Source organism: Melanostigma gelatinosum (genome assembly GCF_949748355.1).
Source record: "Melanostigma gelatinosum genome assembly, chromosome: 1".
Classification (NCBI taxonomy): Eukaryota; Metazoa; Chordata; class Actinopteri; order Perciformes; family Zoarcidae; genus Melanostigma; species Melanostigma gelatinosum.
The window spans coordinates 8286679-8416775 of record NC_136634.1 but is presented as its reverse complement, the minus strand read 5'-3'; the positions used below and the strand labels follow the sequence as shown (position 1 = coordinate 8416775).

Here is a 130097-nt window from a genome sequence, read left to right as displayed (position 1 = left end):
TAGATTGCTTACTAAGCTGAAACTTGAGTATTATTTCATGGTTCCTTTACAAATGAATTCCGTTGGGTAGCAGAGTGGTGAAGTGGGCGTGGAGTCCATCCTTGAACCAAGCTGTGGTAGAAGCCATTATGACAGAAAGCAAAGCTCTGCTGAAGTGTCCTGGCCACAGGAGTGAAGTTGTGCACCTGATCTTGTTCTTTGACCTTTTTGAGGAGCTCAAAAAGCAGGGTGGGTAAAGTTTCCCAAAACCGCCCTGTGCAATTGTTTGACATGCAACATTTATGACAATCAGTTTCAGAGTTTGTGTGTGCAACAGCCAAAGCAGTGAATATGAGAACGCCTTCATGTGAGAAACAAGGGATGTCTTGATCGAAACTACTAAAACACTCCACATGTGATAGAACACAGAGATACTGACTGTCATTTTTACTGGCCTATGCAGCAAACTGCAAGCCCCGTAGTAAAGGATTGCTATTTGATTGGCTTTATTTCAGCTCAATCTGGTTCCTTTTTAAATTACGATGATCCTCAGCATTGGCTGACATCTCTAATCATTTATGCCGCACATTAGCTTACGGTACTCCTCACCTATTGTTACAAATGAGTCTGTACAAATTTCCAGGGATAGTACAAAGTGATATGAAGGTTCAATTACATTCCTGTCCTGAGTTGTTGCGTCTGCTGTACACAATGTCCTCATGGTGTCACTTAATCACAGGGTTAACACAGCTAATTGCCCACTCTCTTGTCTGGCACAGGGCAATCTGCCTTCCTCTGTAACATCTATTAATTATGAATAAAATGAAGTCTCATAATGTCATTGCACATATTTCACCTCCTCTTCAAACCGCTCCATCCTTTGGGCGGCTGGCACCATTTTGTTCCATAGTTTGAAACTAACGTGCAGAACCTGCACCCCTCCGTGAAGAAAAAGGTTTTGAATATCTGAACACTTGCATTTTCTGCACAGGTCTTTGAGCATTATGTGCGTCTGATCCTTTTGTTTCTCTCAAAGTGGTTTTTGAAATGAAATTCACAGATACAACTGGGTGCTTCTGTATCTCTTTCCCACTCATTTTTCCCAGAGAAGTGGAGCAAAGAGAGTGTGTGTGTGTGTGTGTGTGTGTGTGGGCGCACGTACTTGTGCATGTTTGGAGTGGGTGTTGTTTTAGAGATATGTGAATTATGTTGTATCTCCTGTTGTGCTTCAGGGACATCTAGATTAGTTTGTGGACAATCTGATTACATTGATTTGAAAGTCTCATGCCTCCCAGGTTAAGTGTCATTTAGATGTTGCAGTCTGTGTTAGGTCTCTTTTAATGATGTTGCACATGATGGAAGGCTGTGTGTGTGTGTGTGTGTGTGTGTGTGTGTGTGTGTGTGTGTGTGTGTGTGTGTGTGTGTGTGTGTGTGTGTGTGTGTGTGTGTGTGTGTGTGTGTGTGTGTGTGTGTGTGTGATCGTGGCAGAGAGAAACAGGATGGCAGAGTGTGTATGTTAGGAGGGAGGTGAGAGTGAAGAAGGAGGGTTGTGAATCCATGATTAATGCAGCATTGCCCTTGTATGTTTCAGAGAAGAGAGAGGACAGAGGTGAGCATTACAGCATTAGCATTCTGCCTGTGCTCGTGGAGGAGTCTGCTGTGCCCCTGTACAGATGCTCCACTGCCTTTCAGATTACTGAACAGACACTTCAGTCTGGATGCACACCAACCAGCTGTTTTCCTAAACAGTTTTAAGTCCACTGGATAGTTAATACGCTTTAATATAGTATGTGATGGTGCTTATGTTCATCTGATCTCAGCTGTGTCGTCTCTTCAGCTTCCCTTTTAACTCAGTCAGTGAATACAGGACATTTGGTTTGCCACCTCATTTTTTTTCATTACCATTACTAATCTGGGTATTGTAAAGGTGCAGGAGATGTGAAACAGTTCTGCCTTCAGATGGCACGATTGTACATGGGCTTGACTTTGAGCTCACTTGAAAACTCATCACATATTTAAACCCTTGCCATGCTGTGCTGCCAAAAACCCTTTGGGATGTCATGTGGAGTAGTGACAGCAGTTACTGTTGGGTTTCTGGTACGCAGAGCAAGGCGCTCCGGCACATAGAGGAGCCGCTGGCATGACGGTGCACATTTTGACATTTCTAGTACTGTGCTGCATTATAATAAAAATATGAGCCCGACGGAAAACTCCATCACGAACTGAACTTCTGTTCCGTGCATCTCTCAGCAGCACTATGTTCACACTACAGACTAAGGTGTCCCAGTTTACACTATGTTGCCCTCATAAGTGACACAGATCTGAATGTGAGCAACAAAAACATGAGAGCAGCATTTTTCCCTTTGAATTGGGACAGGTTTTGTTATAACCTCAATACAGAGACCATTAATCTGTTTTAACAAATTGGATTACGGAGGTATGCTACATTTTAAAGCATTATTCCGCATAGCTAATATTCAGAGCAAATGTGTTCTCTCTGTTTTTGTATTGTTTGTATTCAGAAGCCTATTATGAACATCCCTTTTGTCACTTTGGAAAAGTGCTTTCATGGGGTTTCTATTTAACGTATTCTTAATGCGTGTGCTGAACATTTTCCAGAGCAGTAGTTCCAACCTTTCCGGCAATTATTTGTTTACATCGAGTACATTGTGAACGTTTGAAAGCTGGCTATCTCCGTGAATCTATATTTAGTGAAGCAATGTTAACTTTCAGCTGGCTGCTTGCCTCGACTGATACACACACATGAAAGCTGGTAAGAGGCTGCATCTGAAATCTCCGAAATGAAAGTAGGCTGTTGATCAGCATGACATTTATAGATTACTTTGTTGGAGAATAAGGACGCTCAATAAGCAGACACGGACATTATGAAAGAACAATTTGACAGCTCATTGCTTTAAATTGTAATTTAAAATGAATCGTTATGTACCGAGTCAGTACCTCTTAATCAATCAAACTTCATCAATGAATTATTCCAGAAGTGAATTCATACTCTGAAATATACTTTGGACAAATGATTATGGTTTGAAAGACTGTGATTTATATTGACTAATAAGAAGTTAGCCAGAAAGATAGGTGCAGGTATAAAAATGGATTTAAGTCTCAGGGTATAGTGGCTCAGTGCGAGCTCCCAGAATGTGAACATCTCCCAGAAGTGTCATTTGTGGAAGGGATTGTTGTTGTGTGCTGGCAGTGGAGGAGCCGTTTAAGCATGCCTTTTTGAGCCATAGAGCTCAGATGATCACAGCCACCATCGCACCAATCGATCCCCGCGTTTGTCCTCCAGTGCTTGTTGTTCTCCTCCCGTCTCCCCTCCACTGGGCGAAGGAAATGTTTGCACACACAGCTTGTTTGGGTAGTTATTTCTGCTCCCGCCTCAGGTCACATATTGAGCTGAAGCTGGCAGTAATAACTTTTTCTGCGGCGTCTCAGACAGGTACTGCTGATTGTCTCTGGCTTACTTTTGTGCTGCTGGGTGGTTTTTTTTTGGCTCTTTACGGAAGCTATCATTCAAAAATGATCAATATCTATATTTTATGTATACATATGTAGTTTAAAATGATAAGTAACACCTGAGATCACCTTTGATCAGTTTCTAAAGTAATCTACTATAATAGTCTTGACTAGTTAATCAGCTGGTTGATATTATCTGCTGATATTACATAACTCTTTGCAGATACATCAGTATTGTCTTGTTTGTATGCTTATGATTAACAAAAACTTGCAGTACAGAATTTCCAGAGATATGTTTGAAACAATATAAAGTAGTCACCATTACATATAGTTGCTGTAGTCGTCACAACTCTTCATGAATCAAATAGAACGGATCTTTGTCTGAAATCATGTCACCTACTGATGTGAAACTAATTATATGGCTCTCGCATTTGTTTTCACTCTTAAATATTTAAATTGGTATTGGCCTTAAAACTCCAATATTGGTAGGGTTTTATTACCGGATTAAATCAATAAATAATTATTTGTTAATGAACCAATTAATCTATGGTTAATCTTAACTGTGCTTTTTAGTGAATGTGTGATGAAAAATGAGTGATGAAAGCTAATTCAATTTTTTTGGAAATGGTCATTATGACAAGAGCTCATCACCATTTTTCAACGTGAAATTCGTTTTAAAATTGAGTTATTATTTTATAGGTAAGGAAATGTATTTATCTGTATATGATGCAGCTCAAATTAACTATACATCGTTAAAACATTCCAAATCGACTGTGGTGGGATTTCACCTCTCCGGGTTAACTGTAAAGATGACAATTTGAAAATTCACTGCAATGCATTCCACTCTATTTTTGTATTATCAGACAAATCAGAATAAACCCAATTTGGAACACAGTGTACTGATTAAAAAATCTCCCACAACTCCACCTTCTTTTGCTGTAGATCTGTCGCTTCTGAAGAGGGCGACGTCATGCAGAAATTCAGCTTTAAAAGTAGTGTTGAACCTTCATAAATGTACTGCAAACATGAGCTGCTTTCTTCTAATCAAATCAGTGTACCGTGTCAGCAGCAGCGGTCGTCATGTATTCCTTGTGTAGTAATTCAATATTGTTATGCAGGAATCTTGTCTTCAGCCGCATGTAAATCAGTTTCTGCATTCAATTATCAACCCACATTCATCTTCTACCTCTGCCACTGTCATCCATATTTATCGAGCACATTTTATATCTGCATTATACTGTGGATGGTTTGTGTCTGTTTTGTGGGATTTATAAACATTTCTAGCCCAAACAATGCATCAGCTTCCTGAAGACACAACCGTATGTTAAGCTGTGTCATTTTCACAAGTCATTTACCAAAACCAAATACAATGACCATTATTGAAAATAGGTGTTGAAGTGTCATATCACATCATTGTGCAGTGAGGAAAATATAAAACTTTAGAAATATAAGTCAAATGTATTGTGAGGAAATGTTGAAGTGTCTTCAAAAGTTGTTGTTTTTTTCACCAAAAACAAAGCCCTCAGTTTCTGCCTATTGTGTTGGACTGCCTGTCTGAACAGAGACTATTGGCTTCTTTTGCATGCAGACCAAGTGCTTTTGTTGCCCTCTGCTTCAGTGCACTGTGGAAATGGATGACAGTGTCTCTAACAACACACTGGAGTTATGCACCACAGACTCTAGAAAAACTCGTCTTCCTTTTTGCACCGCTTCGCCTTGTACTTAAAATAACTTTTTTTTTGCACTGAGGCTCTTTGATGATAATATCCATTACTTTTGATTTCCCTTATTGCACTGATAGAACAACAGACCTTTCATTCTCATGAGAAGTTATTTTCGTGTATTATGATTGTGGAGGAAAAGCAGGCCTCTTTATTTTTTATAAAAGAGGGGGATCCTGTCTTGGTTGCGAATGTAAAGACATCAGCAAGTGGAAATGTCACACGGGTCAGCCATTAGTGAATGAGATTCTCTGGAAGCAAGACCTGTTATTGGTCCTTGCCATGACTCCCAGAACCTGGATCCCAAAGTGGAGGTTGAGTTTGATGCAGGGATTTGATGCTTTTGTAGCTTTAATTGCGTTACTTGTGGTGTAGAAGTCGGGTCCTCCACCTGTCTGGTACATGACATGTTGCTCTTTAGATAACATTTCCATTTCATCCCCTTCCTGTCAGGCTTATAGTGAGGGTTTGTTTTCACTGACTTCCTTCCTGTCACCTTCAGACACAGGACTATTACTTGCTCTGCACACCTGTGCTCCTTTTATTTATCCAGCTGTATTTTAGCTGCACTGCTAGGCAACATTCTCTGCAGTCTTTTGGAGTGAAATAGAAATATTTGTTGTAATTAAGCGATAGATGCAACGATGATTTGTCTTTTCAAAGAAGGATGCATGCATTAATCAAAAAGGCAATGTTCTCAATCCCACCGAGAGTCATTTTGTCTCATCATACTTAGTAATAGCAAGAGCCAGATGGAGACTGATAACAGATAACTATGTTTTGGCAGTAAAAAACGTCTGGTAATAATATATCGGCATATTTCGTTTTTGAACATAGGCGCGTAACATAAATACAGAATTTTGATGAGGTCCTCTTAACTGGTCTATTTTAGTCACTTGGCGGCAACAATAGCAGTCCAGTTAATTTAGCAAACCGGTCCCGTCTGACTTCTTGAATGTGGGAATAGGTTGAATTGGTGTGAGAGGATGGTTAGTGAAGGCCATGCAGTCTGTAGACCTTTACCAATGCATATCCTGTGCATTGATTCATCATGTTTCATTTTAGAAGCCATGTGTTGTCAGACTGGGTATCGTATAAAATGTATTTTCAAGATGTCACTGTCAGAATCCTGTTGGCCAAAGCCATGTTTGGGTTCTCATTATTTGCTCCTGCGTCTCGGACTGATGATTTAGTCTCCTGTCAAAGAGAAAGATGTATTGTATGTTGCAAATGCAAAATTGATCGTGCGCCATCCATCTTAACACGTGCAAACGTGTGCACAGATCCTCTGCTAAGCTGCAGCTTCAAGTATGGATGTCAATACACCTTAATAAGCTGTGATCATGTTGTCTTCTGAGCTGTTGATGCTGAGCTCTATGATGTACATTTCCTTCCGTTGGCTATTGGTGTGTCCCCACTTCAGGGTGTTACACTGCACTTCCTGGTTATCTGATTAACCCGAGAGTCATTTTGACATCTGTGTAAACGCTAATCATGGCTACGGGTGTTCTTAATGATGTCTGTATTTTTTTGGGCTCAGGGCTATAAAATTGCCATCTGTATTGATATAAATACATTACGGTCTTCCCAATGACATTTCATATCTCCAGGATTCACAGCGTGTTGGCCCTGTAGGACCCAGATCTACTCGGCCTCTCCATGCCTTCATTTTCATGGGGCAACTGCTCCAGGTTTGAGGCTGTGGTCGTCATTAATTCTGGGCTTAGTGTAGTGTTGCTGCAACCCATTACAAACCCACTCCTCCATCCTGGCTCTGTGGTGATGCATTGCTTCACACTTCTCATTAATAACCCCTGCTGCATATAGCTTGGTGGGGGAAGAGAGGCTGAAAGTGGGCCACAACATGGTCATTTAATGCTGGTCCACACAGACAGGGAAGCAAACGCAATTGATGGCACAACATTAACGAGAGAGTTAGACCACCTGCATAGGCTAATCATTGTGATAATCCATGGGCTCAAACAACATCCATCTCAAAGTAGATATTTCTACTGATGCTGAGAAATGGTTTTCTAGTATTTAACGGCAGCATGTCGGGTATGAAGAGGTGCAGAGGTTTGGCGCTACATTAACCTTTTGAGGAGATAAAAGTAGTACTAAAGAGGTTGAAAGGCTGTAGCTCAAGACGTAGCCCATATCGACTTTGCAGGAGCAGAAATGCGTGTATTTACTGTTGGGATACTGTATGGAGTCCTATTGTTGTCAGAGAGAACCCATTGTGTTTCTCCGGTCTACTTTCCCAGTTTGGGTGGGAGTTTTTTGAATCATTACAAAAGCATAAATTGACCCCAAAACATACATCTTACTCGGTCTAGCTTAGTGTGGAGTTAGTCTGATTTCCAATTGTGAGTAAAACCCAAAATAATCAATGTTGAAACCTTGGAATTACTGAAAATTGGTGACACTGGAAAGACGATGAACATTTAGTTTCTGAGTAATGGCCCCATAGCTGTACGACTACAGCGATACAATCATTTAAAACGGTTAATAATGGTCTGTCAGACACACATCAGAGGATATCGTAGCTTTATTTTGTAAATGACTGTTGAGCAAAGAAAGCTCTGCTCTGATCCTCAGGCTATTCCCCAACACCTGCAGTAAAATGTTGCCTTTAAACTTTGTTATGAAGCTTCAAGGAGCAGCTCTTCATGACCTCAGCAGCTGCCAGTATCACTGCTCTTAACATTGTGTTGATGGAAAAGCGATGATGTGTTCATGAATCCTTCCCTCAGCCAGGTCACAGAGTTTTGACATGTTCCAGTTTGATGTACAGGTTTCTGTAACACTTGAATCCTTTTTAGCAAGTTGTTGAAATGATTCTGGTGTTTTTCAAGAGGAAATGTAGTGCTTTACCAAAAAGTCCTCTCTGGACCGTTGCGAAACAGAACATTTTTTACTGCGCATACCATTAAAATATTTTATGTGTGATGCAGTGGGAAAGCAGAGCAGTGGAATACAAAGTACTATTTCCCCTTGACTTTAGCATGCATGTGCTTTGCTGCACTGTGTACAGTGTACAGGGCATGTCATTGTGACTCTATGTGACGTTATTAGCTGTTGTGATTAATTCCATGTAGTGGCTGAGCTGATTTATTTTCTTTTTGGTTGTTGTTGGCACACACACGACGATGCTTTATGCCGTTGACATAATTATGATACTCTTCATATCATAATTAGATCCAAACAGCGGAGCTGGGTCATTGCCCAGAGGCAGAACCTAGACGCCAAATATCCAAGCTGTACATATTCTGTAGTGTTAGAATACGTATAGCAGGCAGTTCAGGCACACAACTGCTGTTGTACTACTTTACGCTCATGTTACATATTCTTCTCACGGCAACATTTGGTGCTGTCAGAAAGTGTTCGGCCAGTGATGTGTTTCATTGACCATTCAAACTAAAAAGCTAAATCAACTCCAGCAGTCCAAAACCTTGTCTGCAGCAAAATGTTCAGCCCAAATCACAACTTTTGTCCTTGGTACTGATTTTCAACACTGTTTAAATTTTGCAGTGAATAAATAGTGCACCCCGCACATGCCATAATCGCTGACACTCACACGCATCAGTGATGAAATGAGATTTTGAAGATATAAGAATTGTGTGGTGGGCAAAGGAGGTCTGTGATCAGCTTTGGCCACACATTGTTTTTCAGGGCCCTTTCCAGAGAAAAAGCACGTATGTCATATGATGAAGACAACAAAAAGATCACAGGACGAGCAGCAGAGTGTGCACAGCTGCTTATTGGAAAAAACAAATAAGTCATTCAACTTTCCTTCACATCCCAGTTGTTTTGGATGGTAATCTCTCATCATATTGTGTACATTTTCTTTTCCAATTCTATTTATCTCTGCCTGCATCATTTGGGAAGGCTTACCTGTTCCAGCCTATCAAATGCAGTCATGTCAGTAATTCCAATGGAAGCTGAGAGTTTCCCTTGTGCTCATGTGTGCATGTGTCACTTGCCACCAGACCCGACTGGGAACCTCCATTGGCAAGTCAATTTGGCACACCACAGCCACAAACAGTGGTGTCTGTTCTTTAGGCTTTTGCTCTTGTCTGTTTGCTTCTGGAAAAGCTAAAATGAGACAAAACCCTTTTAAGCCTCGTTTCCACGTATCTCTGGGTACGTATGCGAGTCAACCGCAAGTCCATTCAAATGAGAATCTCTATGATCTCTGATGTGTTTGCGAAACTCCTCCTTCTGTTTATTTATTTATTTTTCATACTTCATATACTATGCAAAATGATGGACACGAAACAAAACTGTGTGGAAACGAGGTGTTAGACAAGCTCCATTCACACCATTTCAGCAAGAAATCCAAACTTAGACCTGCTGTGCTTAGTTTTTGTTTTTGCCAAGCAGCGATTGAATAAGTGCTGTTTGGTGGAGGGGTCCTTTTGTCCTATTGTAAGGTAGCTGAAGTCTGTTGAGTAGTATATTTATGTTTAAATAGAAAAGAAAGTAGACAGCAATATAATTCTTTCCAGCTGATCATACTGGTATTCAGAGACCGTCCTAGGCCTGTTTTTTGTGTACATTTGGATGTGTTACAGTTTGAGAGGATCTCGAGTCTATGATGGGGAACTTGCTGCTCGACATTAAAGCTCCTGAAAAAAGGGAGTGATGAATTTGTGAGTTGTTTTGCTTTGGAGATTTAAAGACTGTGGATTTGCAGAGATGGAAATCAACTTTTTGCCCTCCTTTTACGTCCAGCTTTTAAATTTGAAACTCTTATGAGGATACTACACCAGTTGTCTATAAAGATTAACTTCTGAAGTAGATACATCTGGGGAGACTTCCTCAGCAATTCTGGTGAGAGCTGTTTGCTTTTGACTCCGTCTGTATGCAGCAAATGCTTAACGGTCTTAAACTGGAGAGTTTCTGAAGTGCCACCACTTATCGCTGCTAGTTAGATCGTCATCTATTGTAAGTGTGAAAGTCCAGACATTTTTCTCCATCTGTTGGGAGGAAACTGTGATTATTAGCTTGTCTTAGGGCTCTTATCGCTGCTTTAGCTGGCCAAAAAGCCATCTGTTGAAGGATGAACCGTCAAGCTGGAAGGATGTATGTGCCTGTGTGAGGTGAGAAGAGGTCGCAGTAAAGACAGCTGAACTTTGGAGTGATATTTAGCCCCTTTTTAAGCCTGACATGTTTCGTATCAACAAATGAATGTGATACCTCTACCGTAAAAACCTGCAATGGCCTTCAAAAGACAGTGATGTTAGTGCCAGATAATCCCACATCATGTTCAGAGGTAAAATCATGGTAATCTCTGAGTCAAATTGAAATATAAGCTGTGGTTCCATTTTACACCCATCGGTGGTTAAACTATGTTAGAAATTGGCCTACCAGTTGACTGCAGTTTAATTTTGCCTCGACATCAGCTTACCTTTCCAGTGTGTTACTGGCCCTGTTGCATTCTGGTCAGCTTCAATTATTTTCTTTATAAAGAAACGGATTTGATCTTCAAAAGAAGTAGTCTTGGAAAAAGGGGTGTGTCTCCTATTATACGCAGGTTACGAGTCTAAGTCAATCCTGTATGCATAACTTGGCCCACAGGGGCTGCTTAGGGGCCAGAATGTTGTGCTGCACCACTGCTTAGTGAGCACAGATGAATGTAAGAGTAGACACTAATTACACTTCGACAATGTAGTGTGGGAAACAAGCCAACAATGCTGTTGTTTAGCTTATAACTCCTAAATGCTATCAATGTTTTATGGTGATTTTCTTGCTTTTAATTTCATCGTAAGAAATCTTTACCAAATGAGATATCCAGCAACACGAGCGATCAGAAGCCTTCGTGGTGTTTAGGCAACAAAATGACTTGGTTCGGTTTAGGAATTGATAAGAATTGATTACGTTGGTAATATTAAAATTACCGTGCGTTACTTTTTGTAGCTACAAAGCCTGAAGTCTTTATATCGAAGAAATGTTTATTGCTGTTTGTCAGTCTGCTTTTTTATGCATGGGTTTTTTGTTTTTACGAGTAACTGAGGACAGATCATAGCATAACACTAGCCCTTATTTACATATGTCAAATGCACCAGAGAAGAGAAAGTATGAGACCGTGGCGGAGGTTGATCAAAGAAGCACCTCATTTAGCTGCACGTTGATGGAAGTGTGGAAAACCGTCTTAATATAAAATACAGCTTGCAGCCACCGGTCATATTCAACCCTGGGAGCCAAGAGAAAGAGAAAGATGGGTGTTCTGAGACGGCACTGATGGAAACATCATCTCATGCTCAGCACCATTACTTATAGAGTAACCTTGTATTATTAAAAATAATGCACCGTACAATTGTCTTTCCCAGGCCTGGTGCTGATGAGGGGCTTTACTTTACCGGTACTTCAAATGTGACCTCAACTGTCTTCAGAGGTTTGTGTCACACAGTTCATGACACTCCATCTCCGGAATTAAAGTGAGTGAGCCACTTACAAATGTGACAAGTGTGTAAGACCTGTCTTTTTACATTTCCTCCTCTTATAACTGTATTATACTGGGTGAGTTGTGTGTCTGTGATATTCTGAAGCATACAGCAGTATATTCGGCTGCACAGAGAGGTTGTATAGGAACAACAATGGTCACTGAGGTAATTGCTTTCGGATTAGCAGGTGGCAGAAGTACGATTACATTTTGCTGCCCTGAGACAAAAAAAAAAGTGTGTAATGTAGTTGTATCTTTAATTTCATGGCCATTCGGGCTGATTGCTTTGTGTAGTGTCTGGCAGTCATTTTATCAGAGATGTTTGAGCCTGTAGCCCATTTTGCAGTTGCTTTGTCTGCATTTTGCCAGCTTAAGATCACTTAAAGGAGTCGGGTCAATTGGTGTTTTGTCCCTGCTGCTGTAATGATACCAGAGCTCTCAAACATCTTATCTGATGAACTTGCAGTTTGTCTGAGTAGTGACTGATTTGCGTCTGATGTCTTGACATACAACAGAAGGACTAGAGGAATAACTAAGTGCCTCAGTGAGTGGATGACAGCACACCGGGGCTTGAAACAACATCGTAGCAATGCGGCAGCCGTGTGACAATGATACTTAAGCTACGATTACAGCTGATATTTACTGGGATGTCTTCACCACTTTATTCGGTTGTAAACATCTTTCGGGGTACACTGCATTTATATCCTGCATGTAGTAACCACCCAGAAAGGGTTGATAGTAGCTACAACTAGCAACCTCTTGCAAAACCTGCAGGGACCACATGCCACGATGTATCTCTGGCAGCAGCAAATCTCTTGGTATTCCCCCTCACACTTTCACGTCTTCCTTATGTAGTCTGTAAAAAAAGAAGAAAAAATAATCACACTGGGCTCGTCTCCCGGCACACGGCACTCCAGAAATACCTACAGGTGATAACTAGCTGAGGTTTTGTAGCAGGTGTCCTGTCACCTTCGCCATTATGTATGCATCATACCTGTGGGTGGAGGTGGTAATTAACTGTTGCTCTGTCATTTTTAGAACGTTACCATGACAGCTCTCTCTGTGCTCGCTCTTTCTTCTCATTAAGTGTCTCTTTCGGTTCCCTTTTCCCTGTGTGTTATTACAGTTTGATTCTCGTTTTGTTGTCTTTTTCAACTATATTTAGAGTGTTTCCATAACATATAATGCAAATACGCATGTGAAATGTATTTATGGAACCGGTTCGTCGATATGGATGAAAGTAGGTTGATGAGGCAAGTATTGATCTGGGATGAACTAAATATTGTTTATTTAAAGATATGCCCATTGTTTTGAGGCATTAACAATGAAATACTCATCATTGGTTTGTTAGAGGATCTATATTTGCCAAGGATGAAGGGCAATGGGCTGATATGTGGACAGAACCTAAATTGCAGATTTTTATGATGACAAAAACTGAATATGGTACGGAAAATGAGGTTGAATAAAATGAGTCAAAAAAGCAAAGATCTCTATATGCTCAGTTATGATCTGGTGTTTTACCTTTGACTTTTGAAACTGTGCGGCATGTTAATCGAGAAGAAGAAAGGCGGATCTGTCTGATGTGTACAGAAAATGAGTTGCATTTTGTTTCCTACCTTCCTTTTTACTGCAAACAGTGTGATGCTTTGTTTAGTAAGATAGAAATAGATATTGATTTCGTAAAGATGAGATGGCTGTTATGTGGCACATATACATTTCGCCAGTTATTTGGAGAAAGCCTGGGACAAAAGCTCTTTACCGAGATAATCTGTAGATATGTAATGGTTTTTGTTTTTGTTTTTTCCCCACATGCTTTGTTTATGCAAGAGCGGAAGATAAATGAAAATAAATAATAAATAAATGAAATTAGGAGGAAAGCAGTCAAAATAGAATCCTCTCACCTTACATACCTGGAGCTTGTGTGTGTTTGTGTGCATATTCATGAGTTTGGGGTGGTCCTGATGGGCCGACATTACCATCCATCATGATCAGATCGGGTCGTAGACTCTGCCCGATGGGCTGTGGCCTGCAGGTAGCAGCAGCTGCAACAGAGTGTCCCCACTGTAATAAATCTAAAGAATGTCAGTGTGACAAGCCCTGTCCACTTCAGTCGGCTGCAGTTCACAGGACATCACTGTAAATAAAGCAACTGGTGTTTTTGTGCTCTAAGAATGCAAATAAAAACAAATGTGTATCTTATTAACACTGATATTCAGGTCTGTGGCTGATGATTTACATTCTCGTCAATCAGCATTTTTTTTAGGGAAGGGCAATATGACCTAAATTTGTATCACAGTATTTTAGGTGTTTTTTGCAGTGATGGTATTATATTACAGTATTACAAAATCAAAAGGGATACTCCGCTCAAATTTCTATGAGTCAAATAACCAAACCGAAATGAAGACTTATTCTGTCTATGTAAATGTGGTAAACACTAACAGCTAGAATATATATGAACAACTTACAGCCCTACTTTAAATTTTTTTTAAAAGCCTGTTTTCTTTATTAAGACTGTATGAAATATGGTAATTCAACTCTTATTTGATACCACAGTTTGTCCTTTTGTTGTATTGCATTGTAATGTGTACCTATTATTTTAGGCTCCTGTAAGTTGACCTTATTATACGATACAATCGGGCAATACTTATCTGACATAGTCTGAAAAAACATAATAGTCTTGACATAACAGTATTCTTTTCAGTGCCCCTTAATGTATCAAGTACAATTTGTCACATTAAAATGAGTCCCCTCCATTGTCCACTAACATTCCCGAACAAATTAAGTCATAAAATGAAATGGCTGCACGTGGTGAAATATTTAACAACCTGGAGAGGAATTATTCCCGTTGGAAGGTAGAAGTGAAATGTCATCAAAAGGTGAGCTTTAGTTTAAGAGGGCGGTGACTTTGATTGATGATAGCTGAGGTCTATGAAAGCTCTTCTCTGTGTCTGTTGTTGCACTGGAGATGGAGAACCGAAGGGAGGTAGACCAGACATGCCAACATTAACATGCTGCTGTAAATCAATTTGGGGCTCATTTTGATGATTGACTGCAAGGCTCAATAATTACTTGCTGTCTTAAAAGATGGTCTGTACTGTACAATAGCCGATTGTTTGTTCTATATTCAACCCTCCAAGCATCGTGTTTCAAGTGGAGCTAAAACTGTGAGGCCGATCGATAGAAAGGTAGTCGCTATTGCTATTATTGATAATACATATTTACAGTAGTCAGTCACCTGGGGCTTTTGGAAATTGTGATGGACATTTCTACTATTTCTGTCATTAAATCAATTCATTTAGAAAGAAATCTACAGATAAGTTTCTGATGAAAATCAGTTTCAGCCTTAGTTTCTTAGTAATTTCTGGACAAAAAAATGTATTTGAAGAACAATGTTATTATTAGATTGGTTCACTTAATTACTAGTCTGGCCATCTATGCACAGTAACAAATAGCAAAAGATATGGAAATACAGAAATACATATGGCAAATATATGATGGAAAAAAGTCTGTTGATGAGCTATGATCCCTCCAGCTAGGAAGCATAACAGACACTATATTGTATTTGCAAAAAGTCTGTTGATGAGCTCTGTGAAATATAGATATATATATGCATTCACTTCTGTGCTACATATATAAAATATAGAATAATTCTAAGAAACACAAACAAAAAGTAAACACTTCTTAGAGAAGAAGTCTGAGTTTTAGAGAATTAGTCCCCAAAATCTGCCCATACAGTACCACAGGCGAGCTAAGAGCAACATTTGGTTGTCATTGACGTCTCCAAAGATTCAATAAAAGATAAGACGCCCAGATCCCCAAAGCAGTGCTTGCTTACCTTCTTCTGTGTCCTTAGCGTGGGCTAATTCTCACTCATGCTGGCATGTTGATGGTGTGAAGCACAGGTTGAATCTCAGGTTAAGGAATTCATCTTTTACTTTGGAATTATGTGTGTGAGGAGGCACTTTGAACTAGGGTTGGGTGATTTAGGACAATAACTATTGTGGGGAAATGAAAATTTGTCATCACAAGTTTGACTTCATTGTTTAAACTGTTGCGTCTTTTCTGGTAATGTATTTGGTTGTATTATGTTGTTGTGGGCAATTTTGCAAATCAATGGAACAAAAATGCTTCATGACTATATTGGATATGTAGCCCAGCTAGCAGCGTGTTCTTTGGCTCAGCGTAGCGTATCGCAATGACTATTTGATGGATTGCCATGTGGTACAAAAATGCATGGTTTTGGACCAAATACCCGCAAAACAAATGACTTACCCATCCGCCTTCTGCAAACGTGAACTGCTGACAGGCTTAACTCAGATGGTAAACATTATACCTGCCAAACATCAGCACGTTAGTTTTGTCATTGAGAGCATGCTAGCATGTCACATTCAGCTCAAAACTGCTTTGCCTATTTGCAGCCTCATAGAGCTAGAGACTCTTAGTTTTGTTGTATGATATGTTAGCGTCAATGTGCATTGATTTGTATTGAATATACACGATCAGCCAACAGATATGTCTCTCTGGTTATCATACATCAACAGTTTTGAATTGATGTTTAAGATTCTCCACTAATATTCTCACAGCACAGTGTTTTTGTTTTTTTAAATTGTATATGTTGTAATAGAGGATTCAGCACATTTAAAAAGCATACAGTCACAGATTCACTGGCATTCTCTTTTTAATTAATATGTTAATATACATTTGAGTTATTGTTGTCACTTTTAATGACATGGTCTGTTAAAGTAACAGTGTTGTTTTCCTGTTGTTTTTGTTTTAGTCATTTAATATTGTTATGCACATAAGCACAAAGGCTTTGAAACCAAAATGATTTCCCACTGCGCAGTCACAGCTTAATTACAAACTCTCACTGCTTCTCCATGAACATCTGTAGTACATTCAGTCTGTAGCTTGTGAACTAGTCCATGACCCATTGTCATCTTTGTACTTGTGCGCAACTCTAAAATACAAGGACGGAATGATCATAACCGCATGTCATACCCCCGACAGCTGTTCTGCTGCTTGCATGTCATGTTAGATCTGGTAGCTTCTCTGTTGTGATGAATTGTTCGGCTGCATGATTTCAAATATCTTTATTGGTCTCCCAATACTGCAGCTCACTTCAAGCAAACAGCTTAGACTACTCACAAGGGCTCCTGAGCAAGTAAGAAGGTAACAACATTGGATGATAATTGGATGATTAATTCACCCTATAATATGTCTCACTAACTAGGATTTTATGGTGCCCAATAGAACAAAATATGTTTATTAGGCTCCCATTCATTCACTCTCAGTACATCATTAGAGCATAATGTTTGTCGAGCCAGGTGTCTGTCGCTGTCTGTCTCTCTCTCTGTCTCTCTCTCTCTCTCCCTCTCTCTCTCTCTCTCTCTCTCTCTCTCTCTTTCTCTCTCTCTATTTGTCTCTCTCTCTCTCTCTCTCTCTTTCTCTCTCTCTATTTGTCTCTCTCTCTCTGTCTCTCTCTGTCTCTGTCTCTGTCTCTCTCTCTCTGTCTCTCTCTCTCTCTCTCTGTCTCTCTCTCTGTCTCTCTGTCTCTGTCTCTCTCTCTCTATTTGTCTCTCTCTCTCTCTGTCTCTCTCTCTGTCTCTCTCTCTCTGTCTCTCTCTCTCTCTCTATCTGTGTCTCTCTGTCATGTCTTGATGTCTCATTAGCGAAGTTCTCTCGGGTTATTGATCCCTGGGAGCGGTTACAGTAATTGCATTGTCAAAGATTGAGTTGTATCTTTCGATATTGTAAGCACAGGAAATGAGGATCTGAGGCTTATTATGTTTACTGTTTTCAGTCATGTACTAGCTTGAGCCTCTGTCTGAACCCTGAGGATCATTTCTCTGAACGGACTAATCGATGAGTGTATGGCAGTAATAATAGCTCACTCATCTCATTGTCTGACCATTTTCACAGAAGGATTAACTTTTGCCTTCTGACTTAAATTTAATTTCCATTATATTAGGGTTGCAATGTTATATTCTTCATCAATAATGATACAATTCTTTTTTTGATGGGCTATGCCATTCTAAGGATTCACCAAACAAGCACTTTCTTTCCCGAAGGATGCAACAATCAAATTATTTCTCCCTTAAATTCCTTAGATCCAAAAGTCCAAACTCAGGCTTTCTCTGTGCCGTATACCAAATGAAGTGTGGAACTGATTAAGATCACACCATTATTATAACTCCGTAATTTCACGTCACTTCTTAGTAATTATAATGGGGCCACCACCATGAGTCTTATTAGGCTTGTAGACCAGGAAACTTACGGTTCATTGTCATACACGATTGGTCTTTTTAGGCCTGTAGAAATGATATTGTACTCGATGATTTTTTTATTGTTAAAATACAACAGCTTCAGATTTTTAACAACCAGTGCAGTACCCTTTTAGGGCGTCGCCATTCGGAGTTACTTGGAGTTATGTTTTTGTGACATACTATACTATGACATGTTTATGACTTTTTATTCTGGCATACTATACCACTTTTCATGACATTTTATTACATGACATTACAGTCATTTAGCAGACACTTTTATTCAGTCACCTGAAAAGTGGCCCGATTTAGCATGTCTGTGCTAACACTACCAACTAACCAAGGCACCAGCTACAGTAGAGCATTCGTGTGGATTCGTATGCCATGCAGCGGCGTCTGTTGTTTTACTGTGCTGTAATTTCTGTCTTCTTGGCTGTTCTGTTGTTCAGCTGTCAGACCAACGTGCAAATTCTATCAGCACGGGCTTATTCAATTCAGTTCTCCATTGCCTGAAACCTGTGGCCCAAGAAAATGAAATGATTTCCCCCCTTTCACACACCATCCAATTAGACCTCCGAAACACGAGCGAGAGAGCAGTAGACAGGCAGGGATGTCGGCAGTATAAAAGGACAAAAGACAAATAGTAGTGTGAAAGGTTACAGAATAAAGTTAGAGGAGGAACGAGACAAAAGAGTGGGAAAATATGGTATTAATTATAATTTATATATCATATGTACTAGAACTAGACCAATGAATCAGTGTATTTCGGCCAATAACAAGAAATTCACACAAAATGCCAACGGTGTTTTTGAGGTAATTTAGAAACAGCATCTCCATCACGTACCAGAGAGCACTGCCAAGCTTTTTAATTTAAAAGATCCACATCATCAACTATGTTTGTGTATGTCATGCATTTATATATAATAATTAAAAGTCTGCAACTGCATCAAATCTTTTATAAATCTATTGGTATTATACTCAAAAATCTTGTATAGGTCGGGCTATAATTTGTACATGGTTTCACATTCTGTGATGAAGTACATCTGTTTTAATAATGGAGATGTCAAATCCACATTGACCTACTGTCAGGAAATCAGCAGTAGATTTTCAAATGAGCCCATTCTGTTCACTGCACGATAGGGTATATGTAATGTAATATACATATTGCCTGTAGCTAAAGTTTGAAATTTGTGACATGACTAAAAATTGTTGTTTGGAAGGGAAGGGAAGGAAAAACACATTCAGCAACAATCAATATCGTGGTGTATGTGTTGGAGAATGTTGAGAGGTCGTGTGAATGGTGATTTATAGGGTTGAGCAGGATTCGATCCCATCAAGATTTTTACTCTCTTCATCAGAACTTTAGCTTCAGCTTAATTTGTGTGATCTGCACTTCAACATCAAACCGATTTCCACCAACATCCTGCCGCTTTGGAGTGCAATCTGTATCAGCAGCCCACTCTCGGTTGACGGTTAAATTCAGTGAGCACAGATCTCTGATTCCTGCTCGGTGTTGTCCTCATTGCAGCTGTGCAGAACCACTGCACCTTGTGCTCATGCCATGGTTTTTCAAATTACTGGGTGACTGAGTAAAAGAGACTAAATAACCTCCACTGTTCCTTGCTGACACAAACGCCATGCTCTACAAGAGTCTGCTGTCTCTCAGTGAATTACGAAAACGAATTGCTCCTAATTAGGAAGCCTTGATTGAGGTGCAGCTTCTGATTTAAGAGGAAGCCAGCAGTGATGATCCCTGTCTCAGTTTCTCTCCATTCTAATTTTTCATTTTAGCATCGGATGAATTATGTTTGCTGTACTAAAGTCCTCAATATATGATTCTTCAAGAAAAATAATTTGAATCTAACCTGTCACAGAATGATACCCTTATGTTCTCTAGTGATGGGAATTTTGTAATTTTCATTTTTTTTAAAAAGTCATCTCCAATTAAAACTCAGCACAGCAGCCATTACAAATCAAATGTGTGAAGACTCAACTGATGTGTGTATTTTTTACAGCAGCATGTCCACACAGTAAAGTTCTTCTTCTTATTGTGTAGAAATGACAGTGAAAAATGCTTTTAATTTCTCACCGCAATGACTACCATATCCTTTAGTTCTTCATTTAAACTTGCAATAGTGTTGAGCCAGAAGCACATCCAACACAACTTTCCATTTCCTCAAATACGCCATAAAGTATTCAACTCGGATCGTTCTGGAGTGGCCTGTTATGGAAATGCTATAATTAGATTCCTGTGCTTGCGAGGCTTGCAGGTGTTGATCATTGTTTTTTCATGAGGCACACAGTGCTCTTATCCTTTCAGACTAACCATTTTCTACTTGCAGACCAGCAGGGCCCTCAAGATATTCACAAACATGAGAATATTAACTTCCCGATGTCCATAAATAACTTGAGGGATGTTGTGTTTTTCTAGCGTATAGTAAGGTTAACTGCTGATCATTTACTGCTATTTTAATGCAACATGTTAGTTTCCTAAACCAGAGTGTTATCAATGGTGTCTCGGGTCTCTTTGTTGACCTTATAATATTGTTACCCTTTACAAAGGTAAGTGTTTATATCATGGAGGAAAGCGCGTCTTTTAAATGAACAAAAATGGAGTGACGGCGCCCTCTGGCTCTCAAACAATGTAAATTATGTCTTAAAATTGACAATAACATTGCATATCATTACCATAGTCTTTATGTCTGCAAGGTAAATAAAGCAAATATTGTACATCTAACTACATCACTAGATGTTTTGTATATGATATGCTCTCTCATTTTTATTTCTTTTCAGATCCCTTTTCATCTAAAGGGGACGAGACCAGGGTTCCTTTAAAGTTGTCCTAATCTAGCCCAAGAGTGAATCGTCTCGCTTCAGTACAACTGCGCTTTGGGAGGCTTTGTTAGCATATGTACACTGTGGTTTTAATGTGGCAGAGAAACAAAAGAATCAAACACACTTGAACTGCCCTGTTTCCTGGAAACATCAGGCGTTATGGGTTTACTCCGTTTAGATCGGTGGATATTCGAGAGCTCTTAAAGCTCGAGATGAAACTTGCCTGGTTCAGCAAGTCTCTTAACCCAGGAGGAAGATAAGTATTCAGAGCAAAAACACAAAGCCAAGCATAACCACATGTTGTGCGATTACAGTTTATGAAAAGGACCAAACACTTGGATAAGATGCAAGTTTAAAAAAAAATATTTATAATATGATACAAGGTTATTTTGTGCAAGAGGCTGTGAAACCTGTACATTATGAACAAAGCACTTAAAATGCAAGAGCAACCTGAAAGCAGAACACGGCTACTAAGCCATGATTGTGTCAAACGGCTAACTGTCGAGATACTAGCTGTACTATACAAATGGTTTCCACCAGTATACAATAACTGTAAAGGAGATTACATATGTATATAAAGTGCAGAAGAAGCAAACACTTAAAGCAAAGGCCTGAAGTGCTTTGTGACTGAGTATGAACCCACCGCCACATGCTGAAAGCCCTCTCGTCATATGGCCGGGCGGTTGGGTGAAAATGTAAAAACTTGGCAGGGCGGCATCACAAACTGTTGCCAATAGTTCAGCTGCAGAATATATACTGTATTACAAAATGTATGAAAGGGTTACCACTCTGTGCAGCAGTATATTGAATCTTATTGAATCTGAGCAGTTGTGAAAAAGTTAGCTAAAATTCCCCAATTTCCCCATACAGTTATGAATAGACACGTGTTGTTTTCTGCTCAGGCATAGCACCACATGCTCACATTTTTCAACCTTGAATATGAAATCACCTGAAGTAAATGAGGAGTTTCATTCTTATTTCAGGGGAATAAGACGTCTTTGACATTAAGGATATAAGAAAATATATGCACTGTTAGTGACTAGATTACATGATTTGTTTATAGTTCATAAATCTGGTTTGTCTCTAATAATGTTTCACGGTTATAAAAAGCAATGAATGCAGCATCACAGTTGAGTCTCAAGATTACAGGAGAGCAAAGAGGCATCAAGCGGTCCGTCAGACTCTGTCCAGCGCCTCTCCGTGGCAAAACAAACAGCTGGGGTTTCTGGGAGATTATCTAGGTCTGCTGGGAACCCTGTTGAAGGATGACATAAGCTGTTGGTCTACAGTAGGCTGGACACGTGATTGAAACCAAAGACTGGGTGAATATAATGTAACGTGCAATGTCAGCGTGCAATTTGGATGCTATAGAACAGTGACTTTGGTCCTCACCGAGTTGGTTCTTTTACGCTTCCAGCAGTCTGGATTGATTCGTTTCTGCTCCTCGGCCAGAGCCTTGGCCTCCATGGTGTACAGCCTCCTCTCCTCATTCTTCATCTTCTTCCACTTGTCACCCAGGATGACACTTATGGCTCTGAGTGCAAGGTGAGAGACAAAGGATTAAGAACTTGCCCTTTTCAGAATGTTGCTTTAAAAGTCACAATATAGCGTACAAATTCCAAAAGGAATGTCGTACTATAGTATTTAATTAAATGTAACATTAGAATGTCATGAAAAATAGTATGAATGAGTGCACTGGGTCTCAATGAGTCTTGCGTACCGGTTGTCCTTCCCAGGATACATCTGCGTGTACTCCACTCTGTACTTCTTGGCGAAGAGCATGAAGGCATTCATTGGGCGCTTGCATCTTGTAGGCGTGGCAACAATGGCTGTCCCTGAGGTCTGGCTCCTGCTTGATTTGCCCGTAGAGGATTGTGGGGAGCTGGAGTGCTCAAGTTTATCACAGTCTGGACTGACAGCCCCCCCGCTAGACAGGGAGGTCTTGCGCTGACGAGCCATGCTGCTGAGAACATACACTGCCGAGGAGTCGAGTGGGGTGAAGTCATAACTGCAAAGGGAAAGAAGGAAACGAGACACGGACTTTAATTTCGTCTTTTTTAGTTTGTTGCATTTCATTTGCAATTTTTTTTTTCCAGTGTTTTGTTACAAAAAGTCATCTTGTCACTTCAAAAAAGGTAGACTTTTTCATTTTAATTTCTCTCATTGTAAAAAAAATAAAATAAAGCAATAATACAAATACTTGACTTATTTAAATTGTTATATTAAATATCACTTATAAGCACTTCAAGTCTCTTTATTACACAAATCCAGATGGCATGAGTTGCAGGAGTGTACCTTCTGAAAGTGTCAAAGACGACAGAGTCATCGCAGTTCATGGCTTCTGGGTGGCTTGGTGGCAGGCACACATTGCCCAACTGCATCTCATAGCAGGGGATGCCATGGTGCACCACAGTAAGGCTCGGATAGAAGGAAGACCAACCTGAACAACACAGATGGTAGATTACAGATTACTTTGATCATAAAGCTGGTTGTATAAATAAAAAAAATATTATTTTAGTATTTTGAAAACATTTGGTCAGTGGACGCTTCTGTTGGCCAAGACCACTTTCATATCAATAAAATCAGTTTCTTGACATCATTTTGCTTTTGTTTCTTGCCAACAAAGATGACTTGTTATATTTTGTGAGAAAGAACACGACCTGCAGAACAGAAATAAACTAAGAAATGTCTTGTTTTACCTTTATTTTTGATAAAAAATGGGTGATCCAGTCGGCATTCGGCTGTTAAAAGGCTGTCATCGGATGAGCCGGGGTCAAAGGTCAGCTTAAGAACGGCCTGGCCAAAAGATACAGTCTCTTCGTGGCTCACCAACTTCAGACCCCCTGTACCGTATCTCTGTGAATGAAGCAAAAGACCAATGAGAGGCGTCTTTCCTCCAGCAAGATGAGGTAGTTAGATACACGACCAAACGCAACTTGAAGCCTGATTGCCTGAAAACTTGGTTTCTAAGATACTAAATGAGACCACCACTGTGTGTCACCAAGGATGTTATTCTGTATGTTTTATTCATGCACTCAGTTACTCCCTTTCTGTACCTCTTCTGTTAGCCTGGCTGCCACCTGGTGGCCATTACAAGCAATTGTCACGGCTACGAACATTACACTGAATCATGCATTCATTTAGTCAGCGATGCAGCAATACAGTGTACAGCAATGCAATGTATACAGCAGGAACGTATTCCAGAGTACAGCAGATTCTTATTAAATATTCTAAGACATCCTAAATACTCTATTTGTTGCCTACCTTAAGAGAGGAGGATGGCATCATGGTTTCATCATCGGAGTCATCATCAGAATCTCCAAGTTCATCAGCGTCCTGCCACTCCACATTAGGACCTCGATGGAAGCGCAGGCGTGTTCCTGAATATCAACACAACAGTGCGACACGATGAATAAGCAGATGTGTGTTGATACTGAGAAGAATGTGATTGGGTGCAATACTGCCGTTTGGACACCCGAGGTCAGAATTTCTTTACAACTGTTTAACCTCGTGTTCCTCCTGGTTGTAAAAGGAGGATCCTTTGAGAAAAGTACGAACAAAACGACGAATAACTGACTTTATATAGACTGCAGATTGTGCCTTTAAGCTGTGAGGCATAATTCTCACGGCCATGTTTTCTTTTTCAAGAAATTCTTTGAAAAAAAAGCTCGGGTTTCACTTCAACGTGTGTGAGTGTCTGCATGTGCACTGGTGGACACATACGGTGTGTACGCGAGTGTGTATGTATGCACCTTTAAGGAAGCAATGCCAGGCTGTGGAGGGCCAAGAGTGAGACCAGGCCATGTCTTCATCGTCAGAAAAAGATGAGGACATTGAGAAAACTCCAGACTCTGATTCACTGCTGGCCTGTTGTGAAAAATAAATAAACATCTTACAATGACATCAGTAAAACAAACTATTTCAGTACAAAGGTCAAACTGAATTTACAAGGAAATAATCAGTGAGTCTGAAGGAATGGATGATTGAAGGGTTACCCTGACACGCCTGCGCTCCCTGAAGTGGCCTCTGGACGGGTTGGGTGCGCTACTGGCTAGTGGAGGACGGGCGTAAGAATGTAAACTATTACTGTTGCCAAAGATGTGGACTGGAGATGATCTGGAGGGAAAAAAAAATGAAATTGTCAGGAATATATATCATGGTCATATATGGTGATACTTCATATTTTTTCGTAACTCATAAGTGATATTTATAATCTACAGACAGTGGAATGTAACCCTGTTGTTCAGCACCAGCAGGGGTATTCAACAACACATTAGTTATATATAATGAATAAAATATAATGAGCCATTCACTTCAATGACTGCAAAAAAACGACGTAATATCAGAGGATATTTCATTACACAAGTTTTGTAGCGCTACTAGCGACCTTTGTGGAATACATAGTGTGCCATTTTCAACTTCTCTGTGAGTTTATATTATAAGAACTCATCTGACTTTGTTTATTTTCATGTTAGTTCGTCTTGGTGCAAACCTCTTATGTGGGGCGCTCTTCTGCAGGGAGCTCTGAGGACTGGTGGCAATGTTGGCCAGCTCAGTGAGCCAGTTGGTGCTTAGGGAGCAGCTAAGCTCCTGGTGAGACACTCCTGCTCCGACCTGATATAGCCCTGGAGACCTCTGGTCCTCCTCCACCTCCTGCAGCTCTGGCATGTCATCTGGGGAGAAGTCAACAGTAACATCCATAATTAAAATGTGGGAAAGCTCCGTTTACTTCATTATAGAATGTGATTGCTGGTGTCGGAGTTTACCATAATCCATGTGGCACCCAGGTGATGAAGGCAGGTCCTCGTTGCACTTGAGTCGATCAAAAGACTCGTCCATTTTCACAATGTTCTGCTATTTCCTGTTTTGTTTTATTCAAAAACAGGCTTTATGTGAGTTTACTCAGCTTCCGCTGCCACATCAGCTGGTTTTATGCAAAACAAAAAGGGACCAAATCAGAGCTTTCACAAACGAAGTGAAACTCATTCAAATGAAAGAAGATTCTTTGTAATTGCATACATAGGGGTGAATGGTGGTATGCGGTTTTTAGATAGTAATGTGGTTGCATTAAGACATGACGTAAAACATTTAACATAATGCTCATGAGAGGTAAAATGTTTCTGAAATAAAAGATATCCCAGATAGTATGTGATAACCTCAAGACGTATCAGATTCGACATCAATAAAAAGGGATAGGTAGACAGCCTTAAGGGAATCCTTTGTCTCTGAATCGCCAGTAGGCTATACCTCTGTGACTCGTCATGTGACCCGCTGCGTGGAGGCCTTGTTTATAAACTTAAAAAAGATGTTGGCGCATGCGTACCAAAGCCCATTCATTCGACTGCGTAGCAAAAGTGAAAAAAACAGCTGAAATTCCTTTTGAAAAGTGTCTTATGGAGGCTCGAAACACGAAGGTGAAAATGACATGGTAAAATATTGTATCCAGATGTTAGCATGATGTCGTGTTTGAAGACGCAACGTACAACAACAAAAATACAAAAGAAATGAAGCTGAGAACATCAAATCAATCAGATTACAAGGAATAACTAGTTTAACGGTTACAGTTCAACGATCGCTGCACGCCCCGATGAACTGATGTTTATATACCAATGGCAAGCCGTTAATAAACGTTTTAGAAGTATGATCATGCCCAAAAGACGGTTTTGCATATCGGGCCTAACAGTCAGTGTTTCCCCCACTCCTCTAAAGTAGCAGCAGGGTCCTCGGTTCAAACCCAGAGGCTGTCGGGCTCAACACTGTAAACAAAAGAATGTCAACAAGTTGAGGCATGACGCAACCTCTCTGCCCCGTCCATAATGAATGACACGGACCCCGCCAGATTTCAAAGCAGATTTTAACCGAATGAAAGACATGTTTCGATACACAAAACTGCGGTCGGGTGTGCTCGTTATCACCGAAACAACAAGCGTCACGGAGAAAAGAACATTGTCGAGGACACTGGCAACCCACGTCGAATAAGCGCGTGACAACCCCGCTAAAACCCCACGTTAGTACGGCAAAGACACGGATCACACGGCGCTCAAGTTCAATATGTGTTTGAACCTTTTGTTTATTCGAAAAAAATGAAGTCAACTTCCCCACTTACCAAGCCTGTCGCCATCAAGAAACTCTCTGGCATTCACTCGAGGGGTGGGAATGAATGGTTCCAGAGGAAGCCTCCTATTGGTGTACGAGAACGTCAATAACAAGAATACGAGTATTCAATTGGTCGCTGGTGTTGAGGAAAATATTAAAGGCGGGGTCTAGTTTGTTGATCATAGTGTGATTGGATGAACGTACACGTCTGTTACCACCCAGTAACAGCTGATTGGCAATGACAGGAACAATACATGGTTATTTTCTATCTGCAATGTCGCAACTAAAGCAAGTACTTACAGTTACACTCACGTCACATTGCTTTTTAGATTATGCATGGACTATTTGTCCTCTCCGTTGTAATTAAATCGTTAGTTTAACTTTTACTACAAAATCTTTTGAATGAACGAATGAATAAGGAATGAATGAATGGCGAGTGAGTGAGCGAATGGTGACTGAAACGCTTTAAAAGTGGGCTATTCCATTATTGTAATGAATAACAATGTAACACACACATATAAAAATGTTCTTTATTGACATGAAAAGTGAAACACACAGTACTTTCATCCAGTAGGCTATTATGGGTTGGCCTTCAAAAATGACTAGCACTACCTGCACAAGGGGTGGGATAAATTAAGAGTGTTTAAATGTTAAACCAGCTCTACCAGTGTAAGCTGCAGTAAACCACAGACAAAATACAGAAGACTTCAATTATTAATCTTAAAAAGATAGAGAAGAGATACAGAGAAGACCTACTTTAGATTCCTGTTTAGAGGAAACATCAGAATATGTGTATCCAAACAGTGTACGTTGTTGGCAGAGGTAGACAGCAATAATGGGTGCCAATCATAAAGTATGTTTCACTGACACAAAAACAATTTGACTTGAATTTTACATTAAAACACAAGAAAATCAATAGTTTCAAGACACTGCCTATAAGTCTAATGGGGCAACTTATCAAATTAAAACTGGGCCTATATAATAACAGTAAATATTCAGTTTCAAATTGTACAGCAATGTGTGGTATATTCATACAAAACTACCAGCTATCTCTCTGAAGTTGTTTTTTTTTTGCAAAAGCATAGTATCAGGCTAACAGCCACAAACACACTTACCAATGATATACAGTGTATGAACAGTTGTTCAAGGGATTAAAACTTATGATAAACAGAAATGCAGTTTGTAAAAATGTTAAAGTACTGCCAAGTCTACATTCTGTTGTGATCAAAATCTGAAACATGTTATCAAATCAACTTCTCTTACAAATTGTTTATCCGTTTCATGTTGGGGCACTTTTGTACCCATGCTGCCAACGTTAGTGCTCCTGCCAAAATGACAAGAGATTGTGACATGTTGGCTCACAATTATCCAGTAAGAAATAAGCTTTGGCATCTGGTTTTAACAAACAATGTTTCGAAATTTACAAACGATATTATACTGTAGGTGTAACTAACACTGGAGAAAAGGTGAGCGTTAACAAAAGTGTTCAATATACAAACAATTAATGCGTCTGACACTGACACGTAAAATGTACGCTTACATTTTTAAGGTGAGAGTCGTGAAAAATCAAACTCAAACAAGCTTTAAGCAACTCTGCTTTGGCCTACTTTACCTTCATCATAACGCAATGTGGCAAAGTCTGCTCAAATGAACCTATCGTCTCATATGGGTTTCTGGCATAGTCTGTTTTATTTATCTGACAGACAAATGTTACAGTGGATATTCACATTTGTAAGAAAAAGCTGCTTAAGTGATTATGGGGACAAACATCCATACAAGCCTCGTTTTTGTTTTTTTCATCCACCGATTCATGGTCCATTGGAGCTGTCTCATGCACTGTGTTGCTCAATCTCAGTGCTACTTCCAAACAGGGTCACCAGCTGCTCCTCATAGTTAGCTATGTTTCTCTTCATGATGTCCATGCAAGGGCCCAGCAATCTCTCAAAGGCTTGGACGTCCATAGCTGACCAAAAAAATGAAAAAGAGGAGTCACCGGACATCATTTAAGGAGAGTCATAGAGAATAATGTAAAATAGTAAGTGGTACACTGAAAAGTGTATGTGAATATTCACAAAAATGCAGAAAATATACCTAAGCATTTGACGCTTCCCACAGCATATGCTGATGCAGCTCTGGGCTTGTTCGTGACAAGCGCCAGCTCCCCAAAATACTGGCCCCTCGTGCATGTGGCGATATCCACCTCCTCATCCTCCTGGTCTTTTTTCGTCTGGAAAGAAAGAAATGCACAGTATAACATACACACGAGCAAAGTTGTGGTTTTGTTTTACATTTAACAATTAAAGGTTGGCTGGGGAAACATACTCTGCTTCTTTTCATGGTGATTCTAACTTGGCCAGACTCAACAATGTAGAAGCAATCTGCTAAATCACCCTGTAAATCAAAGCACAAAAATGAGAGACTCAGCGTTCATAAATGCCTCATTGCAGCAAAAAATGAAACGATCCATCCAAGAAGAGATCATAAAGAGATTGATCACCTGAGCAATGATCTGCTGTGAATCGCTGTAGACCTTGGTGGATATTACGTCCACTACCTTCATCCTCTCTGAGGGCTGTGGATGAAAGGATGCTTGGTTAACAATGGTTTCACTGTATATGCATGCTGCACTTTGTTCACCCTGGAGGACAAAAGCTAATCTTACCTCTAAAGATGTAAGCAGTGGTAGCGTTTCAATGAATGCCTCATACAGCCTCCTTTTCTTGGCATTGGTCTTCACTATAATCCTCCTGAATGTCAGACGATCCTGAAACACAGATGTAAAGAAGAGGACAACGTTCAGGTTCAGCAATGTGTTGGATGACAACATGCAGTGGTGGAGGATTACAGATTGTACTGTAGGATAGGGTTCCCAACCTTTTGTAACCTAAGGACCATTTCTGATTGCAAATAAATACGAAAGAAAACATACCATCACCAAAAAAAAAGGAGTGTTATGCCATTGTCAGCTGTAATGACCAAAATGAATATTCTGCTTTCCTTCATCACCGCCTGCCATTATAATCCGAATGTAATATGTTAGGGGCCTTCTTTCCCTCACCACACACGCCTTGGAGCTTTTACGAACCATTTGGCACTCCCTCTGCAGCCCACTAGATGGCGCTCTGGCTTACTGGTTGAGAAAAGCGGCTGGCAATTGACTAGAGCGTCCTCTAGCGGGGCGGGGGGGGGAACTTCCTACCAAATGACAAACGAGGCTCTGACATTGTGGTAAAGTGGTCAGGAGAGTCAGTCCTCGGCCCTAGGACTTAACGTACTGGAGCTTTTATATCCCCAAAGTTAACTGTGTACAACCTGAATTCCAGACCTAAACCAGACTGTGATTAAAGCTTCTTCTGTAAACTGCGTTTTGCTCCGTGGCATTTCAGGATCACTGTCCCTCCTCGACCTCAGGGGATTGCTTGTTCACTGAGTCAAACACACACCACAAGTACGCACGTGGATACAGCTGCAACCTGCCCGGATGCCTCACAGATGACACAACAAGGCTGTTGCCCACAGTTTTAAGGACGCGACCCTGGATGAGTCATTCATAAACAGGCTGCTTCACAGACTGAATATTGACAATAGCTGTTCTGGACACAACTCAATTAGTTCGATGTAATTATATAAATAACAAAAAAAGAAGTAGGGAGGGAATTCAATTGCTTTCACCCTGACCTTTGTCTTCTCCATGATGGTGTTGACAGCCCCAGCTTTCACATGTTGATCATTTATCAATTATTTACCTGAGTTCATCTGAGGTGTATACTTGCTAAAACAGACACGTTTAGCCTTGTTTGTCTGAGCTGATCTGACAGCTGAGCTCCGAATGGGAAGCAATTCATTTTTTTATAGGGCTGTATTGTATTTTATTTTCATATTCACTTTGCACATTCATTAGGATGCATTAATGAACACTCCATGATAATAAATATCAATAAAATAATGAATATCCAGGGGCACAATTAGCACTCTGTCGCTTTTTGTTGCATTGAGTGGGTTTTATGCAGTATGTTACTTCAGTCAGACAACATGATCTCTGATAGTGCCAACACTGCCACAGACAACCTGGATATTTACTGTAAATCCTGACGACACAGCTTGTTATGAAAACCTGAGCGTGCAGCCAACTGTGCTCTCACATGGGGATTTAATGGTTTACTCACGAGGCACCAAAGGGCTCCAGGCGAGGTGGCGATTATTGTGGCTGCCCTGGGGGTGTTGTACATCAGCGCCAGTTCTCCAAAGCTGCCTCGGTTGTCATAGCAGCCTACCAGCGTGTCTGTGCCATCAACCTTCACGAAAATGTTAAACATCCCGCTGAATGAAAACACAACGGAAAAACCATCAGAGGAAAATATACACACAGGTCAGCAATAATGGTGTCTCCTGAAATCTTATGTCAGCAGGAAACCGATATAGTACAGGCAATATTTCACAAATAAAAATGTTTTAAAGAAATGACATATAACGATCAATGATCTGATTTAAAAAATGATGAGTAAGCCATGTTGTGGAAGCCACATGAAAGATCACCTTTCAAGAACATAAAAGTTGTCCCCATCATCGTCTTGATCAATGATGTGCTCCCCTTCAGTGCAGAACTTCTCAAACATAGCATCCAGCACCTGAGACATCTCTTCCTGCGACGGTGTGAAATATCAAGCAAATATGTGAATTTCAAGTGTTGAAACAATCATGCAGAATGCACAGAGTGTGCCATTTCAGCGACTTGAAAATAAGCATCTTTCCAAATCATGCATAGTGTACTGAGCTGTGGCAAAACAAAAGCTGCTGGCCTCGGGCCATGTTCCCCTTTGTGTAATTTCAGAGATGGCAGAGCACAAACCAGAGGAGTACAGAGTGTGGAACGATCCGCTCACCGGCTCCAAAGTCTTGAACAGAAGAATGTCCCAACAGGCTTCCTGTAGTCTCTGTCTCTGCTCATCGGTTTTTGGGTGGATGACCTGCAAATTGAAGCGCAGGTCTTATGATATGACCAGATGATGGCCTCCACGTTAAAGTATGCAGAAGACTTTGTCATGCTGACTGTTTGGTTCAGATTCAGAGCTACAAGTCAAACTGTTTGGAAGAATCAACCATCAGTGTTAAGAAACACAGTTTACCCATGGCTCTTTATCGTCATCATCTTCATCAGGATTGAACGCTTCAGCACACACTGCATGACAGAGATCAACAAATGAATGAGCTGTAGACACTCACTACCAAACAGCAAATTCATCCAGAAATTCTAATATCTGCCCAAAGACAGAACCTTTTGGAAAGAAAAATGTGAACTCAAATACTTAAAAAAGAAAGCAGCAAAACTTTCATCCCAGTCGAACAACAAAAGCCAAATCCTCGGGAAGATTCAGCACTTTAATCAGTCTTTTCTGTGGATGCTGTCATAGTGGGGCCCCTCATACCGCATTCCCTTCCTGTGTTTTAACGGCAAGAAGAGCAGCCAAACTTTTACTTGAATAAACCGAGCTACAGGACTCAAATTGAAAAATGATTTATGTTTTAAACTAACAAATATGCGATATGACAACTGTCGCAATATGACAACTTCCAAATCCAAGCTAGAGACCTACCTGGTTACCCTAAATCTCATTTGTCAATTTAGTTCCATTGCTTTTATTCGGTGTGCTTTTGTTTGCTGGTTGTATGCATCATGTGTTTCTTGTATAATCTGTAAAGCACTTTAGGTTGCCTCTGTGTATAAAATGTGCTTTATCAATAAAGTTGCTTCGCCTTGTCTTTGGTTTGATGTTTCGTCTAATATATGTTGAGGGTGTTCATTTTTCATATCAAGTGATAAAAGTGTTACTGATTACTTTCACTGGCTCATACTTTCCATTCAGTCTGATGTTATCATGTGAAGCCACGCTGTTACTATTGTCACGAGCAAGAGGTTATTAGTAGTAGTAGCACTTGTCCTCATCTCCACACCCACGTCACTCACTGGCATTATTAACCAAGTGGTGAGATAAGTGGTTTCACAAACTCGAATAAATCAACACTATTTTATTACGTGAAGGACAATGAGAAAAGGCCGATGGGGGAAAAAAATCATTCGAACTGGAACAAATCTGACGTAGCCTCATTATTCAGGAGTTCAAGAGGTTTCACATGTTTCCAGCTTTGACATGGTCCAGACTTTTCCTCTTGGCAGAACAGACTTCATAAAACAGCCAGAATGACAACTCACCTGATGCTCTTCTGATGAATCTGTTTATTACCGGGGCTGCAAAAAGCACAACGATATACATCAACAGGTTAGAATTCATTATGAAATAAATCTATCTCACAGTGACCGAGTCATAACTGAAAAGAGTTTATTGTTAAAGCAGTGTGTTCTACATGTGTAGTAGTGGAGTCCACCCAGTCCTGTGCTCATTAAGGAGCCATATTAATTCGGGTAAAATCTGAATAAGGACAGCTGCTTTGAAGTGCGCTTGAATCAAATTTGAATGACAAATAATTCAAATGTAAAACACAGCTGAGCTCCAACATAATAGTCTGGGTATGAAATATACATAGGGGGTCTCATCCATTAATAGCCGTCCAGCCAGTGTTGTCCGAGGAGGCTCATTGGAATATGAGGTGTGATGGGGCACAATCCTAACCCAAAAATACAACAATAGTTAGATGAATGAGTGCATATAGTGTACTTGTCCTTATGTAACCATTGCAGACAGCCTTTGCAGACCCCACCACTCATTGGGATGCTGTGTCAGAGCTCTGGGTTGCTATGCTACTTGCTGCACCTTATGGCACTATACTGCACCGGCCATTCTGTTCAATATGACCACAGTTTAGGAAGCACAAATTAGTCTAGGGGGGTAAAATGTCACATTTTGCATTGCTTGCATCATAGCAGAGGCTATGTTTTCCCACATGCATCTGCTTTGATGCATAATCATGGTATAGGCCCATCAGGCCTGCACCTGAAACTGAAAATGTTGAAATGACTTGGAGGTGCAGGGTCCGTCTAGAAAACACAGTCCCTTTGAGCTGCTGTGCCTTAATGCTGTCCTCATCACACACACAAACAACAACGTGTCTGCACAGACCAAGACCAAGACACCTTCATTAAGCAGCATTGAGCCTCCGTGACCATATATGGTAAATAACAGAGCCGTGGTGGATGCAAGGTGGCGAGCTCTGGAGCATCGCTGCGCTCAACGAGCGTCTTTTTCTCTCCCGCTGGACAGACGCCGTGCACACATGCTCATTGTTCAAAATGCAGGACATCCACTCCCACTTCCCCTCCTCACATAGCGCAGGTCTACACGGCCAAATCGATTTGCCTACCTATGAATTCCTCGTCATCGTCGTCGTCCTCCTCTCCGTTTTCCGAATCGATTTGCATGGCTTCGTCAACGAAATTGACCGCTTTTCCGGATCTTGGTGCCGAATTTTGGTCATTGCCAAACGAGGCCTCTCTGGTCTCACTTTCCTTCAGCTGGGTGAAGTACTGCAACGCAAACTCGAGCAAATCCCTGGGCTGATTCCTCAACACTTCCACGGTAAAGCTCTGTAACAGCTCCGTCAGTCCTTCAGGAATTTCTATACTCATTCCTATTATCAGTCTATGAATGTGAACGAAACCGGTTTGCTGCGAATTTGAAATAATCAAAAGCACACAGCGGAGATGGGGGAGGACAAAAAAAAAAGCCTAAATCCGCAGACGGGTGTAGTCAGTCCACCCAGCCAGCATCCACAGCGAAACCTCAATTTTTCTTGAATGAAAATGGCTCTGGATTTTTTCATCCAAGCATCTTCTTCTTCTTCTGCTGCTTCTGGCTACAGGAAACCCACGCATGTGACCCAGGAATCCATGGCAACCACCTATCCAGGGATTGCGTATGAGCAGCAGCAGCGGCGCAGAAACTGCAGTCAGTTGCAAAATACAAATGATGGGGAAGAGAAACCCTCGGGTGTATCAGTCACAGATCGATTTTCACTGAGAGATGAGATATCAAAAGTCCGTCCGTATTATGTCTGAGGTCCAGTAGGAATGTGTTGTAGGTTTATTTTCACGGATAACGTCTCACTGATTGAATGGAATAGGCATATAGAATGAAGAAATATCTAAGAAATACAGCAAAAAATAAATACATTTTTAAATAAATAAAGAAAAATAGTCATAAAAAGGTGCTATCATAGATGAATAAATATGCTCATTAAATTTCAATGAGATCAAACATGTAAACATTATAACCTGTAATGTACAGTGAAAATCTGTCTTGCATTCATACTGGTACCCAGCTTAATTCCTAATTATATTTATACAGGAATGAATGGCCATAAGACAAAGGCTTCTTGTAGAGGGACTGTCCCTTTAATAGCACCAGTTTAGGCCCTATTTCTTGTTCCAGAGGGAGAAAAATGAATAGATATACTGATGCATATTCTAATGTCATGGGACCTTTGAGAACATTGTGACTCCCAGGCAAATACTGCATGCTGCAAGAAAGCTCCAATTACACCAAGGCAATGTCCTTGTATGTGAAACCCTATTACAATAAAGCTGATTATGAATTAAAACATGATAGTCAACACACTTCATAAGGACATCTATGGTGAGTCTTTTACATGGAAAGACTGTGACAAGCGATGGGGGTCATTTGGGTTTCAAAATTATTAAGTAATGAGTTACAGAGAACACTTTTTTAGAAACTAGACATTCCTTTACACTTTCTCACTTTATTTATTTTTTATTATCATTCTGTGTCGTAATTTGTAAAAGAGCAAAGGAGATGAAGAAATAGTTCTACAGGTTAGCAGCAGGGAATCACTGAACAGAAGAAATCTACCCAAAGAGCACAGCTATTATCTGCCATGGTCGTCATCCTTCGATGGCTCGGCTGTGAGTCCCCTCCCCCTGCTTTGGCCCATATCTGTCACTCTATATTAAGAAAGCTCAACATTTTCTCACTCAGGCGAACATATGGGAGCATGTCCGTGGTGCGAGTGCTGCTGCTCAGCTGCTAGCTCCCAAACTCACCATTCAAGACCTTTTATTTGGATGTGTGCAGTACAGTCCCATCATACCTGTATCGTATTTTCAAAGTGGAAATCATTTCGGAATCGTCCTTAGGTTGCAATTAGGTTGTCATTTTGAAAATGCCGTAAGGAAATAATGAACAGTAAAGTATGTGGTACTGTATATACAAGCAGGAATTGGCCTTTAACATTTTGACTCAGGCTCTTGCACAGTACAGGAGGCAATCTTTAGTATTTGAAGATTAGTAGACATGTTTATGACCTAAGAATATTTATTCAGTCAAATATTCAGTTTATTCTGAAATGAATGCATCTACATCGTCTTGATGTCGGTGAGCAAAACTATAGAACCACCTGCAGTACAAATTGCGGAAAAAATACCTGCTCATTTTCTTAAATTGTGATAACATGACTAAGATTGAGGTAAATTAATGTGTGGCTGTAAGAAGTTACATTACAATACAATGCCACTTCTTTACATTATATTAGTATAGAATGTTGTATAGTTGCTTAATCACTTTTCTAGCACGGCCGCTCTCTGATAGCTTCTTGTAGCATTAGCACGTTTGGTCTCGTAGTGTCTCTTTACATTATATTCCTTAAACAAGGCAACAGTCTCATGACAAATTAGGCAGACACAGTTGTTTCGGTTTTCGGTGAAAAAAATATTGCGATCTCCACCTCTCCTGGAAGCGGCGGCCCTCATTATCGACTTTCCTTTTTTTTTTACTTGCCGTAGCCATGACAGTTCAAAGGTCAGAGCCAATTTCAAACAGCCAGACAGTTACAGAGTGGTGCTGCCACCTTGAGGTAAAAATAGGAATTGCATGTTGAATTTGTATGATTTATTCATTCCGTTTTGACTGTGCTGGCGGGCCATAAATAATGCATTTTAAGACAGAAGGTGCGGGCCATAAATCTGACCTCGGGCCGTGATTGGCCCGCGGGCCGGACTTTGCACATGCCTGCCATAGTGCTGTTCAGATTTTCAAGATTTGGGTAACTGTGCCACCTACTGGGCATGACATTGTAATACATTGCTAAAATACATTAAACTGATATTTTCTCTTTCCATGCATCATTCTGGTGTTTGCCAGGTGGTCTGTTTAACAAAGGAAACACCTGATTCCTGCAGTCAAATCACAGAATCTCACGAGTGAGCTGAGATCGAGTGAAACAAGCAATTCATAAGATCATTGTTACTAATCAAGATGCCATGGAGGGTTGACATTTGTATCTTAATGTATTTGCGGTATTACATGAAAGATGCAACATGAATACTAATTGATACTAATTAGAAATTCGACTTTTTTGGTTGTACAATTTTTTACAACCAAACTTCACAAACTTTTTTTCTTTTTAGTATTATGCCAGCAGAGATAAAATTGGCAAAAATGACAAGCATTACTACAAATGTGTCCCATTTTAAATAGTTAAAATATGCTATGACTTCCCGAGTGAGATGAAATTAAATTATTTAGTTTTCTTGCCTGATTTGATGTCTTGATTGAAAATTGTTTGAAACATAAAAAACACTGTTGAAACAGGCTTTGTGTTTCTACCATAAAAGATGATTGAGATTTTCATGAGGCCTTAACCTTTCCCTCACACCTGGTCAGTTTCCTCTCTCCCAGTTTGTTTGAGCCCAGGTACTACTGGGACACATTTGCTTTCTTTTGGATGACCACAGTGCTGCTCCCAGATGGCGTGGACTGGCTGTCCTTCCAACAACTTTATTCAAACTTTGACTTGCATTTATAAACACTTTTTGTGACTGAAACATAATAACAGTACAAGTATAGGGCCCAACAGTTCTGTCAGCGGTTGAGTGACTCTTACCTGGATAAATTGCCCCTCAACTAATTTTGTTCACTTTCTATAAATTAAAGGCTATTCATCACTAGTGTCAAAAAGCTTTCACCATAAAATTGTACACTTACAGCTCTGCTTTTTCTTTGTCATCTAGGTTAGCATCAGCTGAAGAGAGACAAGCACATCAATGGTCCAGCAGGTAGGCAGGACAGCCAGCAGTAGCACGGCATCATGGGTAATAGACAGTACAGATGCAGCAGAAGACAAGGCTGAATGTGTTCCCCGTTCAGCTCGTGTACAGTGGATCGAAGAAGTGAGTGGCAGAGGTACCGGATGAATAGTTTACTGCAGTTTGAGAAAACTTCCAAGACTATTTGATGTTTCAACCAAACTCTGTGGCACCGGGTTGATTCAAGGTTGTCGCCTCAGGTGATCCGTGTGAAATCTGCTTTAGGTTTTGCAGGAAATTAAATTTCTCTTGTTGGCCGAGTTGATAGAAACCGTTTAGGCTTTTGTATGGTTCAGTGTTTTGTCAGTTTACCTCGACATAGCAATTGATTTTACAATCTGAACTTCATGATTCGGTTGACTTGCGTCACGTTGACAAACTCAAAGTGCTCATGGACAGACAATTCTTGTTACCTTAGCTCGATGCACCTTATATTGAGTGTGGGGGTGTGTGAATGACAATCTGTCACCTTCATCCAAATCATGTCGTTTCTCTCCTGCCATAAACTCAAAGCAACTTCTTTTCAGTTGCTTGTGTATTGTTAAAACCACCAAACACACCACGTGTCCTCTTTCCAGGAAACATTTATTTCGATCAACAGACAGGATCGCTTCTTTCCATAAACAGGTCAGTTAAATATTAACAAATTTACAGTCATGAGGAATGTAATAAAAAATAACCCAACAAAAAACAAACAATGCTCGCCTTTTAAAAAACCCAACCCAGGGACCCCACCCATGATGTTGACCAGTGGCACTGGAACAAGACTCAAATCCAATTCCAGCTCTATAGTTCCATCTTCTTCATCCAGTGCTTCACAGTTCCTCTTTGCTGTATTTCTTCTGCAGGAGAAATAAAAAAAAGTTATGAGGAAACTACCTCCAGAACAAATACTCAGTCATCGATTTCTCTACATCTCTAAGATGCCAGAGACTTTTAAGTGTTCTCACCGTTTCCTCTTCTTCGGCATCTACAATTTCTTCTTTATCTTCAGAGTCGTCCTCGGCGGCTGCCTCCTCCTCCGCCGCCTCCTCCTCCTCCGGCTCTTCTGGCTCCGCCTCCTCCTCCGCCGCCTCCTCCTCAGGCTCTTCTTCGATCTGTGGAATAGTCAAATCATTTTCAACAGCACTTAAAATGACCCAACTGGGAACCCGAAAAGGAGGTTGTGATGCCTAAAATGTTAACATTCAGAAACCACTACAAAGAAAAGAAAGTGTCGCTATAATGAAATAACCCCGTTTGAACAAGCCAGATAAAAGAATGTGACTTGACACATGTACACCTAAAGTGAAAACGTTGCTGTATGACTGGTTCCAAAGTAAGACAGAAATGTGGCTGCTGGCATCAACTTGCCTGTTCGTCCAGAGCTACATTCATGCTGAGTCGGAGCATGCGCTCTATCCTCTCTCCATAAGCCTTCGTGTCGGCCAGTTGGTAGCCGGAGCGCAGCGTGGCCGTCTCGAACAGAACCACGGCCAGATCTGACGCAGTCTGGTCCTCGCCGTTGTCCTGACAGCCATGAAGGGAAAAGAAACCGATCAGTTCTCTGCGCCGATTGGTCCATTTCAGGTTCAAAAAGCATTATAACACAATTATTTTATAAATTACATTTGATGGCATCATTACAATGAGAACAGACGGACTTACATTGACTTTGTTGAGCATCTGCTTGATGAGAGGATGTTTGGGGTTGATTTCTAATGTTTTCTTCTGGCTAGCATAATAGCTGAAGGAGAGAGAGGGGGATTAGTATACAACCTCAGTAAACATGTTCCACCGTTGCAATTTACAACTGTGCCAATGAGCATCAACATTGCTGAAACACACAGGATCATAACTCACTTTGTGGAAATGTCCTTTCCCGTCTGGTAAGCCTGTGCCTTCATGATCCTCTCCATGTTTCCTGACCAGCCATACTGACTGGCAACCAAAGCGCAGGGGGAGTTTGTTAGCCTCTGAGAGACGATCGCCTTCTCAATCTGTGGGAAAGAAACCATCGTATTAAATAATACGACTGATTGAGCAGACGTAACTTGAAATTGTATCACCCCTGTGGCTGGTGTGTATTTCCCCATGCCATGAATATTACAAAATAATCTACCATGTCCTTCAGGGGCTTGTCCTTCAGCCAAGTGGTGAGAGGTTCATACTCCTTCTCCAGGGCCTCCCTCTTCTCCTTGATCTTGTCACTCTCGTCAAATTTGACACCCTCCTTTGCGACGTTCTGGAAGCGTTTTCCGTCAAACTCGGGCAGCGCCTGGATGCAGTACTCATCCACCGGCTCCGTCAGGTAGATCACCTCGTAGCCTTTCTTCAGCAGCCTCTCCACGAAGGGAGAAGACTCCGCCTGCAGAGGGAAAACAGGACAGACGCTCAATGCCAGCCTATTAAGTTTGATCTTACATCGTCTAAGTGTAATTGCATGCCATGTACTTGACAGCTTACATAATTAAGCATTTCAACCCAATCGGAATACAGCCACTCACCTCCTTCCTGCTGGTACCAGCCATGAAGTAGATCTTGTCCTGCTTCTCCTTCATGCGCTCCACGTATTGCTCCAGGCTGGTCACCACCGAGTCGCTGTTGGAGGTAATGAAGCGCAGCAGCTTGGCCAGACGGGTCCTGTTGGAGTGATCCTCAATGACACCCAGCTTGATGTTGGTTCCAAACTCCTTCCAGAACTTATCGTTGTAGTGCTCCTCTGCGATCTTCTTGATCATGTCCAAAGTCTTACGCACCAGCTTCTTGCGGATAACCTGAACGGAGACAGAAAAGATCACATCTTCTGTCACTTTCCCTTCACATTTTGTTTAATATTCCATAACGTTTACTTTGTTCTCTCTTCCCCTGTCTGTACAAATAAAGGTTCCTTTCCTGCCTGCTAATCAATCATCCTCTTGTCAGTAAACAGTAAGAAGTGTCAGATGTGAAACTCACCTTGAGCAGTTTGTGTTGCTGCAGAGTCTCTCTTGACACATTCAGGGGGAGGTCATCAGAGTCAACCTAGCCAAATACATTCTCATTAATCAGTGATATTTAGGCAAAGACCAAACAGTTTATATGCGCACACGTCTGTCTCAGGGAGCGTTAGCAATCACTCACCAGTCCCTTGACGAAGTTCAGGTACTTGGGCATCATGTCGTTGAAGTCGTCTGTGATGAAAACTCTCCGGACAAACAGCTGTGACAGAAAAAAACATTCATTTAGATCACCCTCTTATAACGGACAACACAACGTCTTAAGAATGGGTGCTTGGTCGAGGGCAACACCTTGATGTAGTCGTTCTTCTTGGAGCCATACTCGTCAAACAGGCCTCGGGGAGCTGCAGTGGGCACAAACAGGATGGATCGGAAGGTGACCTCCCCCTCCGCCGTGAAGTGGATGTGGGCCAGAGGGTTTTCGGTGTCCTGTTAAAGCAAGAAACACAGTTTGAATTAAATAACATGAAACAGGTTGAGCCTACAAGGAAGGCACACAAACTGGGTGGATGTTTGACGAAGTGCTACCTTGGAGAACGTCTTGTAGAACGCGTTGTACTCATCCTCCTCGACCTCCTTAGCCGGTCTCTGCCAGATGGGCTTGATATCATTCATCAGCTCCCAGTCCCACACAGTCTTCTCAACCTACAACAAACACAATAAGAAAAGTGTCAAGATCAAATTATTTAGGTAGTAATATGTCCAAACAAAACCGCATCAACTTAGTCAAGGGCATAATCATGCATGTTTTACTGCCACCATTTGAACGAAACAATACATTTTACTAAAATCTTTTGAGAAAAAAAAAAAAAAAAAAAAAAAAAAAAAAAAAAAGAAGAAGAAGAAGAAGAAAAAAAAAAGAAAGGTGAGGGGTGACCCCAAATAGAATCAGGAGCCTGATTAGATTGTTAATCTCACAGTCGAATAGTCGTGATGGGTGACTGTGGTAATGAAATAAAAGGCTCATTCGTCATTCATAAATAACACGGCTTCATTTATTAATCAGAACACTCATGTAAGAGCGTACTATCAGAGCACTAGATACATTTTGAATTCATGAACAGTCTAAAAATGAACCGGGGAGGCGCACAAAAACAGTTTGCAGCTTGCATTTCTCTCCCCACTGACTGACTGTGGATGGCTACAATGGTTGAAAAGGGAATTAGGACCAAAAGTTATATTTATAACCACGAAACGCAAGCAGGACAAGAAACTGTCTCCGTCTATTGATCTCTGCTCCGTGCCAGTACTACAGACAGCGCCACTACACGTTATTCTGAAACAGCTCAGCGACAGCAACAAGCATATCGGCAAATGATGTTTTGACTATAGCTGCATACAGCGTAATAAAACAGAAGTGGCCCAATGAGCAAGAAATTAAAAAAAACATGACACTGCTATAGGAAAGACTTGACCAATCAGATTTGACTACGTAAATGATCTGTCAGGGACATCCCTGATTTCATTTAACTAATAACGGTCATCCCTACATGAACTTCCTACCTTCTTCGTCTTGGGCTTCTCTTTGTCCTCCTCGTCGTCTTCCTCCTCTACCTCTGCCTCCTCAGCAGCGTCTTTCTCTGGTTCCGCTGCTGCTTCAGCATCTTCCTCGATGGGCTCCTCAACGGTCTCGGTCTGGCATGTTGAGAAGAAATTATGTAATGTCATACGTCAGTTTCATAACACAGTGAGCTGGGATGAAGTCTGAGTCACAGCGTGGGAGGAAGTGTCTCAAGTAGTCACCTTACTGGCCCACACGTAGATGGGGAAGTTGATGAACTGGGAGTATTTCTTGACGAGGTTCTTGATAGTCTCCAGCTCCAGATAGTCTGAGGCCTCCTCTTTCAGGACCAGTCTGATGTTAGAAAGAGATGGGGATGATTTAATTAGAATACTATTCTAACAGTTGAGAGTAGAGTTTTAACAGGAAACCAGCATTCAAGGTGTAAGTGAGTAGGTGTTATAGTATCATTTGTGTGAAGACCAATACAACTAACAGCAGTTTATTTTTCTAAAAGAAGTAGCTAAATTAGCTGGAGGTGCTTTTAAGATAACTTAAAAACAAAATGTAAAACCCACGTGATGGTGCTTCCTCTGCCCAGTGTGTTCCCGCGGGGGTCCTCGATGACAGAGAACTGATTGGAGTCGGACTCCCAGATGTGCTGGGTGTCATTGTTGTGTTTGGACGTCACGATGACTTTGTCGGCAATGAGGAAAGCCGAGTAGAATCCTACACCGAACTGGCCAATAAGCTCCGAGGTCGACTGGTCCTCGGTCTGCATGTCGTTCATCTTGTTGAGGAACTCGCTGGTGCCAGACTTGGCAATGGTGCCCAAGTTCTTCACCAGGTCCTCTTTAGTCATTCCAATACCAGTGTCAGTGATGTGGAGCATGTTCCTCTCCTTATCAGACTGGAGACAGGAACAATACAGTCACGTTACCAACAGAGCGAGAACTATCGACATGACCTATAAAGACTGCATCGTACAGAAAGTCCTTCTTGTGCATACTTTTATTTTGATGGTCAGCTCCTCGTTGGAGGCCATTGCCTCGTCGTTGGTCAGAGATAACAAGCGGATCTTATCCAGAGCGTCCGAGGCGTTGGAAATCAGCTCCCTAAGGAAGATCTGAAACAGAAGCAAACATCTTATTATTAGTTCAACCTTTCCTGAAGAGGTCTGTAAGACATAATTGCAACACAATATTCCTGCCCAGAAGTTCAACCACGAGACACAGACTCCCTGTGACCACAAACAGTGCGAGATGTTGGACGACAGACACTCAGCAGGTCACACAACATTACCCAGTTTGTTCATTCAGTGGCAGCTGATGGTAACAGATGGAATATTTGTTCAAAACCGAATGCCATAAAATTTGGCAGGTGCTGTTTTAATAAAGTTGATTTTCATAGTAAATCCGTTGCTCCACACTGCCTTAAGGATTTCTTTTAAGTAAACTAAAATGGCAACTCAGTCAAATTACAGGCCAGGCTGAGTTTCTTGTAAATCATTTAAAATATTGTTTCATACACAGTGACTACTTTATGAGGAACATCTGTAAAATATAATGCAACAGCTCAGGCATAAAGTCTACTTCTATAAAAGACAATAAAGATCAGTTTTGATTGATACTGTCAGAGATTTATAAATTGAGTATGTTTATTATTGAGGCGGAAGCTTTTAAGAGTATTGTACTGGACTTTAATTTATTGAGGTGTTTTTAATAATATGCCCACTCTATTTTCAAACATGAGGGGGAAAGAATATTACAGATATACAATTTAATATACTGTTGAATTGACACCTCTCTGATGAAAGTAAATCAACAGAATCATCTTATAAAACCAGTGCTTGTGCATCAGGAGGTTATTTATTCTCGCTCACCTCCTTGTTCTTGTAGAGGGAGTTGATAATCAGCTTCATCATACGGTTGACTTCTGCCTGAAAGACGTGTTTTTCCGACTTGTCTCTCAGTTCCTTGATCTGAGCTGCGTTCAAGCCATCCAGCTGGATAGCCTCCTCCTCTCTGGGGATGGACAGAAGCACACACACGTGAAATCAGGGAAAAGCAACAACAAACCACAGTTGCAAACAGGGAAAAAACAAATGTTCTCGCCTCTAGTTAAAGCCGAGACACAGGATTCCCTCGTCTTAAATGACGGATGTACATCAAAGGTTGCGGTTCTCAAGAGCTGCTGTGAGCGTTTGTGTGCACAAGCTCGGCCATGTTGCCCTTGTGCGTGTTAACTCTAGGTTTAGTCGACCTTTTTCTTTTGACAGGGACAACTACAGTTCACCCAACAGGCACATTCTGAACAAGGTATTCAAAGTGACACCTACCGCTGCACCACCTCATCATCTGTTCTGGAGGCATCTCTGCTTTTACCAACATCCTCCTCTACCGTCCCATCGACGTCAACTTCATCCTCTGCCTTTACAGCAGCTGCCAAGGGGATTAAAAAAAATACACATATTAATTAGTATCTGAAGAGATATACAGCACTTAAAGATCATTTAGAATGAGGCTTGGCGAAGTCGTGATGGAAATAATCAAATAAAAAGGTGTAATGTTGAGTAAGATGGCTTTTAATGAGCCACAATATGGCTGCACGTGACAAAATAGCAACGATTTAATGGGGACGTTAGCTAGCATCAACCTGCTTTAACATAACGGTAGGCAATTATAAATACTGCACACCAGCGTTTCTACAACAAATGTGTTGAAGCTTAACCTATCACACTATCATTAACATTTTGGCAAAATGAAGCCTTAAAAAACGACAAACAAATGAAAGGCTGTAGTCACGAATGAGCAGAGAGGCACCAACACAAGTTCACACCACCGTTAGCTCCCTGGCTAACGTTAGCTACAATGTTGGGTGATAAAAAGTGAGACAATTTAGCAAACATATTTCCGGTACTCACCAAAGGCAACGAGTGCACAAAGCAGACCTATCACCCAAACCCGTCTCATGTTGCGGTTCTGCGTGAATAACGACGTGTGTCTTCAGCTCCTGAAACAAAAGCCGGGAGATACGTGCACGTAGCACAGCCTTAACAAGAGAGACAGACGAGCTCTCCCACCAAACGAGCACACTTTATTTAACCCGTGACAGCCGACCAATGGCTGCGCACCACGCACAACGTTCGGCCAATCAGAGCAGAGCACCTGGTACATGTTGTCCAATCAGATTCTTCAACATAAGTCAATACTCGAAAATCGTGGCTAGCCACCATTGGCCAGGAATGAACAACCCGCACATCACTTCCTACAATTCATCTTTCAATATGGGGGGTAGAAATCTGCGTCAACACGTTAGTTAAACTTAGATTTTCTTATGCAATGTCACAGACAAGTGACACTGAGGCTGGGTGACTCTGGGGATTTTGTTTATTTCTCTATTGTCACTGACTGTAGCATTATACCTGTGTTTGTTACAGTTTATGACAGTCTAAATTGCATCATATTTATCTACGCATGTTTATGTGGTATAGTATTTAGACGAGATCGTGTGGAGTCATTGTACTTATAGATATCTTGCTGTTAAAAAACACACACGGGATGACTACACGTTATCTGCACTACTGATCTTTGTCCACAAGGTGTCGCTGTTAAGTCAGTGAGTTGAAAATGCAATTTCCCCGTACACACTATGAACAAGTGCTGAAAGACTGAGATTGTGTCAAACTGGAATCACTGATGGTTAAATAAATAGTGCGTTACATTATCATACAAATACGCACATTATTATTCTCAGTCTACCTGACGGGAGTGTACTTGGTTGTGTGAGCATAAGATAAAGCTACAGATGTCAAATAGGAGTTAGTGAGATACTCAGTCAAACTTAGACATTTTAAGGTCAAATGTATACAATTATAACTAGTCCTCTCGCCAAGTGTGTCTTAAAAAGCCCAAATTATGACTTTGTAGCATCTCACAATTTTTACCATGATTATTTTAATTTCTGTCTGAAATGGAATATATATCAGAAATAAAAATAAATAATAAAAAGCCTAAATTCTGACCTAGCATCACATAATTTTGATTTACTATCATGAATGACAAAATAAATACTTTCAGAAGTAAATTTACTTAATCACAATAATGAGACAAACCCTCAACTGAAAAAAATGATACATTTATTATTACGTTATTATAACTTTATTTTTACTCTCATTATTATCACTTAGTATTTTATAATGACTTAATTATAAGACAACTAAGTCATAATTAATATTTTCTAAGTCAAATGTATGGGATAGTCTCATCAAGACAACAGTGAGATACTATGTCAGAATAATTTGATTTTAAATCAAAATTATCAAACCTTTATCTATCTTTTTGGTTTCCTTAGGTGCCATTATGCCTGAGATATTTCATATCTCCAGTCTTTCAATGCTCGACAAACAGACACTCCTGCACATTTAATAAATGTATCCGGTTACATCGCATCTGTTTGGTGGACAGTAGGAAGCGATCTGATCTCCAGACGCACCAGCTTCTGATTCGCTGGCTCGCAGGCACGTTGCTAAACGCGGAAGTGACGTCAAAAAAACCAACCAAACAGGGACACTCTCGGTATTTACAGAAGAGCTGGTGAAGCGCATGCCTTCTCGTCTGGGACCCCACCGCGACCTACAAACGGGCTGCAACCCGAAGAGTCATGGCGCCCTTGTCTCTGCCCCTGTCGACTCTTCTGAAGCACAAGGACTGTCTGCAGAAGGCGAATGTATTTTGCAATGTCTTACAGAGTTTACACCAACGGCCATTCACATCTCGCTTGTGGAAACGGAGTTTCGGTGCGGTATCCCATGGAGTCGGTCAGTTACTGTCACACCAACCCAGATCCCCAAACTACGCAGCATCTGTGCGTCGCAGCTCTTCAGGCGGCCAGGACATGACAGAGAGGCTGCGGTCTGTTTACAATGAGACCAAAAGGCAGACTGAAGGTACGGACACGCAGTGAGACGCAGGACTGTTGTTGCCTTATAACGCTGTTATGACTAATGTTTACAGCAGACTTCCAGTTCTGCAGCCTTCCAAACCTCCACTTGTGGTCGGAATGATATATTGTAACTATAGGCTATGCTACTTTGTCAATTTGTGACACACATACACACAAACACATTTAAAATATAATGAAATTCAAGTACCTACAGTAGAGACTCTGCGCAGCTGTTTTATGGACAAAGGATTTTGGAGGTGGTTGCAATAAATTCAAGCAAATAGTCCACATGTTTTTACCTCACGCAGCTCCACATATCTGCCTCCTCTCCAGGCTTGTTTGAGCAGGAAACGGACCAATTACAGTATTTGCAAATACACCATGAAAATACCATTAAAATATTGGAGATACTGAGAAATAAGTAACTGTAGTTGAACAGAAATCTAGTGTACCAGTACTCTATTAGGTCCATTAAAACACAAGTGTTTTTTATTGCTGTCATTCCGAACATTTGATCTGTTTTTGGAGTCCATAAGTGGCAAAATGTCTGAGAGAATATTTCCGTCTGAAGAGAAGAGCGAAACCCCTACTTTACATTGGCTCTAGTATCTAGCCTATTAATGTGTCCTTTCCTGGATTCTGCATAATTAATGCATGTATCTGGTAACCTATCGCAGCTGTTCAGTGGATAGTAGGAAGTGACTAAACTTCAGATGCATCACAAGTATACACCATGATTACTTTTATTTATTAGAACGGTGACATAAGAAACATAAGTTGACAGATATCAGGCGTCCAGGTACTCCATGTGGGTGTGTAATGGCCCTGTTCAGACACCTAATCAAAATGATTTATCCACCACCTTCAAGACATATGTACGTATGTCCTAAGATATGCCTTTCTGTCATAGCAGCACATACTATTCCTGAACAGAAGGAAACTGCAAAACAACCCCATGTGTTTCTCTCCTCTTAGATTTGGTCCCAGCCATTTGCGTCAACTCAATCAACCCTGACACCATTTTTGCAAACAATGAGATGAGCCTACGAGACACCGAGGTCTACGGCTTCGACTACGACTACACCCTGGCTTTCTACTCCAGGAACCTGCACACCCTCATCTTCAACATAGCTCGGGACATTCTCGTCACGAACCACAGGGTGTGTGTACAGTGTGCGGCTCACTTGGCACTTTTTAAACTTTTCTAATACAGGCAGGATCGTATTTCTCTGCTGAAATTGATCCGTAAACGAATTGAACAGCAACAAGACAATTAAAGAATCGTGTGTTTTCATGTTTGTCCTGAAGTATATGTCATGTAGAAACAAGAACAGGGAGGAAGGTATACCATATTAATCCCTCAAAGGGGGACACAGTGTTTACCTACATAGGTGGACTATGGATCAGGCTTGTGGTGTACTCTGTTGCTCAAATGTTTTTGGATTAAGCAGATGTAATGCCCTGTTTTGTTGTCACTCAAATATTTGCTTTTCTTTTATTAGTATCCAGAGGGTCTGAGAAATTATGAGTATATTCCTCATTTCACTGTGAGAGGACTTCACTATGACGTTCAGAAGGTGAGAAGGTCTTTGCTTATCTCACTCAACAAATGGACTGTTGTTTTATAGTTTGCATCAATTGTACCGCACGCTCAGTGTTTATTAAATGATAATTTTTGTGGAAATATTTAATGATTTTAAACAGGCGCTGCTGATGAAGATCGATGCTTTTCACTACATCCAGTTGGGAACTGTATACAGGTATCTGTGCACTGTGTTACTTCTCACATCAATGAAAAGCACAGCACTGTGTGAGTATAACATGTCATTTCTCATCACGGCGCTGCACATCGTACAGCTTTTCTGTGGCATGATATGAATGAAAACATTGTCTCAGGATTTGATATTTTGTGTTTCTTCTACAGGGGTCTTCATCCAGTCCCTGATGAGGAAGTAATTGCCATGTATGATGGTTGTCATGTACCTCTGGAGAACATGAGCGACTTCTATGGCAAGGTGAATCGTTCTCTATCTTACCTATGACGGGGTAGACGCTACGGAGACGAAAACCACTGAATATAATGACGTTTATCACTGTTCTGCAGAGCTCCCATGGCCACACCATGAAACAGTTCATGGACATATTCTCCCTGCCTGAGATGAATCTGCTGTCTTGTGTCAATGACTTCTTCATGAAGCACAACATCGACTATGAGCCAGTGCATCTCTACAAAGACGTGAAGGTGAACTACCTTGTTGTTGTTTTGTGACATTGATTAATGTATTAATGTACAACATATTGCGCTCACTTGTTATTGCATCTCTCTAAATACAGCCGCAGTGTTGCTGTGATACTCCAGCCATTCAATCCAGTCTTAATTTTAGCTGCGAAAACCGGAGTCTAATTTTAGTCGGGCAAGCCCGCCTCCAGCCATCTGCGTCTGTTCTCCGGTGGCTGTGCTGCTTCAGAGGGAGAGCGCAGAGAAACCAGCGCCGCCTCCTCCCTTTGAGGGCAGCTGTCATGCTGGTCCTGTCTCTTCTGTGTGACAATGCAGCGTTTTTGATGGATCGCTGTCATTAAAAGCCCTCAGACACGCTCTCAGTTCCACGAGTGGCTCTTATATCTTTTCAAGGACACCCCGCTTAATCTTTATTTCTCCTGCCAAGCCTGGTTTCTTATTCAGCATTTAGTCTTCTTCTTGCTTTTCCTTTTGAATTTGTCGACATCAAATGTTCTTTGACGATGACAAACCTCCTTTAAGTTTGCCCTTGAATGTGCTACTTCTCAGGGGAGATATTTACTCCTTCACTGATTCAAAAGCGCAGGTTACGCTTTTGAAAATGTTTTTGGAAACTCTCACTGTGTCACCAAAGCAGCTAAACTCCAGGGTCTGCTTTCTTTATATTTCATTTGTATTCACGGATGCGCTGTCTTTGTGCTTCCAAGTCAACCGTTTATATTCAGAGCAACGTGTTGCTCCCAGAGCTGAACGCTGACGTTGTGTCTCTGAAGTCGTGACTTCCTGCCTCTGCTTTTTCTCTCTTCACAGGAAGCCATTAGAGATGTTCACGTCAAGGGCATCATGTACCGAGCCGTGGAGGCAGATATTGGTAACGCCCTTTGATTTATAGCCTTTTTACTTCGTTTGAGCCGAAATGAAAGAAAGTATATGGCCACATCTACGTTTGGTGCCAAGACTTAAACAATGAATTCAGAAATAACGAGGCTGTGATATACAAGCATAATTAAATCACCCACCTCCCTGTTTTGTGTCCTTTTCTAGAGAAATACATTTGCTATGGTGAGGAAAGCCATGCTGTGCTGAAGAAGCTGTCAGAGCACGGAAAGAAGATGTTCCTCATTACCAATAGCCCGTTTGACTTTGTGTAAGTGTGATTCATTTGAACAGCCTTGTGTCGTTGTACTAATATTTAATTGAAGCCATTGTCTCGACTTTTGAAGTTAGGCAACCACACATCAAAGGGCTTTCCATCCGCAAGTATCTGTAATTCATTGTAAGCTGTTGACTGTGAGCCGCTTTTGAAGTCAGGCTTGATTGCACAAAATGGCCAGCTGTGCATATTCAACCTCAGAAGGCTTCCCGGAGCCCAAAAACATCAAACCCGTGTCCTTGATTTAATGGTTTATTACATTCGGTCTTCACAGCACTGAACACGGAACAAAGGACAAGGAGAGTCTGAACACATGCTGAAGTTCCCAAGTTTTTACTCATGCAATATGTTAACCTTGACATCCTCTGGGATTCATATTCAAACTTGTTTACAATCTATTCATGATTTTGTCCTTTTTCCTTTGTTGCAGTTTTGTGTCCTGCACCTGTACCTAACTGGTTGGATGTGCATTATTCCCTTTTTAAAATAGGGCTAGACGATAATTCAATATGATCATTTATCGTCTTTCTATTTAATCACGTTGAGATATCGTAATACACCACTACTTTGTCTGAAAAATAATAACAAGCACATATTCAAATTAGAAAATGCGATAATTTTGGCCTAAAGTTCTTATTTAAATGAGAAAATAAAGTGTTTAATTCACACAGGAGCATACAAAATAATGTTCTTATTTGATATAGATTATTTATGTATTGGACGACAAGGAAACAAGCTATATCGTGATGTATATCGTTATTGAGATGTGAAATGAAATATATGTCGAAAGTATCATGGCAGTTTCATTGAGTTTTATTTAAACTGGCACTAACATGCAGCCTGTGTCATGTGTAACATGTATCGCTCAGGTGTTTGTTACAGTTCCCTCGTGATGTTGCAGACAGGGTAACGTCTTGAATCTCTGTCCTCAGGGACCGAGGAATGAACTACATCGTGGGGGAGGACTGGCGAGACCTGTTTGATGTCGTGATTGTTCAGGCTGACAAACCTGGTTTCTTCAATGACAGGAGGAAGTAAGCGTCTAAGTTTGTGTCTGCGGCTCATGCTATGACCATGCTGTGCCTCTTTCACCCCACTGCGCCACGTTACCTTGTTCATTACTTGTACACATAATGTGCATCGGTGTGTGTTTGTTTGGCAAATTTGTCTTTGTGTATTTTCCACCAGACCTTTCAGGCGAGTGACAGACAAAGGTGCATTGCTGTGGGACAGGATTCACAAGTTGGAAAAAGGGAAGATCTACAAACAGGTGTTCTCATAATTCCTGAAAAATGTCTCCTGGATACACTTAATAAAATACATGGTTGATTTGTTTTTTTGAACATGTGTGTTTGATCGCTGTAGGGAAACCTTTACGAGTTCCTGAGACTCACCGGCTGGAGAGGATCCAAGGTGCTGTACTTCGGTGATCACATCTACAGTGACTTGGCAGTAAGCAGCATCCATATTTACTACAAAGGGCTCATTACAACCACACAAAACACTGTATTGTGAAAAATTACCATATTTTAAACAAAGAGCGGGACCATGCTTTGACCATGCTCCATTTAAGATAAGTATGTTTCTCCTGAAATTAAACTCTGAGTTAATTTTCATATGCAACAGCCTAAATCTCAACGTTCATTGAAGAAGCACGTAATAAGACACTTAGCGAATGCTTGACAAAGACAGTAAAATAAATGGGTTGAGAAAGTAATTCTTCGTGCATTATAACACAGTTACCGTAGCACTGCAGTGGGTTTGGTTGACAGGTATTTCTCCTGATATATCACATCTCTGCAGAGTATTTACCTTTTTATACCTGTAACCTACCAACCTGCACTTCATCCGCGCTGAACAAACATTTCACTGAATCACAATGAGTTATACCGACTTGGATAGATGAAAGTGTCTGATCAGCTGTAAATGATGTTCATGAAACGCAGAGTTTACATCTGTGGCATAATGCCTTGCAGGTGACAGCCAGCCAGCTGTCAAACAGATCGCTTGTTTAGAAAGATGGAACTTGGCATTTGTGGTTTACTCCAACCACAGCTGACAGTCAGCGCAGACACAGAGCAGAAGCATCTCGGAGTTACAGGGGAGGGAGGGAGGAAGCTATACTTTATTCCAGTTTCATGCAGCTTTATTAGATTGTCCAAGTACACAGAATAATCCCCCAAAAATGTCTCACTTCACACTCAAATTCTGTCTGTACTGTATGATGTGTACTTAAAGCCTACAACTCACACGTAACACAAGCCGGTGAATTCCTGAATTATTGACGATTCCGGTCCTTTGTTTCTGCAGGATCTAACGCTGAAACATGGCTGGAGGACGGGCGCCATCATCCCTGAGCTGAGGAAGGAGATCAAGATCATGAACACGGAGGAGTACATGCACATGATGGCCTGGTTACAGGCGCTGACTGGGCTTATCGAGCAGATGCAGGTCAGGAGGCTCTATAAAAACATAATATGTGTCCTTCCCTCTTTGCCTCTATCCTCCAATGTGTGAGCTTAACTTCTTTGCACTGCTCCCAAACAGGTACACAGGGATGAAGCGTCTCAAGCTGTCGTGGAGGAGTGGATTAAAGAGAGAGAAGCCATGCGGTAATGGAGATAATTACTCCAGCAGCCAACAGCAGCTCATTTATTGACATCTTGTAGAACTGACCGAACCTCATCTCGATGGTATGAATGTGTTTCCACGGCAGGTCACAGACGAAGGACATCTTCAACCCTCAGTTCGGGAGTCTCTTCCGGACGTACCACAACCCCACCTACTTCTCACGCCGACTCTCACGCTTTGCTGACATCTACATGGCCTCCATCAGCTGCCTGCTCAACTACGACTTCCAGCACACCTTTTTCCCTCGCCGTACTCCCCTGCAGCACGAGGCCCCCTTCTGGCCTGAACACGGTCCTGCCAGTATTAGCGTCTCCTCACAGCTCAGCAGGATGAACGCAGACTCCGATAATTAATACATTTTTCAATTTTTCATTTTAGAAGACGCATGCCACATGTTAAGATATGTTTAACTGGTAACAATCCCGTAGGCCAGGGGTCGCCAATTGGCGGACCGCGGTCCGGAACCGGACCCAGACGCCGTTGTATCCGGACCCAGGACCCAAAATCGTTTTTATTTTGACAGAGCGCTTCTATTTTAACCGGCGCTGCGCAGCTTTGTCAGCCTTTACAGCACTCGTTCAGCGATGCAGGAAACGCACCGACCAATGCGTTGTAAATCACAACACGTGATGCAGCTCAACTAATCAAATATGGGTATTCAGAGATGTACACACACCGGGGGAGAGACGAGGAAAGAGAAGGAAGAGCGGGAGAATATTACGTGAGTAAGAGAAGTTATTTCGCATGACGTTCTCCAAAAAGAGAAAAGTGGTCCAAGAGACCAGAGTCTTTAACCAGGAATGAACAGACTCTTATCGGTTAATTCTTCACACGGACAGTTTAAAACCAGTGTGTCTCACATGTTTGGAGAGCGTGACGATAATTAAAAGCGGTAAATGAAGCGCCACTACGAGACAAAGCACAACTCTTTTGAACAAACGTACCCACTCACATCTAAATGAAGACACAGAAAATAAACATAAGAGCCCAACATGATCAGAATCCTAACGCGTTAATTCACTTCACAACAAGGATGTTAACAGAGAATAGAGCTGAAACAAGTGGATTAATAACCACAGATTATGATCATGCTCACTAATTTCTCTTTTTAGAAGATGAGAAAGATATAATATTGTGGCTTTTTTGACATCACTTCACACCTAAATGAACTGAATTTAAAGCTGCAGGACAATTCAGTGAAATTCATTTTTTCTAAAATGAATTACTTTATTTTAAGATGCACATTTTTGAAACGCTTTCTGTTCTTTAATCCAGCCCTTATTGTACTTGAAATTAGAAGAACATCTATTCATGTATTTCTATGTATTATTTGTAATCCATCCAGTTCAATTTGAAAATTGAGAATAATAATTGTTAAAATATAATTGATGTGTACTTTATTTGATTTGACAGTTGTTGACTACACAGACGTTGTTACTACTATTAGGCTTCTTGAATATAGATATATATATATATATTTATATATGGCAGTAAATAGCGCGAGCTAGATATTATTGTAGTGTTTCGGACCTTTGCCCGAGGAGATTTTCTCGATCTGGACCTTTTGGAATTTTAGTTGAATACCCCTGCCGTAGGCTGTTGACGTTAATTGAGCTTTAAACTAGTTAGTTACAAACTTCCCCTCAAAGAATTCAGTCTGTAAGCGGACCAGTGGATTCATGCTATTTAAGCAAAATGACACATGTTTTTATTTAAGACATGGACACTTTGTAATTTACATTTTCGTCACACAGAATTGGAAAGATTGAATGCACTGATTGTTTTAGAGTTGCGTGTATATGTATATATGTGTGTGTGTGTGAGAGGTACAGTGAGGAATTACGCAAATATGCTGTATTTACACAGTCTAAACAACAGGGGGCAGTCACGCGTCATGTCCATCACGTGTCTCTGGAGTATGAATTGAAGATTACCTTTGGTTTTTTTCTATCTTTTGCATCTGTAAAACTACACGAGACTGTCAGTGAAATGGGAATCCTCAGATGTGACATTTACGTTCCAAACTCTGTTGCTTTAATCTACTTCGTCACATTACTGCAGTGTGTATATTTTTGCAATAGTCTAATGTAATCTGTGTTAATGAAGCTTTTCAAATGTTGCCCCTTGGTTCATCTCATATGGAACTGCCCATTGTGATGTGATACACGCTGCACATTCGTGGTCTGAGATCTTTGTATTTCATCGTCTGAACAGGTTCCACACAGCACAGCCTGGATGTCTTAATTTTAGCACGTGAGAAATGTTCATATTTGTCAGCGGAAAAAATGGGCCGTCGTTGCTCTATTTAGCAAGAGAGTTGCTATTTGATCTGTTGAGGTGGCATTGAGTTTCTTTGAGCTTCACACTTTTCACAAATGCGTGAATTGTTTTCACATGTGCTGGAATGAAGGCTTGAAAAGAATGTCTTTGAAATATAATCTGGAAATGGGGAACTCTTTAATATCTGTGGCCAAATGGTTTATTTGTGTTTCTGTAGTTTAAAATATGAAGTGTATTTTAATTTCACTGTTTATTAAAATGGATTAGGCTTAATGGTCCATGAGTCATGAATTTAAAGCAAATTGATATGGTTGGATACTTATGTAATTCGATTAGCAGGTGTTTGTTTATTAAATGTTCCATTTGTACTATGCTCTTTCTTTCCCTTCGATTAGCTGTATAAACAACTAAAGGAAGAAATATTTCATGATTTGAAAATTTAATTTCAGGGCTAATTCATCACTCCTTAATATCCCTCTCCTTTCTAATTACCATTATTGCAGAGGGTTTATTGGGACTAATCCATTCAAATCGCGTTACGGACCAATTCCCCATATTGCATTTGGGGATTTCTCCATCAGACAGGTGCCCAATTTGAGTTCTTGGAAAATAAGCAAAGCCGAGTGGTTTTAGAGGGATCAGAAATGATAAGATCGGTGATGCTGTGTCCCGAGCTGAGCTGAGTGTCTCTGGCCTCACAATTGTTCCACCAAAGCTGGACTTCTTATAGGCACAGCAACAGCACGCTGTTGCGCTCCGGCTCTCCTCTTCCATCCCTCCACGCCGAGATGGCGACTATTACGCCCACCGTCTTCCCTCGGTTGGGCTACAGTATACTCTCCTTCCTCATGTTCATCAACACCGTGTTGACAGTTTTTAACAATGTTCTCGTCATAACCGTGTTGCTGAGGAATCCGTCGCTCCTCCAGATCAACGTTTTCAGCCTCGCGGTGTCTGACCTGATGATAGGCCTGTGCGGCTCCCTGGTCGTCACCATCACCAACTACCAAGGCTCCTTCTTTATCGGCCACACAGCCTGCGTGTTACAAGGATTTGCAGTCAATTATTTTGGTAAGTGGAGTTGTGGGAGAGCAGTTTGTGTTGTATAGACTTTTGTTTTCTCCGTGTCATTGTAAGACACAATCTCAAGGCTAGAACATTGATCTTTTTGTTTCACTTCACATAATCTCAGAACGTGTTGTGGCTTTACAAATACATTCATGTTGTAGGCGTCTGTGTGATGCTTTCTGAAAATGTCCCTCTACTGTAATCAGATCTTGCAAATGTCATGTTTATGTCTATGTTTGTTCGTCTGACTGAAGTTCCTTCTTGACTTTGGACACAAACTGTAATACAACATAAACTTAGTATCCTCAGTGGATGGAGTTTTCTCACTTGTAATGAAGATATTGTTGTTCAAACCCTGAGAAAGACAATGAGATGTAGTCAAAACCTCCAGAAAAAGGAAGTGCAATTTGATATTTATTTTGATGTTAAAACTTATTTCTCTTTCCCAGGTCTGGTGTCACTCTGCACTTTGACCCTGCTTGCCTACGAGCGTTACAACGCGGTGTGTAAACCGAGAAATGGTCTCAAGTTGAGCATGCGGAGAAGCATCAACGGGCTGCTAATTGTCTGGCTCTTCTGCTTGTTTTGGGCGGTGGCTCCGTTATTGGGCTGGAGCTCCTACGGACCTGAGGGAGTCCAGACCTCCTGCTCTCTGGCCTGGGAGGAGAGATCGTGGAGCAACTACAGCTACCTCATCCTCTACACGCTCATCTGCTTCATTTTACCCGTTGCAGTCATCATCTACTGCTACTCCAAAGTGCTCACAACCAAGAATAAGGTGGGCTTGTGATGGCTTCTGTGTATTCATTCCACTTCTACACCATTAGACCTAGATCCTATAAATGAAATCAATGTCAACAATAGCCAGCTCCATCATAGTAGCGTTGACCTCTCACACCTTGAAGTCTGCAGCACAAAACATATACTATTAGATTGCTGCAGTGTATACAGGCAGGATTTCACCCATGAGCACCTGTGTGAATATGGGGTTTACTTTGCACATTTCTTATCAGCTGCAGGGACTGCAAAAGCAACACAGTGTGCTCTATCTCAGATTGTATGGCTGTCATAATATAAAAGAACAACAATGAATATAAATCAGTTCTGCAATACCCACAAAACACATGAGATTTGGGTGCACTTGTTGAGCAAGACTGCTGCACAACTCACATTGTGCATGTTTTAACAGTCAGGCAGTGATGTCCTTCATTTTTCTTAGCTGGCCTATTCTGTGGTCTATTTCCTATTTGTGTTTATTTATTGTTTGAAGACAGTTCAAAGGGATTAGACGGTTCAGAAAGGGATGACATGATGATGAAACCTCTGAGCCTGATTCAAACGCAGGACTTATGTGGCACACGCCTGAGCCAAAACTGAGTCCCCAGAAATGAAGATTGACATAAATCATTGAATCTAAGGTGAGTAAATATTGATTTACTTAATTTCATTGATATGTTTTTTTATTTTATTAGTTCATATGTTTGTTTTTGGGAGCGATCATTTGATTACATTCATTACATTATGATTCACTTTAGTAGCGTTTCACAATAAACCTTTGCAATAAGGTCAGTGAATCTGACAATCCTTATTTTACCCAAAAAACTGACAAAAATATGTTTCATGTACCTGCTGTTCTCCAGATAGGACCCTTAGAATTGATTCCAAACAACCAACATCTTGTTTCTCAGTCTGAGAGTCCTTTAGGTGCTTTTGTTTTTGCAAACTCTCAGCAGGCTTTCATGTGACTTTCACTGAGCGGAGGCTTCTATCTGGACACTCTGCCATGAAGTCCAGATCAGTGGAGTGTTGCAGTGATGGCTGTCCATCTGGCACTTCCTCCCATCTGGAGCTCAGCCAGTAGGACCGTTGGCTTCTTGGTTACCTGTCAAGGCCCTTCTCCCCAGATTGCTCAGTTTGGCCCGGGCAGCCAGCTCTAGAAAGAGTCCCGATTAAAAATGGAATGTGCTCATGAGAAGGTTCGGCGCTGCAGAAATGTTTTCGAAAGAGCTGTGCCTCGACACGATCATGGTATCTGAGTTCTGCAGGCATTTCCTTCGACCTCTTGGCTCGTTTTTGTTCTGATAAGCATTCTCAGCTGTCAGTGCCTATAAAGACATCATGTCCAATCAGCTGAACTAACCAAAGGTGGACTCCAATCAAGGTGTAGAAACATCCCAAAGAGGATCGAGCGAAATGGGAGGCACCTGAGCTACATTTCAAGTTTCATGAATACTAAATAAATGTGCTTTTTAATAAATGTGCAAAAAAAACAAATTCTAAAACCGTGTTTTTTCTTTGTCATTATGTAGTATGGACTATGGAGTGTAGATTGAAGAGTGAATTCACAAATTTGAATTGCATAAATCGTCAAAATAAGCTGTCGTGATTTTTTTGTTTTGCTGCTTATTTTGTACAGTTCCCTCCCACTTGTTTGGGCGACTTAATGTAAATATTGTCAATTTGAATCTGTTCCTAAAGTGTGCTTAATTTGTCTTTTCACTTCTATTTTAGCAGGTTGTCTGAAATATTTACATTATTTCTTTATTGCCAAGGCATTTGATACATGGTTTTGTGATTCACCACAGTTTATTGTCCAGAAATGTTTTTCCACAACTGACATTTGATTAGTCTAATATGTAAGATGGTCCGGAGGAAAATGTATTGTGTTGATCTAATCCCAGATTTCACCATCGTCCATAAACTTGCACATTTGAAGCAAAGAGCATTTCACACTTTATCTCCAAACAGGATTACACAATGTCATGCTATAATCCAGCAGCATGGCTCCCTTTATTTCCTGAGCCAAGTCAAGTACTCCCAAGTCATCCATCTGGCATGCTTAATGCAAAGCTTGTGACCTTTGTGAAAGTAAATGAAATGGACAGCTGTTTACCTCACACATCTAATATCGTATGCATCCCAGGGCCATTCCATCATCATTATTGCATTTCTGTTTCGAGCCCCTGGTTGGCTTTTTAAAGTTGTAATCCGGATTGAGACAATGGTGACGTAAATACATTTTCAATTAACAGCCATCCCTTTTCCCCCAGCTGTCTATGCTGTGAACACACAGCACAGTATTTAATGATTGCGAACAGTGAGGACTCCCAGGTGACCTCCTGCTGCAGTGGAGTGATAATGAAAAGGGTGGATACTTGTCCAAGCTATAGGTTCACCCATTAATATTTTTCACTCAGTGCAGACTCCCTTGCCAACAAGCGAATCAGGCATGTGCGTTCGGGCGGCATAGAGAGAATGAAGACACTGAACTGAACATGATGGCTTTTTAAACCTGGAGATGAGAGGCGAGCCTACACCTGCATGGGACTCTGGCAACAACACCATTTGGGAGGACTACACTGACATCGCCTTCGTAGTGGCAAACAGCTTGATTCTGTTGATCACTTCTGCTGTGGGGATTGCAGCAAATCTTTTTGTCATACTGGCAGTTTACCACCAAAAATCCCTTCAAACTGCGATTAATGCACTGGTGGTAAATCTCGCAGTCATCGACATTCTGAGGTGTGCAATTGACTGCCCCATTCTCTTCACCATCGTCGTGACCGTATATCAAGGAGGACATGTGGACGCGTTGATCTGTGATACCCAAGTGGCCTCTTTCTCTTTCAGCTGCTGCATCCAACTGTTGACACTGACCTGTATAAGTGCGGAGAGGTACCAGGCCATTGCCCAGCCCTTTAAAACTAGTCAAAGGCAAAGACGGATTCGGGTGCAGATTCCTCTCACATGGATCTTGGCTATTCTGGTGGCATTTTTTTGTCTGATATTTATGAAGGACTCACCGGTGCATACCAAATGCAAAGGAGTATGTGGAGAAACAGCATCCTCCTATGACACTTTTGGACTTTACATGGTGTTCCCACTGTGGGCAGCTTGCTTTACTATCATCATTTTATTCTATGCTCGCATATTTGCCATTGTGAGATCACACAATCAAAAAATATTTGACAAAGGTAGTTTTCGTCTTTCAAAGACTGAAGATGAGCAGAAGAAAGAAGATGAGCAGAAGAAAGAAGAAACCTTAGCTGTGGAAAATGGACCCGGAAAACCAGAGCAAAACCAGACCCTGAGCAAAAGCGTTGCATCAGAGATAACTGACTTGAAAACAGAACAACCTCAGCCTCCTGCGATGCAGGTTGCCGTGCAGACTGATTTTAAAACAGAGCAGTCCAACTCCTGTGACACGAAAGTTGAAGCAAAACCATCAAATGGAGGCGCTGCTGCCAGTGTTAAAAGCTCGACCACAATGCCGCAGGTGTCAAGCAATTTTGATACAGAAAAGCAGCTCAAAGAGAGAGTGAAAACGGTCAAAGCGCCCTCTGAAATGAAAGAAACCACCCCCCATGCTCCCTCATCTGCACAGTTAGAAAAACACCGGTCCACTTCTGTTTTACTGATTGAACTAAAACAAGCTACGAACGCCGATGGAGGACAAACACTGACTGTTGCCACAGTAGATCAAATGTCTTCATTACCTCCCGTCTCAAATAATGCCCCTGAAACAGAAGCTACAAAACAAAGTGTGCAGGTGGTAGGTGCTGTTTGCATGATGCCTTCAAAAGCAAGTAAAGAAAGAGTGCACAAAAAGAAGGAAAGTCAAATGGCGAAGCGAGCTGGCTACATCATTGTATCCTTCCTCTTATTCTGGTTGCCATTGATCACAACCACCCTGATGAATTTTGTTGTTCGCGGCAACAACAATACAAAGGTCGACATTTGTCAGGTAAGGATGCATTTCTTCTGGCATTTTGTATGTATGTGTGCTATTTTTTCAAACTGAGCCAAAGGTTTAAAGATGTTTTTTTATAGATTGATAGCTGCCACACAAAGTTATCTAAGTTTCCTTTTTTATTTTCTGTGATTTATTTCAGATCAATCTGGACATGGACATTCTGTCCGTCTCTGTCGCCTGCATTACATCTTTGAGTGACCCGATCATATATGCTGCAGTCAACCCTCAGTTTCAGACAGAGTTTTATCGGATTAAGAACAAGTTTGTATCCATGTTCAATAAGAAATGATCATATTATACTTCTATCTACTTTTCAGTGGCTCTAGACCAAATTCAATGTTCACCATGTACCTAAATATTGAAATGGTTAACGATTGTCTAGTCAGTGTTTAAATATTAACTCAATTATACCCCAGAAGATAAAGAGTGAATTTTTATTTTGGTATATTTTATATGCTGCTGCGTTATCTTAGATTGTGTGCAGGATGACTTTGCAGCAGTTCCTTAACACTGCAGAGCAGAGGCGCTGCATGCTGCCAGAAACAGCCTGGACTGAAGCAATCAACACAGCAGAGGGATGCTGTCCCGGGAGTTCTCTGTCAAACAATCACTGAGGCCTGCTTGTCCGTCTCCAGAGACTCTGCAGGCAGGACCAACCACTGGGACAAGTCAGGTCCTCACATGTCCTCCAGCATCGCCTAATTATTATCCCCATCTGCTTATTAGTGATGCTCTTTGAGGCAAAACATTACGAAATCCATCTAATTGTGCTCTGGTAAAAAAAACAAAAGACATGGGTCATTTAATGGATGTTTCAGTAGAGCTACAGTATTTATTCTATCCACTGCACCAAATGCACAATGTGTGATCATTTGTCCCTTCTCCTTACTCCTTAAATATGTACTCAATATATGACAAGATTTGCATTTCATTAAAAGCAAAGTGTTGCGGAATTTACATCATAACATACCAGCCTCATTGTTGTTTCCTTCCATCGATCTCAATTTTACTGACAAACCTCCAACAAGAAGACATACTTTTAATAAAACAGAATTCTGCAATGACAGCATGCAAATCCTTAATTCAACCAGTAAACAGACAGAAATAGTATGCCGACAACTGTAAACTAAATCTAGAAATAAGAGGAGCCAACTTCAAATGCAGTCGATAAAGTTCTAACTGAGATATTTACAATATGAAAAATGTACAAAATGGCCCTTAAACACAGTGAAATCTACCAAGTCTCGCTTATTATAATTCATTTTATAATTTAAGAGCAACTCCATGGAATTGATGTTCAACACTCTTTCATATGGTCTTCCAGGTCAATACTATGTTTCAACATTAGGGTTAGTATTAGTTAAGTGTTGCGGAGAACATTCACTTATATTTCTACTTTGTGACCTAACTAATATGTGCCCTGTATGGTTCTCAATATAGATTGGTAATCGATGACAGTGGCTTTCACAAAGATCCATATCAGAATGTCAAATATGTAAGCTAACACAGATTTAGTCGTTTTTGACTTTCACTTGCACATTTCACAAACATGTCAGGATGCGTAGTATACTTTACTCGTCAAGCGATGACATCAACCAGTTAATGAGTCAGTTAATGAATATTCACAACAGTTATCCGTTCCAGTGGATGTATGTTTTCTAAATTTACAACAGTGAGGGGACTATTAGAAAGCAGTTAATTGAGGGGTTTTAAAACAATCTATTCATCCGGTTGGTGAGTGAAGTGGATGTTTCTAATGTGTAAGTAGACGATTTAATATTCACAAAGATGGCCCTCAGTTAATGAATATGTGTGCTTTGTCATCAGAGGCCATCACGAATGACTTTTCAACATCTGCCGTTCCTCCTTTGAATCAGAAGACAACAAATACAACTACAATACATATTCAAAAATAAAGTTTTTTTTCTCAGTATTTTTAGGCAACAACGATAACCACGCAATCCCAACGCTTCCTCGCTCTGCTGTGCTTAATGGTGCAAGATCTGCTGGTTTGCTTTTTACTTCCAAGGCAGCCGTCCACATCATTTTAATACCATGCAGAGTTTGACATCAGATGAGATCACTACTTCAAAAACCCCGATTTCTGCTAATCTTATAATCCCTCTAGATTATGGCAGGTTGATGCTCGGTGGTCCCTCTCCTCAGCATCTGGTGCTTCTTGAGACCAGTTAGCTGATCAGATAAGCATGACATCTACAAGGCAGATACTCTGACAATGTTGCTCTGAGAGTATGCGGTGGTGGTGGTGGAGCCGTGTCCGTCCGATGAGGTCACCACCGGTGCAGATAGGCTGACCATGGAAGGAGTGATGTAAGGTTGGTCACATTTCAAGGGCACAGTCTCGTCGAGTTTGGCATTCAGGCAGGAGCGGCTGTAAAAGAAACACGGGATGAAAGAGGGTGAGAGGCTTGACCGTGTGAATTTATTACACAAAGCCTACACAGAGTTCTTTATTCTCATACTGTACAGTATGAAAGCCATGATCCAGAAATATCCACGCTCTTTGTGCCGAGTGAATATATAACGGTATTAAGTACACATATCTCAGTTGTTAGTGTGTTTTTTTGAATGCATGTGAATACATTCAAGTTCTCATTTTGAACTGCTGTCCAACGAAAACCATGTATCTCCAAAATGCAAATTTTTCATTAAATAAGAAAAAACAAACTTGTCTGAAGCTTCATGACAATGCACTTTTAGATCATTCAACCTCATACATAAGAGACTTGTCTGAATCAACAAAACAGCCCTCAGTTTATCTGAAATTCTAAAAACTTCTTTCAAGAGCAGATGGCCCAAAGTGCTTCATAGTAAAAGAGAAAATGCCCGGCATACAATGCAGATTGCAAGCTAAAGAAATAGAAGAAATTAAACAAGAGCATTTCTAAACAAGTGTGTCCACGGTGTCCACAGATGTTCATTCCATTGGGAGATAGTTCCACAGTTTAGGAGCTGCCACCTCAAAATCACAGTCTCCTTCAGCGAGGAACAACTAACAAACACCGATCAGAGGACATCAGAGACCTGCTGCTGCAGTCGCCTGACCATGAAAGGCTCGAACCATGATCACAAGTAACTTGAACTGTGTTCTAAATTGAATGGGAAGCCATTGAAAACAAAATCTGAGTCACATGAGACCTTTTGGAGAATTGGTCAAAAGCTTGTCTGCAGCATTTTGGACCACTCGTAGGCAATTTAGGGAAGTCTTGTTAAGGTAAGTGAAAAGAGAGTTGCAGTAGTAGGGGAGGAAATGAATGCATGAATAATCATTTCCAACTCCAGCTCTGGACACAATGGGCCTGAGTTTAGAAGTGTCTCTAAGTTTGGAGAAACAGGAGCTAACCAAACACTTAACATGCTGATCAAGACGCCGTGATTTCTACTAGACAGCAACAATATGTTTTTTACTTCCTTATAATTGATAATTGTCTATATATCAGTGAAACTGAATCCATCACTTTCTAAGCGTTGAACGAATACAGTTTTTTCTTGTCATACCATACAGCTGTTTGCATGTATATGTGTGTATTTGGTGTGAGTGAGTCGAGAGACACTACCTGTTGGCCACTGGCCTCTCTCTTATCTGTATGGTGCTGAGTTCCTGGTTGTTTGTGCTGGGCAGACTGAAGCTGCTCTTCTTCCGGTGGCGTCGAGAGCAGCACGAGCTGAGGCCGTGTGGAGACGAGGACAGCGAGGACCCACAGGACCCCGACTTGTTCATCACAGAGATCTCCATGCAGTTGGCCTGAAACGTCTGCTCGTCCACAAACTCGTGATTCTGCAGAGGAAGATGGGGGAACATTTGGATTCAGTGTTGCTCGTGAATCACTCTATTACATCGATGATTAGCTCTGCAAAATAATGAGTGAAGATGTTTCACAGTAAAGACCAAACAGACTGAACAGGATCCACAGCAAAATTGTTTCATGATTGGAAAATGAATCATTAAGGGAACAGAAATACATTGGCCCAGATGTCCATATTAAGTGCCATCTGCGAAAACATTCACAACTGTTGTCCCTGTGACAAATGAGCATGACTTGAAGGTCAGACTCCACGAGGGTTTCAGGCTCAGCCAGCAGGTGGCAGAATGACACCGCACAGGATCTGATGCCATGCCTTGAATCGTGCCTCCTGTTTTATACCTTCCCTCTGTCACTCACGCATCCTGTCATCTATAATGCACACCGTGAGAGGCCTGATGTAAATATGTGTGCTGCCATCTGAATGGCATGAAGCCTTTATTGAGCTTTTCCCATGGGGGGGAGGATCTTCTTTGTGGAGGGACACTGATTTACTGCCTGTCCATGTCTCTGTACAGGATTTAGAGCTGCATGTGTAAAACTCGTACAGAGTGTAAAATGAAGTATGTTGATTTTTTTGGAGAGAATAATGTTACTGGCTGCTTGAGTCATGTTATCTTTAGCATGTTGCTATAGCGAGGGGACGCAACCTTTCCCAGTCCCATTGACAGCTATTTTTAACTTGTGCTGCATTTCAAAAAAAGAATGTACATGTTAGAGCATGGATGACAAAAGTCACTTTGTTTCTATTTACAAGACACTGCAAAATCCTACTGATACTACTGATAATACAACACAGACAGAAGTGATGCAATTTTTCATACAAGAGCTGTTTTTACAGTGAGCTATCTATACCCTGTTACCAAGAAAGTAAAAATGAAAGATGCCAAAGTGAATGTGGGTTTTTCCCCCAGTGGACTTAGCTTTGAAGTTTTAGGAAGAAAGGGCATCTTACCGTGGTCTTCTCCAGGCAGTGCAGCAGGTGATTATGTTGGCTCTCAAAAGGAGGGCTGGGGGCCTTCGCCACCAGGGCTTGTCCTGCCTGCTTGCAGGCCTTGGAAGACACAGTAAAAAACAAAACAACAGTGTAGATGAGCAGGTTAAGATTCTGCATGGACACAGAGTCTCAGGCAACAGCTAGATCGGTGATGTAGTGGAGAGTACACAAAGCATTGAGGGTTGAAATGCTGATCTGTAGCACGGCAGCCAATCTACTGAGATCCTAGTGAGGTGTGGATGTTTTAGAGATGCGTAGACACAGTGGCTGACCACAACATGTTTCACTGATACAATTATATTTTTGCAATTCTTTAGCTGATTTGGTGACAAGGACCAGAAACGTCAAATTAGAGGTAATTTCAGTGCAACAGCAGTGGCACACCTAGACACAGATCGAACAGATTGCACCAAACACATCACAGATTTCAGACCACGACAACACTGCACACTTTGATGGAGCTCTGCACGGCTCTGGGATGGAAGGTATGTTGTGTTAGTTAGCGCTACAACCTGGATGCTCCAGAAATAACACACGGAACGCACGGCAGATTAGAAAACAGAGTTTAGAGGAGATGCAGGCGAGCAGACAGCCTCCATAGCAGTAAGCCTTTGGTTTCCTCCTTCCCCTCCAAACCCTGTTGGACAGACATGCAGAGCTTGGTCATGAGTCAGTGTGACGGTAATGGCTGTGCTCCACCAGAAGGCAAGTGTGCCTGCCTGGCCCTCCTGCTGTATGGATAGAGAGAGAGAGAGAGAGAGCGAGAGAGCGAGAGAGAGAGAGAGAGAGAGAGAGAGAGAGAGAGAGAGAGAGAGAGAGAGAGAGAGAGAGAGAGTGTTGAGGAAGCATGTCAATGCTGCAGCTGAGAAGTGTGATGTAAGAGAGAGGACGATCACACTGAAGCACTGGAATGGCAGCAGCCCCTGTGTTACAGCATGAGAAACCCCCCTCCCCCTCCCGTGTGTGGTTGCATGGCCCCCGAGCAGAGCGGCATGCAAGCATCAGCGAGGCCCCAGTCAGTCAGCCCCCAAGCCGCTGCTTGGTCTCGTTACCTCCTCCAGCGGGTCGATCAGGAGCCCATTTTGTTTGTAGCGCATATAGACATTAGTGCCTCGAATCTTCGCAGCACGGATTCTAGCAAGCCGAGATTTCTGTTTGAACAAACAGACCTCTGTTTTAGCCTCTGACGGTTTGTCTGTCACACTAATTGACTCTGTCTCCCTCTGGCAGCCACAGTATCTAGTAGGGAGAGGCCATGCTTAACCCTACGATTAGGAAATTCTGCCTCAGCAAACAGTTTTAAGGAAGAAATGCACATATTGCTATTGAAAAGCTGCTGACACAATACTCTGAAGATCATTTGTTTAGTCATTGTCATTCCCTCGCTTATTTCTTTCTCCCACTGAAATATACTCAAGGAAGTTGAGCCCATCCAATACACACACACACACACACACAGAAACACAATAAAAGATAAATATTCTGGAAGATAGTGTTTGCCCTGTCATTCTGTTACGTGCGGATAAGACAGGGACAGAGGAAAGAGGCAGATAAAGAAGCAAAATAAAGAGAGGTAGGAGGGGGAGAGTCTGTACCCTCTGGGCTCGGCGTTTCTCTGCCCGCTGGCTTTGGTGGTAGATACGGCTGAAGTTTGACACTATGACAGGAACAGGCAAGGCGATGACCAGCACCCCACTCAGAGAGCATATGGACCCAAACACCTTCCCTACGATTGTTTTTGGCACCATGTCACCATACCTGAAACACAGAAAGCAGACAAACAGTGAGCACTGGGGTAGAAATACAAGAAGAAGAAAAATATTCCTTTGAAAGAATCTGCCCTGGAGGCTCGTTTCATCATGTTAAATTGTTGTGTGTCTAATGTTATTTTTAATAGTCCTGAAATAGTCAGCGTGACCTTGGATTATTTCACAACTTCAAAAACGAAGTCATTTGAAGTGGGCGAGGAATAAATAGGACTTTTGTGACGCCTGTTCTTCTTGGCCTACTTTCTACATGCCATCGTGATGTTCCTCTTTTAAAACCCTGTTTCATATATAATTACACACCTGCTGGCACCGGCTAATGCTTTCACATCATGGCCAAATGCGCTACATATCCCCTGTGACCTATGCTCGCCGCAAAACAGCTTGTGAAAGATACAGGCAGTAGTATCACATCAAGTAAAAGCAAAAGGCGAAGGGAACAGCGTGATGCCGAACCGGCTTAAGTGTGTGGGCCTCGACAGCCACATGTGTGTTCTGTCCTTCTTCCCACATCAATTACCTTGACTACTGAATGCAGATACACACTGAAACCACATTAAAACTATTTGTGTTCGAGATAAAGGGAAAAGCAGCTCTTTGGAACACTGATCTAAGCACAAGCATGCAATTTTACAACATTATACAAATGTTGAGCAGGCTGCATTCAGCACGAACAGAGTAACGGCCGCACATACGTCAGCTGGGACTGAATCCTCCGCATTAAAGAGATTAATGTGCCTGTCTTCTATCGGGCAGTCAGACCTGTCTGGGCTCAATGTAAAGCTAAAATCAAACTGTCTTCAAGCTCTTACTTTCTTTACATTTGCAGACACGTCCGTTGCCCCTTACTTATCACTCCGCTGATTTCAATTGTTTCGTTTGATTTATTTCAACACATTTTTTCTTTACATTTTCATATAGTTTTCATATAGGTTAATGGCACAGCAGCCAACTGTGTGAGACAAAGTTATCGTATCATGATTGTTTCTGCGGCACTGTGGTCTTTGAATAATTTATTTTGAGTAGGAAACAGCATACATTCACTCAGCTACCATTGAGGGGAGCTCCACTGCTAAAAGCTACTGACTTGTTCGTGACAATAGTGAAAAGTCGGTTCAGTTTCGATGTACTAAACACCTAAATCACTTGCTTGCTACCAAGACTAACTAAGCCACATTTTGACATCCTGTTGCTACATAAAGAGGTAATTATCATTCAACATCGTGAAATAATAAGGAAACAAACCCTAATTTCTCCAAGGCCCAAACCTGCAAATTACACCCACAAATCAATTGAACATCACCTGCATGTTCTTGAATAGCCCTCTGCAGACACTTTAGGCAGCACTGGGACTTCAGTAAAAGAGAGCAAATGAATGATTCTGAGCATGTATGTTGTCCTTATCTGCTAAACAACCCTCTATGTGCTGCGGAGGACCAGCAATCCAGAGGATTGCCGGTGGGTGAGATGAATGATCGAGACCCTAATGCGCAAATGACCTGAGAAGACCATTACCTCCTGAGAGGAAGATGAATGCAGGTGGGAAAGGACATCAGCATTGCTCAGTGGCTGTGACAGCCGCACGTCTCTCAAGTGAGGCAGGGTAATGTGAATGTATCGCTACACGGGAGGTTGACTATTTCAGAAATTAACTTGTCTAATGCCCACGGCCGTCTGCTTGAGTCATTAGCCTCAGGTTTCCGTCACGTTGGGTCCAACAGCCTGGGCTTTTACAGAGCTTGGGCAGAAAGATGTAAAAGTGGACATTTCAATATCACGCTTGATGGGACTTCATGTACAACAGTTTGCTTTCAAGTTGCGTAATCTCACACAGATGTCATTCGTTTTACAGTTCATTACAGGTCGAGTAATGTTCCTGTAATCACTGATGAAGCCTGACAGCAGGTGTCAATTATAGATTCCGGATGTATACTGTTAAAAGCCTCTTAAGAGGTCCACAGAAAAGATGCAGGAAAGCGTTTTCTTACGTAAACATGATTGCTCAAGTGTGTTTTATTCCAATGGGAGGATGGCTGCTGGATGTGAAAATAATTCCAATCTGTTAGATACAATATATTGAGCTCCTTTCTCTTGAAAGCAAAGCATAGTCGTGGGGCAGGTGAAAAAAAACAAGGAGCAAGCGCACTCTGGAGACAAACACTAACAGTGATGGATTGTTCATATGGGGGAAGCTGAGATACACACAGCTCTGCCTCCTGGATGACGGCAGAGGCAGGAATTAGCAGCAACGAGAGATTAAAGTAATGTTCCTGCTTTGTTCTTGTTGTCTCCGACTACCAGGTATCCACGTTTGCTACCCCAAGCAGACACGGGTGAGACACGAAGATGGATGGCCAGATCCTTATCCACCCCGCAGAGGAGGAAGAGGAGTGTCGGAATGACTGAGTATCAATTCCCCAGTTTCATCCACCTGAAACCATACTGCGCTCGCACCAGCACCGGTTTTAAAAACAGCGCATTGTGTAGAATTGTCCTACAGTGATATGACAGCATTGCAGGTGACGCCCAGCGAGCTGAGAGACAGGGAAACTGAGGGCTCGCATCAGACGGTGTGGGAAATGTCAGAAATGTCAGACTAAAAGGACTATTTGAATTCCAGTAAACGGGGGATGAATGTCCCCGCCCGGCTCGGATAATAGGCCAATCAAACATTCATGAGTCCCTGTATCAACCTGCGTGGCAGAGTTTGTGCGGTTGACCTTTGTGGTATTCCATCAGGGGGTGCTCTGAGACAAAAAACATGGACACGCCTGGATACAGAAACACACCCAGCCACGAGATTATGCACTTGTTTGTTTCTCTTTCTGTGTGTGTATGTGTGTGTGAAAAGGCCTTTAATTTGACTTCTAGTTAAACCAATCGCCCTTCCTAAAAAAGCAATCTTGTTCCTTGATTGTCTTCCAGAACCCTGTGTTTGAAATCTGACTGCCATCTGGTTCGTGGGAAGCGAGAGAGAAGAAAAAACAAAAAAATGCAAGATATCTGGATGACTTTACAGACACGCCATTTGTTTCTTTCTCTTCTCAGAGACGGAGCAAGTCTTTTTTTCTAAAATCAAACAAAATGAAATTAAATCTTTTTTCAGGTAGAATGAGTCTAAATTGTAAAACTCTGACCCGTTCTGATCGCTTGCCCCGCTGCGTCTGCTGCGCAGAAATAAACTGACCTATCAAAGAGTTTGGTGTTGGCAAGAGAAAGGCATGAAAACCCCTCTTGTTTGAGCACAGGCTTAAGTTTCTGATGTAATCATAGAGGTCCCACCAACTCAGACGCCAGCTGAGCAGTGCTGACAATTAGGATCCAAGAAGGATTGCGGCAGATCTTTCGGCTGAGAGGGCTTTGTCACCAGCGTTTAAATCCTATCATCCACCGGCACCTTTGTCATGGTACTTCTAGCTTCCACTTCCTGTGTTTTACGATGAAACTGACTTGCTTCCTGCGGATGTGACTAGTAAAAGGCAATAATAAACGCAAAGGGAATGAATGGCCTCACAGCACTAGATTCCACTGATGTGAGCAATGAAGGTCAAAGTGTTTAAATGAAGAAACCCTGCGATAGAGAAACTGGAGCTGCTGAACTGTGTGGCGCCGTTCTATTAAATCCGTCACGGTAAAGACATTGAATCTCATCAAACCGCACTTTGATCTACTCCACTTTGATATTTCAATGAGAAGCAAAGGAATTAAACTAATTTGATTAATACATGAAGCATTTTGATTCGTCCGCTGATAAGAATCAAGCTGAATTAAGCACGCTGTCCTATCTCATGCATGATCTCCGTTGTTATGCCAATAATTGCAGAGGGGCCTGCAATCTAATAATCTGAATCTCAAATAGATTCAAATCTCTCCTTCTTCCATGAGCTTGGTTTTAAATTCACATCTCACTCTGCGTTTGCCCCTTATTATCCGCAAGCAACCGCCCCGAGGCATCTGTTGTGGGTGTTGAGTGACGGTGAACTTTCTATGAAATGCTCTTTGAGATGCTCAAACAACACAGTCATTTGAAAACGCACTTTACTGTGAAAGAAAGACGTCAAGGTTAACCGCTTTTAGTCCAACACGGGATTAGCATTTTTGTTGATGAGATTGGTAAATTCTAAACATGCTCTCTTCTTCGAGTGTCATCGGAATGTCTTCGATAATTCGGTGAATGCACGATTGTCTATTTGACTTTCACCGACCATCCCATCCCTCCCTGTCGGTGCTTCCTGAGGTAATTCACTCGCTCAGTTTCACAGTTCAATGATTTCTACAGTACGGACAAGCCCTCCAAACCTGTGAGACCACAACCTGTCAATTATCCTGAAACTCCGATACTGTCACTGACTGTACCAATCAAAAGTTGATAATGACAGAGAGAGGCATTAAAAAGGCGAGGGGACACCGGAGAGAGTGGCAAGGTCGGGAAGTACCGGATATCCTTAAAGTGGTAAAATGTCCTGCGGCCGTGATGTGAAATGTAAAGCTACAGCAGAGTGGGCACAACATTAAATGTTATCCGAGGACCTGACACTGAAGTGATGAAGTCGTACACTGACCAACCGAGAGATGCTCCGTTCTTTTTACAAGTCGTGACAAGGAGCAAATGGAGCAATGCTCCATGACAATACGGTTCTCTGTTCTTTCTCCACAAGGCTGAAAGAGCACAATATTCATCCTTACTGACAGTTAAATAATAGATGTAGCAAAAAAAAAAGTAATTTTCCCCCCAAACTCCATCATGCTCACACTACGACGAATCCAGAAATGGATTATGCTGCCTGCGTGTCACACAGGCATACTAACTTGAGGGACAGGGAGATATACATCTTCTGGGGTGTATTTGTGAAGACCGCAAGATTTATGAAGTACTGCAGGAGAGGTCTTGAGGGTGGTTATGTCATATTAAGAGCTCTCGTAAAAAATTGAGTGTGTAAAAACAAGACAGGAAAGGCGATATGATTGTTCTTTTCTGTGCCGATAGGCATCGTGAATCTGACCGCAGAGCAAGAAAAGAGAAATGCAGCAAACAGACTGCTGCTGCACAGGTAAGCAAGGGTAAGTGAAGCTAGTTGAAAAAGGGAAAACTCTCTCTTGTGTAACATCAATCTATGTTATTGATGAAGCAAATGTAAATCCGTTTGGTAGTTTGGTCAGCATGTTAGAATATGAAGCACATTCTGTATTTATCCATCTCCACAATAAACAGACTAAAATTCTGTGTAACGCCAGAGAGACTGGAAGCATCACTGGTGGCTTTCACCCTGCAGGCATTTTCCAATGCAGTGGCACAGCTACACTGCAATGCAATCCTTGGGGGAGATACACCAGGTTTCAAGAATCAGAAGCACAATAAATGAACATGATCTCCAACATGATCCCGAAACACCACGTATCAGTCCTGATGTTCAGCACTGCATCTCTGGCTGCAACCCGGCAGCACAACATCCAAAACGTTGCCTCTCTTGGGTTTGGACACCAAAGACTGATGGGATTAAGAGTGTGTGGGACTCTGCTCTGATGCTATCCCTCAGATATACATCATTATAAAAGGGGGGAATCCCAAAGGCGCTGGGATTAGCCTGCTGGATTTTCACTGCAGGTGATAAGGGAACGAAGGAGAGGCTGGCAGAACTACACAACATAACGGCGAGATGGGAAAGCAGAGATAGGAGGGAGCCAGAAGACCGCACTGCCTGGTGTAATACGTGAGGAAAAACAGATGTGAGAGATTGTTTTTCATGCTTTCCACAATCCAGCTGAGATCCAGTCTCTGCAGATTTGTGAAAGGCGATGGGTAGAGCTGAAGGTTCGCATGTGAAGTTCCAGGAAACAGCCATAGCACGCATGGCTGCATGCCAGTGGGTGCTAATGCATTGTAAATGACGACTTTGTGACGCAGCGGTGTCAATTTGGCTTTGATCTTCCAGCTGAAGGTTCAGCGTGAAAACTCAGGAACTACACAGAACCAAAAAAGGCTGGTGAAATTCCTCTTTTTTTCCAAACTGCACAGACACAGATAAACCATATAGAATAATCCCCCACGTATAGCTCTAGCAAAGGCACCCCATCTCTCTCTCGCTCACATATCAAACATGTATTCCCTCGGCCCTGCAAATCCCAGCTTAACCCTCACCCCACGAAACTAGGCGGCTAGTTATCATCGCGGCTTTGACATTAGCATGCACGCCCTCTCTCATTTGGGAGATCTTCTTAAGAGTCAGGGATGATAAAAAGCTTTCCTCTCTACCGCTCTTCCATCCCTGACTTTGACTCACCCTTCCTCTGCCTGGACCTGCCTGCCTCTAACTATGAGATGGAGATGAAACGCTTCATTCTCTTTCTTTTTCTCCTCCGTTTCTATTATCGTGCAGTGCTATAGCACAGTCCTGCTTGACATTTTCTTTTCTTATGCTCTTCTCCAGTCTACACCTGCTAACGCTTGAGAAACAGCTGCTGTCCGACGCAAAAAAAGCAACCCTATTCCAATGCTATTATGTGCCAAGTCACCTCTAATTCAGCTCCTCGTGGTCATGATTACAACCAATTCCTTACGGAGATTTCTTTTAATTACAAGATGAATGGCTGTTCTGTATTAATAGAAGTTTTACGAGGGTTAAGTGTCCACATGGACCGATAAAAATAGCTTGCTATCCTGCAAACAGCAAATGTGAGAGTAATACTATAAATCAGGGGAGGTCTGCATGAAGCAGGTCGTCCATCAGTCAGGGCATGATGAAACTCGGTAAACTGACACAAACATTGCTCAAAGTCGAATTTGTCGTTCCATGTTTAGATTTCTGACCATCTTCCTCACAATACGTTCGAAAGCCAGGGGCTAAAATTATATTCCCACAACGTCAGTACAATACTTTGACAATGCAATTACACTGCTTCGTGGCTGAACGGGGAGGGCAGAGGAACATGAAAGAGGGGTTGGAAGCACGATGGGGACCCAGTGCTATGGATTATGAGAGAACGTGATAATGAAATGAAATCATCAGACACTCAAGTGATTATGCTAATGAACTCATTCAGTATTCATCATTAATCTGCATGCGGGGGAGAGTGGTGGCATTTTCTTGAACACAGAAAGCTTTGATCAAGCTGGTGGCAAGATACACCACCTCTGGTGAAGGCCTACGGTGGGGTTAAAAGTGAAAACGCAAAAAAATATATACAGATAAGTATATGTTTAACATGCCGAACTGGCGTCTTACTGGTGCATACCTAAGGACGTGTGCATATGGTCACCTAGTATTGAGATGAGATTGAAAATTGACCCCTGTGACCTTTGTTGTGTGTTAACGTGATGGAGAAGAGGAAAAACGCAAAAGGTCTTGCGGATTAGCTCCTCTGTGTTGGAAAGGAGAACTGGTCCAGGAGCCTCATTACACTGACAGCAGATTAGTGCTCCGCGGCACCAGAGCAGACGGTGCAAGATTAACTTTGATGTGCGATTCCACACAGAGCAGCCGCTGGATGTCAGCTCCCTCCACCAAATGGCCCCTTAACTCTGAGTTTCCAGCATGTGCATTCATGAGTTACAGTATCTAAAAATCTGCACTTTAAACGGCAGAACAGAGTTTTGGGCTCAGTGAAATTGTGCTCCTGGTAATATTACACCTACCGTAAAGAAACAGGTGTGAGATGTATTTACTGATTATGTTTGGTATAAATGTATATATTGGGCTCTGCACCTATTTTATATATGAAGATTAGTTTCCGCATAGTGACGAGGGTTCAGCCTGTAGAAACAGATGTATAATGTGTTCTGGAGAAGCTTTGTCAAGTCTAAGAAAACAACCCATGACGCTGTCATAGTGGTGTCAGAGTCTTCTCTGCTCGGAGTCTTCAAATTCAAAGCATAAGGCCTCAGCTACGAACTAAAAGTTATAAAGGATATCTCAGTCTCTATGTTCCTTCTTGACAACTCCATTTTGAAATTGTCTCTCACATGCACGAACGTTATGGAAATGCAATAATAAATTGCTAAAGCACCCATCTAATCTGTTAACTGTCTACACTTTTACAGGTACATGTAGAAAAAACATAATTGAAAATGCCCATCAGACCTGAAGTCTGATGGCTTGACCAACAGTTAAAAACAGAAAGGTTATTTAATTGCCAATTATAGAAGACAAAGAAAGGCAGCACTTACTCTCATTTTAGAAGACAGAACCTGTGAATACTTTGGTACCAAAACTGAGCTCACTGGTCAACAGATCCATGTCTCAGACAGATGAGCAAACACCACCCTGATGAAGAAAAACGAGCTAGTCAGCTGACTTTATATTGGGATTGCCAGTCAAACCACTCTTCTATCTCAGTCAAGAATGAATTGATTGATTGACTATCATTCTGCAGTCTGTGGGCAGATCAATATTGCAATAAAAGATTTAAAAAGTAATGCTCAGCAGACCAAATATAGTTCTAGAATTTGGAGGAAAGGAGAAAGTTTAAGGATAATACATGTCGGGTGTAAATGATCGATTTTCTTTATGCTCACCACCAGACAACTTTTGAGATTCTGTTTGAGTTGCAACTTTAAATTGTCTATATCAGCTTTTTACACCAAACAGCTGCAGCCTCTTGTCTTCACGCTTGCTTATACATGCAAAACGACACACCAGTGCTGGCTAGTTATGCCTCATACGGGATACTGCAGGTAGATATGAGCTCAATGCATAAATGGCCTCAGATTACTTGTCATACCAGTGAATAAAAGCAGTTAAAATTCCACAGAGCGTCTTTGAAACAAACATCAATGTACAAATTCCAGCCGTTTAAAAAAAAAAACAACATCTGCAAGTTCACAGGAATATTTCAAACTCTCACAGTAAAGCTGAGGGGAATAGCGGAGGTTGGGATGAGACAGAAAGACTGGTGAAGCGTAAAAATGTACTGAGCGGTCTCTCAGAGAGTGTGGACAGCAGCCAGACTGGCGACAGCAGCGAGCCCAGATAACAGCAAGTACCAGGAACCAGCGAGAACCTGTGGGGAAGTATTGGGAAGAGCTACATCTCTTCTAACAGCTGCTGACTGGCCCCTGGGGCACAGCGGAGCTGCTAGCTGCAGCCATATCCACCATCTCCCCAACTGCACCACGCTTCTTTGTGCGCATGGGGGACATCATTACTTTTTCCATTTCACTCCGCGAGACTTCTCCTGTCAAATCAAAAAATGACTCGGGGCCAAATCAAAAAATAACTCGGGGCCATGGGTGGAACAACAACGACGCAACCGAAAGGTCATTTTACCGATGAAAATTGGTCTTGCAGCCGCACAATCTACCGGTCACCAAGGAGTTTATAGCTGTGTCTGCTTTCACAGCAGGGGGTGGCTGAAGCCTGAATTAAACTGACCCTGGGCCAGAGGGAGAAAGCATGTGTACTTAATGACGCAACTCCCCATTAGTTTTAACTTCAGCGTCTTTGTCACTGCGGAGGACAGGCCTCCTGATGAATAATGATGTTAACACTCTGAAGACAGCCGGTGTAACGGCACAGCTTTGGCTCCAATGCGACACATTTGAATGTACCGTTAGCAAATCGTGACTGAATTAAGGTTACTCATTTTAATCACACTACAGCACGCCCTCCCTCCCACTCTCCCATGGGGTCGCTATATTTAAGCACTTTTTCATTTCTTCTCCTTTTTTTGGTCTTGGCTGATGGCAAGGCAATTGCTTTGTGGGATGTCGGCCCTTGAAGAATCAGACAACAGAAGGAGATATTTTTACACACTGTAGATGTGGAGTGAGAGCAAGCTGTATCAAATTGGCTGTGTAGTGTTGAGAAATCAAATCCCAGGCGCTTTTTTTGCCTGCCTGCTTCAGCTTTTATTTCTCTTTTATTTCTATTTTTTCAACGTTTCCCCTCCAAAACAGAAGCGATGTTGGTTTGGTACCTGCACTCTAAGATTAGTAGTCTGTCCTGGGGGAGAGGGAAAGAGTTGGAACGTTTGTCTCCCACCTCCCCCATTCATTTGCCCGCTTTCTAATTGGACTGTTCCATCTGTTGAGGTCTACAAATTGTCTTCTGGGGATGCTACAGCTAAAACATCAAACACACAAATACTTCAGGGACAGTCTACTTGGAGCGCTGCCAAGAAAGAGTAGTTTGTGTACGTGTGCGTGTTCCTGTGTGTCGTGATGTATTGTACAATCAGATGTCCAGCGGTATATACATGGTGGCGATAAGTAGAACCCTGCTGAACCCTGATTTGACGCTGGCAAGATTGGCTGCTTGGAAAATAAATCTACCACACAGCAGATCTGTCGGTCGTGAGTGACACAGTTTAATAAGAATTATTTCACAAGATGACAATGTTGATAAGTTCCCGAAATATAGTGTCAGTAGTATCGACTGGATGTCACACGCACTTCTGATAAATGTTTCTTCTCTGCAGTCCCCAAAGACAAGATTTTTAGATCCTGAAAAATGGCAACGCTTTTTGATTCTCTTCCAATTCCTACTTGGAGTCGTTAATGATATGGGAAAATGTATTCCATGCCACTCTTTACATCCCATTGACTGGGAGTTGAACACTCAGGAGCGAGCAGTGGGATGTGTGACAGTGTATTTGTGGTGATGATTACAGCCCATTAACTTTGATGGATGCCATTTCATAGAGAAGACAATAGGAGTTGGAACGGCGGAGACACAGCTTGTTTTTCTGTCACCAACATGTGTACACAAAAGTGTGGAGAAGAGTCCCGTATAGCAAAGTCCATGCTAAATAGATTTTTGGATCCGAATGAGACCACTTCACCTTTGGAGGTAATTGAATGTCACATTAGAGAGGCTGATGCTGGGTCTGTCTCCCAGGATCATCAGGCATGATTCCCCTGTGACTTCCAGAGGACAGTAAGGACCCGATGATCAAACATCACCACATATGCTAACAGCATTTCCATTGGGAATGCACATAGTGTCTGTTTCACTGCACATGAAAGCATGTCTGCATGTGCAGGTAAATGAGACTAAGCTGGACCAGAAAATGATTGCAAGATCCGGCTTTATTAATGCTAACTGTCTGAGCTACTTTCTTCTCTGTCCAACTCAGTCGCTTGTTTTTGCCTTTCGGCCCAAATGTGTGGCTTAGTCAAAATGAGACACACTCTGTTTGTCTGTGGCCGTTATGTAAAGATAAGGCCATGCATGCCAGAAATCTAACTCTAAAGCTCCTCCACTGGGATTACGGACAATTGGCTAAGGGGGAAAATGAAAAATAAAAATCAACTGTTTACGGTTTTGCACTAATACCTTGAAAAAGAAGCGACAATCTCCGCATGGAATTGCAATCCTTAAGCATTTGAGATACTCCTGAGTAGGACGCCTGCAGAGAGACACACAGGCAGGAAATACTTTAGGTGGGAGCAGAACCCACACTTCAATAACACCGAGGCGAACGTATCAATCTACAGCAACTATTGTCCATTCCGTTCTGAATAAAGCTTCTAAATTGTTGCCATTTTTAAGTCAATAAAATTCAACCAATACAGTATCAGAAGGCATTGACAGGAAAAGATTAGGATTTGTCATTTCAATGCTTCATTATGCTTACCTGGTCTGACCTTGTTAGTCGGTTGCCTAATTTACCCCTTGAAGTGTGTATTCACTACTTGCATATAGGCTTTAAAAAGTACCTGAACTGAATACACAATGAGGAATTTTTACATTTTCATAAACGGCTTGCGAGGATCTGGCCAGTGGTGGAAGAAGTACTACTTAATACAAATACTATATCAAATATTTCATTCAAAACTTTCCTTCAGCCACATGCACTTTCAAATAGCAAAATAACTATGAATAATTCTATGAATAATTAAAAATGCATCATCATGTGTCATCATCATTGTATTCTAAGCAGCATTTTAACAATTTTGGAGCCTATTTTATAACTGTGCCATATACTGCTGGGTAGTTTAATATAGACTAGTGCATGTTATTTGTTGATCAAATATTTTGATTGTTAAATCTATATTTTTAAAATGACTACAGCTGTCAAATAATTGCAGTGGAGTGAAAAAAAAAAGTCCTTCTGAAATGTAGTGAGGCCAAAGTATGAAGCAGCATAAAATAATAACATTCAAATAAAGTCCAAGAAGCTCAGATTGTACTTAAGTACAAGAGTTGAGTAAATATATCTAGTTTAGATTGTGCTCTGTGACAGAATGGTGAAACACCGAATGTGAAGCTACAACACAACGACAGCAAACTGTCCTGAACTGAGCACGGACATGATATCTTTCAGCAGTGATTTAAAAATGAGCTGTGATAGCGCAAATCTAAAATGAAAGACAGCCGGTGTGGTTGAAGAGCAAGAAGTTGGCGGTCTTGTCATTTTTTTACTTCATCATACAGTTACCTTGGCAGACTGTTACTACTGACAGTAGTTACAACTGCAGCCCTGCTAAGCTGTACTTATTGTAGGCACAGGGGTGCTTAGAGCTAAATGTAATTGTCAGCATTCCAACACGGTCACAATGCCAACATGCTGCTTTTAGCAGGTATAATGTTCACCATATTCAACCTTCTAAGTTTACTGTCTTATCCTGTAAATATCTGCTAATTAGCAATAAATACAAAGTACAGCTGACGGGGATGTCATTAGCAGGCTACAGCAAGTATCTGGTCATATACAAAAAAAATTGGACAGATTGGAATTTTGACCTGATGATGGCACGAGATGAAAAATTAATGTTTCATCAGTAGCTGGAAGGGTGCGCTCAGTAGAGTACAGGGTCTGTTTCAGAAAGCAGATTTAACAAAGTCTGAGCCCAACGCTGAGCTCTGAGTTTTTAGTTACAGAACAGCTGATCAGAGTTTGTTCAATCCACTCTGAGTTTGTCACTCAGTGAGTTAAGTTTGTGCGCGATGGAAAAAAAAGCCCATCATCAATGTCGCTCTGATACCACGATTCACCATGGTGGATGTAGAGGTATTAACGCATGTAGAGTATATATGCACTGTGCTCATTTATCTTTACAAAAAAGAGTCAGAGCGGGGGAAAGTGTGTTTTATTCTGTGTCGACTGGTATATTAGGCTGCAGCCTGAATTACATTTTAAATATATTCGTTCAGCTTTCATCTGACGGGGACAAGACAGGAGACAGCAACTGAAGATGAAACATAGAGTTGAAGATAAAAAATACATAGATCAATAGACATAAGAGAATTGATTGTAACTTCCTAATCTGGCACTGAAATGCTGTTAACTCATTCAGACCATACTCAGCCTGTTTAACAACTCACTTTCAAACTATTTTGCAGCTGCACCACGTCCATGCTCACGCCGAAATATTAACATATAATCTCCAATATCATAGGAATTATGTTCCATCAGTGACAGCTCACATAATCCGCGTGCACAGAGCGTTATATATTGATATAAAACAGATTTCATTCTGAGCCGAGGATGACTCGACGCTGTGTAATATCTGAATGTGAGTGCAAAAAAAACCGCTGGTCATAGTGAACCTCTGCTAATTAATGCACTTCGATACAGATGATCAATGAGGAAATACAGAATAATCTGGCTCGGTAAGAGGGAGGAGACGGAGAATAACGCAGGGCTTGTTCAGGAAAACCTGCCAGCGGGCAGGTTAGGTTGATGGAGTCAGTTACCATGGTAACTGTTTAAGTTACCTCCCTTTCTGGAGTTTTTCCAACGTCTCAAGGTTAACCAGCTCAGAGTTTTTACTGAACCTGTTCTCTGGAACAGGGCCCAGATCTCTGCCAGGTACGTGTTCCACGTCCACAGAGGTGTTATGTGATGGGAAAAAAAGACAAAATTGGCAAAAATAAAAGTGAGGCGGTTTGGAAGTGTTCTTCCTGACCAAAATAATTACAATTCATTTTAAAGGGAACTCAAATGTCTGCAGTAACTTTTAAGGTAAGCCGTCCAACAGTTGCGGAGACATTTCCCTTAAAACTGCAAATGCCAACCTCATCTTGGCACCAGAGGAAAAGTCAGTGGATCACCAAAGTCAGAAGGCCATTTTCACGATACCCATGCATGTTACCCATTCTCTGGCTGTCATTAATTTCTGCTCCAAATTTAATGGAAATGTAGTCAATAGTTGTGGAGATATATATCAGTCTGCACCAAAGTGGTGGCTCAACCATGCAGAAAGAACCACGCTGCTAGAGTGGCAAGAAAAAAACGCAGAAACCCTGGAAGATACTGTGGTTTATCACCGTGGGATAGTAAATTATGCTGAAATACAGACAAAAGACAGACACTGATATGTGAAGCCTTCAACCTGCCATGTGACTGCTCTGAATTTACAGGTGCCGGGCACAATAAAAGCATCATCATCATTTCCCTTTGTGAAGATTTAATGCTCAATCCCTGTTGCGACTGTGGCAGTAAAGTCTTGATTTAATACTGTGGTAATTATTTAAGACCTTAGTTTGTAGTAATTCAATTGCATCATATTGTCCTGTGTGATTGCAATTTTGACCTCTGTAAATTTTGATCTCTGTAACAAGAACCAACTGCTAAAAAGAAATGCACTTTTCACAAGCTTCTAGTCATTGCACAGCTATCGTATTTAAATACTTTATATTGTAATAGCACCTCTAATACTACAATAGCAAGTGGTAGTTGCAATATACTTATAATATTTATCTTTTTAAGATCTCCCTCGCAATCAGCTGGAAGTATCTGAAAGTCTGAACTTGAAATTAAATAATAGCACCATACAACCGGCACGTAATATGTCGCCAATCCATCTGCGACCGCAGGAAGACAGTGAAAGAAAAGGAAAATAGCCACTGGTACACCTGTACATGAGAAATTTGTTTGAGGTCAAAGAGAAAAATACCACCCTGGAGCACATGCCCTGTTTAGTTTCAGTTTGACCAAATGACCTACATTAGGTGATATATTTAGCTATTTATAGGAGCTGGGGCAGGCAGGAAACAGCTGCCATGCGTCAGGGTGACAGGCTGACATCCCTCATCTCAGCAGGACCTCCCTGCCAGGCAGTCAGGAGGAAGCTCTTTGTACCTCATCTGAAATGGGACATAACCTCTTATCATTCATACTGCATACAGAAACTAATAATCTATGGAGCCTGTGGCACAGACTCAACAACGAAAGTGAGTTAACAGTGGCGAGAACTATATGGGCAGCTTGATTCGAGGCCGCACTTTACGCTTCACAGAGATGTGTATTCTGCCTTTACAGCAAACTGTGGATTTCATTCAAGCAGGATCAGTATTGATCATGAGGAGCTTTTATTCTGGTATCCTGGTGCTGTAAACTGGCACAAGATGCCTCAGCTCTAACAAAAATGAGACGATTCATCAGCAGTGAAACAGTGCTTTAAGGCGACAAACGGGCCGAATCAATATTCACGACTTTGCTGTGAAGTGGCTCACGTTCACGCGTTATGAATGGGCTGCAAACCAAGTTTCAATTAATGTGTTAGCATCAAAGTTTCACCGCTCTCTCTGAAACTGATGACAGGCCTTTTGTTTGTCTTCGGTACATGAAAGTCTCCATCGATTCCAACACAGGATACTAGACTGTGACTGGTGTTAACGTTACACACTATTACACAATGAAAGTGTGACACCGTTGAATGCATGCAACACCGCATCTAAGTGTAGATACTTTAAAACTGAGGTAACTGTCAAAGTCATTGATTTATCTCATTTCACCGTAGTTCTTGTTTTGCCGAGAGGCTTTGAAAAGAGCATAACTTTCATTTTAAAACTGTATCGAGTGATATCCTATCACTCTTCAGATGAGGTGTTGGACCAGCAGAAGTTACATCACTCATTAAATTCCATTTCGTTCACGCAGCAGACTGGTGATTGCTTTTAGCTACAATCTCTGAATCTCTGCTGATCGTATATGTTGGCTTGTTGGCTGTCGGGCGTTTTTGATAAAGAGACAAATGTCAGGGGGAGGGATACTCACAGTCTGGCATTATAAAAGCTGGCACCGTTTCAACATATTGTGTTTGCTATGCTGCCCCATGCGCCTGGAAAAAAAAGAAAATCGGTGTAAAGTGCAGTTCACCCCTCCCAAACTCCTCATAGTGACGGGTGGGACTATCACCACCGCCCTCATGAGTTTCTGTTCCTACATCTGTCCTGCAAAGAGTGATTTCAAGGTCAGAAAAAGGGGCAAAGGCTGGATTTGGTCTGGGAAATGCAGTATAATGTATGTTAGTTCAATGTTTACCATAGCGACAGTGGCATCTAAAAATAAAAGGAACAACTGTTTCTCCCTCAGCACTCATTACATGCCAAAGCAGGGAGCAGTGTACTGTTCAGACAGGCATAGCGGACATAAAAAACAGCTCTCTGCGAAAAACAAACGGCAATCTGATCTTTTAATGGCGATTAGTTTCAGTGTTACACAGGAGTAACAAATGCAAGGCCAGTGACTTGCATATGTTTAACTCTACCATTTATTACAGTGATTTTCTTTTTTAATGATGCTAATGTGACCATGTGGGAATTGTTCATACCAATTCATTTCTCCATTGTTTCAACACCACGTTGAGTTGATAATTAGTTTTCTGGCCTTACAGCGAGACCCTGATCATGAAACGTTAAACAAGTGAGTGGTAGTGGCTACAGGATGTCTCTCCAAGGAAACTTTCAGTGGCTGGACTCAAACTTATAACAAGAGTTTCTGCAGTGTACGTAAAGAATGTATTGGATGTCAGGGCCTACTAAAAGGATAGGCAATGATTTTACACAATGGAATATAGACTAACCTTCAGAATAAAATCCATTCAGAGTACAGAAAAGAGGAAGAGAGCTCAATTCACTTAAAGGCACAGTTCAACATTTGGGGAAATATATTTATTTGCTTTCTTGTCAAGAGTTGGATGAGACAAGAAGTCCTCCAAATTAAACAACAATATTAGCTGCTTGCTAGATCTGAACTGATGCCTTTATCGGCAGGACAACGCTTTTTTTTATGATTGGACAACATTCTGGTTAAGGTTTTTGTTAGAACTACTTCTTTAATGTTCGGAAATGATCGTGGTCACGGTTGAAATGTTTTTTAATTTCTTAATTTTGAGCAAAACACAAGCAATTGAAATAAAAGATTTTCACAATATTGACGAGATGTTTGTGGCATTAAGAAGAAGAAAAAGACGCCGCAAACAAATGAACACAATCAAGTGAAGAATCTCATTCACATAAGTGACGAGAAAAGAAAAACAAACGGTGACCCATGTGACCACGGGGACGCTCGAAACTGGTGAACAAGACTATCAGTGCAAGGTGAAGCGTATAGCAAATGTCACCATTAATATTGGAATCATGACATCAATAAAAAAAACATTGTAAGCCTAATAAATGTGTTTGTCACTTTTTAGTTTTTGCCACTCCAATTTGGCTATTTCTGTATGTCGTTGCGTGTTTGATGTAAAATGTTGAAGATATATTTCTTCATCTGCTCGTGTTTTCCAGAGTTGCATTGTGCTGTAGGGCTCGGGGAATCGATACCTAATGGATTGAGACAACCGGCACTAAGTCTTGTTTTGGGTATCGATACTTGCATCATTAAGATTGATACCAAAAGAAAATGAAATGAACACTCTTATTACAGTAATGCATGGACTCTTTGCTTCTCCGCTGTGGTTACGTACATGCGCATGGCGAACAATTCGTTAGCTCATAGACTTCACACATCTTTTGTAATTTACCATTAAAAACTGATGAAAAATACATTCAGAAGTAGCCTAATAATGATGATAAGATGATTATATTCACCTAAAATCATGCACTACTCTCCGCCTCTACATTACATTACATTACTGCCTTTAATAATGGAAGAACGCTGTGATTCTGGTCCTGGTATTACTTGGATTGAAACCAAATTTCAGGGTATTGCTCACACCTTTTTCTCTCGGCCACCATATTTCCAATGTAAAGCCTAGTAATAAATGGGGAGACATGTTTAGAATAATGACTACATAATACATTTATGAATAGAATAATGAATACATTTATTGTGATCCTGACATGATAATTGTATGTGGATCTAATGCTAAGCAGAGTGTAAACCGTTTAGAATAAAGTATCTCAACACAGTGATGAGGAAGCATTATGTGGGTCTGCATACCAATCTCCAGCAGCAGACCAGCCATTTTCATCTCCATGTAAATAAGTATATAAGTATGTAAATAAGCCATGTAGTACCAGAGGAGAAGATAGCTGTGGTTGGGTTTATCATTTTCACACCATTTGATCAACTGATCTCATGGCGTACACTTTGCATCCGATATCTTCTACGACATGTCAACTATCAAGATAGGACACAGTCACATAATAGCCAATATATCCCCATTTCATTCATTCTCTCAAGTTGCATTATAGGGTTTCTTGGCTGTTAGATTGGATGGAAGTAGAGCCAGACAGAGCAAATGCTTTCCAACAACAATGAAATCGAGGCGATGTGTTTTCTCACATACCGCCTTATTTCCTAATGCAGTGATGCTGCATTCATTCGGAGCAACTTTAATCTCGTTCCGGAAAATTCCATTAATCTTTGACATTGCTTGCAATACAAAGAAGTAGATGAAAATGCTGAGCGGTGGGAAAAAACACTGATGCTATATTTTATGTCCTCACACTACGTTACCCAGGCCCAAGTGCAGAACATGCTAGTCTATTTCCCTGCTTAATGCAGCACATTCAAAGTGAATTAATGAAAGCCCCCCGCATGGAATGAGTGTTATTGGTGCTGCCTCGAATACCGGGTTGTCGAAGAAATCAAATCAAATGGAGGGATTGCCATTTTGTCCATGCCATATAGATTATTTATCAATCTGACCATCCGCAGTGCCTGCTTTTACAGTCAGTTCACATACACAGTAGCCTCACATCAACCAGAATCTGTTTCAGTTCAGGGTTGACTGACCAAAAGCACATTTTCTTTTTGACATTATATTATTCATTAAAAACATACCGTATACACTGTCAATAAAATTAAATTTAAGATGCGAATGAAAGTCTTTGAAATTTCTATATACATAAATATGATGTAATAAATCCGTAATATATGAATCCCTATCAAATGCTAATCAATCATTCATCTCACACCTCTATAACACCCTTTTAAATCTCTAGCTACCAGTGTGATGAAAACAAAGAGACTGAAATGCAGGGGCTTGCGTATTTTCAATTTAGCAGAAAAAGAGCCGCTCTGTTGTTTTTTCACAGATTCGGTCGTTCACAATGATCTTAATCTCCTCTTCCCGGCTTCCTGTTCCCGCCCCTCGCTCCTCCATTTCACAGTCATTTGCATGGGCAGAAAGGAGCTTGCACAGAAGAGATATTTCAGTGCCAGGTCCCCCTCATTAAGTCACCTGTCACTTCAGGACCATTATACCAGCCTCATATTAGCATCACCTCTCCTCCCCAATAAAGCACCTGGAGAGCGACTATGAGCCTCCAGGCTAATGGCAGCCTACACATCTCACATCAGCCACATCTGCTTTACACAGTAAGTCACCAGATCGCTCATAATGGATTGCTGATTTTCATAATGTGCATAACATACACAATGCCAAGTGGTGTCGTGTATTCTACTGAACACAAAAATGACACCCATTGCAGCACATAATCCAACACACCAAATGTTCTCGCTGACTGTCGTGCACAGGCGGAGGAGGTGGAAAAAGAGTGAAAATCCTCTGCATTGGCTGCAAGGGGCATGGTAATTTATTCAACCACATGAGTGCTATATCATCAAGAATGCATTTGTTATCTCATGGGTACAGATACAGTGAAAGGGCCTACAGATTGTTCCTGCATATTTCAATTACATTTGACATGTAGTGAAGGGGTTTGGACTTCAAAAAGCTTCGCTTTGCACCATATCAAAGCTAAATGTAATGCTTTGCATTATAGGTTTGATTGCAATGGGGTTGAGGTGACAAACCTGGCAAGCATGATAATGGCCATGCTTCTGGTGGTTTATGGGCCCAACAGTGACCCTCATGTCTGTTAACCTTGCCTCCTCTGTCTTATAAATCCTATCCCGAGAGGTTTATAGGGCTCACTTGTCAAGCCTTTCCAGTCGTATTTGGTGGGTGGAGCTGTAGCACAGACGGACGACATGGTGATAAATTCTGCATCTGTGGAGTGACTACAATGTACGGCCGTGTTTGTTGTACCGTAGGACAATGCCCATAGTAAATGTGACAACAAATCAGCAATTAGAACGATCATTCCTCTCAGCCGAATCCAGAGGCAGTGGCTGAAATAAAGATATTGATATGAGGGTTGAAGGAAAAGTTGTGTGTGTGTGTGTTTGAAAAAATATGCTTGTGTCGGCTGCTCGGGGCCATTATGTCTAACAAAGGTAATGTCTGTTTGTGTCCAGAGGAACGAGTGTGCCTCTGTGCCACACTAAACCCTGTCCTCCCCACTCCGCTTCCCTTGTGGGTTGCGCTTGACTTCCACCGTTTTCACAGCTGCTCTCAGCAGTGCACTCCATTACACCTTAAATCACTTAAAAGATCTGAAGCACCAAAAAGTCCCTCTGCAGCTAATTCACCCTGACTGTGTGGATCATCTCGAGAAAGCAAGAGCAAAAAAAACACTGCAACATCTCATTCAAGCCGGATAAAGTGTATCTTTATATTGGCATATAGAAGCAGGAATCTATCGCTGCCTGAAATGGACAATATTAAATCAAGTCACTAAATTATACTCCCGGACTGCAGTTTTCAAAGACATTCCAAAACACAATACCTCATATGAGAATCTCATATCTCAAACACACAGTCACCCAATTCTTGAAGATCTTGGCAGGAGCATTCTGACAGAGGCAGATTCCTCTTTGGTATCCGAAAGCCGCCGCAGAGATTAGGCTAGATAAATAAGGAGGGATAAGTGGGTCTTGTCCTGTGTTTGGTGGCACAGAGCAGTAGACACACAGTGGCGTGACACGCAGCTGCACGGTGCTATTGATTCTCTGCTAGTCTCCAGGCACCCTTCCCTTTCATTCAGGCTGCCTGCCAAGTGCCTCTGAACAGGAGCCCCTGCTCTCCCAATGTCTGCACGTCTGCTTAAGCACAATCAATGGGCCATCAGCGGGGGAGAGAACGCACGCCACTGTCTTTACTTCAACGGGGTGAGAGTCAGGGAAATTGAAAATATATGTGGAAAGACATCATGATACTATGCAGGTATAGAGCATCTTTGACTATCAGCATGAAATCAAATGCCTCAAATGGAGGTTACAGTCAGTAGCGCCCCCGCTAGTCTTTAGAGAGCTTATTTTTGACCGAATGAAGAGACTACCCCATTCGTATCTGACTAAAATAACTATTTGTTAGGCGTGACTCGATTTTTTCTGCATGCTGAGAACTGAAATAAATCATCAGAATACGTAATTTCCCCTGATCAGATAAGAATTTGAAGGTTACTGGAGAAGAGGACAACAGATAATTCCCTCACTTCAGTGCATTCAGCAGACAATGACGAGCACAATTCAGCGCTAGTGTACGGCTGTACGTTTTTTTTGTTTTTTGTTAAAGCACACCTCAAGACAATGATGGATCATGAGAAGGAGCCGACTTTGTCTTTCAGTGATGGGTATTCAGCTTCTCCACCGGTGGTCCACGATGCAGCATATACTGCACCACTGCAAGGCTTCAGTTGGGGTTGCAGATCTGTCAGCCAGGCTGTCATGGTTCACAATGGAGTGACAGAAACGTCCCCATTACCAAGGACATTTCAGTTTTGTACCTCGCACGGCAGAACATCTTTTTCAAATCCATCTGAAGCAACACAAAGGGGATTCCGAGCTGAATGCAGCAATATATTTGTTGCTCCCCAAAGATAAATAATGCACCCTCTTACACAACTCATCTCTCATCTGTGCTTTCAATCTGAATGTAACGCATGGCCAATGCAGCATTACATTTGAGCTGGCAGCTTCAATCACCGGATCGTGCATATTGCTAATTATGCACTCATTGGTCATTTAAAGGGTGAATAGTAGTATTTCGACTGGTATTGAGTGAGTGCAGGGGGAAGCTTTGTATGCCATTAAGAAGACAAGAAATCCACTAAGTGTCACCCACTGCATGAGGGAAGATAGAGAGAGGTTGACGTAGTGACAATGAATACTAATTCAAATGATAACAATAATAAGATATGTTGCCTGCGGAGCTGAAGGGTACAGGTGCCGAGTGCCTGCATCAATGCAGATATGAGGATCAAGAAGGATCCGTATCAAATCCGTATAAAAAGTGAAGCATACAATGCAGTTTGCTGGCATGGAGCATGAACATTTTTCTATCCGATAAACCAAAAATAAAACAGAAAACTCCCCATCTGAACTTTGTATGCAGAGAATTATGCCAGACACATCTCAAGCACACTCTTATACACACATAGCCATATACACACACATGCACACACACACACACACACACACACACACACACACACACACACACACACACACACACACACACACACACACACACACACACACACACACACACACACACACACACACACACACACACACAGCCAGTGGCAATTTGTTTTGCAATGTTTGATCTGTGATATGACTTTGAAATGAAAAGACAACATTATTTCAACAGGAGCTAATTTCTGTGTCATCAGTGGAGAGCAGCGCGTGAGGACTAACATTGGCTGAGTGTCTGTTCAACCTCGTACGTGCGGCAGCGAGTAAAGAAGCGACGGGAGTATTTTTACACAAATTAAAAACGGTCCGGCCACTCAAATATTCACTTTGTTTAATTTGAACAGATAAAAAACAAATGGCGGCCTGTCCACTCATTGACAGCAACTTTTTAGCACGTTAGAGTTCGACTGAACAATATAAATAATAATAATAATATTTATAATAATAATAACCCACGAGAGCATCTGAGTGGTTGAGTGCACACATCAATACAAATTCATTTGTTGTGATCATTTTAGGCAATGAGAGGCAGTGATGAGGCGGTGCAGGGAGGGGGGAGGTGTGTGTGTGTGTGTGTGTGTGTGTGTGTGTGTGTGTGTAATCTATACATTTTATAAACTACTTTGCCTTTAATTAAATCACTGCACTTGCGCCTCAGTTTGCGCTATCAATGCGGTATGCAGGATCTTGAATTTCATCCTAAAACCTCTCCTGTGACGTGAATTAAACAAAAAGACACCTCCGCTGTCTGTTTATTGGCCACAATGTTTGTGTTCACTGCGGTAACCTTTCACAAAGAGCGCTTCCAATGAAATCCATTGAATAGAGGCAGGAACGAAGCCTAACCTTCGGATAAGGGCTGTTTGTGAGGGGCAGGCTCATTGATAGGCAGTGAATGGCGCACTGAAGCCTTTATAAAGCTGACCGTCCCTGCACTCATATTGGCTGAGCAGCGCTCGAGGCTGTCAACATGCCAACTAAATGCACACCTGTGGCTGCACGACAATTACTTCAAACCTTGGCAGAAATGTGTGGTAATTGTTCGGTACACTAAGTTATCTATTCCTCAAGATTGAATAAAATAAATAAATGTGAATGAATTAGTATAGTACTACTACAACTAAGCAATTGAATAATTCGTATTGTCCATGTGTCGCCATGAACGTGGACGTTTCTTTGAGGATGTGAGCGAGTTGAAGTGGTGATCAATGTTTCATGGGAATAACTATAAAGATTTAATGGACTGATATGCAGCCACCTACCCCAGTGTTGTCATGGTGACAATGGTGTACCAAAACGCTGCGGGGATACTGGTGAACTTGCTGGCCGTGGAGCCTTTTTCTGCATAAAACATGACCGTTGCGAAGATAATGATGGCCATGGTGAGGGAGAATAGTAGGAAGCCCAGCTCGGAGGCGCAGCTCTTCAAGGTGTAGCCAAGGATGCGCAGCCCCGCGGAGTGCCGGGAGAACTTGAAAATCCGAAAGACCCGGAAGACTCTGAGCGTGACGAAAGCGCCGCTCACCTGGTCATTGTCGGTCATGACCAGGCCAATGTAGTAAGGCATGATGGCGACCACGTCGATGACGCTCATCACACTTTTCATGAACTTGTACCGGCTGGGGGCTGCTGTCAAACGGAGGAGATACTCAACCGTGAATATCAAGACGCACGCAGTGTCTAAACAAAAGAAGGCCAGCGAGTAACGGTCTCCACAGGACATCTCCTTTGCCCTGTTGGGCACAATCCCGCACGGAATCGTCTCCACCACGTTGGCCATCACTGATATGGCAATGAAGAAGCCCGTGACATAGTAGAAGACCAGAGCCATGGTGCTGGTGTGAGGGTTTTCAAAAGCCCGCCACAGGAACTCCCGGGACGTCAGGTTAACCGGCGTGACGTCATTGCTCTGGTCCATCTCCTCATCGTCTTGAAGCCTCTCTGCATTTTCGCGCCTGCGGTCCTTGTACTCCTCATAACAGCAGTCCCCAATGATCTCGGAGATTATACCAAAGAAAGCGAGCTCCTCGTCGTATGCCGCTATGCACTCTTGGCGCGGATAGTGTAGTTTCCCCGTGCGGTAAAAATTGAGGATATGCCTAAAGATGTCAGGGTCACGGTCGAAAAAGTACTCGCTTGTCTCCTCGTGGAAAAAGAAGTCTCTCTCCGTGCTCCCCAGCAAAGTGTCCGGGTACCTCTCTAAAGTGGTCCGCCACGTCTGAAACTTGGTCCCACTCACGTTGAGGATGATGAGTCCGTCCTTGCCTTTCTTCTTGTCTTGCGGAGGGATGGGCATCGGGGTGCTCGCCACCGGCATCCATCCTATGGCCGCGGCTCGGGCGAACGGGAGCCATGCCGCTACACCTGCTGCCATGCTGGCCTATAGTGTTTAATACAACCCTGCTCCGGTTATCACAGTGCTATGGTTCAGAGACGAATTGCATCTGCAGAAAGAACAGCAGATAGAGACACTGGTGGTTAGGCTTCTGAGGCACCTAGGCTCAACAGAATGTGATAAGAAAACAAACAAACCCATTTACTTATACTGGCACTGCGCATAGCACTGTTGAGTGTCACTCTCAAGCATTTTCCCCCATTCTAACTGTTCAGTTATGGAAGCCTACTTTGCGGCAGAATATGAATTGGATTTCGAAAACGTCACCAATCAATAAGCAGGAATGAAAGTAAAAGAAATCCACCCACCTTAGGGAAGGCTGCTCTTTAAATTGCATCCACGGCGAGTTTAATAAAAAAATAAAAAAACAGCTATCCTCGGAAGAGAATACTTGCGATTCCGCCACCCATCTATCTGTCACTGCAGCCAGACGATAGAGGAAAAGCAGTAGAATAACGTGGCATCAACAAGTTAAACAATTCGAGCAGCAGTTTCTCCGCACAGAGTGGTCAGTCGTCCAAGCGCGATCTTTTTATTTTTTTCTTTCTCCTCTTTTCAACCGCAAGGCAACGGTGCTCAGTTGTATGCGTTTTTCCTCGCGTTGCAGCTACTCCTCCATAAACTCCTGTTCCTCTCGTCGACTGCAAGACCACCCTCCCCCTCCTCACCACCGAGCCCCTACTGTGGAGAGAGGAGAGACAATCGTATGCAGAGAGAGAGGAGTGGTCCTATCTGCACCCAGCAATTCCTCTGCTGCTTTTCTGTGGGGGGAATAATCAATGCGTAATTGTAGTCCAAGTAGGCGGCATCTCCAAAACCTCAAGTTAATGCTTGTGTTTGTGTGTTTTCTCCTCGCTGCACACCGCGAACCCTCACAATTCGACTTAGTACAAATGTAGCCTATACTATTGTGTGTGATATAAATCATGAAATGTGTTGCCTAAGGTGGCTGGTTTTATGTGGAGGTCGCGATTTCTGGCCACATTGATGCGCAATGTCCCTTTGAAGTCTTCCTTCTTTTTTTCTTTCGAAAAATTCCCAATACAGAGAAAAAAAGAGAATAAGTCTGATACCGCTCAGTTTGGGGAGTTAAGAGCAATATCGTTGTTTGTTTTACTATCAAAACGCTCACAGGATGCCGTGACATATTGATTTCAATATCTGGACTTATTAGTTTTAGTTGTTTTTTTAAAGAAATAAATCTCAGATCTGCAACAAATCGTGATCAATATTGTTTCTTGAATTGCATCGTTTTGTGATGCTACTCCACGGGGCAACACAGCTTTAAAGGTCAACATCATTGGGCTACACTACTGACATTTTCCAAAATAACCATAATCAATGAAATGTCTCTTGTGTTCCATAACACAACACAGCCATCTCCGAGGGGAACCCAGACAGCTGCGTCCACTGTGGAGCATGTGTTAGGGCGGGGAACCGTATTTGGCTTCAGATCTTTAGAACATAAAGAGCACGTTCCCACTGATCCTTGAACATATTTCTGACCCGTTTTACCGTTTTCGTTTTTCAGCACCGTGGACAGCTCCAGAGCTTTCAACATAGTGGCAGACGCCACTTTCTCGTGCCCCTGTGTGCGTGCAGGTTTCAGTTTCGTGGTATGTTTTATACTGTAGTCACTTAGCTTTAGATATTCTCCAGCTTAAGCTATAAACACACAGGGGTTCCGAGTCATGGGTAAGTACACACAGCTGCAGAGCTTCTGCAAAACGAATGGCCTGTTTGACCCAAACTCCTGATCTCGAAATGAGGTGTAGATTCATTCTCTTAAAAAGATGCCACAGCTGTTGCTCTTATTCAAAGTACTGTAATTTGCAACAAGAGTAAAGCAAGTGGCCCAGTGTCTTGCTCAAGGACAGTTTAACTGTGTAAGTGGCCGCTGATGGACACACCAGCCAGATCTGTGGCTTTTTGTTCTCCAAATCTCCAGCTAGTGCAACACCCAGTCATGGTTCCCTCTGGCATTATGCCAGAGGGAACCAGTTTTTTTGTAGGATGAATGCACAGGACTGTCAGAAGCCCCATTAGTGTATGCTGAGCATGTCAGAGCACACTCAGTGTTCAGTTTGAGCAGGCCCAGGGGCTATGTATTCATCAGCACATTTAAATAATCCAGAGGTTGCCAAATTGCACCAAACAGGCATCCCAGCTGAGCTGGATACTGCAAGCGTGTCAGAGCACAGATAGCCACAGTGTTTAATTTGAAAAGTACTCAAAGTGGTTATTTAGCATTTACATATCTGTAATTTATTACAGATCTGTAAGTTAAGCAAATCAAAGCAATTTGTCAAATTTCTGATATTTCTACAAAACATGGTAATATTTTCCTCAGAAAAGCAGTATGGGTGAGTTTCCATCTGCATTTGGTTTGTAAAGTATCTAAATCATTATTAAATCTTTCTACAAGTGAAACCACAGTTCCATCCTGTTTTATTTTCACAGCATATTCACAGATACATTATTTTGGACGAGTCATGTTGTATGGTGGTGGTCTGCGGTCTGGTGTGATGGTCAGAGTGACGCCATCCAAGGTGCTGACATACTTCATGATTACGCTCCTTTCCAAGAAGTTCCAAGGTCATTTCAGATGATTGGTGTTGACGCAGAGCTGTGCAGATGATTTAATTACATCGTCTGTGTGTTTATGGATTTACTGTTTGGATCAAGTAATTAGCGTGTGTCCTCAACAAGGTTGAACAACTCATCCCCCATTTTTGTGCTATTTTGCGGGTATCAGTTCAAAGATGGAAACTGCTGATCTTGATATATGATAAAAGCCATATCTCAACCAACATGCAGACCTGATTCTCAGTGGCTTCTAGTAATAATAATACATAATCAGACTCTTGCACTGGCCAGACAGATTTTGAACTTGTACTGAAGCCTTTGGGATTAGGTTGTGTAACAGGATACATTTCGTGAACAGGTCCTTAAGTTTGCTCAGTGTTGTAACTCAAAGGCATGCATCCAAAACAAACACACAGACTGTCTGATAAACCCTCAGACTTTCATGGAGGCTCACACACACACAGTCATCTTTTATTTGCATTTGATCAATTGACAGTAACAGTCTTTCCACTGGAGCACACTGGTGCAGCCCACACTGCTGCATGTGTTCTGTATTCTATAGTTAGTCAGGTCCAGCTCAGTGATTGAGATGATTAAACAGATGAGTCCCAGGGCTTGTTGAGGAAGAAGTGAAGGAGCAGCCACCATTTGATAGGGGTCATCAATACAGAAACTCAAAATATTTGAAACTACTTACAATCTTGTAAGTGTAAGCCAGAAATAACAAGTGAGCAGAATGACTCTTCTGTCGTATAAATATTTGCTTGAATGCCTACAACGCCTTTAAAGACAATCATACAGGCCAATGCTCTGCACCGTGTCAGCAGTGGGACAGAGGTCTTCTTTAACCCCATAATAAACTTTCTTTTCATGGAGCATTGCAACGAGATGCAAAGTTCATGACAGGCCATAAAAGGGTAAGAAATAAAATGGCAAGAGGATGAGCAGTAAAAATTCCAGAAAGGCAGAAAAAGGTTAGAGACGAATAAAAGAGGCAAATTACAGATAGTTTCAGGCCTGGGAACACCCTGGCATGTTTTATGGGATGCTGCTAATGAATTCATGAATCGTCCTTGTGACCTCTGGGCACAATGACATGCTGATATCCTCAGGTGAACAGCCACGCAGCCCATCTCCTACCACGTCATCTTCCTCAGCTGCCTCTGCCTTTCCTCTAATGAGTTATTGACCCCCCTGCGGATGTGTAAAATAGAGTAGGTCCTCTGTGTTCTTTATTGCGTATGGCAGATGGTGTTTGTGTGTCTGCATCTCTGTGTCCATCCGTACATTCATGTGTGAAGCTATATGTGTGTGTGTGTGTGTGTGTGTGTGTGTGTGTGTGTGTGTGTGTGTGTGTGTGTGTGTGTGTGTGTGTGTGTGTGTGTGTGTGTGTGTGTGTGTGTGTGTGTGTGTGTGTGTGTGTGTGTGTGTGTGTGTGTGTGTGTGCTATGTACTGCAGGGAAGGGAGTTGCCGGGAGTGGGAGGATGATGTTTGTGCTTGAGGACTGTATGACACATTTTTTATCCCTGTCAGGATTGCTGGGATAATCTGTAATTTAACATCTGCTGCTTGTCAAAAAGCTGCAAATGGGCCGTGCGCGTAGTTCACAGCACTTGTAATGCTACCTGTGGTTTTTTTTGTTGTTTTTCACAGTAAAAGTATATTCACTGTTGTAACCAAACATGTAAAATTCTACAAATGTTACCCGCACCATTACAGGGTGGCAAATACTCAAAAGCCCTTTTAATATATGGTCTTAATCATGAAATCATTCTATCATTTACATACAATACATCCTGGATGAGGAACAATGAGATGGGGACAAGCGTTCCACCCACTAGCGCCTTTTTAATTGTTTTCCACGTAGCTCTTTCTTACAGTGTCTATAGGGAAAGTAGCTCTTGTCATCTGGTGAAGAGGTGTAGAAGGGATTAGAACAGAAAAGGGGGGTGTCTGTCACTGTGAGTACTTGTGCCTATAGCTAAAGCACACACACCGCAGCATGTGTCTGGGGCTTTGAGAACTCCTCGAGTGCAGTACATCACCGCACGATCAGCCGCGAGTCTCTTAACTGCCACTGCACAGGGCCGCATCGGCAAGAAAATGTAAAGTGCGGCCATGAAACTAAACTGTACCATACTTTTCCTCACCTTGCCCTGTCAGTTCAACCTTGAAGTATTTCTTTTGGCCTTGCAGCTGTGCAGAAAAATACAGATGTGCGTCTATCTCATGGTGTGTAGTTAAAAATCAAAGACAGCATGGCGCACGACTGGCAAACCTCCATCGAAATAGTAAGTCTTTTTCCAAGGACATTGTATTGTTTACCCGCCTCATCTGTTGCACACAATCCCCACTGCAGGGGTGTTGAGCAGATGCTCTGTGATCTTCTAAACCTTTCAACAGGTTCACACTGTCTGTGCAGAGTGAAAGGAAGCTTCTTTACCAAGTGTTGAAACCTTTATGTTCCCGCTGCGTCTGTGCACTGAAGTGCTGGCTAAGGACATAAATTTGCTGTAAAGTTCAGCACATTCAGAGTTCATTGCCCGTCATTGGTGCGAACAGATTTGCGTGTTGGAACACGGGATTGCATCCAAGATAGAAAAATAGGATATGATCTGTTACAGCATTGAAATCAAATTTGTTTGGCAGGTGTGAGATAATGTTTTATTGGATCACGCTCAGAATTCAATTGCCATTTCAGCTGATTGACACTTAAATGTCTCCATTTTGTTTTGAATTTAAGATTTTTTATTTATTTTTTTACAGTTGGCTCAGTAATTCAATCAATTGTTTAGGATTTGCTTTTGGCTGTCTTTCTAGCTAGGATAGGCTTTAAGTCCTACAGTAGATCACCATCACCATCATCTGAAGCAACCGACAGTGACGCAAAGGGTCATTAGGATTTCGGACTTGATGGCCGGGTTGTTTGTTTGGGCAGTGTCAGTGTGGGCTTCTCCTGGCGTCATTTGTCGGGACTTGGCATTGGCTGGCCTGGCCGGTGACATTTGCTTTCCCACCATGTGGCCCCTGTACTTTGAAGCCAGATGGCAGATGATGCCTCCAAAGCAGACGACACTCATACGAACGTATCCACACACACACACACACACACACACACACACACACACATTTACATAAGCACCCACACACACACACACTGCTCACAATCAAGTTTCCCTTCACTCAGCAGAGACGGGGGCAAAGAAACAGATCGATTTGTCACCCAAAATAATTTATAAAGTTCTGATAGAATGCCAGAAAGTAAACTTGGGGAAAAGTGGATGTATTATGATTGTAGCTGGGTAGATCGATGCTTTCCTCTCTCTGTGAGGCTCAGCCTGTTTGTTCAGGGTGAAATATCATCATGAAGGCACAGCACACAGCAATTCCTCCTCCCCCTTTATCTGGACTGCAAAATGTGTTTCTCTTCTTCTCTCTGTCTCGTGTCTCGTCCTTTCTTTTTTCTTGTGTTCCTCCGTCCCAAATGAGGGAGTCGTCCGTCTTCTATGAGCAGTATTCAGAGGAACAGCAGTGAACTGAGATTCGTCATTGAACCAGCTATCTTGTGATGTAGTCCAGAGGCCCAGGGAGACAAGGGCTGGAAAGCAAACTGAACACTGTGTAGGTGAATCTAAGTGCGGCCTATTCATCTTGCTAGTAGGAGGCAAATCAATTTACTCCTTTTGAAAGTTGTATCAATCATGAGCATCGCAGCTTGGAGGAAGACTAAATGAAGGAGGGCTTTCTCTAAATGCGTCATATCAGTAAACTGCGATAAGCATCAGCACTTTAATCTAAAGCTTCTTTGAGCTGCTTTTTTTAACTCCGTTTCTACTTTACTAGAAAGCACACAAACCACAGAGTCGGAGGAAATTATATCGACAGCGAGGCGATGACAGGGAATGCACATGGTAATCAATCCATAAGGAAGCTCGGTGCAATCTGCTTCTCTTAACATATTTCATTGTTTTCACTTTCACTTCCCTCAACGTTTTTTGTGTAACTCATCAGACTATAAATTAAAAAAAAAATCTTTGGGGAACTGAGCCCAAGCAATCCCCAATTTGAATGCGGCATCACATTGTGAGCTGACAGTTGACATTTTTTGCCGAATACGCTTTCTGGCCTTGAATTACATGAGAAAATCGATACCACAGTCATTTCTATCCAATTAACATAAGCTGTAGCTTAGCATAAAGACTGGGCACAGAGGGAAATAGCTAGCCTGCCTCTGTCCAACATCTGCATCTTTAAAACCTTTTAATTAACCCACTATATCTGTTTGTTTCATCATAAACAAAGACAGTGTTCAACAAAGACCATGTAGTGAACCGTTTCTGGGAGCAATAACTTCCTGTAGCCGCAGCTGGTTGCCTGGGAACTGCTCAGAGCCAAAAAAAATTGTTTGCCATGTAACTTGTTCCCCCGTGAAACAAAAACAAATGCTTGAAATATTTTGTAAGGATTAAACCAAGCGACTTATTTTCTGGTATTTTGTGCACTTAAGACGTGAGTGATTTTGTTTGCGTCGCACAGACCCATGCTAAGCTAACCAGCTGCTGGCTAATGTGCGCATTGAAAGGGAACAGACCAGTGCTGACATGCTATGTGTCATAAACTCAATTGACATTCCATTGAGCAAACAATTGTCTTACCCTTTAAAGAAAACCTGTAAATGTAACCGCTTGATACAAAGATGATGATGTAATTCAGTCTTGCAGAACGAGCAATGGGGCGAATGAGCGGGTGAGCTGCAATGAATTATTAGATGAAGGGGAGGGGTTGAGGGCATCAGCTCCTGAGACGCTGCTATTGGATGGCAGTTCAATTTAAGAGGGGGTGGACCGTCCTTTGAGAGTTTTGTAATTAATCAAAGTCCCCTTTTAAATTCAACTATTTCACGTTCAATTTTATCTGCTCGTCTCCCACGCGCAAAGCCCTTGTGTGATGTGAGCCCATATCTTAATTACTCTCAGATCACTGATACCCCCCACACACACACTGCCGGTATCTCTTGAGGAGACAGAAAATCATTTTACAGCTGAGCAGATAAGTCCCTGTGCTCCCTTTAACAGCCCCCTAGCAAAATCACATCTGACAGTGTTGTAATGACAGGCTGGCAGTAAAGGGCCTTGTTCCGATAATTCCTCGGCTACATATACTAGTAATGAGCCCCCCACACCCGTGATGGATTTCAAATTGAGCCCTTGCAAAAATATTATAGTTTCAAAGCAGACATACGTCGTTAATATGTTATTAATCGCGATGGCTGCTGGAACTGGTCTGCTGCCGTAGACGTTTTTCAAGTTGAGTGAAGGATCATTATCGAACGTATGTTTGGGCATGGATATGTGCACGGAGCATTTACTGAAGATGTGTGCTGCTTTGCTACTGACTTATAAGGCCACTAATCACTCTGCCTAATTTGTTGTCATGTTCTACTTAATGCAACATGTGATCGTGTTCGTTGGCCTGCAAGAGAACATTACAGTCACACTCTGCGGTTCACTCCATCTCGAGTGAAGATCGGTCACTCAAAGCATTCAAGATGTCATCTGACTGGATTTCTCTGGCTCTTTTTATCTTTTGGTTCTGCTGCTGTGGTGCAGTCAACTCCTTTTAAAATGATCAGACTAACGCTGTAAAGCTTAATGATTCACGGGTAATTAAAAGTTCTTGCGCCCCCAGGAACAGCTGCAGTGGCTGGTGGCTGCAAAGGTATGTTTTTCCACTCATGAGTATCTAAATGGAAAAAAAGTGAGGGAGCGCGATTGATATCTCACAATAAACCACTGTCAGAATTGCGCTCTTGCTCACGGTACACCGTCAAGGGCCTGGTGCTGCTTGTCAGATATTATGATGGCGAGTCGCACATACAAGCTTTAGAATTACAGCATATCTTTTGATGCTAAAAGTATTATAAATCCTTCATTCTATAAATAAACCTGTCACATTAAAGTGCAATATTTTGATAAGCTAAGCCAGGGGTTTCTTTATATGCAAAGGGAAAAACAATCCAGAGGGCGATGCTGGGGCTTTGAGCGTAGCTCAGGGGCTTGTGGTTAAATTAAACAAGAGACTGAAATAAACACAAGGTGAACAACCCAAACCTGAACTGCTGATATTAAACAGAGTTTGACTTTCTGAGCACACACAGCCACATAAAAGCCCTTCCATTTCATTGTGCCTTGGTGTGCCTTCTGCCGAAATTATAGGAGTGAAATCGCATTTTATTACAATTTAAGATTGTCATCATGGTTGGGCTTGCCACCACGTGCATAAACATTGTTAGAGAAACTATTACTGCATAAAGCAACATAAATATTCACCTGCAGCGGTTTGGTTTTTCCCACTGGTGGATGAATCAGCACGCAGTTGTGTAATCATCTCCTTTCTCTCTTTCAGTTTGTTACTGGCTAATCATGCCCATTTAAATGGCTCACATGTGTAATTGCCGCCGTCAAGCAGTCCCAGGCCGAACAGGTCAGCTTGCTTCGAGGGCCAAGCCCATTATGGAGACGTTAAGTTATGAGCTCAGCTGTAGGCCAGCTGTAGTAATACAACCCTGGAGAACGAACGCCAGCTCTTCTCATTGGGAAAATAAAGCTGTTGTTTAGCATAGAGCGAGGTGCGTGCAGTGTGTACTGTAGCTTTGATTAGCATAAATGACCATAACTCATTTACGGCTCATCAGTGGCTGATGTTTTCCAATCAGACTATTCCAGCAAACCTCAGCATGCTCTAATGATGACAACAGTGACTTTGTGCTTCTGCGTAAAAAGTCTAATTGTGTTGGTGAAAGCTAATGATGGTCACAATACAGCTCATGCAGTTTATTGTTACTGTTTTTTGTTTTTCCCAAAACTGAGCAACGGCAAGAGGAGGGACAGGGATAGTCACGTCTCGGGAGGTGTCTGTACTTAAAAGGGTTCTCGTTTAGGATGCAGAGAGTGCAGTGACACTCTGAGGATTAGCTGCAGCGTTTTCCATAGAGCAGAAGCGCTCTAAGGACACCTTCAAGTCTTTCTCACTTTCTCAAACTCCCTGTTTCTTCCTCTGACTTTTCTTTCACTCCACTGCCACACTCCCAGGAGGTGAAAGAAATAAACCCTGAAATGTTGGAGGAGAGGAGGAGGGGGAAGTGAGAATAGGGTGAACATAAATTCACTAGGTGTTTCACTGAGGTGTGTGTGTGTGTGTGTGTGTGTGGGTGTGGGTGTGTGTGTGTGTGTGTGTGTGTGTGTGTGGGTGTGGGTGTGTGTGTGGGTGTGGGTGTGTGTGTGTGTGTGGGTGTGTGTGTGTGTGGGTGTGTGTGTGTGTGTGGGTGTGGGTGTGTGTGTGTGTGTGTGTGTGTGTGTGTGGGTGTGTGTGTGTGTGTGGGTGTGTGTGTGTGTGTGTGTGTGTGTGTGTGTGTGTGTGTGTGGGTGTGGGTGTGTGTGTGTGTGTGGGTGTGGGTGTGTGTGTGTGTGTGTGTGTGTGGGTGTGGGTGTGTGTGTGTGTGTGGGTGTGTGTGGGTGTGCGCTTGCTGCATGGGTGTGGGAATACACAGACAGACATCTGGGGATGGCATGGTTCCTGCAGGCTATAAACCAACGTTCAAAAAGCAGCATAGATCCGCAGCTGGATCGAACCAGTGTTATGGCTGGTTTATGGACTGTGCCCATCCAATCAGAGCTCTAATTAAGCAAGAGCAGTGTGGGAATGGTGTGAGCATATATCTAATAGCCCTCAAGACTATTTTGTTGTTTACTACAGCCGAAAGAGTTTGCACTGCATGACTGCCGCAGCGCCATGTTGACACGGCTGTTTTATTATGAGCAAATACATTTTCTTCCTGGGCCTCCTCTGCTTAAAAGAGCCTTGGTGAGGCGGACCCAGGAGGCTGTAGATTCTATTTCATTTCCATTTGAAAAACAGTGCAGTGGCAATGATAAATGTGTGAGGCCCATTGAGGAGCCTTCAGGGCAGTAATGTAAATAACAGAAATTAATCATCTGCTCCAAAGAGGGGGAAACACGCCTCACAGTCACAGCAAAGGTCACAAATCCGGCCTACGCCTTCACATCTTCTAAACAAGAAATTACAGCCTTCTGACACGCCACTAATGCGTGGTCTTGTGTGTTTACTGACTGCGTGTTTTCATGTTTGTGTACGAGCGTGTGGAAGCGTCTCTCCGTGAGCGCTTTCTGAATCTGCCTTTGAATATTTGTGTGCGAGTGCCAGGTTGTGCGTGTGCGTCTTCGTGCATATGTGCACGCACGCCTCTATTGTCTGTTTGAGAGAGTGTTTGGTCACAGATTCGCAGGATACCTTTTTTTTCTCTGAGGCTGAACCATCTACTTTTAGCTGACAGCAAATAGTTGAGCAGAACCAATTTAATATTGTTGTTCAGCCCAGGATGACATACGGAAGAATAAAGCAGTGAAGCTTGTCCTAACTCTCCTGGTGGAAGCAGTCACTACGGGCAGCCGTACACTGAAGAATAGATAGTAATTACAATGTGTTAATATGAACTTTATAGGCATCATGGGAAGCTATACACTGGGCAGACATAATGCAACCTTCGGTGAGCTAGTCTAACAGCTTCCAGGGAAACTAATTTGCAGCCAGGGAAAATATTACCCCACAGATCGATTCACCAGTTGTACCCTCAATTAATGGACGATTCACTCACATCAGGGAAAAAAAAAGAATCCCCAGGGCAGCTTTGGCACAGGAGAAAGGGAGCACAAATGTTGCTCTCCCAGATCTCATGAATGTCACAATTAAAACCAACCACAAGCTCTGTGTACATTACAATGCCTCTCGGGGGACAGCTTGACATTTGGACAATCATGTCGAGTTTCTCATCATGAAAGAAGTTGGATTTGATGTACCCTGAAGAGCTTGCGCATTGCAGCATGATTGGACTCATTTGGAGAGAAAGAGGTAATTGCATTGGATTATAAAGCGCTGCAGAATGTTGCACATATATTCATAGCAGCAAGAGCCACGGAAATAGGCTTTTTCAATGACGGCAATCTATACATAGAGCTGGTCTGAGCTGAAGTGTTGCTGGTGAGGAGCACATACCAGCTGTCAGTGTGGGGAAAGAGAGGAAAATAGCTTTCATCAGGGAGGGGAGAGGACTGTCGGCGACAGGGAAGCCGAGACTGAATCAGTCATACTTTTTGAAATAGATTCACACGGGTAAACTAGAATTTGACTGCAGGAATCCAGAATGGTACATGACGTTACCGAACTGCTCATCCTCCGAGAATGGGCAGATGAGCACAGTAAAGCTACAGACAACAAATCCTTTCAGCTCCCAGAATTCTGCAGATTTCAAACCAGATTAGCAGAAGCTTTGCACCAAGTAGTCGATGAAAATTTAAAGGCAAGACCTCCCAAGATTGTTTTACATAACACCAGGGTGGATGCAGCTGAACGAGTGTTGCCTCTATCTCGACTTCCTCCATTTTGAAAGGCTGCGACTCGGTAGCTTAATCGTTGCCCTGTTGCCTTTGTTTTTGTTGATGGACAAAATTATGGGATTTGACTAAGAGGATTAAAATGACAGCAGTTAATGAGACACAGCTGGGACTGGATCACAACAGACAAAATTGTATTCCCCCCCCCCCCCCCCCCTGTTGGAGTAACAAATCCGTAAATACATAAACAGAGAACAAATGCACACATGGGCATTCACATCAGCACACAAGCACATATGTTCCCTCTCCCGCTCCTTTGTTTTTTTCTTTCTAACACACACCTAGAGGCCGCTAGACAAACTGCCACTCACTTATTTGTATAATGCTTATTACACAGGGTTTATTATCCCATTCAAATGTACCAGATTAATTCACGTCTTTTCCGCTGGATTTGAAGTATTTAGCCTAACAGGACACACTGGGAATAAGAGCATAATTGTAAGCTCTCCCTAACCCCTCCTCCTCTAAATGTTGGTTATTGGGTACAGAGCCAATGCACATGGCAATGATCCCTCTGATGTCGTAAATGCCATTCAAGGTTGATCCACATCACATTGCTGCCTTGATCCATGTTATTATGCCTTGTAAAGTGTGCTGCAGAGACAGGATAAACAGGAGTAGTTGGTATCTGTAAGACTAAACAGAGAACACCTGATCTCTCTATTCTGACTATTCTGGCATTAATACTGATACATAAAGGGGAATTGATTGATGTGTGTTTTGTCACTAGGGGGCCGCAGAACAAGCTGTAATCACACCACTGACATATTTTTACCTCGTAAAATGAACATAGCAAATGTGTCAGCAAACAGTTGTCTGTTTATACATCCAGCACTGCAACATTTAAAGTTGTTTCTGTCATCATCTGAACGTAATTCCAACTCCTGGGAAAAAAACCTGGCTCTTTAGTTCCCAAACACTCCATGTTCACCAGCTTGTCGCTAACTTTGTCGGTTGTTTTGCTGAGTAGTTATAGTGGTAGCAGAATAGTTGTAATACTAAAGCAAGGAGCCAAAGGGCACTAAACGCTCCGTAAAACTAATTATCATCCGCTAAAGCATGTGTATGGTATTGATTTCACCTTGTGAGTCTGTGTGTGTCTCATCATAGAAAATATGGTCTGGGAGACACAAGTCGCAGTCCTGTGTACTTTTCCAGGTCTTTATATGTCTGTATGTCTGTGGACAGGTTTTGTGGCTTTGATCGCAACCGTGAAAGATGCAGTCACAAAACTTTGCAGGTTTGTAGTTGAGGTCAAAATGAAGGCCAATGAGGTTCAAGCAAGGAAGCCAAAAGTAGAGGGTTAGGAAGAGCACTTTACGCAGCCGGTGTTTCTCATCACATGGTCTCCATATAAGTTATAATAACTTCCAAACAAACAACAAGTTATTTGTCATAATTTGGTTAAAATCTTGAATTCCATCTGCGAAAATGAATTTTTATATGGTTAAAAAAATGACTTTAATGATTCTTATATGCACAGTGTTGTCTCATAACCGCATGTAAATGTCATGGTGTGACATGTGTATTTGATGCGTTAACTATAGGATCCTCTATAGGAACAGAGCTCTCTTTCATCAAATGCCCATGGATTGATTTCCTGTGGTGATCCATCATGATCATTTCTGACGCCACATTTGTCCTCCAATCTTTCCAAACTTTACATCCTTCCACCTTTATCTTTTCACGCTTGAGTAAAGCCAAGTCCACTTTATCTATCTGACGGTGTTATGGGATGTCTCACGTACATAAAATGTTGATGACATTCCTGGACATCATGTCCTCATGAGTAGCCTGCAGCAAACCCACGCACACTGAAGACAACATGCTGAATCAGATGCATGGGGCCCGAGATGAGCTTACATGACACTAAAGTGGTCTGAACCTACATGGTAATCGAATATGCATGTTAATAAAGAGGCATCTAGTTTAAATCATCTAAATAATGTAAGCAACACATTATTAATGACGGGCTAAGAGACCATCTGGAAGACAGAGTGCCTGCAACGCATGCATTTAGAAGCAATCCTGATGAAATAACTTGTGCGCCTGTGCGTGTACGTGCGGGTGTCCATCTGTGTGGGCGTTTTAATCTATGTACACTTTGCGACTTTCACACATGGCAGTGATGCATTACATTACATTTTCTCATACAGCAGTCAAAAAAGACATTCCCAGCATCAATTTACTGCGGCACATTTATTGTTATGCCTCTCATCTTTCTATCTCACAGACAGCTCAGTGTACGGTTGGCACATTCAAAAGGGGCTGACTGTATCAAACTTTGATAAAACTAGCTGTGCCTCTCCCCCAGATGCAAGCATTACAGTGAGCCCTGCTATAGCCAGTCAGACACAAAGGACAAAATGAGGAGAAGAAATGTAATCAGAAAGAGAGATCACAGCGTCAGGTCGTGGCTGTGAAGTAAGCTACAAAGATCAGAAGGATAACTCGTCCGTTCGCAGCTTTCCAACCATCAAGCCAGCACGATGAACACGACATCCCACCGTGCAACGCTGCCTGCTTGTATTTCAATCAGGAGAGACTTGTTTCATAAGTTTAACAATGATTTATTATACAAGCGTCAAATATGGAAAAGTGCAAAGTCTTTGGCGATTGGACTCCATCCTGAAGTACTATCACCGAGGGTAGGGATACTGAGGTCCAACAGGCCTAAACCCCCCTTGGAGTCCAGACACTGGTGGTGGTGATGACAGGAGTCGCTGCTATCTGATGATGAATCAGGAGCACGACTGTGATGCTGACTGGAGGCGACTGGGGTGGAGGAGGGTTGCATCTGCTTAGCTGAAATGACACCTGACAGCCGCAGAGAGAACACTATTTAAAGATTGACAGCAACGATCTGATTGGCTTGAGGACCCGGTGTGCCGAATCTGGTTGGTTACTTAAAAGTGTACGTCCCCAATCAGCTGATAGAGTCCTTACAAGGAGAGGAAAGACATCGATTACTAGTGAGTGTCTTCCTGATTGAACTTGCGCTTGAGCTACATTAAGATTCATCAATTAGGTCCACCACTTGTTTAGGCTGTAAACAGTCAATCTGCTCTTATATTTGGAAACACGTGGCCCTTTCGAAGCTCAAGGGCCACAGCATTCTTTAGCTTGGCCTGATGCTGTGATGAATTGGTAAATTTCTGAGTGTGCCCTGAATTACATTATGCAAATCAAACACACGGCCCATCTGCAGGGAACATCAAATAGGATGTATTTCTGTTCAACTGAGCTATTTCTATCGATTGGAACACACTTTTAACAACCTGTATGCATAAATTTAATACAACATGATTTTCATAGAAGCACTGTGGCCACGACTGGAGAAATACTCTGTGATAGGATTTGGCATATTCACTGAAATGTAAAAAGAAGTGTATTTGCCGCCCAGCGACCCAAAGTGCCCGACCATATCCAGGTTAAAAGCTGATTGAGACCAATGACTTTGACGCTTACAGTAAGAGGGAACAAAAAGTTATGCCTCCATTTCAAATCAGCCCGAGTTTCAACCCACAAAAAGCACACGCTTCAGTGATCTGAGAAATTACAAGATACCACCCTTTCCAATTTCGCCATCACTGGACCGGACTGTTGCAGGCTTTAGAAACAATTACCCCAAGGGGACCAGAGTAACCTTGTTTATAGCTGATTGAGCATCCGCAGTTCCAATTTCGCGCAGGTAATTACAACATCGTTATCTTCTCCTAAATCTTCACCAGAGGTGCTATCCCGAAAAAAGCTACCTTTGGCTCAGCTGTTTGCATTTTGGACACTGATCGAAACAAACACGGCATCAGTATGCGTTTCTCGGACGGGCTTGTGTTCGTTCTCCAGGTGTCGGTGACCCAGAGCAGCCTGCTCACCCAGAACACATCAGTCACACTAACACACATCTGTCGCACCGGTCCACCCACTCCATCACGGCCATGGCTGCTCTCTCTCCTTGAATGTCCCACCCCTCTTGGAGAGGACAAACAAGTCTTCTGATTTGCCTCTAATCTGCAGTCTACCCTCAGTGTGGGCCACCGTCCACCCAGCACATCAAGGACAAGCACTCCACAGGGGGGGTACCCATTAGCACAGAGCCCTGCTTCCACCATTGTGCGATAGGGACAGGGGCAGAGGGAGACGCTCCAATTAGAGATGGAGACATGGGGACTTTGGCCCTGACACGCCCCTGCTGCTCCAGAAAATAAGTGTGAGCCCACCTTATTCATACACAGAAAGGTTTTCCTTCCCTGTCATGTCCCCTGCCTCAGGCCGTTGCTGTTCATTCACAACATGAAGCCAAAACATTTCTTTTCATGCTGTTTTCATTTCATGTCTGTGTTAAGTATGAATGGCTGGTCAAGCTTAAGTGTGTGTATATGTCTGTAAAATGTGTGTGATCATGTGTATGTGTGCTTGCTCTTTGGCACGAGGGTTCATTAAAATGCTGTCTTGGGGTGGTCTTTGGCATGCATCTCTCGTCTGAGGCTTCCATCAACAGAACTCCATCCAGATATATAATGCAGCATGTTCAGCCTGCATGGACCGTGTTGAAATAGGTTGAACTAGCTTCATGCTTCATGCATTTGCATGCTGCATGAACGCAATCTGCTGGCGCGCAGTGGGACCTCGCTCTTCCCTTTTGCATTGTTTTTACGCTCCCACGTGAAGTGAACCCATTTGTGGTCATATCGTCCGTCTGATCCCTCATCAGGATTTGTGTACATGAGAGGTAAGAGACACAGAAGAAAGAACAGCAACACCAATCGAGTATGACTTTTTTCATCTTTGTTCTTCATGAATAAAACACAACATGTTCCTGATTCAATCACGGGACAGCATACCTTGCACTGGTCCTGTGTGTATATTCTTAAGGGGAGAGATGGGCACCAGATATCAGCTTTTCCATTACAAGACACCTTCCATTTAATCTAAACGTCATCAATGGCCTGCAAGTGCAGCCTTCTACATAAACACAGAAAAAAAATCGAGTGTATTTGGTTGATTATGCAGTGTATCAACTATGCATGAAGCAATTACATACCGGGGCCTTGGGGCTCGGACGGAAATCGAATGGATGAATTCCTACAACGTTACCTCCCTCCACTCTTTCTACATGTCCATTCATTCATCCAGCCGTTTGCTTGTGCAAACATTCCTTCAGTTGTTTGTTTGTCTCTACGCTCAGCCATTGAAGTTTTCCACAGGGATTTCCATCTGAGTTGAAAAGACTGGCTGCATTGATAAATAAAGGTCACAGGTAGAAGAAGCAGGCCAGGGAACGAGGCTTGTGGTGACAGAAGAAGTGAGGTGAGAAATAAAACACTGGATCTGCAGAGGCTTGGATTGATTGGAATTTAGAGAGCGGGAGGAAGAATTCAATTGAAGGATGGGAGGGAGGGAGGGAGAGATGGGAGGGAGGGAGGGAGAGAGCGGAGGGGCTGGATCAGAGTAGATGGAAGAGCAGGAGTCAGCAAGATAAGCTAGAGAATGAGATTTTCAACTTCAAAGCTTTTGGGGGCATGCCTTTACACAATTTTACTCTTAACATAATCCCGATTTCTGAGAATGTGTGTGTCGTGCGAGACAGAGAGAGTGCAGCTGGGGATGAGAAAGATGTAAGAGAGACAGAAGCATCTCCGTGGACCCCCCCCCCCCATTGATCCTCCTTAGAGCAGAATTAATAAATCATCACCCATTTCACTAAATCCAACATTTATGATTGCTATGAAGGTTAAGCTATACACTGAACTAGCGTGTTCCAAATGAATCTTGAATGATGAATCTCGTGTGTGTTTTTTAGATTGTCTCAACTGTGATTTTGTGTTTGTTTCTGTGGTTTTGTGAGCGTCTGTGTGCCTGTCTCTCTCGCTTTCTTCCATCAGGATTCTTTTAATCCCATTCTCTTCCTCTAATCCATCTTTCTCCCTCTCTTCCTCCCACACTCTCTTTGCCCTCTCCTCCCTCCTCTTTCCTCCCCACTTCTCAATCTCCATCTCTCTCTCTCTCTCTCTCTGCCTACTTGATCGCTGTTGTCTGCATAGCGAGGAACTGTATCTTCCACGCGGTTGTGATTCACTTGGCAGCTACTTGAGAGAAACATGTTGTGGTGGACAGACGCCTGGGTCCCGGTCCGGAGGAGCAGGCTGACGTGGGTGGGCCCTGCCCGGGTCCCAACGTCAGCACGGGCAGCAGCGCCAGCCACTTGGCCAGATGGTCCGGAGTCGAGATCTCGCCACTGTTCATCAAATGCACACGCTCGCTCTGTCTTGCCTCACCATGGCCCCCAGCATCATGTCACAGTGGAACCAGAGAAAATTAGCACCTAATTATAGGCTCCTCTCTGTGAAGAATGGTACTGGTGCTGGTGGTGTGTGTCAGCGTGTGGAGGCTGGGTGGGTGACTCACTGTGGGACTGTGGGGCTTGTAGACCACGCAGAGGACACACAGAACACATGCAGATGCCATAGAGGAGAAGGTGATGACACACGCACACATACCCAGATATGCACTGGGAACACACACAAGCAAAATGCTGGAACTCCCTTCGTTCTGGTTGATTCGTGCCACAGCAGGATCTCCCTCCACCCCACGACGATGCCACAACAGAAACCACTTGTATTCCATCTATCTCTGATCCAACAGGATTAATTACACACACAATGGAAGCTGATGCCTCTGGATTTCATGCTCCACAGGCTCTCTTGTGTTAAGGATGAAGTAGTTAATCTTCACTGGGAACAATGGAGATTTTGCTCTGGTGCATTTGGTTGAGACTTAGATGTAGGGGAGTGCTTGACTGTGCTGCCATCTTGTGATTGCATCTGGACAAGTACAGGATGTAAATGAGAGGACTGAGTGAATATCCTGGATTGCTTTTTCAGTGCACTGCTAAGTAATGTTGGATTGATGTCGAAGGTATTATGTGATCCCCAAATGTGTGACAAATATTAAAAGCATTAAAATCTTCTATCTATTAGATACTGGCTGGATATTCAGTTGACAGACTCCGTGATCAAGCGACGATATCCTGACGGCTGCTCAGATGGAAGAACCGACACTGGTCAGAAAATAGCTGCAGAGTGAAACTGTGAAAATCGAAGAAACGCCTTCTGGTGAAGTTGCGAGGGTCTGCCAGCACTGTGAGAAATCAAACAAATTCAATCACTTTTGTCTGGAAAGTTAGCCATTAAATCTTTATTAGGTCTGCAAAGACTTACCAAAAATAGGTTAATATAACAAAAAAAAAGTACTTCATTCTTAAACCATACAAAACCATATTGCATCACACTTTAATACTGTTGATTACTCCAGCGTCTCTGAACAGTCATAGGATGCCATTCTTTTACAACGCGACAGCAACAGGGAGAGATTTTTATGAACGGAGTAAAACATCACTCAAAAACCACACTGTCATTTCTGGAGTTAATGCAAAACCTTGGCGCAATAGATATTCTGTCATCAAGAAAACTTTAAGCAAATGTCCTGGCAGGTTTTAGTGCATGTTGAGTATTGTAATCCGCTGAAGAGCGAGGAACAGCGGGTAGAAGGCGGAGGGTCGGTGGAGGGGAATGGGACGGGGCACTGGTGCAGTTTGTTTTAGGACGCAACCACCTTGTAAGGGCTGCCGGGGATGCTGTCGTCGCCCCATTTGACGATGACGGTGTAGTTGCCCTTGTCCTTGACGGTGTAGGTGACGTTGTAGAGCTTGTTGCCCATGTGCTTGACATACACCTCCTCGCAAGGAGTATGGGGTCCATGCACGCCCACCATCAGCATGTTGGTACCTGAAAGGAAAAAATGAAAAGGGGGGTTTAATGTGCTGTACAAAAGATGCATCGGTGTATTGGCTTTAAATGGCACGAATCACAATTTTTATACAACCAATGGATGAAATGATGAAGTATAATGTAAGCGGGGACGCTCATAGAGAATGATCACCCGGTTCTGCAGATCTTTCCAGCTCTACTGCAGCATTTGTGGTTTAAGGAGCCACAACTTTAATGTTTTGTTCATCTACTCATCAACCTCATTTTCAGTAAAAAAAAAAACACAACAACAAAAAACAGCTCTCATAAAATCTCTGCTACCTGCCCAGCACCAAATTTAGAGCCTGGTATTTCCCTCAGGACTTGGTGGAGGCCAAAGAGAACTTTAAGGAGAGTGAACATTGGATTTTGGTCGGGTTTCCAGAGACATAACTCGAATGAATGAATGCTAAATCATTTTCAGTGACTGCTGCTGGCAAGTGTTTGCTAACGCATCCGCCATAACTTTATAAGGTGCTAATATGTCAGTGTTGTTCCTCTGCCAAGAAGTGGCTGAGAATCATGTCATTTTACTGTATGAATAAAAGTTCTGTCTGTGTCTTTTATCTTTACCCTGGTGATCATCTCACCTGCTTTGCTGCAGTCAACCGTGAAGTTGTTTTTCTGTCCGACAGCAGCCTTGGACAGCCCCGTTCCGAGACAAACCACCATGCTGGCATCCGATGTCAGTTTTGTTGAGGTGGTGGAAGAGGATGAGCTGGAGCTGTAGGCACCGCCCACTTTGGAGGTCTTGGTAACTGTTTCGACCAAGACGGACGAGGTCTCGTGGAGGCTGTGTCCCCCGGACAGCCGGGCTCCTGTAGGCGAGGCAGAGTGAGAAGTTACCAGTAAAGCCTGAGCTCAAACAGGAAAACATTGCACATCACTTTCAAATAAAGTGAACTTCCAGGACTCATGGGAGTTTTTCTCATTCTTGAAAGTATTTGTATGTCACATACATTATAAAATAAAGGAATTTGTAACCACTAAGTAGTGACAGCAGGAATATATCGGTGTAGTGCCAGAAAGAGGCAGCTTTTACTGAGCAGTATGAACGAAGATGACATAACATTTTCCTGACTTCCACACTTTTTTTCAGAGGAACGTTTGTTTCATAATCGAGACACTTGTCATGTGAGATCCACAGATCAGATGGGAGAGTGACTGTCCAGCAGACCTGTGATTTTGGCTTTGAACGGGCTGCCCACGATGTGCTGGGGCCCTCCGTATTTGATGGTGATGAGATAGTTGCCGGGTGCCATGGGTGTGTAGTTGATCTTGTATCCTTCGGGACACTCCCGACAGTCCATCTTGACCTTGGATGGCCCGTCGATGTTGACTGACAGAGTGGCAGAGCCTGCGTTACACGTGTTGACCACAAACTCTGAGGATGCACCTGGAAGAAAGAGGGAAATGCAGAAAAAAGATGAAAAGACTGCTCAATAAAAACAAAAGAAGTCACAAGAAATCCATGCTGAATTATATTGAAATATGGTACATATTAGAAGTGGTGGTGGTGACATCTACCTGTGGTTCCCCCCTGCAGTCCAAGGCCGTGTGCTGTCACCATGCCTGGATCTCCAACCAGCCCCGGGTCGCCCACTCGCACGTTAAAGGGGCTTCCAGGGATGTGGCATCCGTTGAACTTGACATCTATGGAGTGAACTCCATTCTCCCGTGGAATAAAGCGGATCACAGTCTTGTCTGAACACGACACACAACACAGGTGGATTTATTACTCCTGAATGATGCTTACAGAGTTTTTAAAAAGCTGCGGTCTCTTTCTCATGGAGTCCACTTTGTGACACAAAGTGAGGTTGGTGCGTACCGCTGTCAAGCTCCGTGACATAGCATTCCTCGGAAGAGCCGGCGGGCGTGTGGACTTTGGCGTCAACCACACCTCGAGCCCCATTGCGCTGCACCATGAAGGACGCCTCTTGGTTTACCTTCAAGTCCTTCTCCTGCAAAACGACGGGGAAGGATATGATCAGAATATGCGAGCGGGCATGTGTGTGTGTGCCCGCAACTCGAGGGACACAAAGTGTGTGACTCATCACGCCTGAACGAGAATAGATTGAGCGGTTGGGTTTGAGAGGCGGAAAAGGTCAGAGTTTACAGCGAGGCGTTTAGTGCTTTTGCCCTACGGGCGGACGAGCGGTCCTACCAGACATAAGAGGCAGTGTGACATTTTAAACGTCGGTCTGATATTGCACTTCACCTGGCTTCTAGTGGTAGAAAAGCACTGCGAAGTGGCATTTCAGTCAACTAAAAATACATGTCTTTTAGCATTGTTGGCAACTGTGATGGAACCTGTGAAAGCAAATAAAAGAGGCATCTGTGAAGTGGGGAGAACAATGTTGTGAGCTGTGACAGGTATCTTTATATTCCGCTCAGTGTTTTCTTGCTTTTGTCCTCTCAAACAGAAACACAATCACATCGACTCGCTGACTGCCCACACAGCACAGCTTGTGTTGTACCACTTTAGCAAGGGACAGTTAATCCTGCCCTTCATCACTGGCCAGCATCACAGCGTACCAGTCGTAGATACTGCTCCAACACTGGCGTTCAATTACACTTGAAGGGCAAAGTGCTATTAGACGGAAATATCTACAGCCACTCAAGCGTTATCTTACATGCAATCTGTTATACAACCTATATGTTTTGTAGCAGTGCCTGTGTTGTGTCTGCTTTTGTTTTGTGCAATAAAGGAATGTGGCTTTTGTCAGCACTGTGTGTGTGTACGTGTGTGTGTGTGTGATCTCACCTGAAGGCTTGTTACAGTGAGCCTGCGGGCTTCGTCTGACAGCGTAGCAATCGGAACGATGAATGGGCTGTCAGGGACGTGCTCGTTGTTGAACTTGATTGACACCTCGTAGTCACCTGGGGGAGCAGACAGGTTATTTACTTTCACCTGTGGAAAAATTACTGAAAAGTTTTGCAATTTAGAGGCAAAAAAACACTCTGAGAAAAAAATCGAAACGAGGGAACTTCTGCATTTGTGTGCGACAAAAGTTTTACCTGGTTCTTTCACTATGTAGGAGACGCCGCAGGAGCCGTCCTTTCTGTCTTCAAAGGAGATCTCAGCCTTGCTGGGGCCCTCTACAGCAATAGACAGACCGCCAGCACCTGCTTCTCTTGTCCAGATGCTAAATTCAGCTAGAGTAGGTGAAACAACATTTAATGAAATATATTGAACAGTCTTTGAAGAAACAGGTTCAAGTCCAAAAGGTGAACTTACAAGGCGCTGCAGCCACGCCTCTTTCCAGACCAGGTCCTCCTGCACGGACCTTGTGTGCTCCTCCCTCCCCCATGGGTCCCACAGTAAACTGGAAGGGGCTACCGGGGACGTGTTGCTCTCGGTACTTGACGTTGACAGTGTGGGGTCCCATCTCCTGGGGGATGAAGCGCACGCTGTAGGTGCTGCTCCCTCCATCCACTATGTCAGCATCCACTGTTTTCCCACTGGGGCTGGTCACCTGAGCCGTCATGGCCTGAGAGCCACTCTCAACTGGGTGAGGCACAACTAAGACATTTGCATAGGATGTATACGTTTTAACAAATACGACAACATATATCCTTGATAGGACAGTTAAAGCCAAAGCATTGCACGTTTTCACGTTTCAAAAATAAAATTTGGACTCTCACCCTCAGGTCTGGCAGTGATGCCAGCAAAGCTGCTGAGGCTTTCCCTGCCCAAAAAGTCTCCAAAAACATCTCTGAAGGGGCTTCCTGCTCCGCCCAACTGGGTGCTCTCCTCCACTCGTACCTCCCGCTTGGTCTCTCCACCACGGGTTTTGCTGATCTCCGTGCGCTCAGTGCGGGTGTAGGTGTGGCTGCTGCGAGTGAATGTCCTGGTCAGCCTCTCCTGAGCTGAAACCATCTGGAACCAGTTTCCTACACGGGGGGAAATACAAATGTGAGAGCATGTATTTTAAGACAGTTGACCGCTGCCCTCTCACCACCTCTGACTGGCTCCTGTACTCACCTGGGATCTTGAGGTTGAGACCGCATGTGCTGCCGACTGAGGCAATGGAAGAGGCCTGTCTCTTTCTAGTAATACTCTCCTTCATCCTTCCTTCTCCGGTCACCTTCACTGTGAAAGGACTTCCTGTCGGGCACAAACACATATACAGTGATCAAAATATGAACAGATTTATTTAATTTTAAGATATAACATTTTTTCTTTTCTTTTTTTGTATTTGTACATGTAAAATATTCTAACCTGGGATGTGTTTTTCAGCAAACTTGATGTTAACAATGTAACTCCCAGGTTCCGTTGGACAGTAGGTGACTCTGCACGTCCCGTCCTCCACATCTTCACAGTTGATGTCCACTTTGCTCGGACCCTCGACTGACAATGCCAGACCTCCATAACCTGAAGGAAGAAGAGACGTAGAGAGAAGTTGAAAAAGTATGCGTTGCCTTTGTATTTTTTCTGACCGTGTTCGGCATAAAGGTGAAACGAACCGTCTCTTAATTTTACCTGCGTTCCTCGTGTCCACAAAGAATTCAGCCATTTCCAATGTGTGTGCCTCCGCCAGGCCTTCACCAAAAGCCTTCACTCTGCTGGCCTCGCCAATCTCTGACTGGCCAACCATGATTTTAAATGGGCTGTTGGCCACGTGCACCCCATTCTTCCTCACGCTCACTTCATGCTCGCCGACCTCCTTAGGTGTGAAAGAAATACCTGCAAGCATAAAAAAAGGATTGAAAATCAAGACAGAGAAGCAGAAAAATGAAATATAAATGCATTCAATAAATCTGACAACGTTTTATCTATGTTCCACTCTTCCTGTTATTTTCTGTATCTGGCAAGTGAATATCTCACCGAGGTGTCTGTTGGGCAGTCTCTTGAGCAGGCAGGGCTCCTCATTGCCTGATGGGGCTCTGATACTGGCAGTCAGAGAGCTCAGATCAGTCTCAGCGATCTTCAGGGACACGTCAGCCGCTGTGCCGACATTCAGCTGTGATGTCCTGGTTATGGCGTCATCCCCTTGATATAAAGAAAAGCAGTCAGAAAGACATTCCTGAATGTTGCCGCGGCTCGGTCTCGAGGTGGAGCTGTGGCGTTGGTCGGGGGTGAAAGTTATTTGTTGACACCCTTTTCTGGAGAAATTATCTGGCAAACTTTCAAATCCATCAACTCAAATCTCAATTTCAAGTTATTACAAGTTCTTTCAAGCTCACGTCGCATTCAGTAATTGGTTGTACCAAATATGTTTTCTTTTTCAAATGTATTGCTGACATCGTCGATGCCAACATATATTATCTGTACAAATTGTTTGTCAACCCATCGAAACCTGATTTGTAATGTAGACATCCACTCGAAATATACATCAACAGCATAAAAACGTGTTCATTTCCTCACCAGTGATCTTAGCAGTAAAGGGACTGCCAGAAATGTGCTTGTTGTCAAACTTGACGATGATGTTGTAGTCTCCAGGAGCTGAGGGCAGGTAGGACACAGTGCAGGTGCCGTCTTTGTTGTCCTTACACGTGATCTCGGCCTTAGAGGGACCCTCCACTGCCAGAGACAGACCGCCTGAGAGGGAGAAAATCAACACCCATATTTCTTACTTCTCTGCAGTGTAGTAAGGGTTCACTGTATTACCACAGATCCACCGTGTAATAGCAAACATCACTGGGGAAGTACGATTTAGCACCTTCTCCTGCATTCTTGGTGACCACAGTGAAAGTGGCAGCCTTGTTGACCATGCCGTAACTCAGACCCGGACCATAAGCAGTCACCACTCCACTGTTCACAGCATCCACAAAGAACTGCAGAGGGCTTCCTAAAGGGATATAATCATTGCCAAACAATGAGACTGAGAACTGTGAAAGGTCTCGACTGCATTTAAATAAGAGAGCAAAAAACAAATCAAAGGTTATTTCAGAAGTTGGCAACTGCTTCCCATCGCTGGAATGTGCTGTGTTTCTGACCTGGAATGTGGTTGCCGTCATATTTGATGTCCATCTCGTGCAGACCTCTCTCTGTGGGCTGGTACTTTATGGTGATGGTGCCATCCTTATTGTCAGTGATATGCGGGCGGCCAGTCTTGCCTGAAGGCATCCGCACCTCACCTAGAAATGACATCAGTTTGGTGAAATGTTAGAGACCTAAGAAAGATGTTTTGTGTGTGTGTGTGTGTGTGTGAGAAGGATTTTCTTTCTGTTTGAGTGGTGTTTGTCACACCTGTGATTTCCCCTTGCTGTGGCATGAAGGGGACGAGGAAGTTAAGAGGACGGAAGAGAGGATCCACAGTATCGCGGGGAACAACTGGCTCATTTGATGCCTGCCAACACAGAGTGAAGAAAAATAGTTTTCATACAAACAGAACATCAGAAGAATTGTGCATCTCGCACACAATTGTAGTCGCTGGTTAAATACTCCTTTACTCACCACCACATGGAAGGGGCTCTTGGGGATGTTCTGTCCCCCAAATCGGATGGTAATAACATATTTCCCAGGTTCAGGGGCGGTGTAGTAAATGTCAAAGGTCCCATCACGATTTTCCACCACATCCATGTCCAGCTCCATCCCTTGTGGGGTCTGCACCTTACAGGTCACCTTGCCTTTCCCAGCAGCTTTGGCATCCACTGTGATTACCGTATCCTCGGAGGTCTGCAGCTTCTGCAGACTTGCTGTTCAGGACAGAGAGGGAATACGAATAAAGGGTAAGAGCTGCCGCAAAAGATTTTCAAGCACTGCATCACATAAATAAAAAGGAAGCCTCTGTTACTCACACACGCCATGTCCTCCAATAGAAACTGGAAGAAGATAATACAGATTGTGAATATAAATATATAAATGCTATAACTGTAATATATTATTTGTATTTATTTTAAGTATGAATCTACAGTGTTTTTTCTACCTGTGAGGCAACATTTGCTGGCGTCTCCTGTGGGTAGGGACTGGATGCGGTAAGGGGAGTACGGGATCTCATCTCCTCCATACTTAATGGTGATAGTGTAGGGGCCTGTAGAGTCTGGTACATAGGAGACAGTGTAGGTGCCGTCCCTGTTGTCCTGGATGGTTGCGTTCTTTGGCTTGCCCTCTGGGTCCTGTCAAAAGACAATATGAAGTTATTTTAAATGGTGGATTGTAAAAAATAAAAAGAAAGGTTGCGTGAAAGGCAACTGAACCCACCAGAATCTGCACAGTGAGCAGTCCCTCTCCAGCATCCCGAGCATCAATGGTGAACTCAACTGGCAGGCTTGCAGACACACCTTTTGTGTCTAGACCAGGTCCACTAGCTCGTACTTTACTGGCGTCATGCCCAGGCTGAGACATTACCTTAAATGGACTATGGAAGAAGGAGAGAATATCAAGTGTAATTACTAAACCCAGACCTACAGAAGACAGAAACGGGAACAGAAAATTTGCAGAAGTGCACTTTTCTTTTTTAAATCCAGCCAGCCAGAATTTTAATGAACACATATCTGCACATACTGCCTGGATTGTTTGTTTTTTTCTCCAACACATTCTGTACCTGTGTGGGACTTCCTGATCTGCATATTTGACAGCTACAGTGTAAGGGCCATCATGGGCTGGGGTGTAGTGAACTGTGTGGGTGCCGTCGCCGTTGTTCTTCACACCAACTGGCGCCACAGCACCTGGAAATGAGACATTATGGAAATAATCACACAGCAACATGCTGTTATTTGTCAGCTTAGAGCAGGCGAGAGGGTTTCATATCCAAACAGCATGTCCTCACCTGTTGGGCCGTAGAGTTTGACATCCAGTGGGGCCTGTCCGGCCTTGGTACAATCTACCGTGAAAGCCTGAGGAACATGAGCTCTCACTCCGGCACCCAGACCTGGACCTGAGCACTTGACCTTGCTGGGGTCCACGGGGTCCTTCACTGGAACACGGAACGGACTGCCAGGGATCGGGTGACCACCGTAGTTGATGTTGACGTCGTAGTCTCCAGTAGTGAAGGGGATGTACTCCACACTGCAGCTGCCATCTTTATTGTCCTTGCAGGATATTTTTGCCTCTGAGGCTCCTTCGATGGTGAGGCCCAGGCCTCCCGTACCAGCCCCCCTGAGAGAGAACACTTGTATTTAATTTCTCATTTGAGATAAGTTCCCACAAATATCTCCTTCAAATGTGATCCAACGGTACCTGGTCTCCACTGTGAAGCAGTTGGGCTTGTTGGTGATTCCTCCCTCCAGACCTGGTCCAAAGGCACGGACCCGGGTCGGATCACAGCCCTCCACCACAGACACTCTGAAGGGACTCTTGGGGACTGGCGCATCGTCATACTGCACCTCGATCATATGCATTCCTGCACACAAACAGATGTCAGTACAGTGTCTGATGTCATACCTCTCTGCCTGAATGGTCTCCAAGCAAGCAAATGTTTTCTGTTATTGCCGCTTGCTTTTAATTATGAGTCAGACAATTTCCCTTTTAGGGAGATAAACATCTGTTTCTTTATAAAAGACTCCATCTAGAGCGCAGACGCTCTGGTGAACGTACAAGGCATTGCATCTGTTCCCTTTTCATTATTCTGTTACAACGTTTTTCTGACAGAGCGCTCTCAGTAGGACTATATGCCAGATTCCCAGCAGCACGACGATGATATTAGAGCATGTCTGGTGGTGGAGAAGTGCTCTGTGATCTCTTTGCTTTGTGTTATAGGTCTCTATTAATATCCCCTGTCATTCCCCTGCTGTATAGCTGTGTGCAGGCAGCCTTCAGCACACATACCTGCCTTGTTAAGAGCTTCTGTTCCTGAGCACACTATTTATAAAACGGAGTCTGTCTGCCTCTCTGCCTCCCTGCTCTCTGCCCCTCACATCATTGCTCCAATGCATCATTCTGTATTTATACTCCTCTCTTTCTCTTTCTTTTCTCACTATCCTGCTTTATTCCCAAATGGCGGCCAACACAAGCACCTGTTCGTGATTTCTCAGTCTGTCTGTATGCTCTCTCTCAGACAGCCTGCCTGTGATGAATCCTATCTGCAGCAGGTGCGGTTTGTTAATGTCACAAATTTGACATGGATTCTACTTTCCTCATCGTTGTTCGGTGCCTCTCCACCTTATGATCCTTTCATTGTGTGAATTAACACTGTTAAATGACATAATATATTTTGTTCCCTACCATCCTCGAATGCTGTGTACTCCACTCTGTAGGTGCCGTCTCCCTTGTCAGTGATGTAGGTCTCTGTGGTAGTGCCGGAAGGGCTGATAATGTGAACCTTCACATGATTTCCTCCAACCTTGTTGAGGGTACGAGCATCAACGATGAAGTGGGTTGTCACTTCTCTGAGGACTCCTAGAAACAGAAAAGCCCCTCAGGTGATGTGGTACTGGTGAGAATCAAGGCCAAGTGGGCTCAGTCATTTTAAGACTGAAGACATTGTACATCCTTTGAACAGATGTGTGAGCTGTTTCTGAACTAGTTGAAATGCTCAGGCTGTAACTAACAATTCAAAATCTCCGAATAGCTGTTGTCTTCAGAACCACAGTCCAAAGGTCAAATTGGAATCATAATGATATTAAGACAGAGAAAAGTAATTTGTCTTGATAAACGACTTTAAATGCTTTTCTAACAATTAACAAATTATTAATTGACTAATTCTTTCAGCACTGGTACCTTTGGTGTATTAAAACCTAACATGGATTGTAGCTCGTTATAAGTTGAGGTTCTTGGTTTTGTTACCTCTGGCCTCCACTCCCGGCCCATAGACATGGACCCCGCTGGTATCCACAGAGGGCTCAACCTGCAGGACTTTGGGAAACTGGGGAATCATCTGGCCACCGTACTTGATCGTGATGGTGTGTGTGCCATGGAAGGGTGGGATGTATGTAACAGAGAAGGTCCCCTCTGCAGTTTTCTTGATGTGCACTTCCGCCTTTGCTCCGGTCTCTGACACAATCTCAATGGTGAGCTCAGCGTCGCCTGCCCGGGTGCAGTCCACAGTGAAGGTCGCTGGTTCGCCTGCCTTGGCCTTCTCCAGGCCCGGCCCGCTAGCAGTCACCTTGCTGGGGTCCAAGGCTGCGCGCACTGCTGCCTTGAAGGGAGAGCCGGGGATGTGCTTCTCAGCAAACAAGATGTTGATGGCGTACTCGCCGGGATCAGTGGGCAGGTAGAACACCGAGCATGTGCCGTCACCATTGTCCTGGCACTCAATCTTCGCCTCGCAGGGGCCCTCCACAGTCAGACCCAGCCCACCTGCTCCAGCTCCCTTTGTGTCAATAGTGAATGGAGCTGGTTTACCCACAATGCCTCCCTTCAGGCCTGGGCCAAAGGCTCGCACCTGTGATGCAACAGTCAGGTCAGTTTTGGAGATGTGGTATACAAAACATCAAATATTTGTATGTTCTGTTTCATGAGCCTCAAGTAAGTAAACAAGTATCGAACTACATGCAACTTTCATGAACGTTTACCTTTGAAGGATCAGCAGGCATCACTGCTTCAACCCCAAAGGGGCTTCCCATCACCGGGTTGCCATCATAGCTGACATCAACCTTGTACTGCCCCTCCTCTGGGGGAATATACTTCACACTGTGAGTGCCTTTGGCTTTGTCTGATTCCAGCTTGCATGGGATTGGTCGGCCAGAGGGTGAGGTCATCTTCACACCCACATTGCCCTGCCCACCAGCGCCCTTTGTGTTAACCGTGAACTCCTGATCCTTTCCAACCTCCACCTCTGCAAGAGGGATTAACAGGAAACACTTGCTGTGTTGCAGTTACCTATTATTTCATGGTAAAGGCAAGAATATAGTAGTTTGTGTTTGTAACTTACTGGTGTCTAATCCCTCCACTTTCACCTTTCCAATATCCAGAGCTGGCGCCACTGTGATGTGGAACGGACTCTTGGGAATGGGATCTCCTCCATGAGTGACTGAAATAGCCATGTTACCCTGAAAAAACACAAGATGAAGAATTATTTAGATTGATGCGTTGTTGTGAATCATCTCTGCATCCTGCTCTGATGTTAACGGGCTTCAAGCAGAGGCCTACTGTTCTGTACCTGTTGAATCGCCGTGTACTTGACAGTGTAGGAGTAATCGTGGTTATCGATGATCTCAAAGGCACGGACTGCCTCTCCTGGGCCTGATGCTGCAAAATTCACTTCAGGCTTGGCTTTGCCAGCTCCCTTTGTGAAGATGGTGAAGTGGGTTGGAGTGCCCACCTCCACTCCTGAAATACACGTTTTTGTTTTGTCAGTTCTAACAATCCAAGTCAAATTAAATGATTTGTATGACATTAAAGTATTGTAGTCGGTGTCTTCTACTAATTCAAACACCTATAAATTTGGTGCGCTTGGTATGTATACTGGTTACGGTTCTCGACGTCGGCGGATCTCACCTGTCTTGTTGAGTCCGGGGCCCTCTGCTCTCACCTTACCGGCATCATGGGAAGGATCCACTTTGACTTTGAAAGGACTGACGGGAATTTCCTGACAAAGCCAATCATGAAATATTCATAATCAATGACATAAGACCAAATAAAATTCAAAAAAACGATTTTTACAAAACTCATCAGTCCCTCTTGCACTGAAAACTGTATTCTAACCTGGTCAGCAAACAGCACCATGATGGTATACCGGCCTGCACCGGGGGGAGTGTACTTGACAGTGAAGGTGTCATTGTCATTTTTGATGATGTCAAATTCGATGTCTGCCTCGGCCGGGCCAACCACCCCTGGGGCACATTTGATTCCAATGCTGATGTCGCCTAATGGTGCATAGCAATGAGCACAGTTCAAGAAGGTCATTCAAAAATAGATGATCTGAATAAATGCGGCACTGCCCGGAGCTTTAGCTTAAGTACATTTCAAATTTAACTTTGCCAGTTAAGCTGCACAGCTTTACTCAGTCTGTTCATTCTGTGCTTTATATTGTTCAACATCCACATGATGAAACACTTATTTCATGAAGATTCAACACAATTTAGAAGTGTTTTTGAAACCACCCACACCATGTCGTAGCGCATGCTCACCTTGACCAGCTTCAGCACAGTCCACTGTGAAGTATGTTGGCTCGTTAGCCTTGAGCCCCGTCTTCTCCACTCCAGGCCCATAGACCTTGACTCTGTCTGGATGACAACCCTCTCCAACCAGCACCTAATGAATTCAAAGTGTACTTGAGACAAAAGTACAACTGCCGCAGTCCCCTTACATTATCCATATTTGATGGAGTATCATTACATTAAATTGACTGAATTTGAAGTGCAGCTTAGTTATGTGTGCGTACATCGTCATGTGTCTTACCCTGAAGGGGCTGTTGGGCACATTGACGTCCCCCCATGTGACGATGATGGTGTATTTGATGGACTTGACAGGGGTGTACACACACAGAAATGTGCCGTCTCCCTTGTCAGTGATCTTGATGTCGATGGTGCAGCCTTCAGCGTCCTTAGTGGATACAAAAGCATGTCAGCTCTGGTCTGTGCATGCAATATCAATGATGTGCTCCTGTAGATAAACAATGAAGGTTTCACGAACTGGAGCTCTCCGTACCTGTGCGTAGATCTTGAGGTGAGCCTTCCCAGCCATGCGAGCATCAATGGTGAATTCAGTTGCTTTGTTCACAATGACGCCAGTTGGTTGCAGGCCCGGACCAAATGCTTTCACCTGCAACATTTTGTCATTTGAATGCATTTTGTTTAGAATATAATCATTTCACCATGGCAACCTGCCTTTATGCACTGGCATATACTGCTTTGTAGTACAGTGAGTGGGAATAACCTTCTCAGGGAAGACGTCATTGGCGGCAGGAAGGATGTGGGCCATGAAGGGGCTGTCCTTGATGTCCTCGTCATCGCAGACGACATGAACAGCATAGTCACCGGCCTCAGTGGGCCAGTAGCGCACATCACAGGAGCCATCACCCTTATCATCACACTCAATTTTAGCCTGTGATGGGCCTTCGATGGAGAAGCCTAAACATCAAAAGAAAATTCAACATTCAAATTTCACACTCTGAATACTTTTTTTAATCCACTTTACCTCTGTAAAAAGTCATATCACACTTGAACACCGCTCACCTAGAGTTCCAACTTCAGTGCCGATGGCTTCTACCACAAAGTCAGCAGATTTTCCCACCATGCCAGTCTTCAGACCAGGACCCCAGGCCCTCACCTTCTGAAAACCGGCCTCCTTGCCTACCTCCACTTCGAAGGGGCTGGTGGCACACAAGGTTACACAATAGTACCTAGCGTCAATGTAAATGTGCATTGTTAATGACTAGCTAAAGGCAGCAATTGAACCCTACCTGCGTGGGATGGGCTGGCCTCCCCAGGTGATGGTGACTGTGTATTTACCAGGCTTAAGGGGGTGATATTCACATTCATACACGCCGTTTCCTGCATCTCGCACTTTCACTTGCTCCTCTGCTCCAGCTGAGGATGAATAATAAAGTCAATATGTGTATCAAAACACAGAAACATATTCTGCATTTTGTTTATCATATGTGAATACCCTCCAGACAAAACACACTAATCCTTATAATAATAATAATCCTTAAAATATATGAGCAGTGAGAAGCATAGTAGAGAGCGCTGTCTGACTCACTTGGTCCTTTGACTGAGACGCTCAGCGATCCACTGCCAGCTCCCTTGGTGAAAACTTTGAAGTCTGCAACCTCCTTTACTCTCACGCCTTTAGGCTGAAGGCCTCTGCCTGTTGCTCTGCAGGCATTTGGGTTTATTTCTGAAAGGGATAACATCAAGTGTGAAAAAGGGAAATATTTAGCAAAGCAAACGGCAACTGAGAGTCGCCAGCAGTTGACAGCGATGTTAGTAGCAAAGACGTTCAAATATCCAATTCAAGAGGGATTCCTTAAAGCTTGACTGACAGGACCTGCAAATGAGAACGATGCTTTTTGCAGCACATAAAACACAAAGTGCAGAATGTTGAAGGTTATTAGATATTGGCACATTTGGGAGCCTCGGACAACATTTCAGTCAGTCAAAATATTGACTGCAGGCTTAAACTGAATGTTGGATGATGCATGTTTTCAAAACAAACATGTCAACAGCACAAGCAAAGACATTTAAAGAGAGAAGAACAAAGTAGACAGAAGTGCAAAGTGGGACAATCTCGACACTATTTGGACAACATTGCATCTCATCCCTGTCTGAACATAACAAAACAGTCAAGCTGCAGTACGCAAGAAAATGGAGCAGGCGACCAAGCACGGCATTGAGCCGCGGCACCGTAACCATAAAGAATGCACAGAGGGGCATCTGCAGGGCACGGCATAGGGAAAGTTTTGGGGGTATCTGGCTGAGCCATGGGCACAGACTCCTCCCAGCAAGCCATACTAACTTGGGCGGCCAGGTTTTTGGGGGGGTACCCCCTTTCCACCCTTTGCTCCGGGAGGGGTGCGCACTGACTGAGGGACTATCTGCAGTGGAGCTCCAGTGGGAGGAGCAACGGGCGGAGCTAGAAATGACAGATAGGAAGGGTTACGGTCTATACCGGGTGGTATGTTCCCAGGGAAAATAAAGATGACTGTAGATTGTGATGGATAGATCACCCTGACACTAACAGCATGATAAGAAATCTGATTTGTCTGACAGTAATTTACAGCACTGACAGATGGCTCACCCTCTGCAACGTTGACAGTGAAAGGGCTCCTGGGTATCTCCTGGCCTGCAAACAGCACGTGGATGGTGTGAGGCCCTTCCAGCATCGGACGATAGGTGCAACGGAAAACACTGTCGCCCTTATTCTCCAGGATGAGCTCCACGGTGTCCTTTTTGCCCTGAGGATCAACGATTACCACACTGACGTCGCCATTACCAGCACCTGAGTTTGACAGGAAAATTATCAGTTATCGCAGTAAATGCTGCAGCTTTCGTCTTCCAATGATTTATTTGACTTTGTTTAAAATGACTGCCAGCCTTTCATCAGATCATATTCCTGTTGTATGTACAGTGGTGGACGTTTCTGTACTACTAACCAGCTGTGTAGATGTCAAAGTAGGTGGGTTTGTTCGCCACATTGCCTGTAGGATCCAGACCTGGTCCCCTGGCATGGACTTTGCTGGGGTCGCCCATATCCCTCGCCACATTCACAGTGTAGGGGCTCTTGTCAATGTCCTGACCTGCAAACAGCACTTTCACCTAAAGAGAAAAAAAGCAAGACAAAGTTAGGATCCTTTAAATAGAGTGCTTTGCTCATGTTGTGCTGAGTAGCGTGTGGACTTCATGTTTTACCTTGTGAACACCTTCAACTTTAGGAACATAGGTGACGGTGTAGGTTTTGTTTTTGTCCTTGTTGGGTTTAACCTTAGCCTGGAGTGTAAGACGACAAAGTAAAAGAGGGTTAGATTAAACGAGATGCTACATTTTGGAAAACTGAAACTGAGCAGGATTATCTGCAGTAGGAAGCGGGTTGTACGCTAAGATCGCTTGTCTATCGGGTATAACTTGCCTCCTCTTTGTGGCCCTCAGGATCCTCCACATAGACCAGGACCTCACCACTGCCAGCTTCCAGAGTTTCCACAGTGAACACAGCTGGTTGCAGCACCTTGTTGCCATGAGGCCCAATACCTGTAAAGTAAGACAAAAGCGTGTGGTGATATATTCTGCAAGGTTTGGAGCAATGTAACATTATTGGCAACAGGCAAACACATTGATACTGTTCATATGAACTGTTGTAAACCGTGCAGGTGTTCGTGGCTGCTGCTGGGCTACTCACCAGGCCCGTAGGCTTTGGCCTTGTTTGGGAAAAGCTGTTTGGGCTTGAAAGGAGCGCCAGGCTTCAGCTTTGCCTTGGGGAACTGAGACAGATAGGTCATCACTGAGTGCTCGTCCACATCTGGGTCCACAATTTCCTCAGGGGCTATCACCTACAGCAGAGGAAGACAACCGGCAAAAAAAAGGTTCATAATATGTGCAATGAAGTTAAGTTTTTATGCAACATCACAAACACCATAGCCTAATATATGTTTCCATGTTTACATGTTTATATTGATTGTATTGCTGTAAGAAGGATGTGGTTGACTCTTTATACAACTTTCCCTTATTCAGCAATAAGGTGGAATGGAATTTAACAACTAATTTACCCCCCCACCTCTGAGTCCTCTCTCCCTTCCAGCACTTGTTTGTCTGTCTATCACACCGTGGCACAAAGCACGCTGGTTATATTTAACCCCAGGACAGCAGGGTTAAGGATTGTTGCCCTCAATAAGCTAGCCAGGGGTATTTATCCTGAGCCAGACCTTTCCAACATCTCCTTAACGCCACCACACTGTGCTCCAGCCCTCAGGACTGCAGAGCCATGACATACAGACCCTGGCTATCGCGCCAATTCTAAGCCTCATGGAAAACAGCTTGCATAGAGAACATTACAATACGGAGACACACAGTCTTACAAACAGAACTGGAAATATTGCCCTCTGGCTGGGTTGACATTGTTATTCTGATGAGCATGTGCATATTTACGCCTCTGTTTCAGGGGGTGGCTCGGAAGGTAGTCAGAAATCTCCCACCTCCACAAGTTCACGAATCTACTGAAAATAACTCTCACACTCTCACTTACTGAGAGCTACAATAAAGTAAATGGAAACGTTAGAAGTGAGATGGGTAATAAATATTTCATGACACCCTGCAGCAGGATCGCCTTGGGAAAAACACGGGGCTCCATCTCATACAGAGAACTGCCATTGTTTCAGTTCAGCGTTGCCTCGCAGGAGTGTGGACATGTGGTGAGGCGTGTTTTCATTTGCATATGTGTCTCGGTGCTTGCTTTAAACTGCTTGAAAATGATTAATGCTTGCTGAATCTCTATCCACTGAGTATAAACTACGTTGCCATACGAATACAAAAAAAAAGACACCCGCTTATCTCGATGTATTGTCTTATGCGATCAACCCCACCCATCGGACACCCAGCTGAGCTTAAGCAAACTAAAAAGCACGTTGTGAGTGAGATCTATCATGCATCGTACCTGAGGCACACCCAGCCAGTCGTCCGCCTGTTGCATGGCTTCTTTGGCATTCTGCACGGGCTGGTTTGGATCCCAGTCTGACCAATCAGGACACAAACCTAACAGAAAGCAAACAGGGCAATTAGACAATTCTGCACAGACAAATGCAGTCACATGCTGCTGTTGCTATAATAAGGCCACTTGGGCTGCCACTACTATCTGCCCAACACCTCCAACTACAATCTTACCCACGCTGCTCTGCTCCTGTGAACCTGCGACAACGAAGGTCTCTCAGCGGTTCAAAGGCTCGAGGCGCTCTGGCACTTCCACTGTGTCTAAAAGCTACGCGCTTCCGTGCTGCTAATGCTTAAATTGGATTAGTGTTGGTGATGGAGTGGCCACTCGCTCAAAAGGCCCATACAGGCACACCACAGAATACTATGATCCAATTAATATAGACACGGCCCCACAGTGTTAACAGGGTTGAGTTCACGTACATCGGCAAGAGAGGAGTGTGC

The 130097-nt window shown here is 42.7% G+C and overlaps 7 protein-coding genes across 9 annotated transcripts in view; 2 read left to right on the top strand and 5 right to left on the bottom strand.

The window, feature by feature from the left end:
- Window positions 1–21058: 21058 nt before the first annotated feature.
- On the bottom strand, window positions 21059–26860 carry hbp1 (HMG-box transcription factor 1). 2 transcript variants are annotated; one of them, XM_079280778.1, is made up of 11 exons: window positions 26818–26860; window positions 25478–25572; window positions 25204–25384; window positions 24707–24827; window positions 24464–24578; window positions 23976–24091; window positions 23411–23567; window positions 23007–23151; window positions 22432–22719; window positions 22104–22245; window positions 21059–21966 (listed from the first exon to the last, which is right to left on the bottom strand). In XM_079280778.1, the coding sequence occupies exons 2-11, from the start codon at window positions 25548–25550 to the stop codon at window positions 21949–21951; spliced, it is 1356 nt and encodes a 451-aa protein (XP_079136904.1). In that variant the 5' UTR covers window positions 25551–25572; window positions 26818–26860; the 3' UTR covers window positions 21059–21948. The 2 variants fall into 2 exon arrangements, with proteins under 2 accessions (XP_079136904.1, XP_079136903.1); XM_079280777.1 differs by having other exon boundaries at window positions 25478–25635; window positions 26818–26859.
- Window positions 26861–27927: 1067 nt separating this feature from the next.
- On the bottom strand, window positions 27928–34404 carry prkar2b (protein kinase cAMP-dependent type II regulatory subunit beta). Its single transcript, XM_079276685.1, has 11 exons — window positions 34125–34404; window positions 33019–33054; window positions 31934–31986; window positions 31691–31774; window positions 31344–31450; window positions 30974–31127; window positions 29470–29571; window positions 29305–29379; window positions 29130–29198; window positions 28899–29034; window positions 27928–28770 (listed from the first exon to the last, which is right to left on the bottom strand). The coding sequence occupies exons 1-11, from the start codon at window positions 34387–34389 to the stop codon at window positions 28637–28639; spliced, it is 1215 nt and encodes a 404-aa protein (XP_079132811.1). The 5' UTR covers window positions 34390–34404; the 3' UTR covers window positions 27928–28636.
- Window positions 34405–38426: 4022 nt separating this feature from the next.
- hsp90b1 (heat shock protein 90, beta (grp94), member 1) lies at window positions 38427–45403 on the bottom strand. Its single transcript, XM_079277614.1, has 18 exons — window positions 45263–45403; window positions 44678–44780; window positions 44222–44363; window positions 43349–43465; window positions 42918–43249; window positions 42582–42693; window positions 42342–42473; window positions 41367–41483; window positions 41130–41267; window positions 40963–41040; window positions 40798–40863; window positions 40347–40616; window positions 39962–40207; window positions 39703–39839; window positions 39508–39586; window positions 39214–39369; window positions 38811–38957; window positions 38427–38702 (listed from the first exon to the last, which is right to left on the bottom strand). The coding sequence occupies exons 1-18, from the start codon at window positions 45309–45311 to the stop codon at window positions 38676–38678; spliced, it is 2448 nt and encodes an 815-aa protein (XP_079133740.1). The 5' UTR covers window positions 45312–45403; the 3' UTR covers window positions 38427–38675.
- Window positions 45404–46936: 1533 nt separating this feature from the next.
- Window positions 46937–55954, top strand: nt5dc3 (5'-nucleotidase domain containing 3). The gene is made up of 14 exons (XM_079293889.1): window positions 46937–47287; window positions 48259–48443; window positions 48786–48860; window positions 48988–49043; window positions 49208–49298; window positions 49388–49525; window positions 50333–50393; window positions 50567–50669; window positions 51608–51709; window positions 51864–51945; window positions 52041–52127; window positions 52986–53126; window positions 53223–53287; window positions 53392–55954. Exons 1-14 carry the CDS (start codon window positions 47002–47004, stop codon window positions 53657–53659), a joined length of 1740 nt encoding a protein of 579 aa, XP_079150015.1. The 5' UTR covers window positions 46937–47001; the 3' UTR covers window positions 53660–55954.
- Window positions 55156–57444, top strand: LOC306783130 (parapinopsin-like; the record flags this gene model as incomplete). Its single annotated transcript, XM_079276656.1, has 3 exons — window positions 55156–55160; window positions 56317–56657; window positions 57104–57444. The coding sequence occupies 3 exons, from the start codon at window positions 55156–55158 to the stop codon at window positions 57442–57444; spliced, it is 687 nt and encodes a 228-aa protein (XP_079132782.1).
- A 6177-nt stretch (window positions 57445–63621) lies between these two features.
- LOC306791066 (A-type voltage-gated potassium channel KCND2-like) lies at window positions 63622–92802 on the bottom strand (the record flags this gene model as incomplete). Its single annotated transcript, XM_079287682.1, has 6 exons — window positions 63622–63799; window positions 64986–65206; window positions 66187–66285; window positions 67281–67379; window positions 67824–67986; window positions 91691–92802. The coding sequence occupies 6 exons, from the start codon at window positions 92800–92802 to the stop codon at window positions 63622–63624; spliced, it is 1872 nt and encodes a 623-aa protein (XP_079143808.1).
- A 19242-nt stretch (window positions 92803–112044) lies between these two features.
- Window positions 112045–130097, bottom strand: part of LOC306777104 (filamin-C-like) — a 22271-nt gene continuing 4218 nt past the window's right edge. The window contains exons 3-47 of one of the 2 annotated variants that reach the window (XM_079268076.1): window positions 129601–129698; window positions 128350–128500; window positions 128083–128201; window positions 127866–127943; window positions 127610–127772; window positions 127255–127455; window positions 126973–127089; window positions 126217–126354; window positions 125918–126044; window positions 125691–125827; window positions 125392–125585; window positions 125164–125277; window positions 124915–125058; window positions 124644–124767; window positions 124219–124379; window positions 124012–124102; window positions 123674–123843; window positions 123446–123563; window positions 123087–123349; window positions 122359–122956; window positions 121798–121971; window positions 120814–120976; window positions 120404–120732; window positions 120179–120302; window positions 119836–119992; window positions 119561–119750; window positions 119433–119456; window positions 119089–119330; window positions 118882–118981; window positions 118629–118769; window positions 118352–118480; window positions 118057–118230; window positions 117517–117681; window positions 117172–117375; window positions 116911–117063; window positions 116674–116796; window positions 116334–116582; window positions 115927–116211; window positions 115707–115844; window positions 115453–115568; window positions 114517–114649; window positions 114216–114392; window positions 113866–114084; window positions 113279–113506; window positions 112045–112667 (exon numbers count right to left, since the gene is read on the bottom strand). In XM_079268076.1, the coding sequence (XP_079124202.1) occupies window positions 112480–112667; window positions 113279–113506; window positions 113866–114084; window positions 114216–114392; window positions 114517–114649; window positions 115453–115568; window positions 115707–115844; window positions 115927–116211; window positions 116334–116582; window positions 116674–116796; window positions 116911–117063; window positions 117172–117375; window positions 117517–117681; window positions 118057–118230; window positions 118352–118480; window positions 118629–118769; window positions 118882–118981; window positions 119089–119330; window positions 119433–119456; window positions 119561–119750; window positions 119836–119992; window positions 120179–120302; window positions 120404–120732; window positions 120814–120976; window positions 121798–121971; window positions 122359–122956; window positions 123087–123349; window positions 123446–123563; window positions 123674–123843; window positions 124012–124102; window positions 124219–124379; window positions 124644–124767; window positions 124915–125058; window positions 125164–125277; window positions 125392–125585; window positions 125691–125827; window positions 125918–126044; window positions 126217–126354; window positions 126973–127089; window positions 127255–127455; window positions 127610–127772; window positions 127866–127943; window positions 128083–128201; window positions 128350–128500; window positions 129601–129698 (7631 nt within the window). In that variant the 3' untranslated portion in view covers window positions 112045–112479. The remainder of the gene's footprint in view (window positions 112668–113278; window positions 113507–113865; window positions 114085–114215; window positions 114393–114516; window positions 114650–115452; window positions 115569–115706; window positions 115845–115926; window positions 116212–116333; window positions 116583–116673; window positions 116797–116910; window positions 117064–117171; window positions 117376–117516; window positions 117682–118056; window positions 118231–118351; window positions 118481–118628; window positions 118770–118881; window positions 118982–119088; window positions 119331–119432; window positions 119457–119560; window positions 119751–119835; window positions 119993–120178; window positions 120303–120403; window positions 120733–120813; window positions 120977–121797; window positions 121972–122358; window positions 122957–123086; window positions 123350–123445; window positions 123564–123673; window positions 123844–124011; window positions 124103–124218; window positions 124380–124643; window positions 124768–124914; window positions 125059–125163; window positions 125278–125391; window positions 125586–125690; window positions 125828–125917; window positions 126045–126216; window positions 126355–126972; window positions 127090–127254; window positions 127456–127609; window positions 127773–127865; window positions 127944–128082; window positions 128202–128349; window positions 128501–129600; window positions 129699–130097) is intronic. The other variant, XM_079268077.1, reaches the window with a different exon arrangement.

Coding starts and splice junctions, on each gene's coding strand:
- prkar2b (XM_079276685.1), bottom strand. CDS start 34,389: ATGAGTATAGAAATTCCTGAAGGACTGACGGAGCTGTTACAGAGCTTT. Junction 31,775..31,933: donor ATGACGATAAAGAGCCATGG/GTAAACTGTGTT, acceptor TTCAATTTGCAG/GTCATCCACCCAAAAACCGA. Junction 31,128..31,343: donor AACTTTTATGTTCTTGAAAG/GTGATCTTTCAT, acceptor GTTTTCATTCAG/CGGGATGTTTAACATTTTCG.
- hbp1 (XM_079280778.1), bottom strand. CDS start 25,550: ATGGACGAGTCTTTTGATCGACTCAAGTGCAACGAGGACCTGCCTTCA. Junction 22,720..23,006: donor GTCTTTGACACTTTCAGAAG/GTACACTCCTGC, acceptor TTCCCTTTGCAG/TTATGACTTCACCCCACTCG. Junction 22,246..22,431: donor TATCCTGGGAAGGACAACCG/GTACGCAAGACT, acceptor CCTTGCACTCAG/AGCCATAAGTGTCATCCTGG.
- nt5dc3 (XM_079293889.1), top strand. CDS start 47,002: ATGGCGCCCTTGTCTCTGCCCCTGTCGACTCTTCTGAAGCACAAGGAC. Junction 49,044..49,207: donor CAGTTGGGAACTGTATACAG/GTATCTGTGCAC, acceptor TTTCTTCTACAG/GGGTCTTCATCCAGTCCCTG. Junction 51,710..51,863: donor TTCTTCAATGACAGGAGGAA/GTAAGCGTCTAA, acceptor ATTTTCCACCAG/ACCTTTCAGGCGAGTGACAG.
- hsp90b1 (XM_079277614.1), bottom strand. CDS start 45,311: ATGAGACGGGTTTGGGTGATAGGTCTGCTTTGTGCACTCGTTGCCTTT. Junction 41,041..41,129: donor AGAAGAACGACTACATCAAG/GTGTTGCCCTCG, acceptor TTTCTGTCACAG/CTGTTTGTCCGGAGAGTTTT. Junction 40,864..40,962: donor TGAACTTCGTCAAGGGACTG/GTGAGTGATTGC, acceptor GTATTTGGCTAG/GTTGACTCTGATGACCTCCC.